General features: G+C 43.1%; 2 protein-coding genes across 6 annotated transcripts; one reads left to right on the top strand and one right to left on the bottom strand.

Annotated features, from left to right (window-relative positions):
* Positions 1-7,301: 7,301 nt before the first annotated feature.
* On the bottom strand, positions 7,302-38,678 carry C1HXorf58 (chromosome 1 CXorf58 homolog). The gene is made up of 8 exons (XM_077807198.1): positions 38,635-38,678; positions 37,928-38,027; positions 31,317-31,411; positions 27,003-27,114; positions 22,473-22,604; positions 21,154-21,383; positions 9,618-9,768; positions 7,302-7,499 (listed from the first exon to the last, which is right to left on the bottom strand). Exons 1-8 carry the CDS (start codon positions 38,676-38,678, stop codon positions 7,302-7,304), a joined length of 1,062 nt encoding a protein of 353 aa, XP_077663324.1.
* A 160-nt stretch (positions 38,679-38,838) lies between these two features.
* Positions 38,839-110,648, top strand: APOO (apolipoprotein O). Of its 5 annotated transcripts, none has more exons than XM_077816854.1 (10): positions 38,843-38,883; positions 44,043-44,192; positions 54,040-54,150; positions 58,063-58,182; positions 67,358-67,412; positions 70,661-70,756; positions 74,263-74,354; positions 88,915-89,025; positions 106,084-106,179; positions 110,284-110,648. In XM_077816854.1, the coding sequence occupies exons 3-9, from the start codon at positions 54,043-54,045 to the stop codon at positions 106,150-106,152; spliced, it is 651 nt and encodes a 216-aa protein (XP_077672980.1). In that variant the 5' UTR covers positions 38,843-38,883; positions 44,043-44,192; positions 54,040-54,042; the 3' UTR covers positions 106,153-106,179; positions 110,284-110,648. The 5 variants fall into 5 exon arrangements, with proteins under 5 accessions (XP_077672971.1, XP_077672980.1, XP_077672961.1 ...); XM_077816835.1 differs by having other exon boundaries at positions 38,856-38,883; positions 44,043-44,129; XM_077816845.1 differs by lacking the exon at positions 44,043-44,192 and having other exon boundaries at positions 38,839-38,883.
* The last annotated feature ends 15,748 nt before the right edge of the window (positions 110,649-126,396 follow it).

Genomic DNA, 126,396 nt, shown 5'->3' with positions numbered 1-126,396 from the left:
AACATTAATTGTTTATTCATGGAATCACAATCTCAATAAAAGAACTGAAAGGTTAATCTTTAAAATTTAAAAACTCAGAGGAGGAATAATCATTGGTTATAATGCAGAAGGGAATCTTTGAACAATAACATTACTGCCATAAATGGAATACAGGAGATAACAGTTGAGTGTCTTGTGACAAATCCTAATCCAGTGCCTCTGTTTGCATATCTAGTTACTTACAATTTGTAGACTGCAGGTGAAAAAAGAAAGCTGAGTGGTCAGAGCCACTTCTAGCCCTACTTATTTTATTGATGCAACTTCAGACACAATGCTGCATTATCTATTATTAGTAACAACATAAATATAATTGACTAACTTCTTTCAGCTATGGCTGCACAACTCCAGTATATTTCAGTGGAGTTTGTCTACATGTGGCTGAGACTAGAGTTCTGAAACTAGAAACTGGCATAATGAGACCTAACCTTCTGCTATTCCCTCTCTGAAAGAGAAGAGAAATTTGCATACCTAAGCTATCAAATAATACTACCTCATTCAAAATAAGAACCAGTGAAATTATTTGGAGGGAAGGGAGGATACAGGAAAGCCAACTGTAGTAACACTAAAGTGTTGATCATACAAAATTTAGGACTCCCACTTTATAGCACCCCCTTAGATTGTTTTCATAGCTAATGCAAAAGACCTTAGGTACTTTCTGTTGTATATGGGACAGGCACCTACTTGAAGATGTAGTTTTTCAGAAACTGCATATTCTTTTTCTACAGCTGTGTGTGTATTTTGGCACTTTCAAAAAATCAGTATTCTTTGCTAATTTTTGCTACTTTTTCCCCTCCATGGGTAAGCACAACTCTTTTACAGTTAACTGAGGCAAGCAGTGAGGGCTAGAAGTGAGTGCTGCTCTCTACATATGCTAGATAGAATAAGCAGAGAACTCAGCAGCTGCCAGTGCTGGTAACATTTCCCACAACATATGGATCCTGCAGCTTGCTTTGCAACTGGTTAACGTTGGTTTTAGGTGTGTGTTACGGTATTACGGCTGCATGGATGGGGTTCATTGGCAAAGACCAGATATTATATGTTGATTTGTCTACATCTGGCAATAATGAAGGCATGAGGTACCTGCCAATCAGGTGCTGGAGATGTGATCGTAGTCTCTAAAGGGCTGGATGGGCTACAGCACGTCTTTTTCAAGGAAGGGTATCATCGCTGGTTTCGAGCCCCATGGTGAGAGAGGGGTGGCACTACATGGAGCTATGGTGAGTACTAACACCCACTGTCACATTTACCACAGCTGCAACGGAGAGGAGGGGGATGTGGGGAACCACCTCACTGCCCACATTAGCTTGACTCAAAAGAATTAAAATGTCTCCACTCTCAGATGAGAAACTGGAATTCTGATGGCTATTCCCAGTACTTAGCTAACATTCTGGAAAAAATGGTCACAAGCATACCAGCATTTCCAGCTTCACGCTCTCAACTTCTAGCAGTCAGGCTCCACGTCTAGTCTGCTTTTGAATGAAAGTCGCCTCAGAACTTGGGTTGTGACAAATAAGCGTTTGCCTACTTAAGGATTTTGCACAATGCTTCAGATGAATGTGCAGCGCTATTATACAGCAGAACTAAAATACAGGTGATCAAAACTGGTGCAAATTTGTTGTCTAACTGAAGGAATGAACAGTACTGGATGCCTGGCAAGAGACAAAGCTTCAGATATAAAGGATAGCACATTGCTGTGGTCTAATGCATGGGTTTACGGCTTGCTGCCTACCAGACTTTACCCTTAGCGGTACATACCTGCTTTTAAGCTCTGGCGCTCATAGATGTGGCTGCAGCCCATTCTGTGCCTTTTTTTATTTTAACGGATTAAAGATGTACAGTAGTAGGGACGGGGATGTTCTTTTAGGAGTGAGTAACAATAGCCCAAGGGTTCAATTTTAAGATCAGGCTCTTCATAACTAAAGTGTGGTTCTACTTTGAATATCAACTGTGTAGAAAGGACATTGTTTATTTGTTTTCAAAATTGTACCAGTTGTACTCAATTCACTAGAAAAACATTTTTACTTGCTGTTAGCCCTGCAAACTCAACCTGGGATCTGATAGTTAACCAGGTTACTTTATTACTGGTAATGATACATGGAAAACAAGGTTCTCCAGGCCTTGTGGTCAAAGACTATTTTCAGTGGGTTTGCAGGGGTCTGCTTCCCTACAGCTCTTGATAAGGCCCACCCAGGAAAAGAATTGCAGCTCGCTGTGTTGGCTCAGCAGGACAAAAACAAGGAGAAAAAGATTAATTTAATAATTGCACTTAGAGGGTATGAGTTTGAATACACACACGTGAATCAATCTACTAGTAAGAAAGTACCATTTTTACATATTCAGTTTGGATTTAGCCACTATAAAAAAATGTCCGTGGTACAGTACTGGAGGATCAGCTCTCACTTTCTTTTATTACTATGACACATATTGCTACCCCATGCAGTGTCCTTGGGATCCATTGTTTTAAATGAATGGTTTATGTATGATTGTGTTCTACTCCAGGGGGAGGACTACCACAGCTCCTCCAGGAAGTAAAAACAGGGGGTTTGTGATTAAGGCAAATCCAACCAGGTTGTAATGCCCTCAGAAAAGTACTACTACGAGCTGGGGAGGCTCGTATATATTGGGTCAAATTGGATTCTCCAGAGACCAATAGCCAAAGAAAGGAGCTTTGGATAAATAGCCTGAGTTGAAACTGACTAGGGGCTTATTTTCTGATCCAGCAAATGGACAGGACCTACTGTCTGGGACTGCAGGGCAGTCCTTTCAGAAGGGGTGGAAGGACTTGACCTGTGAGGACCTCATAAGACTGATGGGTGACCTCTGGTAAACTTTTAGCAGGCATATAAGAACTTATTTTTTTTTTTAATTTTATTTTTTCCTTTGTAATGCTTTCACCTTAATAAAGGTGCTTACTCACCAAGAGCTGGGTGGTAACTTGTAATACACCCTTCGTAGCCTTTGGAGGGAGAGGAAAATGCAGGCCACCAGGCTTTTTAGGCAGTCTGGCTTGCTGGGGTTATCGTAGTGTAAGCAAAGACCTGTGCAGCCATAAAACCCCCCAGTCATAAAGGGAGTGAGATTGTGGATATCTACTCAGGAAAAGTGACAGCTGGAAGCCAGAAACCTTTAAGTGGTTGCCCTCAAGGGACCACATGGGAAAACAGGATCACCTACCTTGAAACTGAGACTTTAACACCTAGCTTCTATTAATATAATCTGTCCAACTCTCTCAGCTCCTAATATTTCTCCTAGGTAAGCCATTTTCAGCTATTATGAAAGAAAAACTTCCTGATTTTAGTGTTCACTGACAGACCTATTATCCACAGATTCTTTGTTCTTGATTTAATTTAAGCAAGTTCATTCAGTTTAGGCCCTATCTACATTATAATTAGAATTAGGTTGGGGAGACCTCATTGTAACATGATTAACTGATGTAGTTAACATGACCCTGCCCCATGCTAAAACACTGTACTATTCACCTTTAAAAACAATACTTGTGGTACCTTCATCTTCCCTGATTCTTACTACTATTAGTGGGGAAAATTAAAGTTTAGGGGAGGAAGCAACCAGGTGAGAAAGAGATCGTATCTGTGTTGTCTCAGAAAAGGAGACAGAGAAAGCAAAAATGAAAAATCAGAATGGCAGATGCATGACACTCCCATGGATTATAAATTAACAACTTTTTTAGGAACTAGCTTGAGGCCCCCACCTTGACTACCACCAACCTGACACCTCATATTAAAGAGCATCTTGTAGTCAGGACCAATGGGGGGGGCGGAGGGAAGAACGCACAAAAGGGGAAGTTTTCCCTGGGGCCCCTGTCTGAGAGGGCCCTCGGAGTGGTCCTGTGAGCTGGCAGGAGGGATAGAGTGCCACTCAGGTTTGGCCTGATCACCCTCTCCACCCCTGTCACAAGGCGGGGGCACCAGGCCAAACCTGAGTGGTGATGTGACTCCGCATACCGGGTCAGAATGCCACTCTCTGACATGTGGTGATGGAGGGGCAGCTGGGCCAAACGCGGGTGGAGCTGTATTGTACATGCCGGGTCACAACACCTGGAGCAGGGCCCAGCACCGTGGGACAGGAGTCAAGCTGCTGCTGTGGGATAAGTGCAGGGCAGACTTACTCTTCAAGGTCTGTCCCCCATTCTCCCTCAAAATAATTTTTTTTTAGGTGGAGGAGGGCCTGAGTTTTTGCTCTGGGACCCCCAAAATATCTGTGCAGCCTGCCCACAATTCCCCTAGCAGTGTGCGGATGCAGTGGCTCATTAGTGATGGAAGGGAAAGCTTCAGACAGTTGCAACATCATCACTGTATTTCCTCTGCAGTATTTTGATTTTCTTGGGGACCTATCTACATCTTGATTATACCTAACACTGCCTCGCTTGTGAAATATGCTGCTATCACAGTCTAAGGTGATATCATTACAGCATTTCACTTAATACTTCTAGAAACAGTTTTTCATTTCCAAAATCAAAGTTGAGAGTTTCAAAGCTGATTAGGAGATTGATACTTTTATTAAGGTTTGTGTAAGGGAGATTTTTTTAGTTATAGCTGTACCATAACTAGGGGCTTGGCTACACTTGCGAGTTACAGCGCAATAAAGGAGCCCCAGGCGCACTAGCTCACTACCTGTCCACACTGGCAAGGCACGTAGAGCGCTCTGACTCCGTGGCTACAGCGCTGCTGGTACTCCACCTTGGCGTGTGGAATAACATTTGCTGCGCCCCCCGCTGGAGTGCCGTGGCGCCAGTGTGAATGAGGTGTTGCTTTACTGTGCTCTGATCAGCCTCCGGAAATGTCCCATAATCCCCTTACGTCAAGTGGCCACTCTTCTCATTGTTTGGAATCAGGTGTAGGAATGTGGCAATGCCCTTTGAAAGCTCCGTTTCTGACAGCCGGCTGCTTATCTGCTCTGAGACAAAGCAACCATTAGAGTGGAATGCTGTGTGTGTGAGAGAGAGGCGGGGGGAGTGGTGAGGGGGGGTCTGCTGCTGTCTGAATTTACAAGACAGCATGTTGACATGCTCTCAGCTCCCCAAAAACCCACTCTCTCTCCCTGCACATTCACAACACACTCCCTGTCACGCCCCACCCCCCCACATTTGAAAAACACGTTGCAGCCAGTTGCATGCTGGGATAGCTGCCCATAATGCACCACTCCCAATGCCGCTGCAAATGCCCAAATGTGGCCACACCAGTGCGCTTGAAGCTGTCAGTGTGGACAGACTGCAGCGCTTTCCCTACTGCACTCTAAAAAGGCTGGTTTAACTCAAAGCGCTCTGCATCTGCAAGTGTAGCTATGCCCTGAAGCACTATCGTTATACCGGTATAACTCCACCACTGGACATTCTTATTCTGGACTAAGAGTGGGGTTTTTTTCAGTAGCTTAAACTGCTTCCAAAGTGGCAAGCTAAACTGCAAAAAGCCACTCTTTTATGCCAGAATAAAACACGTTAACACATTTTTAAAAACCACTGATTTTCTGAGTCTGAGCAAGCCATGGAAAATTATCCAACATAAATGTGCAAAGTGAAAAGACTATATTGCCATCTTCTCCTCTACTATGTATCTCAGAGCAAGAGACAATTAGTCTCTTTTGGAATTTAAAATTGGGACAAATTTACATTGGAGTCTATGGTCCCTGTGGCACATTCCAGTGGAAGCCATACAAATTAGTCTGCAGTATTACTGGTTAGGATTAAGTCTAGTTACAAACAGCAAAGCAACGTCTTAATCTGAATAATTTTCCAATCAACCTAAATACTGAACAATTTAGGCAAAACTGAAGAGCTACTTTAGGAGTTGTGAAGGATTTGTAGCTGAACAATAGTAGTATCATCATATGTTTCAGCTAGTCCCCAGATTAGAGACTTCATTTTAGGTAGTCAAATTATGTTTAGTGTTAATTGAAAATAACCTTAGGCCTTGCATCCATGAAATATCAAAATACAACAGTATATTCTAGAATATAAAAACAATTGCTTCGACACTTAGTGTTCATTTGGTGCCAGTTATGAAGTATGAGAGGCATTCTTCTCACTATCCAAGTATCCATAACTTTTTCCTTGCTGTTTTTTGTGAAAGGTTACCCAAACACTGTAAAACAGTACTCAAGAGGAGAAAACAGGTGCTGGTGAAACTGAACTTCAGTTTTTAATTGAACAAATCCTTATGTTCTTAAATCGTATGGAACTAGATCCAACTCCCAGTGAACTGAGTGAGAATTTCTCCGTTGATTCCCAGTGGAGTTGGATTGGGCTTAATTGGCTCAATACTATACCCACTGAAGTCAACAGGAACAAGACTGAGCTCTAAATACAGTTAAGTAAACTAAATTCGCCAACAAAAAACCTTCAGGAAGTACGTTTCAGTGCAGTTCAGGTAACACTCAAAAAATCAAAATAAACAACCCCTTCTTTCTTTACAGAAATTCTACACCTTACCAAAAAAAGTCACTAAATTTACATCACTCACCTAACCTTAGTTGTGCCCATAATCTTGTTCCGCAATGGAAATAGTGTATTGATTTTATATAGTTTTTGTTTAATTAAAAAGTGTCCAGGTTTCAAATGGAATAAAGTTTTTGGGTCAAGTAGTATTAGTTCTTTACATTTTCTCACTTTCTTCATCAAGAAAAAGGGCATGGACATGTCCATTACGAGAGTACCAGCAAGCTGTGACAAAGCTGGCTTGCTGGCTCCACATCATTTGGGGATTGTCCTTTGCTGGTAGAATCTCTATATAATTGATTAAGATGGCTTTAAAGTTGCTTTGCTCCCAGAGCTGTACAAAAGAACCTTAATATGGCCCTGTATCTGGCCCTATAACTTTAACATTGCTTTTAGGATTTCATTTCAACCTTCCCATAAAAATTCTACCCTAGAATGAAATGCTGCAAGTGAATTTTCAGGCAGACTGGTTTCATTTGGGGAAGTAGGGAGCAGAGGCTGGAAATTGAGCTTATTGTGGAATGCAATCTTCACCACTTAGTACCATTCCATAATGAAAATGAAATAAACAATGGCACAGCAAAACAATTACTGTAATCATACATTGTACACAAAATATACAGTGTTCACAGATAACCTGTACGTAGCTCAAATTCTAAATCTGTTACAGCCAAGCTGAAAGCAATTATATGTATGTAATCCCATGTTCTCTATGATCAAAATTTGCAACATATTTACAGCAGAGTAGGAAAGATTTGAAAATGTTTTCTGTTTACCGCTACTGCTAATGTGAAATAACCATTATTAAAATTCAGAAATTAGGTGTGAGCGAAGATTCTCCAATGTCTTCAAGAGATAATGCCTGAGACCAGGCATACAATTTAGCTGCCTCTTGCTCCCACTCTTCATCAGAAAAAACAGAGTGATCCTCAAGGTCTTCAGCTGATACAGTCATAGTTTCTTGATGTTCAGTTAAGTGGCTTCTATTTGTAACATCCAATTTCTGTTCCTGAACAACATTATACACACTATTATATCAAAACAGGAAGAACTGTCTACTGCAGATCACATTATATAGCTTTGTAGTAAATTCAGATACACCAAACAGAACTCAACATTAGAGATTTGCTATTTCTCACTGTTACATGAATGCCAAAGCAAAGCCAAGACATGCATTTTTCAAATCTAGAGGAGCGAATTCTGTGACACTATTGTGTTGCAGTTACTAATTCACAGTATGAATGTTAGGACAGATAAGTTTAAAAGGTTTTGTTGAAATAAATATTTAAGTGTATTCAACAGTTTTAAGAAATAAATATACTATTAGTATGTCTCAGTCGAAACTCAGTCGAGAGAGAGGGAGAGTGTTTGGGGAGTTAGCTGACAACTCTCCCAAGCTCTTAGGCAGAAGATGCCTACTGGGTGAGAAGCCCAAGCTAGGACTGGAAGGGACTGTGAGTCAGGAGGGAAGGCTATAAGCAAGGATGATGAAGAGCTAGAAAGACTTGTGACTAGAGCTGGATGAGTAACTGATTTTTTTTTTTTTTTTTTTTGGTTGGTTGCAGTTTGAAAAAAATTATTCATTTGGGTTGAACTGAAATTTAAAAAAAAATTGGTGAATCAAACAAGTTGGGAAAAAATGTGGGTTGAATGAAATGTTGGGGTTTTTTTGTTTGCTTCAAAGTGAAACATTTCGGGTATTTTTAACTTTTTTATTAAGAGCAAAAGGAAATGAAGGGCTAGATTTACAAAATGTTCTAAGCTGTAGCCTTGTGATTGGAGCATTCACACAGGATTAGGAGACCCAGGCTCCAATCTCTCTTCTGCTTTATGTGGAGCAGAGATATGAACCCACATCATCCACACTGCAGGTGAGCACTCTAACCACTGAGTTGAAGGATACGTCTGTCCATCATATGTACGGAATGAGGCTAGGGTCCTGTGGAATAAATGTGTGATCATGTAACTAAACACTATATCACACTGCATACACATAAAGGGGTGTATTAAGGTTTCATAGGCAACCTTAATTCTGACATTTCCTAACTTTTGTGTGCTGGACTTTGCAACCCTAATATTATTTCAGGATCGCTCTTTTGAGTATAATTTCCTAGATGTCTAAAAAAGCAAACAGAAAAAACAGCAATTCCATTAGGTGGCATTATATTGACAGGTGTAGTGTTGAAACCTTAGATCCATAGCAAAGACCTCTGCCATTTGAGCTGAGTAACCGATAGCAATAGTAGGTTTTTTATCCTCTATTAGGACCAGCACTAGAGGGTGCTGAGACTAGAAGGGAATTGGACATTTTGTCACTGAATTTAACAGATATTTGCTGACAGCAGAGGAATGCTGAGACTCAGGAATCTTGGGGTCCATTCCAGATTCAGGAGGGAAGTGTGTTCTACGGGTACAGACTCTTCTGCCCATTCCCCCCACAATCTTGACCCATTCTGCCCCATCCCCTCCAACCAGTCACTCTCAGTTCTTTCTCTATACCACCATAGCTCCTCATTCCAGTCCTAGTCTCTTAACCTAATCTTCCCAGCCTCAGACTTCTGATCCTAGTCCTAGTCTCGCCCCTCCAGACTTCTTGCCAGCAGCTCCCTGCACAGCCAGTCCCAGTTCCTACCCCCTCCTTGACTTGTCTCTCTCCCTCTCCCCAGCCTCCAGTTGCCTGCCCACATTGTCTCTCTACTGGTTCCCAGTTCGAGTCTCCCTTCCTGCCCTTCTCGTCTAACCTCCCTCAGCTCTTTGGTTCAGTATCTGTATCCAGCCAGGCCCAGATCTCCCCCTGCATCCTGGCTGCTTGTCACATCTCTCTACTTTCTCCCACCCCATTATTTCCCAGTCTCTTTGCCCTATCAGTCCCACCTCCTGCTTCTTATCAGATTTTCTTCCGCCTGCCCCACCTCTCTGCAGCTCCCAGCCTTTAGTCCCTGCAACGCCTTAGGTCTGGTTTTTGTCCAGGCTGTATTTGAATTAGAGGGCTTCCTCCCCCATGCTGCCTGGGTACCTGCCTATAATTGCAGGCCAGTGAGTATTTCCTGTACAGACTTGGTAGAGTAGTCTCCTGAAAAAAACATTCTGTGCATTTTCTATTTTGTATCACTAATGATTGATTTACCTCTCTTTCTTTTTCAAGTGCATGAACTCTTTTCATTTTTGCTACTTTCTGTCGAGCTTGGCGAGAACGACGTACTGAAGGTCTAGGCAGTGAAGAGAGCTGATAAGACCTAGATGAAGAGGTGGCTGTTGGAGGACAAGGTGTAGGAGACCTAGAAAATGTGAGAATTATGTAAAGAACCTAAATATGAAACATCTTGAAAGTTATGTCATATCTTGTGCTCCACTGAATGCTTAAACCAATGAAAGATTAAAAAAACAAAACCTCCTAGATGAATGCAAGTTATGAAACCATATCCATTATTTCAGGAAAAAATGGTTAGAATATGTTTAAAAAATAGAAAATTCTATTTTAGTTCTAAATCCTCAGAATCTTTTCTTTATATCAGGAGCCCCACTTCTCTTAGTACATCCCATAATCCTTCTGCATAGCAGAGCCCAGAGGTATTAGCGTCCCCAGACACAGCTTCCATGAGATTGGAGTGCACACGTCAGACCTCAAAGATGGTATAATGGGTACATCAGGCAATCTGGCAATTATGTTGTTTCTGAAACACAGACCTTCCTCCTCACTATCCCCTCTCCCGGCCTCTAAGGTTCCTGTCTTGTGGCTATGTTCTAGAACTCACAGAGGTTACAATTTTGTAGACTGTGCCTAACTAAATAGTCTTTCCTAAAAAACAGTCAGAAGCCTCAGAGCTCACTGAAGCCAAAGGGTATGTCTACACTGCAAAGAAAAGCCCACAGTGCTGAGTGTCAGAGGCCAGGTCAATTGACTTGGGCTTGCAGGGCTCAGGCTGCAGAGCTAAAAATAGCTGTGTAGGCAATCCCACTTGGGCTAGAGCCCAGGCTCTGAAACCCGGAGAGGGTCTCAGAGCTCAGGTTCTAGCTTGAGCAGAAATGTCTACACAACTATTTTTAGCCCCACAGCAAAAGCCCTGCATGCCTGAGTCAACTGACCCAGGCTCTGAGATTCAGTGCCGTGGGTTTTTCTCTGCAGTGTAGACATACCCAAATACTTCAAACTTGAGTTTCTAGAACTAGCTTACCTTTCTTGGAGTTAAGATACAAAAACAAAACCATTTTTCAAAAACCTCTAGTTTTTCAAGCTCTCCTATCTCTCCAAGACTTGGTCTACCACCAAACTTTCCTTAAAAAACCCAATAAGCACACAAATGTATTCAGTCCATATTAATTCAGTTTTGTTAAAATTAGAGGAGAAACTTTTTTAAAAAATCAGTTTTGTGATACAAATGGAAGTATAGCAGTACTTTTTCTCCATAATGTAGCTTTTGCCTATGAGGGCTGCTGGGAGTCTGGTTTTCGACCAGAACGCCCAGTTGAAAAGGGACCCTGTTGGCTCTGGTCAGCACTGCTGACCGGGCCGCTAAAAGTCTGGTCAGCGGTGCAGCGGAAATAAGGCAGGCTCCCTGCCTGCCCTGGCTCCACATGGCTCCTGGAAGCGGCCCGCATGTCCCTAGGCACAGTGGCGGCCAGGGAGGCTCCGCACGCTGCCCCTGCCTGCAGCGCCAGCTCCACAGCTCCCATTAGCTGGGAACCATGGCCAATGGACGCTGTGGGGGCGGTGCCTGCAGATGGAGGCAGTGCGCAGAGCCACTTCCAGGAGACGCCTGAGGTAAGCGCCACCCGGAGCCCATATCCTGAACCCGCTCCTGCACCCCAACCCCTTGCCTGAGCCCCCTCCCGCACCCAAACTCATTCCTGGAGCCCACACCCCCTCCCACACTCTGAACCCCTCAGCCCCAGCCTGGAGCTTCCTCCTGCACCCCAAGCCCTCAGCCCCAGCCCCACCCCAGAGCCCTCACACCCCACACTCCAACCCCCTGTCCCCAGCCCAGAGCCCCCTCCTGCACCCCAAACCCCTCATCCCTGGCCCCACCCCAGAGCCCGCACCCCCAGCCAGAGTGCTCACCCCCTCCCGTAACCCAATCCACTGCGAGTGAGGGGGGGAGGGAGGGGAGATGGAGGGAGTGGGGGGGCGGCGCCTTGGAAAAGGGGTGGGGTAGGGGTGGGGCTTTGGGAAAGGGGGCAGAGGAAGGATGTTCAGTTTTCTGCAATCAGAAAGTTGGCAACCCTATTGCCTACCTGTCTGCTCATTTCCTTTATCTCACTCATGTATTTCTGCCCAAGTCACATGATTAACAACTCTTTGTTTCCTTTTCCTGCTTATCTCTGTACCTTCTTCCATGTGCCCCTGATGACTAAAACTCCTTTCCTAGCCTATTCAGTCATGTCTCAACCCTCTCCTCCTTCAAGGTGACCCCCTTAAAACAAACTTAGTTAACAAGGCCTATAAACCCTAGCCCAGGGCTCAAGGAAATGTAACTGATGATAACAACAAAGTATCATGGAACCAGTAAGACACATGGAAACAATCATTGCTGTGACATTCCCCATCCATTCTCTAGATGTATTTATTTAGGTCCCAAACTTGCAAACACTTAAAACACATGCTTAACTTTAAGCATGGGAGTAGTTCCATTGACTTCCATGTAACTCTTCCCATGCTTAAAGTTAAGCATGAGAATAAGTACAGAATTTTTATAATCTGGGTTTTAGAATGTAAGTGCTTTACAGTGGAGACCAGTTGTCTGTAGGGCACTCAACACACTTTTAGCATGTAATAGCCAACATATTCAAATCCTTGAGAGATCAGAGTACATATATGCACTAGCAAAAATTTCTGAAAAAAAGATATGAAAGTCAAACTCAAAAGTAACGTGAACATGGTAATTCAGCCTAAAGTTACATGGTCATAAAAAAGGTAGCACTTAATAGTGAAGAAAGGATTGCATTCCTGAACGACAGAGCAGAAATGGATAGACCTGCAGGCACCATCATATATTTAAGTGTGTGTATGCATTTCCAGTGTAGATTGTTATATCAGTGAGTGCCTAACACAATCAACATATTTATGTTTATGATCTGTTTAAAAGTAATATTCAATTTTCCTGTTCCTAGGAAACAAACTATTGAGGAATAGGTTTGAGTTTGAAAATGATTTTTTAAATGATATTTTTATGAAATTGAAAAGATAACCCTAATACACTGGATGACTTGAGAGGCTGCTAATGGGATGCAGAGCCTCTCAGCTATGCTGTAAATTCAAATCCAAAGAAGCAGCTTGATCCAGCTCCACTAAACTCTAAGGGCTTGTCTACACAGCTCTGCAGTTCAGACTAAGGGGGTGTGGATCGCAATACGCAATAGCATTCTGTGCTGTAACTCCCCTGATATACATACAAGTGTTAATGCCTAACTAGTTCACATTAACTTAGTCCTGGTTCACATTAACTTAGTCCTTAGAGGAATATGTTAACATGAACTAGATAGCTTTTAGTTTGTGCCACCAGCAGCCACATGGGGGAGTTACAGCACAACCCGCTAGTGCAGAGAGGTTCTCAAACTGTGGTCCATGGCCTACCAGTGGTCTGCGAGCTCCATTCAGGTGGTCCGCGGATAGTTCCCTCTAAGGTATGTGCCTGGGTAGCTGCACACAAAAGAACGAAGGGCCACCCACCTAATTAGCGGAGCCGCGCAGGCATAGCTTCACTAATTAGGTGCTTGGATCCTGGAGAAGATGCACAAGTAAGGTGAGGTGGTGGCCTTGGGGGGAATAGGGGTAGGTGGGAGGGGGCAGTGGGGTGAGAAGAAGGGGTGGGGCGAATTTGGGACATGCAGGGCTGCGGCGGCCAGAGAAAGAAGCGACTTTCCCCATCTCCAGGGTTGCGGATGTCGGGAAGAGATGGCCCTCCTTCCCAGCCTCAGCTCCATGGCTGCTGTGGCCGGGGAGAGAGGGAGAGACCCCTTTCCTTCCCAGCCCCAGCTCGGGGGTTGCCGTGGTGGAGGAGAGAGGGAGAGGCCCCCCTCCTTCCCAGCCCCAGTTTGGGAGCTGCCGCAGCAGGGGAGAGAAGGCACAGCCATCACATTAGAAAGGTAAGACTACTGATATTAAAATGAGTTGTGTGCTTTTATTTGTAGAACAAAAACCATTAATTAAATTATTAAAGTTTTTTATATATAGCACTTTTATCCAAAGCACTTTACAATAGTTAGCTAATGGTACAAACAACATTTGGAAAGACCATTAAGTGGTCTGCTGAGACCCTCACAATTTGCAAGTGGTCTGTGGAAAAAAAAAGTTTTAGAACCACTGCGCGAGTGGATGTTGCAATTCACAGCCCCATGCTCCAAACTGTGGGACCACATAGACATAGTCTAAGGCCTGGTCTACAGTATGCAGTTATTTTGGAATTAGCCGAGTTACTTCGAAATAAATCTGATTCCGTCCACACGACCAAACCAGTTTTTTCAATTTAAAGGGCTCTTTAATCCGATTTCTGTACTCCACCTTGGCAAGTGGAGTAGCGCTAAAATGGAGATCGCAGTTCCCGGTTACAGGTACTGTGGATGCAATTCGACATTATTGGCCTCCGGGAGCCACCCCAGAATGCTCCCTTGTGACTGCTCTGGACAGCAATCTGAACTCTGATGCACTAGCCAGGTAGGCAGTAAAAGCCCCGGGAACTTTTGAATTTCCTGTTTGGTCACCATCAGCACAGTCCACCATCACAAGAGACCACACAGTCCCAGATTCGCAGACAAGCTCCCAGCATGGTCCAAACGGGAGGTACTGGATCTCATCGCATGTTGGGGAGATGAATTTGTTATGGCAGAACTACGTTCCTGTCAAGGTTCCTCCCCCACTCTGAACGCTAGGGTACAGATGTGGGGACCTGCATGAAAAACCTCCTAAGCTTATCTTTACCAGCTTAGGTCAAAACTTCCCCAAGGTACAAAATATTCCACCCTTTGTCCTTGGATTGGCCACTACCACCACCAAACTAATACTGGTTACTGGGGAAGAGCTGTTTGGACGCATCTTTCCCCCCAAAATACTTCCCAAAACCTTGCACCCTCCCTTTCCTGGGAAATGTTGGATAAAAAAGCCTCACCAATTTGCACAGGTGACCACAGACCCAAACCCTTGGATCTGAGAACAATGAAAAAGCATTCAGTTTTCTTACAAGAAGACTTTTAATAAAAATAGAAGTAAATAGAAATAAAGAAATCCGCCCTGTAAAATCAGGATGGTAGATACCTTACAGGGTAATTAGATTCAAAACATAGAGAACCCCTCTAGGCAAAACCTTAAGTTACAAAAAAGATACACAGACAGAAATAGTTATTCTATTCAGCACAGTTCTTTTCTCAGCCATTTAAAGAAATCATAATCTAACACGTACCTAGCTAGATTACTTACTAAAAGTTCTAAGACTCCATTCCTGGTCTATCCCCGACAAAGACAGACTATAGACAGACACACAGACCCTTTGTTTCTCTCCCTCCTCCCAGCTTTTGAAAGTATCTTGTCTCCTCATTGGTCATTTTGGTCAGGTGCCAGCGAGGTTACCTTTAGCTTCTTAACCCTTTACAGATGAGAGGAGCTTTCCCGTGGCCAGGAGGGATTTCAAAGGGGTTTACTCTTCCCTTTATGACAGGTTTCAGAGTAACAGCCGTGTTAGTCTGTCTTTGCAAAAAGAAAAGGAGTACTTGTGGCACCTTAGAGACTAACCAATTTATTTGAGCATGAGCTTTCGTGAGCTACAGCTCACTTCATCGGATGCACAGTTCCAAAAAAAGAAAGACAAATACATATGATAAAGTCTCCAGGGCCATGACGGAAAGAGGCTACTCCAGGGACACAGAGCAGTGTCATACAAAAATCAAGGAGCTCAGGCAAGCATACCAAAAAGCCAGGGAGGCGAACGGGTGCTCTGGGTCACAGCCCCATACATGCTGCATGCAATTATGGGGGGTGATGCCACCACTACCCCACAACTGTCTGTGGACACCTGCAAGGGGGGAGTAGCACGGAGCGAGAAGGATGAGTTTTTGGAGGACGAAGAGGAGGACAGTGCACAGGCGGCAAGTGGGGAATCCGTTTTCCCCCCTAGCCAGGAACTATTCTTAATGCTGGAGCCAATAGCCTCCCCCCACTCCCAAGGCATGCTCCCAGACCATGACCCTGGAGAAGGCACTTCTGGTGAGTGAGAGCTTGATTAGAGCCACAAGGTGGGGTGTAGGGGGAAACCCAGCCGCTCTGGGCTGTTCACGTTTAGTTTAAAGGACTCGTCCCTGTTCAGAGCCTCACCGGAGCCACACAGTGGGTGGTGGTGGGAGGGGAGGGTGTTGTGTGAAGTGATCATCCCAGAGAGCCCACAGGCCCTCTTTTTATATGGCAAACCCACCAGGCATTGCTTGCTACGGGAAAGGGGGCCTGGCCTTTGAAAGCATTGAAATGAATGTGGAAGAAGCAGAACCCCGCGTGCCCCTAGGGCTTACCATGGCTGCCTGCAAGCTGAATTCTGTTGCCCGGCCGCATGTGATGGCTTACTCACACCAAAGCGGCAGGCACTTCAGTATAAGAGGCAAAATGCGACCTTGTATAGAAAGACAATGTGCTGTGTACTATGAATTGCCTGTTTCACTGAGAAAGAGTGTCCCCTTTGTTCTCCAAAATGTATCTTTTAAAATACTACCCTCCCTTTTTCTCCTCCCACAGCAGGTGCAAATGTTTCAACGTGGCCCCTATCTACTCCGTCCCAGAGGCTGGTCCAGATTAGAAGGTGGAAAAAATGAGCTCGGGACGACATGTTCGCTGAGCTCATGCAGTCCTCCCGCACTGATAGGGCCCAGCTGAATGCATGGAGGCAAACAATTGTGGAGTCACATAAAGTGTTACATGAATACGAAGAGAGGAGGGACGTGTGCGATGAGAGCAGGCAGGATGCTATGGTCAAGCTCATGGGGGAGCAAACTGACATGCTCCGCTATATGGTGGATCTAATGCGGGAAAGGCAGCAAGACCACAGACTGCCGCTGCAGCCCCTGTATAACCATCCTCCCTCCTCCCCAAGTTCCATAGCGTCCTCACCCAGATGCCCAAGAACACTGGGGGGAGGGGGCAGGCTATGGGGACCCACACAGTGAACCACAGAGGATTGCAGAACCAGCAAAAAGCTGGCATATCTGAAATTTTGATTTGGTTTCTGGACTTGTCCTTCCCTCCTCCTCCACCCCCCTAACCCAATACACCCCTCCCCCTTCTAGCTTCTGATTTCTCTCAATGTTTTGTGCAACAAATAATAAAGAATGATTTTTAAACAATTGTGACTTTATTTCCTTTCTCATATATAGGGGGCGGGTAACTTTAAGAGAAACAAACACAACTGTCACACCGTACCTTGGCCAGTCATGAAACTGGCTTTGAAAGCTTCTCTGATGTGCAGCGTGCCCTGCTGCGCTCTTCTAATCGCCCTGTTGTCTGGCTGTGCAAAACTGGCCGCCAGGTGAGTTGCCTCAACCTCCCACCCCACAAAAAAGTCTCCCCCTTACTCTCACAGATATTGTGGAGCACACAACAAGCAGCAATTACAATTGGAATATTGACAGGTTTCAGAGTAGCAGCCGTGTTAGTCTGTATCCGCAAAAAGAAAAGGAGTACTTGTGGCATCTTAGAGACTAACAAATATATTGAGCATAAGCTTTGAAGTGAGCTGTAGCTCACGAAAGCTTATGCTCAACTAAATTGGAATACTGGTTGTGCTCAGATCTAACCGAGTCAGTAAACTGCACCAGCGCGCTTTCAAACATCCAAACGCACATTCCATGACCATTCTGCACTTGCTCAGCCTATAGTTGAACTGCTCCTTACTACTGTCCAGGGTGCCTGTGTATGGCTTCATGAGCCATGGCATTAAGGGGTAGGCTGGGTCCCCGAGGATAACTATAGGCATTTCAACATCCCCAACAGTAATTTTCTGGTCTGGGAAGTAAGTCCCTTCCTGCAGCTGTTCAAACAGACCAGAGTTCCTAAAGATGCGAGCGTCATGCACCTTTCACGTTGATGTTGGTGAAACATCTCCTGTGATCCACCAGTGCTTGCAGCACCATGGAAAAGTACCCCTTGCGGTTTACGTACTGGCCGCCCCGGTGTTCTGGGGCCAAGATAGGGATATGCGTTCCATCTATCACCTTGCCGCAGTTAGGAAACCCCAGCGCATTAAAGCCATCCACAATGGTCTGCACATTGCCCAAAGTCACTACCCTTGATACCAGCTGGTCAATGACTGCGTTGGCTACTTGCATCACAGCAGCCCCCACAGTAGATTTGCCCACTCCAAACTGATTTCCGACTGACTGGTAGCTGTCGGGTGTTGCAAGCTTCCACAGGGCTATGGCCACTTGCTTCTCAACTGTGAGGGCTGCTCTCATTTGGTGTTTTTGCACTTCAGGGCAGAGGACAGGAAGTCACAAAGTTACATGAAAGTTCCTATGCATATGAAAGTTTCTCAGCCACTGGGAATCATCCCATACCTGAAACACTATGCAGTCCCACCAGTCTGTGCTTGTTTCCCGGGCCCAGAATCGGCGTTCCACAGCATGAACCTGGCCCAACAGCACCATGATCTCCCAATCACCACATGTCGTGCTTCTAGGAACATCTGTGTCCATGTCCTCATCAGTATAGTAATCACGCAGTTGTCGCTTCCTCGCCCAGTTTTGCAAGTACTGCACGTACTGCTGGATAATGCACGAGGTATTTACAATGGTCAAAACTGCAGTGGAGATCTGAGTGGGCTCCATGGCTTTGGCGCCTCTATGGGTAATCCTGGCAAAAGGGCATGAAACGTAGGAGAGCAGAGTGGCAGCGGAAGCATTTGATGAGAAAGAGAAAGAGTAGATACTAGAGATTACATAGGAAGACGAGAGGAAATGCGAGGTGAATTCATAGTAGGAGAAGAGCAGCAGTGCACCGTCTGCTGAAAGCAGTATGGCGTATGCACGCCAAAAAGACGCAAAACAATTGTCTGCAGTAGCTTTCACAAAGGGAGGAATGGCTGATGACACACACCCAGAAACACCCACGAGAATGTTTTTGCCCCATCATGCACTGGGAGCTTAACCCAGAATTCCAGTGGGCAGTGGGGACTGCGGGAACTGTGGGATAGCTACCCACAGTGCACTGCTCTGACATTCGATGCTAGCTTCAGTACTGTGGACGCACTCCGCCGAATTCATGCGCTTTAGTGGGGACACAGAAGACCGAATGTATAAAATCGCTTCCGAAAATTTGAATATTTCGAAATAATTTCGTACCATAGACGTACCCTAAGACTCCCTTGACCTTCACAAGGAGTTGGACTGCATGGTTGCCAGTTGCCATGATCAGAAAGCTGTTCAATGAGCAATGTGATCTCATTCTAATTATTAATGCACAGATGACCACATTAGAAAATTACCAGTTGTGACACTAATTGACACTCTTGCTAGTAGTGTCAACAATCTATGTACCTTGTAAATGAGCTATTCAATTATGCAAAGGAAAGGGTTTGAATGCAGGGAGGGAGTGGCATAAGAACTCTGGAATTAAAGCTGGGAATTGCTGTGAAGGAAAGATAAGGAGGTGGGATGCCAAGAATGTAATGCATTTAACTAGACAAAAAGTGTCAAAATAAAAGCGTGACTAGTTAGATGTGTGTCTGTCATCAGGTGGATTACTTTGTTTGCATGACGTATACATTTCTTTCACCCTTCATCTGCCTTTATAATTTTAGATTATAAACTCTGCAGTGCAGAGACTGTCATCATCTGTGTTGAGGGAAGCAGCTAAGCATACTGGGTGCTGCCCCAACATAAATAATAGAAATGATAACTGAATGGGAATAGAAATACAACTACCATTTCACCGAGTAGACACGGTCCCTTTGAAATACTTGAGGTATATTGGTGGGGAATCACAGGGAAGTTTGCATGATCACTGCCTACACCTATGCTGTGAACTACTGGTTGAACAGATGACTTCATACTTTATGGCTGTCAATACAGTAATATAGCTGACAACATAACTTTTCTAGGGGACAGGCAGAGGCCTGCCAATTTTGACAGTATTCCTTTAATTAAAATGAAAAAAGCTCAAAACATCAGTTAACTTTAAAAAGACCAGAAAAGGAAGTTTAAAAAAAGTTGTGCTGACAATCAACGCAAGAATGACATGACTCAGTGTTGTGTTTTCCATTTCAGTGAACATACTTAGAGAAAAGATTTGGGATAAGGCCTCTTTTAAAATCACGTAGATTTGTGATTTAAAAGAGTATATTAAGACATGGCAGCCCCTGCGTATTGACACTGATTATTTCCCAGTATGTGTTAGTGAGAAACCCATTGATGTTTAATGGTAGAAGTTACAAAATGGTAACAGCAGTTTAAATAGGAATATAAAAGAAAATCCAATTTTCTCCACTATATGTTGAGATTTGTGGCACATATTTGTTGTTATATTGCCAGTAAATAATCATGCAGATCTTTTTCTACTAAAGATTAAAATGTTGACTTATTGGACAATCTCTAAAACAATATTATTTAGTAGATAATAAAAAGCACTAGGAGTATCTCCTGGGTTCTATCCTTGACTCCGTACTGACTTAACGTATGAACTTTGGCAAGTCACTAAACTCCTCTGTGCCAGTTTACCCATCTGTAAAATGGGAATAATTTTACCACTGGTCATTGGTGTTTTGTAAACATTAAGCAAATACTCTCCAGCAACCACACACCACACAACAAAAACACTAACCCAGGAACCTATCCTTGCAACAAAGCCCGATGCCAACTCTGTCCACATATTTATTCAAGTGACACCATCATAGGACCTAATCACATTAGCCACACCATCAGGGGCTCATTCACCTGCACATCTACCAATGTGATATATGCCATCATGTGCCAGCAATGCCCCTCTGCCATGTACATTGGCCAAACCGGACAGTCTCTACGCAAAAGAATAAATGGACACAAATCAGACGTCAAGAATTATTACATTCAAAAACCAGTCAGAGAACACTTCTATCTCTTTGGTCACTCGATTACAGACCTAAAAGTGGCAATTCTTCAACAAAAAAACTTCAAAAACAGACTACAACGAGAGACTGCTGAATTGGAATTAATTTGAAAACTGGATACCATTAACTTGGGTTTGAATAGAGACTGGGAATGGTTGGGTCATTACACATATTGAATCTATTTCCCTAAAGTTAAGTATCCTCACACCTTCTTGTCAACTGTCTAAATGGGCCATCTGGATTATCACTACAAAAGTTTTTTTCTCCTGCTGATAATAGCTCATCTTAACTAATTAGCCTCTCACAGTTTGTATGGCAACTTCCAACTTATCTGTATGTATATATATTTCTTCTTAGTATATGTTCCATTCTATGCATATGATGAAGTGGGCTGTAGCCCACGGAAGCTTATGCGCTAATAAATTTGTCAGCCTCTAAGGTGCCACAAGTACTCCTGTTCTTTTTGCGGATACAGACTAACACGGCTGCTACTCTGAAACCTGTCATTAATTAATATGTATTTTGAGATCCTTAAAATAAAGTACAAAGTATAGAAATTCAAAATAAAAATTAAGCTTGTTATTGTGGATAAGTTGTTGGGTATTTTTTTACCTGACTCGAGAAACAGTCATGAGTTGATCATGCCGTATCTCTTCATTCTGTGGCCTCAGGAGCAGAAATGTCAGTTTCTCCTTAAGTCGGTTTGACAGTGTCCCGGACTGTGCATAATCCATTATGTCATACATTATCATTGTCCTGGGAAAGTTTTCCAGAGACAATTTTCTCCAGCAGTTATCCCTGCCACCAAAGTATGCTGGGGTCTCATCCAGGTTACTGATGTACTATAAGGCCACAAAATAATAATAGTAATTTATAAAATAAATGCTTGCATGAAAACCTAATTCATTTTATTGGGGTCCCAAGTCTCCGCTATTCTTATTTTCTCATCCTCATTAATCATTTTAATGATGAACTTGCACATTAAAGAAAACCTTATTCAGAGTAAATCAAATGGCTGGAACCCCTGTAATGACCTATTCTGCCTTAAAATTCCTATAATACAATGACATCTGTTCTCTGGATATCTATATCTACCTCCATTACATAAATATACATAAAATTATAATATAATCAGTAAATTTAAATTGATCACAAAAATATGCATATGTACATTAATAGTCTGAGTTCCTTCGCTGCTCAATTGTAACAAATAATTATTTGAAATTAGAGTATTGTTCATAGCAATGTTTACATGCCACCATCCTTCCTAGATCTGGGTGGCATAGCCAGTCATCCAGGATTTGGCCCTAAATTTTTTAAAAATAGGAACTAACCAGAAAAGGTTTCATTGCACTACTCAAGCATCAGCACTTCTTGGTGATGATTCTTCTCTCACTTATAGTACTATAAATCAGCCGTAATTTCATCAAAATCAATATACTAACACTGGTCTAAAAAAACCAGAATGGTACTGATTCTCTTCTCACTTATTCCATTTAAAGAGTATCACAGTTATCAGAGTGATCTTTTAAAGATTTCTACCATCCTTGTGTAACCCTGACAGTATACATTATAGGTCCTAATCCATACAACTTCAAGAACTTCTCTGGAGCTTCACAATCATAGGGCTTCATTTTCCAGTGCCTTGTCATTTGTAGAGTCATTTACATCTGTTCAAGATGGATGTAAAACGCTACCAAATCAGATTTCTGCACTCACACAGAAGTGCTTGATGTACCCTTTACACTCATTTTGAGCTGATATAAATAGCTGCACAAGGTGTAAGCTGTTGAGAATTAGGTCTTTAAATTTTAGTCTTGCAGTCATAATCACTATCTACATTTTAGATCACGTCATAATCTTTTTTCCCAAAAAGAAGTATTTTTTTCATTACCAAAACCTGTAAGAAAATATTTGAAAACATTTCTTACTTGCATGTAATCTTTCACTGTAGCAACATCTATTTCATCTATTATTTTGTGGTTTTGGTATTGAAGTTCATCCTGTATCATTTGATCATAATATTTCCGATGTCCCATCAACTTGCAAGCATCAACTGCTGCCTATAAAAAACAGGAAATACACTGTAGCTAAAAAAACAAAAACACACATACAAAATTCCTAGAGTGCTCATATTTCAACTCAGGGAAAAGTCTTAATGTTCCCGAAATCCCAGTGCTCAACAAAAAATTAAAATAAACAAGGCATGCTAATTAGTAAACAGAAAACTCACAGAGATTGGAGATGGATTGTCCACTAACTCTGCATTATTAATACTATGATTTGTACAATTGTAGCACCTAGAAGCTCTAGTCATGGAGCAAGAATGCCATTGTGCTAGGTGCTGTACAAATAGAAAAGATAGTCCCTGCCCCAGCCAGCTTACAATTTAAGTATAAGACAAGAGACAACAAATGGATACAGACAGACAGAGGAATACAAATAAACAATGAGAAAATAGTGGTCAGCATAATGGTGAAACAATTCAGTTACAACTTTGAAAATAATGCTTAGTGACATAGCAGCTTCCCCCAGATGCACAAAGTAACTTTATAGCTTTTTAAAACCTTCATCTATGTGGCTGAAATTTGTCAAGTCTTATTTTTGCCTAAGGGTGGTGTTTTTTTAAGTTTGAGACTCTGTTTGTTTAGCACTGATTCAGAAGGTTTCCACATCCTCAACTTGTATAACTTGTCACAGCGCTATTGAAGTCAATGGAGCTATGACAGATCAGGTAAGGATCTGCCCCTTGGAATATAAAAAAAACCCCACTTTGCCAATATAAAAAAATGGATTCTTCTAAATGTTGCAAACTTTTTCAAACAGCTTTAACATAGTAGTAGTTTGGCGTAAACACTAGAACTTTAATATCCCTCTCTCACAAAAATGTCTGTATTTCAATGGTGTATATCTATAATTACTAGGATCTCTTGGTATTAAAGATGTTATAAGAAAGGTAAAGTTATTATATATAAAAATAATTGTATTGGCTATACCCAGTTTTTCTGTTTTAAGAGTGCTGAGGAACTGCCTCCACAGCAGGCACCAAAGGTGATGGAATTAAGAATAATTTTTTAAAAATTACAAATGAAAGCTACATGCAAACACCAGAAAAAAATCTTTCTTGCAAAGCTGCCACCCTCCTTCATTTCACAAAAAGGAAATTATGTTCATTCATGAGTTACTGAATTAGTCAATCACACTATAATGACAAAGCAACTGTTTCTTTACTTGGGTGGAATAAACCTAAAACATGGGCCTCTTTGCTTAAAATATAAAGATGTTCTCACTCCTGTTAAATATAAGCTAAACTGAATAGGCTGGAAGATCAGTAGATACTGACCACTTGCATTTCTGACTTATGCTGTGCTATAAATATTATGTTAAGACATAACACATCAAATGAGGTGTAATGTCATGATGCAGTAAACTATATCAAGTAGCACTGATGGAATGACAGAACTTCTGTAAAATATAGTACTGTATCTGAATGTTAATTTCTGCAGTATTTCACTATTTGGATTTTTAGGGTGGTGCCTAGAGACCAATTTAGGCAGTTTATGGGACTCTTCTTTACTCCATCATTTTTGAAACACCAGTGTGGTCATTTTGTGTCCTTAAACCCTTTCCTCTAGTTTGGTATTGACCATGGCAGTGTGTTTCTTCTAATTGGACAGCTAGGTGAGCAGCCTGCTCTGAGGCCAATGGTGATCCAAGATTCTGGCAGTTGATGTTCACAAAGTAGACAATCCCAGATCTACAAAGGGACTTAAGTACCCAAGTCCCAGATCCACAAAACCTCTGCTCTACTGCCGCCTAACCACATAGGCGCCTAAACTCACTCGGCACCTAAATTTTCACTGCAAGAGTTCCCATATACCTACGTTTCTGCCTCTGGGCATGTGCACTGCTGTCTCAGGCAGATGTCCAGTACCTATCTCTAAGCCCCAGCATGAGCCTCAAACCAGATGAAAACAGACATTCTCCCACCTTTTGCTTGTAGGGTCTGATCTAGTAGGTGTGTTCAGAGCATGCCTAATTCCACACAAAACTCTTGGGAGGGGAGAGAGAGGAGGCAGCAGCCTCCCTTATAATCATGAGTTATAGCCAGTGGTTAGGGTACTCACCTGGGATGTGGGAGACCCCAATTCAGCTCCCTCTCTGCTGGATGAGAAGAGGTTCCCACCTCTCAGATGACTGCCCTAACCACTGGACTATAGAGTTATCCTCACTCTATCGTTCTGACCCAATGCATACTTAATATCAAGTGGAACGGCTTTAATAAGAGAGATTGAGACAGACCCACATAAGAATTTCCCATAATACAGTGATAAGGGTATTTATGTGAAAGGTCAGAAATCCCTGTTTAAATTGTTTCCTCCAGTGTGCACTAGTTCACATTTATTAACATGGAATTCTATTTACCATTCTGTTATACAGTTCAACCAGCTGCAGCAGACTTGTCAAATCTTCCTCAAGGATTTGTCATGCACTACATACTTTCCAAAGAGTTGGCAGATACATGGCAAATCTGTACCATTCTCATTGTCTGCATTCTTCTACTAGCTGCCTTGTTGACTTTCCAAGGAAACAGAAGAAAGTGGTGAGAGAACAGGTGAAGATTATTGAAGCATTCTTCAAATTATGATTCTCCTACAATCAAAGGCTCTAATACACTAATGCTAGTATGTGTCTTCAGAAATCCAACCTGAAACCCAAACTGCACCTTGGGTGACCAGACATCACGATATTATCGGGACAGTCCCGATTTTAGAAGATTTGTCCCGCGTCCCGACCTTACATCCGTTCCTTATGCCCTTTGTCCCAATATCAGGACCGTCCGGACCACAGCCACAGCACCGCCGCTCACCGCTTCCTGGGGCAGCTCCCGGCACCCGTGTGCTGCAGGGGCGGGGCTTGCAGGCGCCAGAAGCGGGCACAGAGCCCTCCACAGCTCCGGCAGCTCCCACTGGCACCTTTCCCAGCCAGTGGGAGCCACGGAACTTGTGCTTGTGGCGGGCGCAGCATGTGGAGAGTCTGGAGACTCCCCTTGCCGCTCTCACCCTAGGAGCCAGAGACCCCCCAGCAGGGCTGGTGAGTGTGGCCAGGGAAGGGGGCAGGGCATGATGGTGAGTGTCTGGGAATGTGTGTGGAGGGTGCTGGGCAGTGGGGGAGGTTTGAGTGTTTTGGGATGCTAGGCAGTGGGGGCTTGTTGGGGAGATCTGTGTGTGTCAGGGCATTGGGCAGTGGGGGCCTGTGTGGGGCATTGTGTAGTTGTGGTGGTGGGGCTGTGGGGAAGGGCACTGGGAGGGAGGAAGGAAGGGAGGGGAAATCTGTGTGTATTGGGAAACAAGCGAGTGGGGGGTTCTGTGTGGGGTGCTGGGCAGCTGTGGTGGGGCTCTGGGCAGGGGGGCGCTGGGCAGGGGTGTGTGTGCACAGCACTGTGCATTTGTGGTGGAAGGGTTGTGGGGGGGGCTCTGGGCATAGTGGATCCAGGGGGTGCTGGGCAGGGGAGCTGTATGGCGCAGCATGGGCCCACCCCCACGTGTCCCCTCTCATGGCTCCGGTCGGGGCTGTGCACCTGTGTCTTTCTCCTCCCCACAGCTCGCCGAATGTGTCCTGATATTTCACTCTTGTGATCTGGTCACCCTAACCGCACCACACAATTGCTACAGGATTCTTCTTGTTTTGGTCCAAAATAATTTTTGCTTCTTGTATTACAGGAATAACATACACTAGAGTGTGGACTTGCTTGACGAAGAAAAACACTGTATTATTATTATTATTTGTATTACTGTAGCACTGTCATGGACCAGGAGCCCACTGTGCTAAGCAATTTTCAAATGCAGAACAAAAATGCAGAACATACCCTATAGAGCTTATAATCTAAGTGCGCACATCTTATCTTTATAGGCAATTATGTACTACAGAGATGAGCATAGTATAGAAATCTATATAGAATACAACTTATTGTTCAATGCATCAGAAGTTATGATTTTTTTTTAAGTACATCATCACTGCAAGGATAACCTGTCAAAAGAACAAGGTTAACAGAATCCTGTTCAGCAAATTTATAAAAACAAATCTTTTGACTTAACTAATTTCAGGGGCCTAAAAATATAGTTTTAATGTCTATTAAATAAAGGCAGAACTGAATGACAAAAGAACTGTAAAAGACAGCTATACAGAACAGTGCCTGTAGTGACTACATTTCCTAGAAATAAACTAATCCAGATAGAGAATATGGGCATAGATATACAAAGAGTTTTTATATACTATACTGAAAGAATCATTGTTTCTTTGCTAACAAAAGTAATGTTGTTTAAGGAATGAAGTGTCTGCTTGTTAGAATTGGAGATATGTGTAACTGAGGATAAAGATGTTATAGGATTTTACAAAATAAAATTCAGAGCCAAGGTATAGATGAAGTGAAGAGAAAACGATCACATAAAGTAAGTCACCTCACTTGCTGGACTTATTGTTCTTTTTCCACTTATGTACTTGCTGCCTTGGCCGCCAGTATGGCGAAAAATCTTGAACACAATGAAAGGTGGAAACTCATGACCAGCAAACCTAAAGAAACAAAAAACAAAGTTAACTATCTGGCACTATAAAGAGCAGATTCCTTATTGTTTAAACTGGAAGGGATAAACTCTTAGTTAAAAAACACTGGTACTCAAGATCTCCAACCATCCTCTAAAAACTCTAAGGATAACAAACCCAAATAATATAAACATGGTTGCCGGCACACAGGTGCTGCGGTGACCTGCACCACTGTCCCTCCCTCCAGGTTGACTTGGGCTCCAGCATCCTAGGTTATGCTGGGGAAACCCAGACCTGAATTCATTTATATTAATATACACAAACACAAAAAATATTGTTAGGCTGTAAGTTGGAAATAAATATATAATGTAAGAGGAGGGGGAAAACTTGACAGTTAAGGCTTTAAGGGAAAAAATTGAAAAGCTAGGAAATGTGAAGTTGTGGTAAACATTTAAAAAAAACAAACAAACAAAAAAACCAACCCTACACTTTAGACCAGGGGAGGGCAAACTTTTTGGCCCGAGGGCCACATCGGGGTTGCGAAACGTATGGAGGGCCTATCCCACTTCCCGCCCCCTGACTGCCCCCCTCAGAACCCCCGACCCATCCAACACCCCCCCCCCGTCCCCTGACCGCCCCTTCCCGGGACCCCCCACCCCTAACTGCCCCCCCGGGACCCCATTCCCTATCCAACCCACCCGCTCCCTGTCCCCTGACTGCCCTGACCCCTATCCACATGCCCTGCCCCTGACAGGCCCACCTGACCCATCCAGACCCCCACACTCCTTGTCCCCTGACTGCCCCCTCCCAGGATCCCTGTCCCTAACTACCGCCCCAGGACCCCACCCCCATCCAACTCCCTCCTGCTCCCTGCCCCCCCCCGGGACCCCCAGACCCTCCAACCCCTATCCAACTCCCCCCTGCTCCCTGTCTCCTGACCGCTCCCCCCCAACCTCCGCCCCATCCAACCGCCCCTGTCCGCCCCCCCGGGAGCTCCTGCCCCTTATCCAACCTTCCCTCCCCCCACCCCCTTACCATGCTGCTCAGAGCAGCAGGACAGGCTTATTGGAAAGCCTGGGAGGTGGGCGGGTGCAAGCCATGCTGCCTGCATGGCGGCGTACCTACAGGGGAGGGGGAACAGCGGCGGAGGGGGCAAGGACTAGCGACCCCAGCCAGGAGCTCAAGGGCCGGGCAGGACGTAGTTTGCCCACCTCTGCTTTAGACAGTATGGAAATACCAAATCATGGTATCTTAACTCTCTTTTTGTATCCGCATTCTGCAGCTGCCCAAATTCATGAAACAATCTAATGCATGAACATGCATGGTCACATATCTATTTTGTGAAGACAGCATGACCCCAGTGTGTTTTTGTAAAGTGTGCTTTAGCTGCATTCAGTTCTTTATATACATTTAAAACAGACTCATATGTTAAAAAAAAAATCATCCCTGAAATCCCTTCCAAACTAGTAACAGGGACAACTTATCAAAATAACCAGAATTTGTCCAATTGCGCTAAATGGTTGCTATGTCAAAGGCCAAAATCCAGGGTTTTTTGTTCTTATTTTTGCTCTTAAAAAAGGACTAAAGTTAGCTTCCTAAATCCACATTTAGGTATCTCAGTGACCCCAGTGGAAGCTGCAGGGTGTTCAGAACCTTGATAAACTCTCCTTGACTTGAATGGAACAAGATTTGGGCCCAAAGCTTGGAGACCCTTGGGAGGGAAGCTTGGAAGGAATTTTATTATAGAATTACAAAGCAAAGCCTCAAACCAGCATTTTACAACACATGGTCAGGTCTCAGTTGCCAACTTTCTAATTGCAGAAAACAGAACACCCTTGCTCTGCCCCTTCCCTGAGGCCTCGCCCCTCACTCACTCCATCCCCCTCCCTCGGTCACTCACTCTCCCCCACTCTTACTCACTTGCTCATTTTCACCCTGCTGGAGCGGGGCTGGGGTGCAGGGAGGGGTGAGGGCTCCAGCTGGGTGTTTGGGCTCTGGGGTGGGGTAAGAAATGAGGGGTTTGGGGTGCAGGAGGGGGTTCTGGGCTGGAGCCGAGGGGTTCAGAGTGTGGGAGGGGGCTCCAGGCTAGGGCAGAAGGTTGGGGTGCAGGAGGGGGTGAGGGCTCCGGCTGGGGGTGCGGGCTCTGGAGTGGGGCTGGGAGTTTGGGGGCAGGAGAGGCTCTGGGCTGGGGCTGAGGAGTTCAGAGTGCAGGAGGGGGCTCAGGGCTAGGACGGGGATTAGGGCACGGGAGGGAGTTCGGGGTGCGGTCTCCGGGTGGTGCTGACTTCAGGTGCTCCCAGGAAGCGGCAGCTCCAATGGGAGCTGTGGAGCCAGTGCTTGGGCCAGTGCCTGTGGGTGGGGGCAGCACACAGAGCCCCGGACCACCCCTCTGCCTAGGAGCTTGAGGGACATGCCAGCCGCTTCCCAGGAGCCGCGTGGAGCTGGGCACAGAGTCTGCCTGCCCCGCTGCTGGCCTGCAGCCAACTAGACTTTTAGCAACCCTGTCAGCTGTGCTGACCAGAGCCGCCAGGATCCCTTTTCAACTGGGCATTCTGGTCGAAAACTGGATGCCTGGCAACCTTAGTCAGACCACCTACTTGTTGTAAATTGCAGGATTGGAATCTTAATTCCTACCAAAATGGAATAATATAATTGAAATGCTGACACAGTTTAAAAATTGCTAAACACTAGAATTCATTTAAACCATTTTATTTAAATGTAGAAAGAAGTCTGGATATTAATGGCTATTTGCATTTAGCATTTAATTAATTTTTTTAAAGGACAAACTCAAATCAAATGCATTCGTTAGATTGATCACACAATGAATAAACATTAGGAGATTGAGATTTTGTATGCAGAGCAACTGAAGGCAGTAAATCTGTCCAGAGGGCATGGGAGTTGCAGAAATGAAAGGTATCCATCATACCCCTTTGTTGAGGCACCTGTACTTGGTTAGTGCAGACTAGCCGGAGAAGGGACATGAACAATGCAGCTAGCGAATATGCTGATTCAGCTCATCCCCGGTCAGGCTTCAATTGGGAAAGGCTCTCTGTGAAAGCCTGACTGCGATTTAAAGCTGCTCTCCTCTGCCTGAAGCTATGGAGGCAGTAGTGGAAACTGCAAATACCATCAGCTTCCTCTTTAATGTCAATTTCCACACAGGTCACAACTTATGCCCAGAGTGTTTATTTGTATGTCTAAAAATATCATATATTTCTATCTGGAGTGCTGCATGTTGGTGTGTTGTAAAAAAGAAAAATAGCAAAAATAATTATATGTGCATGCAGAATAGATCATTTTATTTCTAAATTACATTTCCTCAGGCATGTATTAAGCACGAATTCTAGATGAGATCCAAGTCCATAGTAAGTTTGCATTTTTAAAAAGAAAACATAGCTTATGGTGTGCAATAAAGGTATCTGACATATTTCTATTATACATAGGACTACTTACCTGTCTGGCTTTCAATATGAAAAGTTAATCACCACATATCAAAAAAATCCTGTTTTTCAAAAACAAGAAAAACAATCACTTCCAGTAGAATCTCAGAGTTATGAATATCAAAGTTACGAACTGACCAGTCAACCACATACCTAATTTGGAACTGGAAGTACACAATCAGACAGCAAAAAAAAAAAAGAAGAAAAAAAAAAAGAAAATACAATACAGTACTGTGTTAAACATAAACTACTAAAAAATAAAGGGAAAGTTTAAAAAAAGACTTGATCAGGTAAGGAAACTGTTTCTGTGCTTGTTTCATTTAAATTAAGATGATTAAAAACAGCAATTTTCAAAGCTGTATTAAGTCAATGTTCACTTGTAAACTTTTGAAAGAACAACCATAATGTTTTAGAGTTACGAACTACCTCCATTCCCAAGGTGTTTGTAACTCTAAGTTTCTACTGTATTGCAAAAATAACAACCCCATCCCAAAAAAGCAAAGCAAACAAAAAACATTCATTTCCCCCACTCCGCACTTCTGTGACTTTAAGATGAACAATTAAAACTTTATCAAACTTTCCAAAAATACTCACTTGTGAGGTAAAAATACATGAGAAATATTAGCCCAAAAGGCATTTGTTTGAGTATTACTGTACTTAGACAACTTGCCCTGCCAACTCTAACATTGCTAGTGTGACACTATAATAAAAACAATTGATGGCACTTTTGGTTAACTTTAGAAAAAAATCATCATATATGCTGGGTTGAATAAATAAATCTGACTACTTTACCTGAATCTGACTTTACACTGCATACTAGGATCTTTTATAAGTTCAGCTTCTAAAGGACTCACTCTCCTCACAATCTCATATGTAATGCAATGCTCCTGAAATAGATGCAGGCATTATTCAATAAAATTGAGCAGTTTTGGTTCCTATAATAACACATCCCACACCAGTTTTACATGGGAGTAGAGTGTTAATTAGTATTTTTAAAGTGCTTTGAAATTCTTAGATGGCAGTTACTATAGAATTGCAATATTTATTATTGTTTCTTTTTTATGACTCATTTTATTCTTTTACCCAATGTTACTCTTTTCTCTGCTGAAGTTTTTATCTTTTTGCCCTCCCTTTCCAATGTTATAAGTTTTATTTTCTCAGCTTTGCACTACAAAAAACCCAAAGTAGTTTTCAATAAGGACAACAAATATTAGGAAATACATCTCACATACAACACATCGTCCCTTTTACTAAAAAAATCCCAAAACTGTCGAGGTGCTCATCTTTTTTCCCTCTCCATCTGTCTTTCCTCTTCTCTTAAACTATCATCGATTTCTCCCTCCACCCAATTCTCTGAACACCTCTGTTAAGATATAGATATTCAGGCCTGTCTGCAAAGGCCTATACTTTAAGAATTTAGGTGTATTCTTATAATTTAGTTAGTTAGAGAGGTATAAAAGAAAGAATCACAATCACTGTCTGCCTGTATAGGGCCTTCTCTTACTGTGACAGTCTGAGGCCCTGTTCTTAGGCTAAGGCCTTTGGCTAAGCAGCAGAGGCAGCCATCAGCTGGGAAGCGAACAGTCACATCCTCACCAGTCACACTGAAATAAGGTAGTTCTGGCAGTTAAAAAGGTGATCCAATCTGTCACCTCCAGAGAAAGGGAAGAGCCTAGAAGATTTAAAGAAAACTTTATTTGATAGCATCCTGTCTGGCAAGAACTCACTTATCAATAGCTGGGGTGTGAAATCCTCATTTCTTTGTTGTTCTATCACTGTAGTCCCCACTTCCCTATAAAAAGAAAAGGAGTACTTGTGGCACCTTAGAGACTAACACATTTATTTGAGCATAAGCTTTCGTGAGCTACAGCTCACGTCATCGGATACATGCAGTGGAAAATACAGTGGGGAGATTTATATACACAGAGAACATGAAACAATGGGTGTTACCATACACACTGCAAGGAGAGTGATCAGGTAAGGTTTCAGAGTAACAGCCGTGTTAGTCTGTATTCGCAAAAAAAAGGAGTACTTGTGGCACCTTACAGACTAATACATTTATTTGAGCATAAGCTTTCGAAGTGGGCTGTAGCTCACGAAAGCTTATGCTCAAATAAATTGGTTAGTCTCTAAGGTGCCACAAGTACTCCTTTTCTTGATCAGGTACGGTGAGCTATTACCAGCAGGAGAGAAAAAAACCCTTTTGTAGTGATAATCAAGGTGGGCCATTTCCAGCAGTTGACAAGAACATGTGAGTTTTCAGAGTAACAGCCGTGTTAGTCTGTATTCGCAAAAAGAAAAGGAGTACTTGTGGCACCTTAGAGACTAACCAATTTATTTGAGCATGAGCTTTTGTGAGCTACAGCTCACTTCATCGGATGCATACCGTGGAAATTGCAGCAGACATTATATACACACAGAGATCATGAAACAATACCTCCTCCCACCCCACTGTCCTGCTGGTAATAGCTTATCTCAAGTGATCATCAAGTTGGGCCATTTCCAGCACAAATCCAGGTTTTCTCACCCTCCACCCCCCCACAGACAAACTCACTCTCCTGCTGGTAATAGCCCATCCAAAGTGACAACTCTCTTCACAATGTGTATGATAATCAAGGTGGGCCATTTCCTGCACAAATCCAGGTTCTCTCACTCCCTCACCCCCCTCCAAAAAACACACACACAAACTCACTCTCCTGCTGATAATAGCTTATCCAAAGTGACCACTCTCCCTACAATGTGCATGATAATCAAGGTGGGCTATTTCCAGCACAAATCCAGGTTTTCTCACCCCCCCCCCCCCATACACACACAGACTCACTCTCCGGCTGGTAATAGCTTATCAAAAGTGATCATCAAGTTGGGCCATTTCCAGCACAAATCCAGGTTTTCTCACCCTCCACCCCCCCACACACAAACTCACTCTCCTGCTGGTAACAGCCCATCCAAAGTGACCACTTTCTTCACAATGTGTATGATAATCAAGGTGGGCCATTTCCTGCACAAATCCAGGTTCTCTCACCCCCTTACTCCCCTCCAAAAACCACACACACAAACTCACTCTCCTGCTGGTAATAGCTTATCCAAAGTGACCACTCTCCCTACAATGTGCATGATAATCAAGGTGGGCCATTTCCAGCACAAATCCAGGTTTTCTCACCCCCCCACCCCCATACACACACAAACTCACTCTCCTGCTGGTAATAGCTCATCCAAAGTGACCACGCCCCCTACAATGTGCATGGTAATCAAGGTGGGCCATTTCCAGCACAAATCCAGGCTTTCTCACACCCCCCTCCCCTTCCCGGGACACACACACAAACTCACTCTCCTGCTGGTAATAGCCCATCCAAAGTGACCACTTTCTTCACAATGTGCATGGTAATCAAAGTGGGCCATTTCCTGCACAAATCCAGGCTTTCTCACACACACCCCCCCCTTCCCGGGGACACGGACACACACACACACTCCAGCAGGAGAGTGAGTTTGTGTGTGTCCCCGGGAAGGGGGTGTGTGTGAGAAAGCCTGGATTTGTGCAGGAAATGGCCCACCTTGATTATCATGCACATTGTGAAGAAAGTGGTCGCTTTGGATGGGCTATTACCAGCAGGAGAGTGAGTCTGTGTGTGGGGGGGGGGTGGAGGGTGAGAAAACCTGGATTTGTGCTGGAAATGGCCCAACTTGATGATCACTTTTGATAAGCTATTACCAGCCGGAGAGTGAGTCTGTGTGTGTATGGGGGGGGGGGGGTGAGAAAACCTGGATTTGTGCTGGAAATAGCCCACCTTGATTATCATGCACATTGTAGGGAGAGTGGTCACTTTGGATAAGCTATTACCAGCAGGAGAGTGAGTTTGTGTGTGTGTTTTTTGGAGGGGGGTGAGGGAGTGAGAGAACCTGGATTTGTGCAGGAAATGGCCCACCTTGATTATCATACACATTGTGAAGAGAGTTGTCACTTTGGATGGGCTATTACCAGCAGGAGAGTGAGTTTGTGTGTGGGGGGGCTGAGGGTGAGAAAACCTGGATTTGTGCTGGAAATGGCCCAACTTGATGATCACTTTAGATAAGCTATTACCAGCAGGACAGTGGGGTGGGAGGAGGTATTGTTTCATGATCTCTGTGTGTATATAATGTCTACTACAGTTTCCACGGTATGCATCCGATGAAGTGAGCTGTAGCTCACGAAAGCTCATGCTCAAATAAATTGGTTAGTCTCTAAGGTGCCACAAGTACTCCTTTTCTTTTTAAGAACATGTGAGGAACAGTGGGGGGTGGGGAGGAATAAACATGGAGAAATAGTTTTACTTTGTGGAAATGGTCCATTTTGATTATCACTACAAAAGGGTTTTTTTCTCTCCTGATGGTAATAGCTCACCTTACCTGATCACTCTCCTTACAGTGTGTATGGTAACACCCATTGTTTCATGTTCTCTGTGTATATAAAATCTCCCCACTCTATTTTCCACTGCATGCATCCAATGAAATGAGCTATAGCTCATTAAAGCTTATGCTCAAATAAATTTGTTTGTCTCTAAGGTGCCACAAATACTCCTTTTCTTTTTTCAGAGTAACAGCCGTGTTAGTCTGTAGCTGTAGCTCACGAAAGCTCATGCTCAAATAAATTGGTTAGTCTCTAAGGTGCCACAAATACTCCTTTTCTTTTTGCAGATACAGACTAACACGGCTGCTACTCACTTCCCTATTGTTTGTTTGTATAATCTCTGTCTGGTTCTGTGATTGTTTCTGTCTGCTGTATAATTAATTTTGTTGGGAGTAAACCAATTAAGGTAGTGGGATATAATTGGTTATATAATCGTGTTACAATATGTTAGAATTGGTTAGTTAAATTTCAGTAAAATGATTGGTTAAGGTATGGCTAAGCAGAACTCAAGTTTTACTGTATAGTCTGCAGTCAATCAGGAAGTAAGGGGGGAACGGGAACAGTGAATGGGGTTGGGGGAATTGGAATCATGTTTTGCTAAGGGTGGGGAGTGGGAACAGGGAATAGGAACAGGGACACAGGTAAGGCTCTGTGGTATCAGAGCTGGGAAGGGGGACACTGAGGAAGGATATTGGGATCATTGCTTGCTAGAAGTTCACCCCAATAAACATCGAATTGTTTGCACCTTCGGACTTCGGGTATTGTTGCTCTCTGTTCATGTGAGAAGGACCAGGGAAGTGAGCGGATGAAGGAATAAGCCCTCTAACAACCTCCCCACGTCTCTTGCCTTTTATTCCATTCAATGGAGTGACATTATTGCAGGAGGAAAAAAACAGCTTTTCTGAATGCACTCAAATATTTGCTCTGCTCAGTGTAAGACACACAGACAGTGAGAGCAAAGAATGTGGAGAACTGTCCAAGAAGATAGGAGCGAGCCTGTCTGTTTGCCTGCATAGCGGATTCAGAAGAGTGATATTACCCTAACTCCAAAAGCTACAGCTGAGGGGTTTCATCACTCTAGCGTAGGGCTCCACTGGAATTCACGGTCCTAAGGCCAAACGTTTTGGGCCTACTGGTTAATTTGGACCTGGGTACTGTTTCTCCAGGAAACACTACTTTCTTCTTCAGAAGGGATGGATCAGTCAGAAGCCCATTCCACCTTTGGCAGAGTAGGGGGAATCTTCCTGAGCATATGTAAGTATTCATCTGATGTGTTCATGTGATAAATGGAGCCATGAATTATGAGCAAGGAGAAGAGACTGTGGCAATCACCATTTTGTATTTCAGAGTAGCAGCCATGTTAGTCTGTATTCGCAAAAAGAAAAGGAGTACTTGTGGCACCTTAGAGACTAACAAATTTATTTGAGCAAAAGCTTTCGTGAGCTACAGCTCACTTCATCCAGGTATTTTCCACTGAATGCATCCGATGAAGTGAGCTGTAGCTCATGAAAGCTTATGCTCAAATAAATTTGTTAGTCTGTAAGGTGCCACAATTACTTCTTTTCATTTTGTATTTGGTGCTTCAAATTGGACAGTGGCACAGTGATACTTCAGGCTGGTTTCTCTTTGAGAAAAACCTGGATGTAAGATCAGTTAGATCCTTATTTGGGAAACTGGAAGCCTTAAAAAACAGCAATTTCTTACATCCTGTAGGCCCTTTTATGCACAGCACATGTATACTCTAAAAACTTTATAAAAATTATTGACATCCTATGCGGGGATAGATCAATAGAGACTATGTGAAGTTTACAGCAAACAGTTGTGCATCCTTAGGAAGAGGGCTAGAACACTTCTGAGGGATGTGAAAGTAGAATGAATTATACTGAAATTATAATTCATTAAAAGAAATGCTACTTGAAGGGTTTGTTGAAATATAGTTGTCAGGAAGAGAAACAATAAGGAGTGTGAGACAATTGGTCCTCAAACTAATTAACTTAGAGCTCCTAATGAGCTAGGAGATTGGTAAACGTTAGTATGCAAATAAGATATGTATGTATATTTGTCAGTTTCTGCTTCATTTTGTCTTATGTTAAATTGGCTTTGGCTTAGCTGTATAAATAAGTTAGCTTGAGCCTCAGAGAGGGGCTCACATATCTGGGTGCACTGGCAAAGCCCTTTGCTAATAAACAGAGTGGTCTGGCAAATTATGTGAGTCCTGAATCTGACTCTGACAGGGATTAAATGGGTTTTAAAGGGTACATAGACTTTGTGCTGGCTATTTGCACAGGAGTGACTTTTACCCAAACTGCATTACCCTGGAGAAGATAATCTATGGTTATATAATGCACTGTTCGAGAATTTACTAACATAAGTATTAAGATATTACTATACCACCAGTTATACCAGTTTCAGAATGGTAGCCGTGTTAGTCGGTATCAGCAGAAACAACGAGGTGTATATGTAAAAAGAAAAGGAGGACCTGTGGCACCTTAGAGACTAACAAATTTATTTGAGCGTAAGCTTTCGTGAGCTACAGCTCACTTCATCCAAAAGCTTACGCTCAAATAAATTTGTTAGTCTCTAAGGTGCCACAAGTACTCCTTTTCTTTTTGCGGATACAGACTAACACGGCTGCTACTCTGAAACCTGTAATTATGCGAGGAGTATATGTGGCACCTTAGAGACTAACAAATTTATTTGGGCATAAGCTTTAGTGGGCTGGTTTTAGCCCATGAAAGCTTATGCCCAAATACATTTGTTAGTCTCTCAGGTGCCACAAGTACTCCTCGTTGTTTTAGTTATACCAGTGTAACTCCTTGATGGGTTTTTTTCCAATTTGGTTTATACTGCTTTCTGAGCTCCTGCCACAAGAAGTTTGTCTCCCTAGGGAGCTGGAGTGGTGTAACTGCCACAGCAGTATCCCAGGCACTGGTAGAGTTGTGCTGGTAAGTTTCCCCCAGTAGCAAAGCCCCGGGTAGTTTACAGCGAGGACGGGCAGTGTTTTTCCAGAGGAGCATACCGCGGCCCGGATGGTGTGTGCTAGCAGCCTGAACAGCCTCCTGTCGATGTGACTCCACCAGGCTCTCTGGAGGATTTTAGCTGCGAGCTCTTCTTCCGCCCTGACAGGAGACACGAGATCAGTACCAGCCCCTGCGCTCACAGTAGGGCGACCAAATGTCTTGTTTTGGCCGGGACAGTCCCTTTTTTTAAGCCCTGTCCCAGTCGACTTGATCAGTTGGCAACAGCAAACAGGGCAACTGCCCATTTTTGTCAAAAAAGTGCGGTGCGGGGGTGGGGCAAGTGGCGATGCCAGCTACGCGCGGGGGGAGGGGGCAGACCTGGGGGGGGGCGCTCAGGCGAGCAGTAGGGGGTGCCCCCTTTTCGCTTTGGGAAATATGGTCACCCGAGCTCACAGCAGCGGGGTCCCTAAAGGCGGATCCAGGGGTGACACCGCCAGGGCCGTTTTGGGGGCAGCGAGCTGTGGGGACAGACAGCACACAGGGGTGCGCGTCCCCCCTCCTCCCCCCCAGCACGTAAGCCGAGCGCGGAGGGGACTCGCTGTCTCCAAGCCCCTGCCTGGGCGCCCGCACGGCGTGGCGGTGACCCCGAGCTCGCAATGGCGGGGCCGGATCTCACAGCCCCGCTAACGCCTCCCTCCTGCGGGCAGCGGGCGCGAGGCCGGGCGGCTCCCGGACAGGCGGGGCGAGGGGCGCCGCGGTTACTCACGGCCGCGAGGGACACTCTGCCCGGCGCGCGGCTCCGCTCAGCATCGCGACCCGCCTCCTCGGAGGTCCCGCCCCCGCGTCACTGTTGCCTGGAGACCGGGACACGTGGGGAGGGGAGAGAGGGAACCGCGCCATCCCCGCCCCTTTCCCAGCCGTTTTTGTCGTTAGGCCTTCGTAGCGGCGCGTGCGCTGTGCGGCTCTGACATCATCGCGCGGCGACGCGGTTGGGAGCGGCGCCGCGATGTTCAAGGTGAGAAAGTCCCGTCCCGGGGCCGCAGCGCCAGGGATACCCCCGCCGCTGCCGCCCGTGGCCGGGCTCAGGCCCTCGCCTGCCCGGCGCGCTGAGCAGGGTGAGCGGCGCCTTGGCACGGCCGCCGCTGCCGCCAGCTCCTGCCGGGTGACCTGGCGCGAACGAGCGGGAGCAGCCCAGCCGGGGCGCGGGCACCCGCGGGCGGTCTCCCCGTGTGCACGGGATGGCCCGTGGCCTAGTTACAGATCCGCCCCAGGTCCCCATGCAAAGCGTTTGCTCCCCTCCTCAACTGGCTGCTACGTCAGGGAGTTCAGCCCGTGCTCGCTGGGGGTTGCTGAGGGCACCCGTCGCTTTAGTACAGGGGCGTGAATCGCGTTTGAAAATATTGGGTAGGGGCTGTTTGGCACTTTATTAGTACGTGCAGCCTGTCAACAGAGGGCTCTACAGGCTAAAGCTGTGACAAGCAAAATCCTTTGACGTTGGGCATCTGATAACTTGTAGCATTTGTTGTTTTATTTGATGTCTCAGTTCTGCAATTCACCGCAGCCGAGTGAATTGAGCCAGCCAATAGACTCTGAGGCAGGTGCTGCAGGTGTAGCGCTACAAGCAGGAGGGAGGCATTAACATGGCTGTGAGACCTGGTCTCTCCTCTGTTGTGAGCCTGGCTTCACAATGGCTATGTATGCTCAAGCACAGGCTTGGAAACAGGGAGTTTGCAAGGCAAATTGGTTGAAAATGTAGTAAAGAACAGAATTATCAGACACAGAGGCAAACAGGATTGTTGGGGAAGAGTCAGCATGATTTTTGAAAAGAGAAGTCATGCCTTTTCAATCTACTAGAATTATTTGAGGGGGGTCAGCAAACATATGGACGAGGGTGATTCAGTGGTTATAGTGTAGTTAGATTTTTCAGAAAGCCTTTGAAAGGTCCCTCACCAAAGGCTCTTAAGCAAAGTAAACAGTCATAAGAAAAAAGATTCTCTCATGGATCAGTAATTGGTTAAAAGATAGGAAACAAAGGATAAGAGTAAATGGTCAGTTTTCAGAATAGGGAGAGGTAAATAGTGCTGTCCCCCAGAAGTCTGTTGAGACCAGGCCTGTTCAGCATACTCATAAATGATCAGGAGAAAGAGGTAAACAGTGAGGTGGCAAAATTTGCAGATGATACAAAATTACTCTAGATAGCTAAGTCCAAAGCAAACTATGAAGAGTTACAAAGGGATCCCACAAAACTGGGTGGCTGGGCAACAAAATGGCAGATGAAATTCAGTGTTGATAAATGCAAAGTAATGCACATCGGAAAACATAATCCCAACTGTACATACCTTATTTGGATCCCATCATTTTGTATCACCACTCAAGAAAGAGGTCTTGGAGTCACTGTGGATAGTTCTCTGAAAACATCCACTCAAGATGCTGGATCAGTCAAAAAGGCTAACAATGTTAGGAACTATTAGGGAAGAGATAAGATAAAAAATCATAATGCCTCTATAATATAAATCCATGGTATGCCCATGTGAATACTGCATGCAGATCTGGTTGCCCTATCTCAAAAAAGATATATGGGAATTGGAAAAGGTCCCGAGATGGGCAACAAAAATTATTAGGGCTATGGAATAGCTTCTATATGAAGAGAGATTAATAAGACTGGGACTTTTCAGCTTGGAAAAGAGATAACTAAAGGGGATATGACAGAGGTCTATAAAATCTTGACTGGTGTGGAGAAAGTTATAAGGAAGTGTTTATTTGCCCCTTCACAACACAAGAACTAGGGATCACCTAATGAAATTAATAGGCAGCAGGTTTAAAACAAACAAAAGGAAGTACTTCTTCACACAACGCACGGTCAGCCTGTGGAATTCTTTGCCGGAGGTTGTTTTAAAGATCAAAACTCTTAACAGGGTTCAAGAAAGAACTAGATATATTTATGGAGGATAGATCCATCAATGACTATTAGCCAGGGATGGCAGGGATGCAACACCACCTAGCCTCTGTTTGCCAGAAGCTGGGGATAGATCACTTGATGATTGTCTGTTCTATTCATTCCCTCTGAAGCACCTGGCATTGGCCACTGTCAGAAGACCGGATACTGGGCTAGATGGACCATTGATCTGACCCAGTGTGTCCATTCTTATGTAAATTTCAACATGTGTTTAACTCTATGCATATGTAGCCTTTCCAGAATTGGCTGGTTACAGAACACATCCCTCCAGAGTAGCTATTTGTTTACCTGTTGCTCCAAATGTAATAAACAGCACAAATTAATTAGAGATGAATTAGAATAGTTTGGTTTCAGAGTAGCAGCCGTGTTAGTCTCTAAGGTGCCACAAGTACTCCTTTTTCTTTTTAGAATAGTTTGGTTTCATTCAAAAGAAAATACAGCAGCACAGGGAAATATCCTGACTTAGCATATTGTGTGAAACTGCCAAGTTTGAAGTCTAAGGGCACATATATACTAAAAATGTCAGCCTATGTTAGGTCTACAATCACAACAGTGATTAGTGCTGTGTTTCATATCCATGCTACCTTCCTTTCGTCAGTAGTGTGCAGTCTCACCAGGAGTGCTTCCACAGACTTAAAGGACCGTGTGGGCACTGGTTGCCCAGCTCCCAGCTCTCCACCAGGCTGCACCCTGGGATCCCGCAAGGCTCTCTGCTGGGAGCTGCCCAGACTCAGGACATGGAACTCACCGCTGGGAGCCCAGCTGAGAGTCTGGGGGGAGGGGGAGCTGGGCTCCTAGCAGTGGGGAGCCAAGAGCCTCCAAGCAGTACCAGCACTTCTCGCAGGGAGGGGGTAGCTGGGAGCCTCTGTAAAGCACCAAGGCTCCCTGCAGCTGTGACTGCCCAGCTTTGTTGTCAATATCAGGGCTCCAGGATCATGGAATGACAGCCAGTGTAAGTATAGTGTCTACAGGGATACGCATTGCTCTAACACCACCAATATAAGCCCTGTGCCTCTCGTGGAGGTGGAGTTATGTCGGTCTAGTAGGGCACTTATAATGGCTGTGGTGTGTACACTGACATAATTAGGTCGATGTAAGCTGCCTTACATCAATCTGACTCTGTAGCGTAGACCAAGACATTTCTACAGTATATTTCTTACTACTAATGAACTACAAAGATCACCCCTTAAATACTGAAATAGTTTTCAAGATTTTAGAAATTTATGAATGCACTATACAAATCTTTCAGTGCCTATCTTTGTAAACAAGCAAGTAGAAAGTAAATGTTCTAGAGTTCCAAAACACTGTTGTTCCCATTTTTGTCATTTTCTGTTTAGCAACTTTTTTTCTTACTCAGTTGTATGGCTGTGAAATTAACATGTCCATGTCTTTGTTTACTATCCTCTGTAGTGCCTGAAGCATTTTTATTCATGTATCCAGTTACAGCTTTGGGAATGTTTTTTATAACTAGTGCTGCAGAATTAGCTGAAGATAACTGACTTTTAAAGTGATTAATTTCACGTTAGTTACACTGAATGTTTTACAAGACTCCTGTTGCTCATAATGATATTTTAACATAATTTTGTCAGGTCAGATATATCAGGATAGCATTTTAGACATTGTTCTTTCTAACTTTCATAACTCTCCTTATGTGATCTTTTTAGTTAGGTAGTGTGAGCTATTGGGAGTTAGTTAACAGGAGCTTGTAAATAGCTTGAGTACCGTGAGTGTTCGTGTCCAAAGAGAGAATGTGTTACAGTTATGCCTGCAATTAATGTCCAGAAAGGATATATGTTCACAGGTTTCAGAGAGTTCATAAGGTTCTTGACCAAAAAAAAAAAAAGTTAAATAGAACACAATAGATGTGATTTACTGTCACATTCCCCCAGATACCTTAAAACTCATGATGTCACAAAGCCCACAGAGTTTTGCACAACTTTCTTATGTTCCACAGAGTAGTACCCTAAAACATCCAGTATGGTGTTGAATTATAGCTAATCAATGACCTCAAAATGAATTATTTAATGGGTTTATTGTGCATTGCTGAGCATATTATCAGTGTTCAGGATAAATAATAATTTAATTACAGGTTCAAGATGTCATATGACTTGCATTTTCACTTTCATTTAGCAGTCTACAATCTTAAGTGGATTTGCTACAGAAACCACACTTATAAATGTTGCCATTAAAATGTGTATATTTTTTCAATGTGGCAGCAATGGTCTCTAGTGCCATCTGTTGACAAGTAGTAGGAATTGACAAGTGGAACTGGCTGAAAGCCAACATTTCTTTCTGTGGGAAATTCCAAAATTTTGAAAACAAATTTAGTTCTGTTTTGCAGCGAAATGTAGAATTTGAAATTTCTCACAAAAGGGGAGAATCTTAAACTCTTTTGGAAATAATTTAAATGTTTTTGGCTTCAAAAATTGTGAAAGGAATTTGAATCTGGGAGACTAGGCACCCAAGTTCTGAAGCTTCCAGGTCAGCTGTGGTTCTGAGGGCTTCTAGGCTCCTACCAGGAAACTCTGAGCAGGGTTTCTCAGGGCTTCAAGACTCCTTACCTTGGAGTCAGGCAGGGTAGATTTGATTTTTAAATCAATCATGATTTAAATCACTAGTCAGGAAGACTCAATCTAATCATCTGTTTCTACATAAAAGTGCATTCTTGTTTGTTGTTACAACCTTCATATATATTCTTCACAACTCAGAGAGAGAGGTAGGTTTCATTTTTAGAAGGTACACACTATACGTTTTTAAAGTGATTTATTTTGAAAACTTTTCAGATTAGTTTTACAGCTATAACAGAAAATGAATAATTGTTTGGTTATTTCATTTACCAAAGGTAATTGAAGCAGATATTTATGAGGTCAATGGGGGGTGAACTATCTCCAATGTAACAGGTTAATAATTAATATGTGGAGGATTTTCTTGCCATGCTGTATGAGGAGAACATCACCAGACAGACATTTAAATTATTTTATTTAACTAAAACAACGTTATGTATTCTGTATTTTTTTCTTCAACAGCAAACACATAATATTTTAACAAAACAAGTATGTGAATTTTTGTCTTTTAGTTAAACATTCAAGTTTTTTAAAATCAGGTTTGTTTTTAACTAAAATAGTTACATGAAACATTTAAAAAAAATAAATTAAATCGACTATGTCAGCCAGGTCAAAATGAGAAACTTAAAACCCTGCTTTTTCCTGCTTTTTCAGGTCCCAAACAATTTCTCAATTTGGAATGAATTAGTCCAAAGGAAGAAAATATTATTTCTACAGCAGAAGAAGCTACTGCTGTTAAAAGTGAGATTATCACTTCAACAGTCTCTGAATCCAAGCACTGAAGTGACTTCCACTAGTTAACTGGTGTGACTTTCTTTAAAACATCATCAGCAAACATATATTTCTTAAATGGTTCTTATTCCCAAACTGGGTCTCTTTTACGGCCTGCTGCCATTATAGGTTTTCCCTTCTAGTGAGAGAATGGTATGGTAGATCTCAAATTAATGAAGGCTGCACTCAGAAAGACCTCAAGACTTCTGGAATATTCTGCTCAAACAGTTTCACTTTTGTTTCTACTGCCTGTCCCTCCCTTCTCACATTTATCTCCAGACTTCTCCTTGTCCAGATGTACTCTGCCCCCAACAATCTTCTATTCATTGAACTTTTTGAAACTTTGCACTTTTAGAGAGAGGTAAGGGATTGACTCTATGTACACAAATTTGCAAAGGTACAATAGGGTTGAGGTGTGTTACTTCCTCACCTCTATATATTATTTATTTAAAAACATTTTTGCTGTTATCTCTGGAGAGACAAATCCACAGTTTGAGAACTGCAAAACTAAGCATCTCTGATGGTATCTTCTAGACAGAAAGATTAACGTACATAATCTGTACAGAAGCCCCTAGAACCCCATAAAATTGGGTCCCTAATCCATGAACTATTGGAACTCATTTACAAAACTTTTCTTAAACATTACATGAATATATTGTCTCATTCTATAGAATTAGAATTTATAATCCCTATTCCATGATGAGATATCTTTGAGCTATAATGTATCTTAATTAAAACTATCTTTAGATAATTTTTTCTTCAAAAATCCAATTTTTTTTATTTTTTATTTTTTAAATAATTTATTTTTATTCACTCTGGAGCCGGCATTGCAGCTGTGCTGCAGGGATCCTGAAAGTTCTCGGGTCCCCAGCCCTGGGGCACAGCACATAGCAGGGCTGCCCCAGAGCTGCTGACCCTGGAAGACCTGGGGCTCCTGAGAAGCTGGCAGGAAACTAGGCAGGTTTCTGCCAAAAGATTTAGAAAATATGACCTCTGAGGAAAGGGGCTGGTCTATGCTACATGGACTCTGCCAATACAGCTGTCCTGGTGTCGCTATATCAGCAGATACCCTGGCTGTAGATACAGCATAGTTTGACAGAAGAAGGGTTTGCTCCTGGTATAATATTGCCTCCAGGAACAGCACTAGCTGGGCCAACAGAAACACACTTATCTTGGCATAGCTATGGTGACTAGGGGGTGGATGTTTCTTTGTTTTTTAACACCCTGCGTGGCACAGCTATGCCAACAAAACTTGTAGCATAGACCTGGCTCTTGAAAAAGTTGGGTTTGTTTGGCTTAAAGAAAAGAAGATAGTCGAAGGTGAGGACTTGAGTCTTCAAATACGTAAAAGATTGTTATAAAAAGAATGGTGATCAGTTGTTCTCCATGTCCGCTGAGGGTAGGACAAGACATAATCAGCTTAATTTGCATCAAGAGAAATGTAGGCTAGCTATTAGGAAGAATCTTTCAAACTATAAGACTAGTTAAGCAATAGAGCAGGTTACCAAGGGAGGTTGTGGAATCCTGCTCATTGGAGGTTTTTAAGAACAGGTTTGACAAATACCTGTCAGTGAGGTCTATGTTTAATTAATCTTGCCTCCGTGTGTGGGGGTCGGACTAGATGACCTCTCAAGATCCCTTCCAGCCCTACAATTTCTATGATTCCATGAAACAGATACTTTTCCAAAACATTTTGGTTTTGACAAAGTGGTATTTTCTGATGACAACCTGTCTTGTCAGAAGATTCCTGACTAGCTCTGTTCATACCAAGTCAAGCGGGGACTTGTGAATTTTACAGTCATTTGAATGGATGATTTGCACTAATTTCCCTTGTAAGCTATATTTTTCACTACATTAGAACCTCAGAGTTATGAACACCAGAGTTTTGAACTGACTGGTCAACTATACACCTCATTTGGAACTGGAAGTACTCAATCAGGCAGCAGCAGAGACCAAAAGAAAGCAAATACAGGACAGTACTGTGTTAAACATAAACTACTAAAAAAATAAAGGGAAAGCAGCATTTTTCTTCTGCATAGTAAAGTTTCAAAGCTGTATTAAGTCAATAGTCTGTTGTAAACTTTTGAAAGAACAACCGTAATGTTTTGTTCAGAGTTAAGAATATTTCAGTTACGAACAACCTACATTCCTGAGGTGTTTGGAACTCTGAGGTTATATTGTATATGCCCCATAGTTGCAAGTGATGATAATCAGCAAAGTTGGCATTAGAAGTGAAAGCCTTAAAATTTTAAAATCACTCGTAAAATTCACTCCAGAAAATGGAGGAGTTGTGTGTGGTAACTCATTAATTTTTGTTTGAATTCCAGTGACTTACAGTCAAAAGCTCTGCTAGATTGGAATTATCTGTCCACTTTTAACAGCATGTTATTTTGCTGTTGCTTTTCACTGTGAAAACAGCTTCTTGTTAGGTAGTCATGATTCAGGCTCAGACTGATTTTTAATTTCGCTACTCCAAGTTAATTACTGTTATGCTTGAGCTCTCTTTACCGACTATATCAAAATATAAATAGTATGAATATACTAAATACACATTAAGATTTTAATCACATTTTCCTTCCTTCTAGTTATCTACATTCAGTACTGGTTCAAAGTACACATTAGTCGGGGTTTTTAACCTCAACAGCACACCATATTTTTTCTGAGGTTTTTCTGCTTCTTAAATTCATGCATTTCCATTGCTGTCTGTTCTTCTTTTCTCAGAAGACACGTGCTATTTCCAAACTTTGGAATATTTAAGTCTTTCGATACTTATAGAGTATGGGGTTTTGTTTTAAAACCTGTTAACGTTTATTCGGTGCTTTTACTTTCTAAGGAGACCATTTGCTCTTGGCTAATATGCCTGCATGATATTTTGTTTGTTGTAGCTTTACAGTTAGGACAAGAAAGAATTGCCAGTTATTGTTTGTCAGAAAAACTAACGTAATGTAAAATGTATATAGTTTGTTTCCAATTAAATTACTACGCTAGATCAAACCACTTGATTTAAGAATTTGTTACTTGGTATATAAATGAAGAAACTAGTGGTAAGTAAAGGAAAAATAAACTTTCTTAGGTATTTTAGGACAAAATTCTCAAGTCCAAAGCTGAGCAAACTGTACTATGTTGATAAATTTAGAGCAGCTAAACTAGAAATTATTTTTCATTGGTTAGATTCATATCACATGTTGAACTGCTGTTTTTTCCCCTTGATCTTTACATAATCACTTTCTGCCCACAGTCTCAGTAGAACGAATTGCTTGCAACAGCAGATTTGATCTCTAATTTACACATGTAATTGTAGAACACAAACTTTGTGTTATAAGAATATAGTAAAAACAACGAGGCACCTTACAGACTAACTCATTTATTTGGGCATAAGCTTTCATGGGCTATAACCCACTTCATCAGATGCATGGAGTGAAAAATACAGTAAGCAGGTATAAATATACAGCACGTGAAAAGATGGGAGTTGCCTTACTAAGCAGGAGGCTCAGTGCTAATGAGGCCAATTCAATCAGGGTGGATGTGGTCCATTCCCAACAGTTGACAAGAAGGGGTGAATATCAACAGAGAGAAATTTTTCTTTTTGTAGTGACCCAGCCACTCGCAGTCTTTTTTCAGGCCTAATTTGATGGTGTCCAGTTTGCAAATTAATTCCAGTCCTGCAGTTTCTCATTGAAATCTGTTTTCGAAGTTTTTTTGTTGAAGAATGGCCACTTTTAAGTCTGTTATTGAGTGTCCAGGGAGATTGAAGTGTTCTCCTACTGGTTTTTGAAAGTTACAATTCTTGATGTCTTTGTGTCCATTTATTTGTTTGCGTAGAGACTGTCCGGTTTGGCCAATGTACATGGCAGAGGGGCATTGCTGGCACATGATGGCATATATCACATTGGTAGATGTGCAGGTGAACGAACCCCCGATGGTGTTACTGATGTGGTTAGGTCCTATGTTTGTGTCCCTTGAATAGCTATGCAGACAGATTTGGCAACGGGGTTTGTTGCAGGGATTGGTTCCTGAGTTAGTGTTTCTGTTGTGTGGTGTGTGGTTGCTGGTGAGTATTTGCTTCAGGTTTGGGGGGTTGTCTGTAAGCGAGGACTGGCCTGTCTCCCAAGGTCTTTGAGAGTGAAGGATTGTCTTCCAGGATAGGTTGTAGATCCTTGATGATGTGCTAGAGAGGTTTTAGTAGGTGATGGGAGTGGTTGGGTCACTACAAAAAGTACATTTTTTTTCCCTCTGATATTCACCCCTTCTTGTCAATTGTTGGGAATGGGCCACATCCACCCTGATTGAATTGGGTTCATTAGCATTGACCCCCCCCCCCCCCGCTTGGTAAGGCAACTCCTATCTTCTTATGTACCTTTGCTTTCTTATATTTATACCTGCCTACTGTATTTTTCACTCCATGCATTTGATGAAGTGGGTACTAGCCCACGAAAGCTTTTGCCCAAATAAATTTATTAGTTTCTAAGGTGCCACATGGACTCCTCGTTTATTTTTGCTGATACAGGCTAACACGGCTACCCCCTCTGAAGTTATAGTACTTGGTAATTGATCTCTTTACAAGAAGGAGGGTGAGCAAACTGTTGCCTGACCTAAATCTAGTAGTTTGAACATTCCCCTTTGTTTTTGAATATTTTGTTTCTTCTTTCAGGGCAAGAGGATATGTATTAGTTGCCTCTGGAGCTCTTGAAACTGATACTCTTGCCAAATTAATGTTTAAAATAAAATGTTAACTAAAACATTTTATATCAAATGACTTTTTAAAAAGATAAAATTTGTTTTAAAATTACAGTTGTTTGGTGGCTGGTATGTATGTCTCTCTTTTCCTACACAGGGCAGGTATAAAGTGTTTTGGTTCTGTGAAATTCCAGCTTCTACTTTCCCTTTAGTAAGAGAGGGTGAGAAGGCAAAACTTGCCATCCCAAAAGTCATTTGTTTCAAATATGGCATCATGTCTAGTTTGCTTAATAAGTAAGCAACCAAATCATAAATGATTGAATTCACTTCTGCTTTCTAAGCCATCCAACTTTTTCCTAAAGATGTAATAGGTACTTATAAAGACCAAACTTTTCAGACCTGGCTGTCTAAAGTTAAGCACCTAAATAGAAGTACCCTGATTTACAGAGGGTCTGAATACTGACATCCTACCCTTGAATTCAGTGGGGAGTGTTGTGGGTACTAAGTGTTTCTGAAAATAAAGTCCATTTCAGGATTCCAACTTTGACAATTTGGCTTATGTAAATAGCACTTAATTTGTGTTACACTCTTGGCCATACAATTATTTGTCTGTTTTATTTTGTTTGTAGGAGTTATCAGTTTTCTTTTAAAACATATCTTTCAGAATTTGTTTACACCCGGGGGGGGGGAGAGAGGGAGGGGGGAGAGGGAGCCAGTGCCAGTAGAGGATACTATAATGACACACCAATCTCAGTGGTTAGTGCAGAAAATGAATGTTTGAAGGGATATTTTAGGAACATAGGATCTTCATGCTAGGTCACATGATGGTGCATCCCGTTCAATATCCTCTCTTATAGATGTTTGTACAGATCTGCTAGTACAGATGAGGAAGTGTGATACATCCATGGTAGATACTTATGGAGTATCTGTCTCATTTTGGATATTACCATCACAGGTGGGCAAATCCCAGTGTCTAAAACCAGCCCTCTGACTTCAGGCAATGGGGAAATAGCCATTAGTTCCTTCTTGATATTTGCACTCCAGGACACAAAAGGGAAAGAACACCTTTTCTGTGTACTAGGGCAGTGATTGCCCACCCTTCATTAGGAGTGCATTTAAGATTCTCCAGTCTTGAGAAGCTGACAGTTTAAAAAAAACAAAGGCAATCCAGCAGCCTAGGGGCTTGTCTACATAAACATATGGTTTGCTGGCGTGCAAATGTACACTGCACTACCTTCCAGTGTACTGTGTTCGGGTGGATCCTGCTGCCCTGCACTAATAGTTCTCTAGTGTACTTTAGTCTACCCCGGTTTGAAATGGGTTAGGTCAAAGAGTACTAGGGAACTTTTAGTGTGCAGCAGCAGGGTCCACACAGACCCTTAGTATGTGGCAGGCTGGTGTGGGGTAGATTTACACTCCAGCTTGCCCCAAGCTAAGTGTTTGTGTAGAAAAGCCCTAGGAAATTTATGTAGAAGAAATCATCACAGAAAAAAGCTCCACTTTGTCCCTTAGCTCCTTTTTCCTGTTTATCTTGTGAGGCAGAATAGGATTTTATTTTTCCTGTGGGAATTTTTTAAATTGTTAAATATTTTTGAGACTGTAGAAAGTAAAACAAAACAATGGAAGATGAAATATGATAGCCTTCCCCCACAAGTTTGCTGATATAGTTTGCTCTACAAATAAAGCTGAACTCTGCTCACAATTTGCAAAAGCAACACATGTCACTTATTTATTTATTTTTTTAGCTATGAAAATACGGAGCACTGGCTGGAGACTATTTGAAAGAAGACTACTTGAAAATTTAAATACTCATTTTTCTCTTCTATAAATACATAACTACTTGTTTAAACTTTGGTCTGCTGCCTAACAGTACAGTAGATTATTAATTTGTTTTCTTACGTTGGAGTTGTCATTAAGAAATTGAAAGATAATTCCGTGAAAGCAGTTTGTTTTTGTATAAATATGGGATGTTTCTACAATGAAGACTCATTGCAGAGGAGATTGGATTGAAGGCACAAACATTGTATCTGCGCATGCTAAATAGAGGAAAATTAGATTTTGTGCATAGTTTATCAGAGAAGTGGAGAACCATTTTGGAGTTGCATTTTTGAAGCTTTATATCACAAAGGAGTTTATCCCTAGTTACTGACTTCTTTGAAGTGTAGTTCATGGTTTAGTAGCTCACCATAAAACTGTTTAGTTTATTACTACTTTGTGTGAAACATATGCTAACTTTAAATATTTGAACTGTTTGTTATGGTTTTGGAAAAACTGTTATTGAAAAATCCCAATGTGTATACCTTTGTTGAAGCAGTACTTACAAATGAAATTGCACTTTGGATTTTTGTCTGATTAGTGGCAAAATAGGCTTGCAGTAAAATAAAAATAACATACAACTTCCAAGTAGCCCAGAAGGAGTACACCCTAGAATTAATCATGGGTTAAATATTATTTATATTCTTGTCAAGGCCTATTAATGTGTGTGTAAAGGCTTCTTGTTAGCTTAAGCAAATGGTTTTTATTAACAAAGTAGGTCACATCTTTGCTCTGCTGTGTAACAGAGTTCATGGTTCTGGCAAGAGTATTGTTTTGATATAGAGCTGTGCTAGCAAGGCACTAGTTATGGCTGATAAAGCACTTTCATTGTAAGCAGCAGTTTTTTCTATCCTCCTCCTCCTCCCCCCACCTTCTCCTTCAAACACTTAAAAATACCTGAAAAATATATGATCCTATGAGCTAGTTCTCACATGATGTCTTGGCACATGAGTAAAAAGCTTTAAGAAGTTTGCTAAGGCTCTATTTGGTTGTTTTTTGAGATGTTAGAGCACAGAAAATATAGTGTGCCAGGTTCACCCCCGTTGTTACACAAGGGGCCAGTTTGCATTCCCCTCCACCTTGCAGAGCAGCTATGCTGAAGGGTGTATTGACTTTATTTCTCAAGGGGTGGACGGAAGCTTCTCAGGCAGACCTTGCTTGGTATTCAGCACCTTTCCTACCGTGTCTAGCTTTGGCCTCTTCTGGGCTGATACTACACTCACTTAGGGCAGTGCCAGCCATCTCTAGACCACATGGCAGAGCAAGAGTCACATATGGCTTGTTCCACTGCACTCAGTCCTGGTGAGCTGCTTTCTCCTGGGGGCCATGGTTTCTATCAGTTTGACATGTTATCTGATATATGGATAATTACAGAGTAGTTGCTGCTGTCATTTTTTTTTATTTATATAAAAAAAAAATCTTCAAACTTAAATTGAATTTGGGGGGAGGGATAGCTCAGTGGTTTGAGCATTGGCCTGCTAAACCCAGGGTTTTGAGTTCAATCCCTGAGGGGGCCATTTAGGGATCTGGGGCAAAAATTGGGCATTGGTCCTGCTTTGAGCAGGGGGTTGGACTAAATGACTCCCTGAGGTCCCTTCCAACCCTGATATTCTATGATGGTCCTCAGTCAGCACTCAGTCTCTGACGCGATGGAAGAAATTTGGTTTAAAAACATTTGGGGGGTGTGTGTAATAACTACATATTCTCTACATACTTTGGTACACTTTCTTATCTAAAAATTCAGCCACCAGCTGTGACAGAGCTGAGTGAGGAGCATGCATCTAAGGTATCACACTATTATTAAGGGCTGCTATTCTCACCATTATTAAAACATAAACATTTCACTAGTTTAACTAAATTGGTGCAACATCACATCTTTAATTATACTGTACCAGTGCAACTTCATGGGTAGACCAGCCCCAAGTTTATTTGTGAAAAGCAATATATGAATGTGAGACTATGGAAGGAGCTTGTATTGCAGGGGTGGCCAACCTGAGTCTGAGAAGGAGCAGAATTTACCAATGTACATTGCCAAAGAGCCACAGTAATACGTCAGCAGCCCCCCCCATTAGCTCCTTCCCCGCACCTCCCACCTACCGGTAGCCCTCCCCACACCTCCCGATCAGCTGTTTCATAGCATGCAGGAGGCTCTGGGGGAGGGCAGAAGGAGCAAGGGCACAGCAGGCTCAGGGGAGGGAGCTGGAAGGAAGGGGTGGAGTGGGGGCAGGGCCAGTGGCAGAGCCAGGGGTTGAGCAGTGAGCACCCCCAGCACATTGGAAAGTTGGCACCTGGAGCTCCAGCCCTGGAGCCTATGCAAGGAGTCGCATATTAACCTCTGAAGAGCCGCATGTGGCTCCGGAGCCACAGGTTGGCCACCCCTGTTGTATTGGTTAACCTCTTGTTTTGGGCTAGTTGTGGGGACAAATATATCTCTTGGAAAAATATCTTCCTTGCTCCCAGTTTCAATTCACAGTCATCTTGACTGGCTGCATATTCCATTTGTTTCTGTTTTAAACTCCATCACTCTTTGCTGTCTGTTTAAAAGATGCATTGCAGCACATATCCTGGAAATGGGAAAGATCTGCTTTCAAGATGGTAGTCCTGTTATGTATTCAGATACAAAGGCTTTTCAAAAGTAGCATAGTCTTTCCTCCTTACTTGAAGCTGGCAACGTCACCTCTGTTGCCAGTGCTTAATTTGTGCCAGGGCTGAACCCCGGCACCTCTAGGGTGGACAGTTCATAGCCACAGCAGCTCTGAGCTTGCTGCATCAGTTATAAAAGTAAAAAAAATTGCTTGAGCCCTGGCACCCCCTCCCCCTCCAAATTAAGCACTGTCTGTAGCACTCTTAATTCAAGGATCCTAATGTGAGTGTAGGTAGGAGGTACTTCGGCGTCACAGAGATGGCTGGGATTATGTGTCAGAACTTTCGTATTTTGGCACCTTAGTAGAAGTGGGCTGTCTTTCACAGGTGCTGAGCAGGTTCTACTGAAGGAAATGTGATGACCCCTCCAAATCACCACTTCAATAAAATTGGGTGAATTATAAATTTAGGAGCACGGCTTCAGGTACTTACAATTCAAAATTTGGCCATAATTTTGTAATTCAAGTGTGTGTGTGTGGGGAAATCTTATGAGGTGAAAATGCAGGAAATGTACACTCCTAGGTATTGTGCCATGCAACTCATGCAACCCCTGGTTTTCTGAGTATTTTGGCTCTTAGTGTGAGCATGTTGCATTCTTTAGTGCCAGTACTCCCTGCCACAGACCACAACTCAGGTTTATATGTGCTGTGCATATAGCTCTGTGTATGGAAAGTATTCAAACATACTTGTCTAACGTGTTTCCAGCTGAGTGCATAAACTGTGTATAATCGTATATTGTGTTTAGGTAATGCGTCTGGGGGCTGCACCTGCTAGCCTGAGCTTGCTGGCCATCCAAGTATATGCTTCATCCTCGGAGAAGGAAAATCCAAAAAAAGAGTTGCTAAAAACTGATGAGGTAAGACCCTGGCGTTCTAGTTGTATTCATAGTGTTTTGGTGGTGATGGAGTAATGTTAGCAGATTAAGAAGCACACGTCTAACAGAGTAAGATCATTTACTTTGGGAGGGCAAAAATGTTTGCATGTCTGTCTTCATATTACAAGGAAAAAAGCATTATTAATTTAAACTTGCAATGGAAAAGTCCACAAGCTCTGTTTTTACTTTTTTCTAACTATATGTTTTGAGGCCTGTTTGACGTTTTGAGACTTGCTCATGTACAAAATAGTCTTTTTCCATATCTGAAAACCTCTAATAAAATATTTTTCGTTGAGTAGCTTTCTGTCTTAAGAAAACTGCCAATACTAGTATATCTAATCCACAGGAATGTCTTTATCTTCTGCTTTTTCTCCAGCAGACACTGTGTGCTGTTCATATGATTTCTGTTGGCTTTCATTTGCAGGCTTATGTAAAGCATCAAAGCCAAAAGCCTGTCTACCTTAAAATACAACTGTATTTAAAATTCACTGTAGAGATGAGACATGGTCCCTGCCCTCTCTGGTTTACAATCCTGCAATGCAACCTACCAGCTTGCAATTCTACATGTGTACAGGGATCCCCAGACTTTGCACTGAAGGATCAGGGCTTAAATATGGACAAAATACAATGAGCAACAATGGAAAAAAAAATCAGGGTGAAAAGCAGGGTTACAGAAATAACAGCCTATGGGCACTTTAGTTATGCATTCATCTGGATAGCTGTTATTAAAAACATATTTGTTTATACACTAAAGCTGTGTATTGATTGGCCATTACCTCTTTTTTGATCTGAATGGCTGGTCAAAATTTGAGGCCCGGTAAGTTGTTCCAGTTGGAAATAGAAACTGATCATGGAATCTGATATATTCTTTGATGCCATCTTGTTTATTCACAAGGAATGTACAAAAGTGCTGCTTCTCCAAATGCAGGGGGAACAAAACAAACCAGGGGATAGCTTCTTTGCTTACAGCCCCAAGTCTGTTTAGCCAGCACCAGATCCAAAAGATCTCTTTAGGCTTCTCCAAGAGTCACTCTGTGCTTAAACTGGTGCTTGGCTTTCTTGCCCTCTTCAGAGTCTCTTTTTGTTTCTTGTCTCCCCTTCTCTCTCTCAGTCATCCAGCTTGCACTGTTTTCCACGGACACATGTAACTGGTCAGAACAATACCCCGTGGAACCCTCTGTGCACCTGGTGCTAGCTTCTGGGCAGACTTCATTATGCCTTATTTCTAAGTGACCCCTTGTCTCTAACATTTGTCCTAACTGAAGGGTGCATTCACACATCAGTTTCAACAAGGTTTAACCCAGCTCATAACACTATACAGCAAACCTCAGTGTTCCTGAGAAACCATCAGTAGCTCTAATACTTTCAGATGTAACCAAAAGACATACTGGACAGTGTTTATTTTAAAATTAGTTATAGTTGCACAGGCTGTTCTGCTCCAGCCTGGAGTGCGGATCTTTCAAGTAAAGATTTGGCTACTGCCGCATGTTGCATTTACTTAAAAAGAATTATTAGAGTGCAAAATGTTCCTAATTTTTTTTAATGTCAAAAGTATTTGTCTTTCCTACAACTAAAAATGGCTTTTGAATTGTTGAAATTAAAAGGGCTTAAATAAAAGTAGTTTTGGGGTAAGACTAGGTATGAGAAATATCAACCTAAAAAGGAGCTTACTGGAAAGTATTCTGAGGAACTGAATTTAAGATTTAGAATGAAATGACTGTCAAGCTGCTCATGTATTATGTCAGCAAATCTGCAATTCATGTTTCTTATTACTTTAGGAAAATAAGTAAGTGTTTTCATACGTTGTTTAAAAAGACTAATTACCATATATACTCGTTCATAAGCCAAATTTTTTTAGTAAAAAATGGAAGCATCAGAGAAGGGGGTCGGCTTATGAACGGGTATAGAGTGGGAGAGGTGGGACACAGCTCCCCCCCCCAACATTCGGGGCAAGGAGAGGCAGCACAGCCAGAAGGGAAGAGGCAGGGCCAGAGTCTCTCCGCTTCTGGCCACGCTGCTCTCCCCCCAGCCTCCAAAGTAGCTGCAGCTCTGGAGCTGGCAGGCTGCAGCCGTGCCTCCTGGCCCTACCCGCCAGAGCATGTTGTGGCCTTGCCGCCCGGCCCGCCTGCCGGAGCATGCTGCAGCCACACCATGCAGCCCAACCCACCAGAGCAGGCTGTGGCCGCGCCTCCTGGCCCACCGGAGCATGCTGCAGCCGTGCCACCCGCCATAGCCCACCGGACCATGGTGCGGACTCGCCGCCTGGTCTGACCTGCCAGAGACATCCTCCCCTGGTCCGCCCCAGCTAAGGTGGGAAGGGATGGGATGGGGAGAGGGTGGGGGTCCAGGGCTAGGGGTAGGGTCACGTGGAGGGTGGTCACAGCGATTACTCCCCTGACCCCCAGCTTCTTCCCCTCCCCCCAGATTTCCCCACCAGTTGCTGTCCTGGCCTGTCAGGGTAAGCAGCTGGCACTCCGGGACAGTTTGTTTACTTAGGTTTACCTCCGTGCGTGTGGACTCTTGAGGTAAACAAACCGTCTCTGCCCACCAGTGGCTTATCCTGATGGCTTGGGAGCCAAAGTTTGCCGACCCCTGAATTATAGGGTCGGCTTACGAATGGGTCATAAAAAATTTCCATTTTTACTTATCCATCTTGGGGGAGTCGTCTTATAAACGAACCGGCTTATGATCGAATATATACGGTATATTTAAAACAGCTACATGTATTTTCTCCCGTGCAGTCCAATAAACTGGTTGTAAATCTCTGCCAAAACTGCTGTAGCTCATATTTAAGAAAATAAACAAGACACGACAATAGCATGTAAAATAGAATGATATTAAGATATCAGTCTTCAGGTAGTGTGACAAGTTAACATTTTTTTAAAAAGGCTACTATCTAATGACTCAGGCTGTGGGTCTTTCACGGAGGTCAGGAATTCTGTGACTTCCACAGTGGCTGGTGTGGCTGATCCCATGGCCTTCCAAGCAGTTGGGGTGGCCCTGGGGCCAGCCGCACCAGCCACTGCTCCGGCGGCCCCCCAGCAACTAGTCCCAAGCAATTGGTCCCAGGTGCTGCCCCGGAGCAATGGTCTGGGAGCAGCGGCACACCGGGCCGCCCCCCGGCCCAGAGGAGGAGCAACATCCACTGGAGCATCCCTTCCTCCCCAGCACCTAAGATTTAGTCATGGGTATTTTTAGTAAAAGTCAAGGACAGATCAGTGGCTGTGACTTTTTGGTTATTGCCGTGACCTGTCCGTGACTTTTACTAAAAATACCCATGACTAAATCGTAGCCTTATTAATGACATTAGGTGTGTCTTCATTATGTAAATACTACTTCTTTAGATGTCCCACCTATGTCATTCACAACAGTGTTGCTAATGCTGTCCATTACTACTGTAGGTGACAATTGCAACATCCAAGACCATAGTACAATTTTCTGTAAATCTCAAATTCTCTGCTAAGTAAAAAGTCCACCAAACTTAGTTTAAAAACTACTTTAAGTCTTTAATAATGGCTTGGATAAATATAGAAAATGACTGCTTTAAGATCTAGTACGCTTAATACAAATGCTGAGAACCAATATTGCTGGTTAAGTGTAGGAAACACTTCTCACAATTATGTATGTGTTTTTTGGGACCAAATGAATCTGTTCTGTTTTTAGACCTGTAATTGGATTAGCCATCAACTTGTTTGGCTGAACAAAGGAGCAATTAGTAATGCTCTCCTCATGATGTGTAATTATTCATTAATTCACATAGAGTTCTCACAGCTTGACTGTATTTTTTATTATGTCTTGTCTTGTGCTAGCCACTGTTGAATTATACAGCTCCTGCTCTGATGACCTTCTTGTACAAGTCTACCTTTTTAACCTCTTGTTTGCAAATATTCACAGCTTTCACTCTACTCTTGTCCAACTCATGAGTCTAAATATGTGGAGGAACCACAAACACAATTGGAAGAGGGGATCTCATATCTGCGGCATTCTGTGGAGCCATATACAGCCTGGTGTCAGGTATAGCCGTTTTATCTTACGGAAGTATTGATATGTTTCCGTAGTTAAGGATGATTGAGGATTTTGCTTGTGACAGGACATTAAAACCTGTCTTGATCTGAATTTGTGAATTGCTTTTTTAAAAAAAAGTAGAAGGACATCTCTGAGGGGTCTGAATATTTAAGAATATTTTAGTCATTGGGAAATGTTTCTGGAAAAAGAAATGGTTCTTTTTTTCTGCCATTGTGCATGGTATATTTCACCAAATCTTGTACCCCTTTTTGGGGGGAAAAAACCACACAAAAAAAACTTTAGAATCCTTTCCCCCAAACTTCTAAACTCAACCTTGATCTTCCTTGTCTGAGCTGCAAAAACCTCCCCCCCTCACCCCAAATCTTAAGGGTTTTTTTTTTTTTTAAACAATTTCTCCTTACCTGAAAAATAGCAGAGTTACTATCAACCCCCAATTCCCCTTTCTTTGTGTAGGTTGTTGCCTTTTGTGGCAGTTAGCAGGAAAAGGGAGGGAGGAAATTAGATTACTGCAATGTACATAATAAATCGTATAATATAGAAATTGTATAACATGCAAAGCATTGTTGTTCTCTGTACGGATCATTTTCACCTAGATTTTCTGTTGTTCTCTCAAGTACAATTACATTATATACAATAAAAGTTAAAGGACTGAACAACAATATTAAAAAAGGAGGCCCTTCAGGCTTTTAAAGCTGTGGCACTGGTTGTGTTTTCCTACCAAAAACACAGCTCAAGGAAGGACAAAGGAAATATATTAAGTATAACTAGTTCCCCACCCCACGTCTCCCCTGCTACTTCAAACAAAAGAGGAGCAGCAGTCATTATTGCTAAGCATATACCATTCCATTTAGGAGACAAATACATAAAGGCCACTCATTCAGACTCTCTTAAAACAGTACCCAGACGTACCTTGACAAACAAAGAATCCTATGTTAGAAAGGAAGAGACGTATGACAACATAAGTAGAAAGACTCAAACATCTACATCAGACCAATCCCAGAAAGTAAACAAGTAATCAATTGAAGCCAGAGGTAAACGAGGCCTATTACAGGCTGAAAAGGCAGCCAGATTTACAATACAACTCTATCACAAAAAAGCAACAAAAGCAATTGGCTACTTGCTAAGAGGTTTAAAAAATACATAAGATAATAAATGCATGCCTCCAATCCGGAAGAATCCAAATGAACTAGAAACAGGTTTCAAGGACATAAAGACGCTTGCAGATTTATATAGGAGACTCTGCATGGGGGCCATCTGTTCCTAAACAAACAAACGCGTCTCATGAAGCTTAATGCAAAGCTACCTGAAATAGATCGGACGAGGAGATTAAACCTGATGAAATTATATAAATTATTGAAGTTACTTGAAAGTGAGAACTCTCAAGGCCCTGAATGGTTTTCCCCCTAGATTTCTGCATATTTTTTAGAGCACAGCTGGCACAACCACTATTAGGGTCTTTTTCCTCTTTCAGTATTTTATTTAAGACCGCCAATGCCGGGTGAGATGCACAAATTGTAGTAATACCAAATTCTGGTAAAGACCTATTCCGTTGCATGTTATCAAGACCCATCTCTTTGATAAATCAAGACACTGAGATCTATTTGAAGCAAATAAACTTGGGGCGGGGGGGAATCTCCATTCCTCTATATAGGCAGTCCAGACCAGTTTTGTGTTAAATAGGCAGTTGACAGACAACATTCAGAGTTCTTGGCATTTTTTTTTATCTGAATCAACCAAAGAACTCCACTTTTTATCATTAGATGCTGAAAAAGCTTTTGATAGTGAATTGGCAGTTTCTGAAGGGCACCTTAACCCTGGAGGCATTTGGCTTAGGCCCCAGATTTTGGATGATATTTGTTCTGTACTCATCCAAATGCCACAACAGGAGTTAATGTACACGTATTGGAAAAATTTCCCCTTTTTAGGTGTGTATGCCAGAGATGTACCTTCCTGGCTCTTCTCTTCACTATGGTTTTGAAGCTGTTTGCACAGGTAGAAATAATCCAAATGGATGGAATATATAGAGAACCCAGGGAGCATAATCTAACCTTCTATGTAGATCAGGCCAATGGGGGCTGTGGGAAGTGGCGCGGGTCAAGGGATGTGCTGGCTGCCCTTCCTGCAGCCCCCATTGGCATGGAGCGGCGAACTGCAGCCAGTGGGAGCCGCGATTGGCTGAACCTGCGGACGCGGCAGGTAAACAAACCGACCCGGCCCGCCAGGGGCTTTCCCTGAACAAGCAGCGGGCCAGCTTTGAGAACCACGGATGTAGATGATACATTGGCATTTGTGACAAACTCTTCTGAGACATTACCTGATGTGCGAGAGGAGATACTGAAATTGGGTAAAGTTTCAGGTTTTAAGGTAAACTACGATAACTCTGAACTTCTGGATGTTGACATGCACCCTGACCTGAAGGCGGGGATGGGGAAAAAAGGGGGATGCACATATATGAATGGATGACCACGTCCTTAAAATACACAGGAGTACATGTATTTAAAAAAAAAAGGCAGGATCTTTATAACAATTTCAACCCTCTGATTAAGAAATTCAAACAGATTTAGAAATTTGGTCAAACTCTGGAATCTCATAGCTAGGTAAAATTATGTTAATCATAATGAATATCTTTCCTCAAATCAATTTTTTTTCTTACAAATGTTGCCAATAATCATTCCGGGGAAACCTCATCAAGATTAGCAATCCATGTAAAACAAGTGTGTTTGGGGATACAAGAAGATAAGTCAAATAGGCTACCAAGATCTTGGCAAAAGGGGGGAGTGGTGCTTTCAAACATTAAACTGTATTTCTGTGCAAGAAATTTGGATCACTTTCAACCATAATAAATATGTGAGAGAGCAGGTATATTGTTCTACATTCAGACTTTTATGATCCTTGGGATAAAGGAAATCTCTAGGCTAAAACCAACATCCACCCTTTTTTGAGAGCAGCAATAGACTACGGGATAACAAAAAAAAACTAAGCCCTTACCCATTGTCCATAGCTGAAAACAATGAATTCAACTCTAATAAAATTCTGGGAAGCTACATGTCCTGGGAGCTTATTGATAATATGAGATTCGGTCAGGTATTCAGAGAAGCTACATTCAGATGGTTTGAAGAGCTTCAACAGCTTGCAGAAGAAGTTCTGCGGTATGAATATTTGCAACTGAGAGAGTTTTCAATCCATAATCTTCCAAAAACAATCATAAGCAAAAAAAATTGACAGATTTTGAAAAATTACTCATCGAACCTATGAAACACAAGCGTCTACTTTCCATCTTTAGATGAAGTTATTTTAAGTTGTCACTGTGATACTGGCAGACTGGGTGCTGGCTCTTGCCAAGGTTTTAGACCTCAGCCAAGCACTGACCAGTTCATTGCTGGAAACCAGTCTGTTTCACCTGTGTTTAGTATGGTTAAGATGGGTATTGGATTTATAACAACGTGTTTAGACATTAACACATGCAACAATTTACAAGCATTTCATAATCTCACTTATAATTTCTTTATCACATAAGATAATATTTAAGTTTTTGGTTTGTAACTAAAAACTGTTTGCTCTAAAACTGTCCCCCCCCCTCAGTCAGGAGGGATATCTCCTAACCATCAAGAAGGCCTATCAAAACTAAATGAGCCATTGTGAGACATGACAATATGAAGACTTTAATTGCCCTTTACTTCCAAAGAAGAGGCTGCTTGCAAAAGGTCTTGTCCCATCAGCTTGAATTCTGGAAGAAGGAAATAAAAATAGCTGCCTGCTAAGAAAATTTTTCATCTCTCTTTTGCTGTTTGGACTGTCACTGAGTTAGAGCTACAAAACCAAAGCAGAGATCCCCAGGGTCAACTTGGGTTAGCCCTAAAAGACATTCAGAGCTGACAGATTGCTACATCTCTCACCTTTTAAAACCATGGACTGTAACTCATTTGTGTATATATGCTTGCCTGCTTTAACGTTATAATAACTCTCTCATTTCTTTTCTTAGTTAATAAATCCTTAGATAGCTTACTATAGAAGCTACAGGTGTTGTCTTTGGTGTGAGATCTAAAGTGCAAATTGACCAGGAGTTAGTAACTGGTCCTTTGGTAGAGGGAGTATCCTGAACATTATTGTTTGTTTGTTTTGGTGTAAAGTGATTGCCTGTCACTAAATCCAGTTTGTCTGGGTGGCAACATAGACTGGAATGCCCGAGAGGAGTATCTTTTGACTCCATGGTAATATTGTTATAGTGCTTTAGGAGTTCATACTTGTTACTGGGTTGGTGAAATCTAATTATAGAACATACAACCAGTTTGGATTGTCTGCCCTGCTTCTTGGCAGTCTTCCCTGAGTCATGAGCCACTACAGACAACATGATAATTTGAGTAGTCTTGGCAGGATTCATGTGCCACAGGTCAGTTTGTCTTATAGATCATAACCCAGCACTTTTGAAAGTGTAAACTTGATATTGAGAGTTTTTAAAGGTTAACAAATAGTCACAGAACATAAGCACGAGAGAATGATGGCAGAGCTGTGCATCAGGGAGTCTGAGGCAACCCAAGCAGCAGTCAAAGCCAATGAAGAGGCTGAGGAGAGAGCCCACCAAAGATGCATGGCTAATGAACAGTTCGAGAAGTTCCACATCTTTGGTGTGCTAACTAGAAGCTGAGGAGAGGGCACACCAGAAACAGATGGAAGCTTATGTATTACAGCTCAAAGTACTGGAGCACCACAAGGAGCATCCTCAGTCAGTGAGTACACCCCCCTCCCTGCCCATCAGCTCAAGGGAGTGGAGGTGGTCTGCCCTGAAGTTGGCTCTCACGGTTATGAGCCACTCCAAACTGGGTGACATCAGAGGAAGACCGCACATTCATAAAAACGTGGAACATGGACTTGGGTATGGAAATGAAGAGCAAAGATTGGGAACATACATGGATCAGTGTGTCAGGAACCTGAGGGACCAATGGTACCTAACCTGTCTTAAAATCAAATGCGTCTGTGGTACAGGGATGGGCAAATGCTTGAGAGCATGTAATGAAACGGGTGTCTTCACAGATGATGGACCTGTCGAAAAATTAGGACATTTTTGGATAGAGATTGGGAACTCTACTAAGGAATGCTGGTTGCCAGCTGTCAGATAACTGGCATAATTGTGAAAATTCTGCACTGTCTGAAAGCCATAAAGAACTTTATGACCCATCTCTTAACTGCAGCAAGTATCACAGTTGCAAGGTGGTAAAAGAGAAATCAATTAACTGGTTGCAAAAAGTATGGGAAATACTAGTATTGGAAAAGTTGACCCATCAAGTCAGAGTTCTGCAAGAAAGAGAAGAAATATACTCCCCTAAAAACGTGATGGAATGTCTGGGAAAGAGTCATCCCCCCCACCAGATACTCTGAGAGACTGAGGACTTTCTTTGAATACTGAGGATGGGAGAAAGTGTTAGACTGCTGTCTTACTCGTTGAGCATTACCCTGTGTGTCAAACTTGCATATGTTTGTTCTTTGTGGAATTGTACAGTTATGAGTGTTTTTTTATAATTTATTGCATCTAATTTTTTAAAAAAATTTCATACAAAAAGCTTATTAAATTAATTGAAATGCCTTCAAGAACAAATTTAGAAAATTGTTTGAGATCCCAGGTTTGACGGGGGAAAAACCTGTTTGAGAGAGAGATATCAAACAACCCCCACTTCCCAATTTAGAAATACACAGATAAAAGTGAGTGTTCTCTGTCAGAACATGGCCCCAGTCCTCCTCTCTGAGTAGGCACCAGTTCATTACAATAGTATTGAAAAGCTGAATCCCATGTGCTTCTAAACTTCTTTGGTCTGGATAGTGACTGATCATTCTTCCTAGCCCATGTCACTCAAGCATGTGTCAGACACCCTTCTTGGCAATGGGACCCTGCAATCTGGCTGTGTAGACCCCAGAACCAGTGCCACAGCCCTCTGGAGCTCCCTGTTGTTTTAACATGTTCACCAGCGGTCACTGTGCCTCAGTGGGTCACAACTGAAAATACCAGATTCAGGACAAAATGCGAAGAAATAGGGCAAACGCACCCCAAAACTGGTGGTTATTCTTCCATAAGATATACCTAGCCAGCAACAAAAGTAAACTTTGGCTAACAAGAAGTCAGAAATGCAGTCTCCTTAGGTATCCCAGTCCTTGTATCGCTATCCAGACACTAGGCTTAATGATGAGTGGTTATTGAAAACCAATTTAATCAAACAAAGGGGTCTTCTGATCCCAAAGGACCAGGTCAATATATAACTCAGATCTTACTCAATAATCACGCTGTTGCCAATCCTTTAGTATCTAATGTCTAAAGGTTTATTTATAAGAGAAAAGAAAGAGGTGAGAGTTAAAATGGTCAAAGGAATCAAATACATACAATAATTGCAAAGTTCTTGGATCAGGTTTATAGCAGTGATGGAATAAACTGCTGTCTTAAGTCTCTGGTTGCTTCCAAAAGATTGGAATGTCCTGAGTCCCTTGGTTAGAATGATCCCATTACTATAAGTTCCAGCACACCCCTCAGCCCACACCACTTCCCGCAGCCCCCATTGGCCTGGAGTGGCAAACCGCAGCCGGTGGGAGTTGCGATCAGTCGAACATGTGGATGTGACAGGTAAACAAACTGGCCCGGCCCGCCAGGGGACTTACCCTGCTGGGCCACATGCCGAAGGTTGCCGGTCTCTGCTCTAAGCTATGCCTGTCCCCCTCATGGGTTCTGGGTAGAGTCTCATTCAAAGTCATTGGTCTTCTGGTAGCAAATCTTTGTTTCACTAGGGTACAGCCATTCAATGTCAATGTCCCTTGATTCCTCTGTCACAGCTTGCTAGACAGCCTGTCCACTGAGTTGTCAAATCCCTGTTACAAAATGGATGCACAACAATGCCACACTAAAGGTGGCAATCAAAATGGAGATTGAAATGCATAGCCTTTTCAAAATAAAATGGGTTTTCCAATTTGACACTGAGATAATCCCTGATGTGTCATACCCGTTACTGTGGTATTTGGGCTTCCATGTTAACTGGGATCTGAAAGGCTTTCTGCTTATGGCTGTTTAGATGCAGGGTCTGACCTCTTTAAATTCCTGTGTTCTGTTGGTTGCCTGGAACAACCAGTGTAAACATCATGCTGGGAGTGGAACTTCAGAGAGGTTCCAGAACCTGTCTGGAAGTTCAGTTGGACTGACTGAGAGTATTTACTGTTCTGTACTGTAAAGCTCTGTGGTCTGTTAATCTCCTATCCTGCCTTATTTTTGTTTACATAGTAATAATTTGTATAGTATGACACACCTTGAAGTCTTTTAAACTGCGATTTGAGGACTTCACTAGCTCAGACATAAGTTAGGGGTTTGTTACAGGAGTGGGTGGGTGAGATTCCGTGGCCTGCGTTGTGCAGGAGATCAGACTAGATGATCATAATTGTCCCTTCTGACCTTAAAGTCTATGATTCTATGGTGCGGTATGTATTGCCCACTTCTTCATGACTGATAGCTTTCCTGTCTGCAATATCACCATACTGTGGTGTTTTTAACAGACATAGTTGACACAGTAGGCGACGAAAGTGCAAGATTTATGGACTTGATTTAGACTTTGATCTCAAGGAGAGTTTTTCTCCCATTGTGTTACAGAAAGTAGCATTTTGGGGGGGGCTCTTTCAGATGATATTTAAAAATTGTTTTAATCCCAGAAAAATATGAAAACCACTTTTGAGTAGATTCATATACCATTTTATGCCTTTGATAATTGTTAACTGTTAGAAAAATTGTTTAAAAGGCTACTTTAACTATTCAAAGCTGTGAAACAGAGAGCATCATACTCTGCATGACAGAAGTTCAGGCTTTTATTAACATGCTATAAAATCTTTAGACCTTGCTCTTTTGTACCAGCTGATAGCATAACCAACTCCCATAAACTGATTTATTTATGCTTAAATCCACCCCATGTGAACTCTTTCTCCGTGGTAGATTTTGTTTGTTGTTACTGCTGCAAATAAAGAAATAAGAGTCCTAAAGATATTGTTCCCTTACCCAGCATACTAATTTAGTGCTTTCATTTCCTTGTACCTGAAATTTAGGGTGTAAAATTATTTAAGTGGTATTGCAAGATTGTTCCCTACATCTTAACTCTATGCATGTGTGTATTACTTATTGATTTGTTTACCTCTCTGGTGGTAGTTTTGTGCAGTATCTCCCTGTAAATATTAAGATGTTCTACTTCTGTCAAGGCAGGCTTCAGTGCATTTGTAAGATTAAGTTTCTCAGTAGCTGAAGAATAAGAGCAGTGTGAATTCTTGCTTCATGAGCTGAGTGCTTCCAGTACAGGAGAAGTCTTGAAGTTATTCCTGCAGTTGGGACAACTATCAGTAGCTTCAGCACTGAGCCTCTGGACTAATTCATTTTTTTCATGAATTAAATTGGTGTGCGTGTGTGTTTAACCCTCATACCCTCCAAGAATACTGGTATACCGATTTGTCATAATCTAGTCTGGCAAAAGGGAAAATAATTGCATACAAAATCAGTAATGTGTCTCCATGGATCACTAGCAATGAGTTACTGTATAGCTATATGGCCGCCTTCTTCTGTGATAACTCATTTATTTTGTAATGCATGGATATGCCAAGATACCTGAGCATGGTGTGGTAGGAGAGCAGCTGCATAATTCCTTAATTTCTGCTCTATGATCAGGAGCTTGGTGTAGTGCTAACTTTTGTCGTCTCTTAATTTTTGAGGCAGTGGACACCATCTTCATTCAGAATTTACAGTTGAAAATATTCCTTGCTGTGTTTAATGTCAAGTGTAAAACTAGGCAAACAGAACTGGGAGTGGAGAAGGGAACGGGAGAAGAGGACAGAAGGGAAGAGGTCTTGGTAGCATGGATAAAATCAGAACTGCACAAATGTACCAGAGAAGTCCCTTTAGTTTTCTGAATACTCTATGCTGACTGTGAGATCGTTCAGTTTTGGCAGAAAACAATGCTTAATTTTGTTTGCTGATTTGATCCTGAATAAAAAGACCTGCAAGCATATTTAACAGTCTCGAACATACAAGGCTGTTGTGCCTGAATTGACATGGAATGTATAAAACTAATGTTGTTGCTCTTCATCAGGTTATTAATCAAGTTACTTCTGTTTTGCTACTGTATGTTTAATCATCTTCTTTTTTTTTTTTTTTAAGGCTCTTTACACTAAAGCTATGCCCAAAGTAGAAAGAACTGTTGAACGTGGTAAAGGTAAATCAGCTTACATTTTTCTTTACTAATAGGTGAGGTGCTTGATGGGGAAAAATTATGATGCATGGCTATGGTTACATGTGCCTTCTCTTAGCTCAAAGCTCCCTTAAGCATTGTTCAGCACATTGTGTGAGTAAAGGAACTTCAAATCTTTCTGCTATTTATGCTATGGATTTATTGGATTTCTTTTGTTGAGCATCATGGTATTATGCTTTTGATAATTAAAAGCATAGTCCTGTGTCTGTCGTAAACAGTGCAAGAGTAAGAGCTGGTCTACACCAAAAACTTAAGCAACATAGCTGGGTTGAGCTAGGGGTGTAAAAAAAATTAACAACCCTGAGAGATGTAGTTAAACTGACCAAAGCCACAGTATACACACAGCTAGGTCATTCTCACCCCTTTCTCTCTAGGGGGTGGATTAACTACAGCAGTGGAAAAACCACTTCTGTCTCTGTAGCAAGTGACTACATTATGGCACTATACAGGCACACCTGCAGCATCCATGGTGTGGACAGGCTCTAAGTAATGGGACCACGTAAAGAACATCCACGGTATCAGTTAAAGGAGCATCTAGGATAATTGGACCAGGCAGGGAACAAGATGCTATCTGTTCATGGGCAGCCAATGCAAATCACTCTGTGAAAATAGTAGAATCTACAGATAGCTTTATTTGGCCTTACCTGTGTCATTCAAGATTAGCTGGCCAAAATCTGACCTCTCCAATCTCACTATGGGGTTGCCTGGGTTGGTGGGACATGGGAGAAGACAGAAACCGCTCACACTTTGGCAGTGTTCTCAAATTAATCTGAGCTGACTGTTTTAAATTCAATAACTGAATCTGCACATTTCTCATCTCTCTCTAAACTAAACTATCCCAATCTTATGAACATCTACATAGGGAATTCTTTTTATATTTCTGATCTTTCTCATCACCTCTTTGTAGATTACTTTCTATTTCTGCTATATCTTTGAGATAGGGTGACCAAAACGGACCTCAGTGAGGCACCACATGGGCATAGGGATCTGCTCGCGCAGTGTTGGGGCACAAGAAAGGATGTAATAGCTTTTAGATCATTCGTTATTTTGCACCTGAATCAGCCTTTCTTATTTACCAGTTCTTGTACTACAAACACAATTTAACTGAACATCTTCTTGAACAGCCACAAACACATAAAAGGAAATACCTTTTACACACTGTCCCAAATAACCCTTGGGAGCTTATGGCATCAAGATTATTTTGAGGCCAAGAATTAATAAAAGGATAACATATTTATATGGATATTGATTACATCCACCCTTGAATCAGGTAAATTGACAAAGTTAGAGATATAACATTTCTGTTTTCAGAGCACAGATGTATTACTAACTAGTGATACTAGATAGAAACTTCCTCTAAAGGCAGTTTATTCCATAATTATAAATTTCTTGCATCTCCTGAAGCACCTGGGACTGGCCACTGTTAGAAACAGGATGCTGGACTGTTGCTCTAGTCTTGGCAATTCCTATGTTACAATGCAAGAAAAAGAATCACCTTTTAAATTACCTTAATTCTGAGGCCTGGTGCAGCAAGGGATTATCTAAGTTTATATACATGCATAAGTCGGGGGGCAGGGGAGGATGGGACATCTTTTTATGTTAAAAGAACAGGAGTACTTGTGGCACCTTAGAGACTAACAAATTTATTTGAGCATAAGCTTTCATGGGCTACAGCCCACTTCATCGGCTGTATGAAGTGGAAAATACTGTAGGACGATTTTATATACACAGAGACCATGAAACAATGGGTGTTACCATGCACACTATAACGAGAGTGATCAGTTAAGGTGAGCTATTACCAGCAGGAGAGAGAGAGAAAAAATCTTTCGTAGTGATGATCAAGATGGGCCATTTCCAGCAGTTGTTGTATACTTTTAATGGCAAATTAAAATAATTGTTTGCATTTCATTTTTAACTGAAACTGTGTGAATGAGGAAGTAAAATAAATGCACAGTTGTCTTCCTGGTTTTGTCAGCTGACTAAAACAAAGCATAACATGACAAAACCACAAGAGGTTTTGTATCAGACAGCAAACAGCAGGAAACTCAGCTAATGGGGAAATGAAATTGCATGCATAACCAGGTGGCAACAGGATATAAATGTAACTGTTTTGTAAATACCAACACTATTGATGCAACTGATGAGAGCCTAATAAACTAAAGTTGAGCTATGGACTCATTTCCCTCCCTCCAAATTACACTAGTTTCTGAAAACATTTTTTGTGTAGTAGACTCATTTTAAAAATCGTTCTACAATGCTGATGTTCTGTTAAGTGTGTGGCAGGAGGTCAAGGGGAGGGGAGCCCCTTCTGGCTTAATAAATGAGTGTTCATAGATCATTGCCTTCCAATACTTACTAGTGTTAGTTATTAGTATGAAGCACTTGAATAATGATAGTCTTTGGAAATTTTAGTAAAACTGCTTTCTGTTTTCTGAAACTTAAATATCTGTTCAGACTGGAAATAGTGAAATTCTGTTTTCTCTCTCACATTCTCTCACACATGCGTGTGCACACACACACACCTTGTTAAAAAGTGTGTGTGTATGTAATATATATTCTTTAAATTAAATTTTGAAAATTTATTTAGAAGTATTACTCTAGCAAACTCTAAAAATACAAGAGTTTTACATGCGCTTTCCTGAAATGGACTGACTCTAAAGGTTTTTTTTTTTCCTTCTCCACACCTATCTTTCTGTCGTATTGGGAAATAAGGACTTTAACAGAATCAAGAGGTAGCTAGAACCATTAGATTGTGACATTCTGCAAAATGACTCTGCTTCTACTGCAGGAAGCCCACAGCTTTGATGGTATATAGAACTCATAACTGTGCCAGTCAGTCTGTCACCTAAAACACCCTTACAGAAGCAGTCTGAAAAAGCGAAATGCTGCGATGAACAGATCCTCTTTTCCAAAGGCAAATGATAACGTGTAACAGTCGGCATGAAAATATGTGCCTCCTAGAACTTTCAAGAAACAATAATGTTTCAATTAATGTCTCCCAAATAAATGAAGCAACAGTCTGCCAGTGAATCAACAAGTAGTTCATATATGTGTCAATAGAGAAGATTGCAGAAGTTTTAATTTTTTTGCCACTAGAGCCAAATGTCAGTTAAAATAGTGTTTTGTAACACTTGCTCGTATGTGTTAGCGGTTCATTTTCATCATAAGGTCTTTCGATTACATTGATGCATTGTGGTCTGATTTCATTTTAGAAAGTTGTGAATTTCTCAAAAATCCCCCGCCAGGATTTTACCCAAGGCTTGGTGTGATTGGTTTTGCTGGAATTGTTGGACTCTCTCTTTCTAGAGGTAGGTGCTCTTTTCAAATGGCTTATTTTATGATGTTGGGGTAAATCATTTAACATCCAATAAAAATGAATACCTCTTTAACTACAATATGTGCAATTAAATCAGGACTCAGAAATGTATCTTGCTGCACATTATTTCTGCTACAAAAATTTTTTTTTATATTGTTTAATTTCAGTGTTTATGGATTCTGTTGGTTACAGAAACTTGGTCTATAAAAGACACCAATACTGAATGGCGCTTATAGTAATTAATATGATGAAATCTAATAGGAACACTGGAATTGCAATTTATCAACCAAATTGAATGCTAAAGCATTCAGTTTATAAAAATAATCTTTTTCTTGATTTAATTGCACTACCCCTGACAGTCCCAGTCTCAGTGTGGTGGCGTGTTGTTTGAAGGGGGGGGGGGGAAAGTAATTTTTAGTTAATGATGTAAGGGAAATCGGATGCATTTCTTAATAACTTGTTTGCAGACTTTTTTTGTCATAACTATTCAGTTAATTTAAACATGACATTTGAATATTGTAACTGTGAAGATTCTGCTTTATAGTAATTTAGCAGATAATGCTCTCTGAAGTGTGCATCATTCAGTTTACGAAGACAGTTACCGATAAGCAGCTATTTCTTTACAGTTTACTTAATGAAATTAAGTAGACTAATCAATTATGAACTAATTGGATTAAAGGGATGCTGCCAATTCCTGTGCTAGTTTTCTTCAAAATTATTTTTAATTAGTTTTTGTGCTCCTCTCTTTGTTTAGAAAGGGCCTTTGGGTGGACCTGCAAGCTACATAATCAAATATGTTCACGCACCCACTCCCTCTCCCACCCGCTTTTGCTGTCTGGGCTCACACCTGCCTCGGCTTGCTGCTTGTTCTTTCAGTTTCAGCTCTGATAATGCTATTACACATAGTGAACGCCCTTCTCCAGGCCCTGTAGCTATCAACAAACAATGAAGCTGACTGTCGGTCTGTAAAGTAAGCCAACTGAAAAAAAGAGAGGTTTTTTTCCTTTCATCTTTATCACACACAAGGAGTTAATTTTAACAACAGTAGGCAAAAAAACCCCAAACCTTTTGTTTTGAAATTTGTTGACTGTGTCCCTTTAATTGGCAAGTTAACTGACAAAGCAAGGTTCTTGAATTTTATTGTGGTCTCATCTCTACGTAGAGCTGACCTAGAAGTAAGTTACAGTGTAATGTAACATATTTATTCATATTTTATAGTGTAGAAATATAACATTTAATTACATTGCTTAAAAAAAACAGTATATTTGTGCTTTGTTAGGAAAGGGAATTTGAAATACAGTAGAACCTCAGACTCATGAACACCTCAAAAATGGAGGTTTTTCATAACTCTGAAATGTTTATAGCTCAGAACAAAACGTTACGGTTGTTCTTTCAAAAGTTTACAACTAAACATTGACTTACTATAGCTTTGAAACTTTACTGTGCAGAAGAAGAATGCTGCTTTTAACCATCTTAGTACAAATGAAACAAGCACAGAGAGTTTCCTTGCCTTGTCAAATCTTTTTTTTTAAACTTAATTTTTTTCATAGTTTACATTTAACACAGTACTGTACTGTATTTGCTTCTTTTTTCTTCTTTGTTTTGGTCTTTGCTGCAGCCTGCTTACGTACTTCCAGTCCAAATTAGGTGTGTGGTTGACCAATCAGTTTGTAACTCTGGTGTTCAGAACTCTGAGGTTCTATGTTTGCTCATTTTTGTAGAAGTTCTTAATATGTGACACTGTTTAACTGTCTCTGTGGTGAATCATTATGTTGATATGGATGAATGCTGTAACTTGATAGGAAATATTGTTGATAATGGTTTGTACAGCCAAATAGTGGTTTTTATTAACAAAATCAGAGACGAGCAGTCATTTTGAACAAACTCACATGTTCTTTGAACAAACTGGAAGTGAGTAACTGGCCATTTAGAAACTGGAAGTGATGTGTGACTATAGCAGACAAATGTATTAACACTTATCCAATTAAATTCGTTTTGATTATTCTCTGGCAGTGAACAAACATATTGCTTAGCACTCGTGATGTTATTTAAATGAGAACATTGCCAAATCATGATTGTAGATGTTTTTCTTAAAGTTCCAACTTCAGAAGTCGTGATTATTTGAGAATCTATTTTCGTTTAAAAAAAAAAAAAAAGAAATGCATGGCCTTTGGGTACCCTAAAGGCTTAAGAACCGGAAGATAAATAAAAAGAACCCACAATTTTATCTTTTTAACCCCATCTTATGATTTCGGGGTGGGCCTGATTTGAAATGCAAGTCGCTTATTCACAATACAAAAATCAAAGCACTTTATTTTCACATCTGAGCTTGAAATGTCAAAAAGCTAGTTTACAATGAGTTTTAACTCTGAAGTATATAATGAGTAAGGCTATGTTTTAGTCACGGGTATTTTTAGTAAAAGTCATGGACAGGTCACTGGCAGTAAACAAAAATTCGTGGCCCATGACCTGTCCATGACTTTTACTATATACTCCTAACTAAAACTTGGCCGGGGTGCTGGAGAGGGTGGGCAGGGGGGACTGGGACCCCTGCTGGGAGTGGGGGGCAGGCAGTGGCACACAGCCGAGACTCCTGCTGGTGGGGGGTGTGTGTGTGAGGGGGGCTGGCAGGCTCCCTACTGGGCTCCAACCGACGTGTCCCTCCAGCTCCTAAGGGATGGGCGGGCTGGGGGGCTCTGATTGCTGCTCCTGTCACAGGCACCAGCTACGTAGCTCCTATTGGCCGGGAACCACAGGGTGTGGGGAGTGCACGGAGCCCCCTGGCCCATCCGCCTAGGAGTTGCAGGGACATGCCGGTGTGAGCAGGGGAGTCCCCCATGTAAGCGCCTCCCCAAACCCCAACCGCCTGCCCAGCCCCTCCCACACACCCAAACTGCTGCTGGCCCAGGGGTTGCCCGGTTCAGGCAGTCCCTGAGCTAGCACCAGGCACTGCAGAAGTCACGGAATCAGGGACCTCCGTGACAGACATGCAGCCTTAATAATGAGTCCAACAGGAAGAAAACCTATATCACAAATGTACATGTGGTAGAACTATTTTATGGTAGTTGGTAAAGGCTGATCTCTGTTATGGAACATGCCTCCTGCTTGATATGCCAAATGGATTCTATCTTAGCATATTAGAAGCATTTACATTCATTTCATGAACAGAAGTTTATATAATTCTCATAGCAATATTTCTTAACCAAAACCTTCACTTTAAATTTTTTATTCCACTGGATTTTTTTGAATCCCCACGTCAGATTTAGTTATGAGGTAGTTTTCACTGAAAGATTCTGTTTAAAAATTACTTCTCAAAAGAGTGAAAAATTAGTATATCAGTACTAGTACATCTTAGGCAAGTAGTTTAAACTAAACAGTTACTGATGTGGTAAATTCTAATGTACCTAATGAATGATTATATATAAAAAGTACAGTAACACTATCCAAGTTTCTGGAGAACGTGTACTCTAACAGAAAATATTTTCTTCCATGGAACAGGTTCAAAAATAAAGAGGTTGGTGTATCCAGTGGGCTTCATGGGGATTGGTGCTTCGCTATATTATCCTCAACAAGCTGTTGCTATTGCAAAGGTCAGTGATTACACTTTTAGGTGTGGGAAAACCCTCTTACTTCCTGTCACTTATTTCTTCATAACTTCAAATTAGTCAGTAAACCATTTTTTATTTAAGGGTTGTCAGCAGGCTTGGCCTTCTTACAATGAAGGCAGATACATTTGTTCTCCCAATGAGCTTGCAGTTTAAATTGGACATAAACTGGGTGACTTGATTTAAATTACCGATTTAAGCAAGAAACTTGATTTAAATAATCAATTTTAATTATGTTTTGCGTTTGTATTGTTTACTTTCCAAAAGAAAAGTTGATTCTCATTGGTTGGTAACTATTAAAACATGTTTGCAAATAAATATAGTATTTATACTAAATTTGGTGCTTCTTTTTGTTCACTGATGGGATACACTGCATCTCTACGCATTTTATTCTTCTTCGAGCACTTGCTCATGTCAATTCCATTTTAGGTGTGTGCGTACCCACATGCACAGTTGTCAGAGATTTCTGCCTTAGCAGTATCCGTAGGGCCAGCTATGGCGCCCACTGGAGTGGCGCTCCCATGTGGCGATATATCAGGCGCTGCCGGCCCTGCGTCCTCTTCAGTTCCTTCTTACTGCCTGTGACGGTTGACTGCACCACCTTGTCTTGCTTCGCAAGAGCAGCAGAGGATATCTATTGACTGGTTTAGTGGTTGTTGTACATAGTTTTATAGATAGTTACTTGATAGTGTTAGTTAGTCAAGAAAGTCCCAGTGGGGACTTTCCCCTCAGCGGGGCATGGCCTATTCCCCCAGCTTCAAGATGTGTGTCATGCAGCAGGCCGACGCCTTAAGTGTCTGGGTGAAGGCCATAGGAAAAACATCTGTAAGAACTTTCGCCCACAGACCCAAACAGAGCAGGATATCTGCTTGAGAGTGTTATTGATGGAGGCGGTTCTCCGTCCAGCGTTGGAACCCTCCACCACAGCACCCACGGCCAGCACTTTGGCCTCGGCAGACACCTCCGGCGACGGCTTCGACCCAGCACTGTTCCATTTTGCCTGCACCGAAGAAGAGGCTGAAGAAAAGAAGCACCAAAGGAGAGAGGGGCCTCAGGCAAAGGACCTCCTGTCAAGTCATGCGCCCGCTATGCGGAGTCATGGGGGTACTGCAGAAGTCAGACCCACCAGCCCTTCCAGGGACCTGCCATCCACCCCAGGCAGCGGCAGGGGTTCCGAGCCAGTTATGAGGCCTTCAGTGCCCTAAGCAGTCCCAGCAGCTAAGGAGCAAGGCTGACCGGCTCCACAGGTGCCACGTCAGGTGACCAACATGGCTCTGCTTGTGGCACCGAAGGGGAGAGCCACTGGGGTGGCTGCAGCATAGACTGGCGTAGCACCACAGGTCGCTGGATCACAGGCACAAGTCCCGTCGCTGTAGCCTCAAGACCTGGCACTGCAACTTGCCGGCCAGAAGGCCTAGATGTCCATCGAGATCCCCTCCTACTAGGAAAGGGACTCTGGACTCATGGGGTCACTCCCCATACCACTGGTACCGATCACCATCTGGCCATAGGTTGCCTAGACGCTGAAAATCCTCTCCCAGAAGGTATCCTCGTCGTCAGTCTCCATCCTGGAGGGCTTGTTCAGGATCTCGGCGTCGTTCGCCTTGGCCCCGGTACCGTTCCTCCAGCAGGCGGCGCTACTCTTCCCCCCTCCCCCCATATCAATTGCATACCAGGGTCAGTAGGCAGACTCAGGCCTCAACGGTCCATTGGAGGGACAGTGGTCAGGGTCAGATCACGATTTTAGCACGTCACCGAGACAGGGTGACTTGGCTCCGACGCAGGAGACCGAGGAGGCTCCGGCCACAGTGCCGATGCAAGAGGGGCCGTGCTGCCCCGCAGTGATCATACTGGAACCTGTGGGGGGTGCCAGTAATGCTGGTCCAGTACTCTCAGCCCTCAGACCCATCCTCGACCTGCGTTGCCTCAACAAGTCACTCCAGAAGTTGAAGTTGTGCATGGTCTCCCTGGCCTCCATCATCCCCCTCCCTGGATCCAGGAGTCTGGTACACCGCCCTTGATTTACTTCCATATTTCCATCTTCCCAGGGCACTGGTGCTTCCTCCACTTCATATTAGGCAGGTGCCATTTCCAGCTCACAGAGTTGGCCTTTGGTCTCGCGTCGGCCCCAAGAGCATTCACAAGGTTCATAGCGCCAGTAGCTGCTTACCTGAGATGTTGGGGTTGCGTGTCCACATATACCCGTACTTCAACGACTGGTTGATAAGGAGCCGGTCTCTGGATCAGGTGCGGAGACATCTTGACCTGGTATGTTCCATCTGTCATGACCTGGGGTTGATGATACACGAGAAAAAGTCAACCTTAACACCAGTACAATGCACAGAATTCATTAGAGTAGTTCTTGACTCCACTCGGACCAGGGCCTTCCTCCCTGAGACTCGGTCCCAGGACGTGACAGACCTCATGGCAGGCCTCCGGGCCCACCCTCTCACCACCACCTACACATGCCTGAGGCTGTTGGGCCACGTGGCAGTATATGCTTATGTAGCTGAAGTTGGTCCATATCCCGAACCGGCACAGCATGGACTGGGTGATCAGGATCCTGGACAGCGAACTGTGGTCCCTCATCTGGTGGCAGGACCCCACGTCAGTGTTGGAAGGAGTTCCCTTTATGGCCCCAACCTCGTCAGTGACCCTTGTCTCCAACGCCTCGGACCTGGGCTGCGGAGCCCACCTGGGTGCTCTTAGCAATCAAGGTCATTGGTCCAGTCATGATCGTTCCCTGCATATCAATGTCAGGGAACTCAGGGTGGTTTCACTGGCCTGCCAAGCCTTTCCATCTCATATACAAAACAGGGTGGTTCAGGTCTTGACAGACAACATGGCTATGGTCTTGTATATCAACAGGCAGGGCAGAGCCAGGTAATCTGCCCTTTGCCAGGAAGCCCTCTGGCTCTGGGACTTCCGTCTACAGCACAACATCCATCTCATGACCTCTCCCCTTCCAGGGTCCAAGAACACTTTGGCAGATCGCCTCAGCAGGACATTCTCGTCTTGTCACAAGTGGTCCCTTCATCCGGTGGTGGTCTGTTCCATCTTCCGCAGGCTGGGGACTCCCCAGGTGGACTTGTTCACGTCCAGGCAGAAGTGCCACATCTTCTGCTCAATTGGGGGCATGGACAGAGGATCCCTGTGGGATGTCTTCCGGCTCCTGTGGTCAGGGGCTCTGATGTACACCTTCCCTCGGGTGCCGTTGCAACCCAGGGTTCTCATGAAAATCAAACAGGAGAGGGCGAGGGTCATCCTCATAGCGCCAGCATGGCCATGCCAACACTGGTTCAGCACTCTGCTGGACCTCTCAGTGGCGAACTCGTTCCAGCTACTGCTCTGTTCGGACCTGTTGTCCCAGAACCACAGCAGTCTTCTGCACCCCAACGTGGCGGCATTACATCTGATGGCCTGGCTGCTGCCTGGCTAAACACACAGGAGCAGCAGTGCTCAGCTGAGGTTCAGCACATTCTGTTGGGAAGTAGAAAGCCCTCCACCAGAGCGATCTACCTGGTAATTGGAAACAGTTCACCTGCTGGATTGCAGACAGAGGTGTTCGTTTCAAGTGGGCTTCTCTGTAGCTTATTCTAGACTGTATCTTATATCTCAAGCTCCAGGGCTTGTCCCTCTCATCAATCAAGGTCCATCTGGCGGCCATCTCGGCCTTCCACCCGCCGTTTGAGGGCAGGTCAGTTTTTGCTCAGGATATCACAGCCAGATTCCTTAAGGGCCTAGAGTGCCTCTACCTGCACATCAGGGACCCTGTCCCTCCATGGGACTTGAATCGGGTGCTGTTGTAGCTTGCGGGTCCTCCCTTCAATCCACCAATAAGACCTCAGTTCTCCATGGGAACACAGTTTAATCTTAATACAACTCATGAAGCCTCCTCTTAAGTCCATGGCAGATAGTTTTGTTTCATTGATCTGTTAAGGCCACTTTTACGGTAGCCATTTTTTAGCCAGACAAGAGAGCAAGTCACCTGCCCTCATGGCAGACCCCTTCATCCTCTGTCCTTTATAGAGGTCAAGTTGTTCTTAGGCCTCACCGTAGATTTCTTCCCAGAGTAGTTTCTGAATGTTCTATTAATCAAGTCATTAACTTGCTGGTTTTCTCTCCTAGACCTCATGCCCATAAAGGGAATCTAAATTACATACCTTAAGCACTGAGAGCTTTAGTTTACTTTCTTAATAGGAGCTAGAGTATTTCAGAAGTCCCTAATATATCCTATGTTGACAGCCCTAAAATCTTCCTATTTCCTCAGTCTTTATCTAGGTGGGTTAGAAGAGGGATATTAACTAGGTGGATACACATGGAATCATAGAATATCAGAGTTGGAAGGGACCTCTGGAGGTCATCTAGTCCAACCCCCTGCCCAGAGCAGGACCAATCCCAACTTAAATTATCCCAGCCAGGGCTTTGTCAAGCCTGACCTTAAAAACTTGTAAGGAAGGGGATTCCACTACCTCCCTAGGTAACGCATTCCAGTGTTTCACCACCCTCCTAGTGAAAAAGTTTTTCCCTAATATCCAACCTAAATCTCTCCCACTACAACTTGAGACCATTACTCCTTGTCCTGTCATCTGCTATCACTGAGAATAGTCTAGATCCGTCCTCTTTGGATCCACCTTTCAGGTAGTTGAAAGCAGCTATCAAATCCCCCCTCATTCTTCTCTTCTGCAGACTAAACAATCCCAGTTCCCTCAGCCTCTCCTCATAAGTCATGTGTTCCAGTCCCCTAATAATTTTTGTTGCCCTCCTCTGGACTCTCCAATTTCTCCACATCCTTCTTGTAGTGTGGAGCCCAAAACTGGACACAGTACTCCAGATGAGGCCTCACCAATGTCGAATAGAGGGGAACGATCACGTCCCTCGATCTGCTGGCAATGCCCCTACTTATACACCCCAAAATGCCATTGGCCTTCTTGGCAACAAGGGCACACTGTTGACTCATATCCAGCTTCTCGTCCACTGTCACCCCTAGGTCCTTCTCTGCAGAACTGCTGCCTAGCCATTCGGTCCCTAGTCTGTAGCAGTGCATTGGATTCTTCTGTCCTAAGTGCAGGACTCTGCACTTGTCCTTGTTGAATCTCATCAGATTTCTTTTGGCCCAATCCTCCAATTTGTCTAGGTCCCTCTGTATCCTATCCATACCCTCCAGCATATCTACCACTCCTCCCAGTTTAGTGTCATCCGCAAACTTGCTGAGGGTGCAATCCACACCATCCTCCAGATCATTAATGAAGATATTGAACAAAACCGGCTCCAGGACCGACCCTTGGGGCACTCCGCTAGATACCGGCTGCCAACTAGACATGGATCCATTGATCACTACCCGTTGAGCCCAACAATCTAGCCAACTTTCTACCCACCTTGTTGTGCATCCATCCAGCCCATACTTCTTTAACTTGCTGACAAGAATGCTGTGGGAGACCATGTCAAAAGCTTTGCTAAAGTCGAGGAATAACACGTCCACTGCTTTCCCTTCATCCACAGAACTAGTTATCTCATCATAGAAGGCAATTAGGTTAGTCAGGCATGACTTGCCCTTGGTGAATCCATGCTGACTGTTCCTGATCACTTTCCTCTCCTCTAAGTGCTTCAGAATTAATTCCTTGAGGACATCCTCCATGATTTTTCCAGGGACTGAGGTGAGGCTGACCGGGATCCTCCTTCTTCCCTTTTTTAAAGATTGGCACTACATTAGCCTTTTTCCAGTCTTCCGGGACTTCCCCAGATCGCCATGAGTTTTCAAAGATAATGGCCAATGGCTCTGCAATCACATCCGCCAATTCCTTTAGCGCTCTCGGATGCAACGCATCCGGCCTCATGGACTTGTGCACGTCCAGTTTTTCTAAATAGTCCCAAACCACTTCTTCCTTCACAGAGGGCTGGCCACCTCCTCCCCATGCTGTGCTGCCCAGTGCAGTAGTCTGGGAGCTGACTTTGTTCGTGAAGATAGAGGCAAAAAACCCATTGAGTACATTAGCTTTTTCCACATCCTCTGTCACGAGGTTGCCTCCCTCATTCAGTAAGGGGCCCACACTTTCCTGGGCTTTCTTCTTGTTGCCAACATACAGAAGAGGGTTATTGGATTACATCTGTTCTACTGCACTAAGGCCACAGTCATCTCATTGTAGATGTAGCTACTTCTTTAGTATGCCTCAGACATGTTACTATGTAAGGCTGCCACATGATGCTGTAGTCCACTGTTTCTCAAGTGTGGCCACCAGGGGGTTTCCCTGCGGCCACAGCAGTTTCCTGGGCAGTGTGTGTGTTGTGGGGGGAAGCACCAGCCCCTCCCTTTCATCCCTGTTGCTCCTGCTGCCTCTCTGGAGACACAGGTGCAGGGGTGTGCAGGTTTGTATACTTTTTATGGTGCCCAGAACAGATCTGCACACCTGCCTTGTAAGCTGATATATATTTTAAAAAATAATGTAAAAATGTGAGGGCTCTGGGGTGGGGCTGGTGATGGGGGGTTCATGATGCAGGAGGGCACTCAGGGCTGGGGCAGAGGGTTAGGGTGTGAAAGGGGCTCAGGGCTGGGGCAGAGGGTTGGGGGGGTGGGGGGATGCAGGCTCTGGGGTGGGGCAGGGCTGGGGCCACAGAGGAGGACTCCCCCCAGCTGGCAGCAGCGAGCTCCGGGGTTGGGTCCCCCCATCCCTACTGGCAGCACACTCACCTCGCACCACTGTCACTGCAGGTGCTCCTAGGGCCCCTCTCAGGTCCAGGAAGCCCCCTTGCCTCCCCTGTGGTGGGGGGCTGCCATCATGTGTGCGTCTCCTCCCCTGCTGCCGCCCCTCACTGCAGGTGGGGCTGCCTCTTGCCCAGCGTGGGGCTGCCTCTTGCCCAGCATGGGGCAGGAGAGGTAACTGCGGGCAGGGGGGTGGCCCTGTGTTGTCCGGGAAAGGGAAGGGTCCAAGGTGGAAGGGCAGGGTCAGGGTCAGCCTGCCCTGGCACTAGTGGACTCTGTGGCAGCAGTTGATGCCAGGAGCCAACAGAGCAGGAGTGCAGCGCTGAGCTGCTGGGGGCAGCCACCAGCTTGAGGCAGGGACGCTCCGGGGGACATTCAGGGGAGGTGTGCGGGGCCGAGGGAGAGACCTGGTCCCAAACATTGATGGAGCCGGGCCCTGAATATTGCTGGAGCCCGGGCACCACGGGCCCATATAACTCGCTGCCCCTGCACAGATGGGACACACAACACTTAAGGAAGGGGTGAGGAAGCGAGCAGCGAGGCGAGCAGTGGGTGAGGGGCGGGGTTAGGAGGCAAGAGGTGAGTGGCAGGGGGGCCATGGCGGAGGAGTAAGGAGGTGAGCAGCGAGCCAGCAGCAGGGTGACGAGTGGGGGAGTGAGGAGGTGAACCAGCAAGTGGGAGTTCTCGCAGCGGGCAGGGAGATATCTGTGGCAAGGGAGTGAGGAGGTGAGCAGCAGGTGGGGGAGTGAGGAGGGACACGAGAGGCGGGCAGGGGGTGAGCAGTGTGGGCACCCGGTGGAGCCTCCTTTGGGGAGGCTAGCCCCTGACTTCACCCCCCAGCAGCCGGAGCCCCTTGCACCTGGAGCCACAAGCAAGAAACCTGAGCACACCCCTCCCATTCCCCTGTGACCAGAGGAGCCCCAGTCTGGCCGAAGCCCTGAGACATGCCCCACTATGTGCCTGGAGGAGCCCCGGGCCAGCCGAAACCCAGAGCTCCCTGTCACCTACCGGGAGGAGCCCCAGGCCAGCTGCAAGTGCAGCTGTACATCCTCTTCCCTCCCTTCCCCTCCCCAGACCCAAGCCACCCAGGTATGTTTTTCATTATTGTTTGGACTTCTGTTATGTCAAAGCTTTTTTTAAATTTACTTCAGAATTGTTGTATAAACAACCCTTTTCCCAAAAAAGCAAAAGAAACAATAATAAAAAAGACAAGAACGTGCAAAGCACCTTATTTGTGTTTCTATTCTGTTAGGTCTAGTAAAGAATAGAGATAACTGTGCATGATTTTCATTATTGAGTCTGCAAAAGAACAACTCCTCAAACCTTAAATAAATAAATTACAATGATTTGAGTGTATATATGTGCATATTACTTTATTGACTTTAGGAAAAATAAATAATTTTAGGAAAAAGTGTCAGTGTGGCCACCAGCAAGAGTTGGTGGCCACCAGCAAGAGTTGGTGGCCGCACTCTGAGGCCACCAAAAAATTTGCAAGAACCCTTGCCTAGTCATATCTTTACAAAACACTATTGCCTAGATCTGGCATCTAGATCATGTGCTGAGTTCAGTAGGCTAGCACTCCAATCCTTAGTCTGTCATGTGAGTGCCCCATATCAAGTCATGAGGCACTGACTGCCAAACCATCCCCTGGGTGTGACTATGTAGAAGACACCCAAAGAAGTGGAAGTTACTCACTTGTAACCAGACATCTTCGAGATGGACTCTGCATATCCACACTCCCTCCATCCTCTTTCCCATCATCTTTGGAGTTGTGTAAAATCCTTACGCTGAGAAAGCAGTAGGAAGGAATGGAGGTGGCAAGGAGCAGCCCTCCCCCTCTGAACGCTGAGGAGAGAGGTCGGAGAGGCAGATGAGTACTCTAACAGGCACTGCTACAAGAAGATATCACTATCCAGACTGCACCAAACAGCACATCCCATGAGTGTGAATATGCAGAGTCCATTTCAAAGCACTCGAGTTGCAAGTAACCACTTCTGCAGTGTATTGTTTTGGGAGGGGAGCAGTGATTGGGAGAGGGAGTTGGGATTTTACTTCCTCCTTTCCATCTGTTCCTGCTCCAACCCTCATGTCTGAAACAGCCCTCTTGCTCACCTCCCATTTCTGTGTTTCCCTTCCTCATTTTAGGTGTTGGATTGAGTTTGAGAGGCTTTACATCATGAAGAGATTTTAAAAAAGTAAATATCTAGCTTCATATAAATGATTTTATTTAAAACAAACCTTTTTTAAAAGTCCAAGACTTGCTTGATTTGACCTAAGATGTAGCAGTAAAAGTTTAAGATTGATTAACAAGACATAAATAAAGTTAACGTGGTCTTCTGTTTAAAGGATTCTCACACATTTATGAACCTTAAATTTGGGAACAATTAAAACTTCCCAATTCAAACATGAACACTTTTTTTCTTTTTTTTTTTGGAAAAAATGTAATTTTTTTAGCTTTTAAAATGTGAATTATTCCTTATTGAGTAGTTTACCACTCTGCACTTCCTTGGGTGTCACACTGTCCTGATGTTTGTGCGCTATGTTGAATATTGCCAAATACCTAAAAGGACAAAGGAGCACATTCATCTCTTAATTAAGGCTTTCCACTGGAGAAAGGTTAGCTCATCAAAGAACTAGGAAATATGCTAAGCAGAGTACAGTGTGGGGTTGTGATATAGGTCCTGCACCTCTAGCTATAAGAAAAGTCATATCCCTTTCAATTTCAATGTTTGTATTGCTGAATGAGGTGTACTGGCAACAGAAGCTCTGGAACATCATGTACACAGGGAGTACAGTAGCAGCCTGATCTGTTCCACAGTTGCTCAACAAGTTGAATGGTTAAACTTAATGATCAGGGATAGTTTCCAGGCATTACTTTCTGTAATTGGAAATCTAAAAGACTTTTTCTCCAGGCACCATTCTTATGGAGAACAAACTTGTAGCTGTTTATCACAAGATTGCTGAAAGATGTTCCTTTTACTTTCTGTGGCATATTGTTGGTATTACTTAGAACAAAATCTAAAGCTCTGTGTTGTGCAGACGTGTTGAGCTGTCTTTGACCTGCACCTAGCAGACAAGCTTGGGCAGATTGTTCTAATATTTGTGGCTTTGGCAGAACTTCCACTGATGTGTTAAAGCTGTTCTGCTTTCTATCCAAGATAAAATATAGATCTGTTGTTACACTTACCTGCATTTTGCACTTACCTCTGGTTCAGCTTCAGTCTGGAAAAAGCATCTGCTACTAAACTACCAAAATCAACCTCTTTGCACAATAGAAGAGTTTTCAGTCATTTTTAATAATCCTTCTCAGTATTGAGTCTTCTCAACTTGCATAATACAGCACACATACTAGTCATTTTGATTCATGCTCACTGCTTCTTGCAGGGAAAAATCTTTGCGAGTGCACAGCTGTTGTCAAGATTTATTCCCTTGACAATAAACTAAACTCACTACAGTGTTTAAAGGTTACAAAATACATGCTAAAAAATCAGCAGATTCTCAGTTAAGGTTCCCACAAGGCTGTACTGATAGAGAGCCATTACCGTTAATCCTGCTTGATAACCTGTATGTATTGAAATAGAATACTGTAGTTAATTTCTTATGTACACAATAAGAAGGGGAAAGTTGTTTATGTGCTTGGGGCTACAGTAGAACCTCAGAGTTACGAACTGACCAGTCAGCCACACACCTTATTTGGAACTGGATGTACACGATCTGACAGCAGCAGACACACACACACACACACACACACACGTACAGTACAGTACAGTACTGTGTTAAATGTAAACTACTAAAAAAAAGCGGGGAGGAAAGCAGCATTTTTCTTCTACATAGTAAAGTTTCAAAGCTGTATTAAGTCAACATTCAGTTGAAAACTTTTGAAAGAACAACCACAATGTTTTGTTCAGAGTTACCAACATTTCAGAGTTACAAACAACCTCCATTCTTGAGGTGTTTGCAACGCCGAGGTTCTACTGTATTGCGCTAGGCCCAGAGATATTTGGGACACACTAAGCAGAATGTAAGCCCACTTCCAAGTTTCTTCAGAACCTCTCCTGACAACTTGCCAATCTGACTTTTCAGTGTTTATTTAAATATTACCGGGGAGTTAAACATATTTGCACTTTTATGTTGAATTCAGTGGAAGTTAGGAAATATTTTGGCATGCTGGAATTTAAAACTAATGAAAGAAAGAGGAACTATATTTTGTCATCTTTCGGTTTAAGCCAAATCTGGAGTTACTAAAATACTTTTCTGAAGGCCTGGAGAAACTGCTGTCTTCTGCAAGCTCTCAGTTGAAAGTCTGAGATTTTGTATTACTCCCTTTTACTTGCCGTGACAACTCCAGCAAATAAAAGGAGAGAAACTGGAATGTGGCAAAGGTCTTGAACATAGCTCCATCAGAGCTAATATTTTTTGAAAAAACAGTAATGTTAAATCTACAGGACTGTACCTAACACTAAGGAAATTACATACCCCTGGAGCAAAAAGCATATAGACAAGGTTTGGATGTTATTATTTAAATGGGTAGTCTGTGCTTTGGAAACATTTTGTTTCTGTCTGTCTGAAGCCCTAAGTTTGTTGCTTGCAGTTTTTGTTTATGCTGTAAGTGCTTTTCTCTGACAGAAATTTTCCCAGCTTTGTAACTCACAAAAAAGAATTTCAAAATGTGAAAGTAAGGCCCAGTTCTGCAGTCACTGTACATTCATAACTCCACTGAATTCCGTGAACTCAAATATAGTGAACTCTGGGATATTTAGGTTTGCAACAAATGCAGGACTGAGCCCATATGCAGCTTGAAAATCTTCAGTCATTCATGAGTTTGTAAGAGTACTTCAGTAACTTATGGCCTTAAAAACAATGCAAAGACCCAAAATAAGAGATTAAATCAGTACTTCATCACAATTGACACTTTTTTGCATCATGTTGCCCTTTTGCTGTGTATAGATTAAAGAGCATGTACTGGAGGAATTTTTATAACCAGGAAAAAGCAGCTGCTGCCTACAGACAGTTGTTGGTTTTCCTTCATCTTGTTTTGATAGCTGTATTCGTAACTGGCACCACAGATGAAAGGAGTGTCTTTTATTTTTACTCTGGTAAGTTTGCACTTCTTGCAGCTTTCTAATGATGATCCCCACATATCTGCAGCATTCTATGTTAAGAGGAAGCAGAATATTTTGCTAATGAAGTATAAGCTGTTCTGAAGCAAATTACTAGTTTGTCTAAATATTTGGGAGATAATATTTTAAAAGCTAGACAAGAGTACAAAGGTTTATACCTTCAGTGCCTGTGAAGATTTTGGAGGAGTATAGCACATTCATTGCCAGGTCTCTGGGTGTTTGCTTTTTATCTTTTATTACTGCCCGTATCGCTATCAAATGCAGATAAAAATCTTATTTCTCTCAATGCAGCATGCAAACTAGCAACTTGTTTATATCTAAAATTTGACCTCCTTAAACTAGTTTAACATGGTGGCCAAACAGGCTAAGTATGTGTTTTTTCTTTTTAAGACAACTTGTCCAAAGACAGCCTGCATCTCAGATCCAGTTGTCTGACTAGAAAACTTATTTGCGACAATTCTTTTCTGTATTCAAAATGAATCGAGTTTTAAAATAATTGTATTGTCCGTAAATACAGTGTATGGATATGACTTCCTGCTGGGCTCAGTTATTGGTTCTTTTTAGTCCATTTTCCTATTCTAAATGGTAACAAGGTGTTTATCTTTAACCACACACTGACGTGGGGTATGTTGTACGGTGAAGCCTTCTCTTAGCATAAACAGTAAAGCTTAATGGTGCATTGTAATGAAGGTCTGAGAAGGATCCATGCTAAGGGTGACGGAGAGTATGGAATGCTACAGCTGCTTCTTACCATTTGAAAATTCAACTTGATTTTAAGGCAGGAGGAAGATTCCTGTGTGTTGTGCATTATTTTCTCTTTCAAGAATACGCGGTGAGTTCATTAGAAACTTGTAGATAGGCAGACAAGCTGTTGATCTGACCCTGCATCTAAAAATCCTCATTATTTTGATTTGAGTGGCAGATCTGACAGCAGTCAGAAAAAGAGAACTGGTCTGTCTTATGTACTCCACAGAAAAGAAGTTGCTCCTCATTGCAGTTTGGATGGAACACGCACACAATTTTGTTATCCACAATCCTCCAAAAGTAGGGTGTGGTTTGTGTGCATAAAATGTACAATATAGTCTAAGAGCAGTGGCTCTCAACCTTTCCAGACTGCTGTACCCCTTTCAGGAGTCTGATTTGTCTTGCATACCCCAAGTTTCACCTTATTTAAAAACTATTTGCTTACAAAATCAGACATAAAAATGTCATAGCACACTGTTACTGAAAAATTGCTTACTTTCTCTTTTTACCATATAATAAAATCAACTGGAATATAAATATTGTACTTACATTTCAGTGTATAGTATATGGAGCAGTATAAACAAGCTGTCTGTATGAAAATTTAGTTTGTACTGACTTCACTAGTGCTTTTTATGTATCCTGTTATAAAACTTGGCAAATATCTAGATGAGTTGATGTTCCCCCGGAAGATCTCAGCGTACCTTCAAGGTTACGCATGCCCCTGGTTGAGAAACACTGCTCTAGAGCCTGAGTCTGATTCAGAGCTTGATTGTGCTAACTGCTGGGACTCCATTGTGCTAGCTGCTGTACGAACACCATAAGATACAGTCTATACCCTGAAGAGCTTCCAGTCTAAAAATTGTATTTAGTAAGTGTCTAAGCAAGCAGAATGTCCATTTTTTTTTGTTCTTTGCCATCTGAAAGAAGGCCAATATGAGGTCGTTTTTCATTTTCAACCTTAGGCTGAAGACAGGGGCAGCAGGTGTAATAGGCCGGGGAGGCTAAACCCTCCCCAAACAGGATGTACCGCACCTCCTTCTGAAGAAGTGCTGCTGGCCTTTTGGAGCACCACCGCCAAAAGGGTGCCCAGGCCATCGCCCCTCCCATGCTCTCCCTCAAGGCCCCGCTCCCACATCCCACTCTTCCCAGGTGGCCCCCTGCCACTCTTGTTTCTCTGTCGCTTTCCATACGGCCCCCGCTGCTCGCGCCCTGAGAGGCAGAGAGGTGCGGGCAAAGAGGCCTTTGGGGGTGGGGGCGGAGAGAGGCGTGGGAGGGGGCATTCTCTGGGGGGACAGGACATAGGCAGGGCCTCAGGTGGAGGAGGCTGAGTGGGGAAGGGCCTCAGGGCAACTCCATTTTGGTGGGACATAGCCAAAACTGTGAGCGTGACTGGTTCCTTTGTACTTTAGGAGCTTACTAACAGACACTTTTCAGAGAACTGTACATAATCTTGCTGCCATTTGTGATAATGATGGACAGACAAAAGTAATCAGAAGGGAGCTACTTATGTTGATTCCTGTTGTTGGAGCAAAGCTGTGAAATATAAAATGATCAAATGATGGCAAAATCAATAGGGAAAATATTACTAATCTTTCTAAAATGGTATTACAAAGACTAAAATCTATTTTAAAAATAGCAAAATCTGAAATGCATATAATGCAGTGTACTAGAGTTTCAAAACCCGCAAATTGCTTACATTTCAGAATTGCTTAAGGTTATTTTAAAATTCACCTCTCTTTATACTTTGTTCCAACCACTGTATAACAGTAAACCATTTTTATGGGGATTTTTTGTTGTCATCCTTTTTATGGTGTGTTTTTAGTGAAGCTGTACATTCCATACTTGAGCAGCATGAATGTTTTGTAAAACAGTCCCAGTTAAGGGGCTTGGTGGATTATGGAACCATTTATATTGTAATAAGAATAAACCCGTCTCAGATGGTTCTTAAACTGATTTGCTCTTCTAACCTCTTGTTTTAAAGGTCATTGGTTCAAGGTTGTATGACTGGAGTCTGCAAGGATATGTAGCTGTAGAATCTCTCTGGAAGGATAGTCCTAAAAAGAAGAAATCTGGGAAAAAAGCAAGTGACAAGGTAAGAAGTCAAAGGGATTTAATTTCCAAAATAGACGATAATTTAAACGCACAACATTGATGGTTGGGGTAGAGGATGATAGATTGAGGCTTGAATTGCTCTGTTTATAAACCAAAAAAAAAAAGTTGATCTGATGGCTGTGAAGACAAAAAAAGATACTTTCTCTCTAAGTACTGGGAATATTTTAAACTAGCTTCAATCTAGGCTTCCCAGAAATTTTGTTGGGAATTTTTTTTCTCCACCACTAAGATATAATCAGCTAAGGGTACTAAGAAAGAAGAGGGGAGTGTTGTGAATGAATGATTCTGATCCTGCCATGTCTGCAGATGCAAACTTTTATTTTTTAATAAACAGGTTTTAAGATCTGAACCTTAAGAAAAAATTTACCAATTGCTTCAAAGGATTTTGTCTACTTCAAAGTAACATTAAAATTGTTAAATTTCATTAGTAGTAACTCATTGGAAAAGTAAAATAGAACCCCTTATCAAACTGCTTTTCTCAATTTCGCTTTTTTGGGGGGGAGGGGGTAAATATTTATGAAAATTGAGGTAGCTTTGTTGTCACCCTGGTAGGCAATGCAGCAGCATAATGACCTCCTCTTGCACTGTTTTACTAGACTCTGGACACTCCTATCATCCAGGCCTTAAAACAAATAGTACTTTGTAGAGGTAAATAGCTTATATGTGTTTAGAGAGAGAAATATACTATTTTATTTAATATCTTTGGACAAGTTACCTAAATTCTGATGATAAATTCTCACAAGTTTTGATTCTTTCAGAGGTAGTCATCTTCTGAATCTGTGCCCTGTCACAGTGCTGCCAACACGGTATTACTGAAGGTATAATCTTTCAAATACCAATTTATTAAAATATTTTGGCACTTTTTGCAAGGGCCAACATGTTGACCCAGGGTCCTGGCTAAAATCCAATTGAGTGATTATTCATTGTAACCTACCTAACATTCATTTGTACTTTCAGTTCAATAAAGCATACGTCCCTTCTGCCCTGTTTTATGTTGTTCTAAGATCATGGCTTCCTGCCACAGATGTGGCTGCATTTTGATGATGAAGCAGACTGTTTGGATAAATGTATTTTGTGTAGAGTATGGCAAGCATTTTGGGATCTTAATGTCATTCACAATACATTACCAGCATTAATAAAGATTATTAAATGTCTACATGTTTACTATTTTGTGTTCCTTTGAATTAAATCACATTTTTCTTTCTTTCTTTTCCCCCTTCTGTCCTGAATCAAACACCAATAGCAGTGTCAGATTTCCTTCCACCAGAGAGGAGTGGAGCCTATGTTCCAGCCCTGCTATGGTTCATTTCACATTCCCATCCACTCATAACTCATGCATGTCCCTTCTTTCTCCAATTCTCACTCCCGTCTCAGCAGGCTAACTTCTCTGCTCCATCAGTCCAAGTATAGGGTGGTTGGACTTCAAGGTATTAAGGTTCCAAAACCCCTAAATTACTTCAATCTCCGCACTGCTTAGTTGGCCTTTGTTCCTTGCATGTTTCCAGCCACCCAGTTGGTAGTTTGGTACTAGCATCTCTCAAAAGATTTGTTCTGGCCTCTGGCCAGATGATGTGCAGTTGCAGTATGTATGGTCGTCTATAAGAAGAGGTGCGAGAGGCTTTATGATTTAAGGGAAAATAGTAACATTTTGAACAAAGAGGTGGCTTGGCAAACTTAGAACTCTGTTCTGATTGGCTTTGTGTTAGGATCAGTTGTAATGATGGAGAACACTTCCTCCAATGTCTGGGGGTTAGCTACTGCACACCAATAATTATCTTAGTAATACATTGCATGACTTATGAAATTGATGTACTTGAAGAGAGGAAGGATGGTCTGGTGCAGGGGTTCCCAAACTGTGGGACATGACGCAGAGATCACCAGGGGGCTGTGAGATAAGGGGGGAGAAAATGCAAGAAAGCTTAAGCAGACAGCTGGGCAGCACCGTCTGCTCCCGAAGCAATAGAGTGCTCTTGCGGCAGCATCATGCCTTTTATGGCCAGCAGAAGGTCCCAAGCTCCATGTGGTGGATGCAGGACCATCACAGTGAGATTGGGAAAGTTTGGGGATTCCCTGCCCTTCCAGCATGCGGGGTGGAGGTCCAAATAAAATGATCTGGCAGGTTGAATATGGCCCGCGGGCCTTCAATTGTCTCTCCTTTTTGTTTAGTCTGGTAGTTGGTGTCCCTGTGCAAGTGCACCAAGCTCACAGTGGTTAATCTGGGCCTGGCTACCCACCCATAGTTTTCAAAGTAGACTGTTTAAGATGGAGTGTTTGTTTGCGCAAAGCCAGCATGAATACTAAGTACCAGGGGAGTTGCATTAACAGATATGAGCGCAAAGGGGGTCTCGGCATGAAGAAGTTTGGGACTCACTGGTGTAGTGGTTAGCCTGGGACTTGGAGACATAGGTTCAGTTTCCTGCTCCCCTACAGACTTTCTGGTTGACTTTTGACAAATCAGTCTGTCTTGTGCCTCAGCGCTCAATGCAGATAAATACTACTTTACTACGTCATGGGGTGTTGAAGAGAACTACGCTGAAAGAAAAATGTGAGGTGCTTAGATGCATCAGTAGTGTGTGTGTGTGTGGGGGGGGCGTGTAAGTACCATAGACAGATATTTAGAAAACGGGGTGGGGGGACACCAAGGGATGGATGAGGATGGGGTAGGGGCAGATTCACGTTTTTAGAATGACCGTATAACTTACAGTGAGCAATTGCAAAGTCGCACTGAAGTAAGGTCTCTGATTCAGACTTAGGCCTCATCTACACCTAAATCTTAAGGTGGCCTACCTACATCATTCAGGAATTTTTCACGCCGCTGAGAGATGTTGTTAAGCTGATCTAAGCCCCAGTATAGACACCACTAAGTCAACGGAAGAATTTGTCTGTCAACCTAGCTACCACCTATCAAGAGGTTGGATTTACAATACAGTGACAGAAACGTTCCTTTTGTCACTGTAGCAACTGTCTGTACTGCAGTGCTGCAGCAGTGTAACTGCAGCTGTGCCACTGTAGGGCTTGTAAAGTAGATCTAGCCTTACACATGGCATAATTTTCCTTGGTTTTGAAGCACTGTTAAGACTCCTAACAGCACAATAGTGTTGAAGCTGTATCTTTGAGGCTCATAATCACAGCAGAAAGTTAAGCTGGTAAGGATTTGTGGGAAAACCCCTTCTGAAGGACATAAGTACATAAAGAGTTTCTTAAAAAAAGGCTCCTCCTGTTTGCAGCATTCAGATGTGACCACAGAGTTTAATTTTGTAATATAAACTGAAGGATTTCAAGAAACTCCTGACCCTAAATCAGAGAAAAATGTGGAGAAATGTGAAGAAGGAAGTGAAACCAACAAGTCAGCATGCAGCATTAGCACAAGGGAACAGAGAGCCACAGCTCAGCAGAGCCACAGAAGAATGACTGACTTATCTTTTTGCACCAAAATTGTGGCCGTGCCTTTTCTGTGATTGAGTCAAACATAAATTGCAACAGAAACTGGATTGTGCTAAAAATGAAAGCTATGTGTATCTGATCATTTGCATTGATTTGTTAAGAAATGTGGACCTTTTAATGAGTGGTTACTTTATGAGAGAATGTTTAATTTGTATTTTACATCCTGCCTCAAGTTTATGTAGAGGGCTTCCTGTTAAGCATCTTAATGCTTTGCTTGGGTTCTTCTAGTTAATAGAAATTTCAATTACCCTTCATACAGACTAGTGAACTGTAACAGCTTTGTGTCTATCTTGTATGGCCCATAGAACAGATTAAACAAATTGTGACAGCTGAGAAGTGTATGCAGACAATTTAGTGAAGCACGCTGTCTGTAAAAAGCCAAATCAGTTATTTCCAGGGAGAAGTTTACTTAGAATTATGTGCAGGGGAGAGAGTCTGTGGTGTCAGATCACCGTTTTGATTTTACTGGCCATTTAAAGAAATACAGGTTCAGATGCATAACGTAAAGCTACTGTGCCTTTGAAAAGATTCATGGACAATTCCATCTGTAGACTTGAGTCTTACATTCCTAGCTCCTGAGCTGCTCTGCCTCTTCTAAATATCTGTCTATGGAACTTAAATCTCACACACTCACACCTGAATTAACACCAACAGCTGTATTATAGGATTGCCGTCCATCTCATATTTTGCAGATTAACCCCAGTTAAAAAGCTAGTCTTGCAAGACTAACAAAGTATTGTGAAAATTATTGTGAGACAGAAGATATAGCAACATGACAAACTAAACTAGGGTGGGTATGATGTGATGCACTGACCCTTTAAGACTGAGGAAGGAGTTCTCTGGGGCCATGATCTATTCCAGGAGGTTTATTGCAAAGAGACCCAGGAAATGAAGCAGCCATTAATAGAGAGGAGGTAGTCCCAGTGGCAGTTTGTGGCTTAAGGAGGTCCAAGGCTGTCTGTCTGTCTGGGACCAGAGTCTTGAAGTGTAGGTGCAGCAAAGCTCCCTTCTCTCTCAGCCATCTGGAGGGAGTCCATGGAGGAGTCCTAGGAAGGGCTGCTGCAATGTGTATGGGGTATACTGGGAATGGGGATTGGTTAATAAACAGGCTCCTTCTCTGAGGGCAAGAGAGCTGGACCTGTTGTCAATCTCTCCCGTGTTAATTTGGGTGGCACCTTCAGATGACTGGGGACAGCCTGGAACCCCAGCATAAATGCCTGGGAGGAGTAGTTTTAACTTTATTACAAGTCTGGTTATCTTATTTCTTTGGACTTTGTCACCAGACCCCTAAAGGGTTGGGCTCTCTGGAGGCAGAAACTCACCCCAGATACGGGTCTGTATTACTTTTTAAACAGTCAGCAGGCATGGCCTTTAGTGAGTGTTTGCCTGGGGGGGCTGGAAGCAGAAAGAGCAGCAGCCCAAGTATGTACTACACATATAAAGAAATACTTTCGAACTGGAAAATGCCTCCCTGCAGACATATACACTTTGCGAAGAAACTAGGGAAGCTGGTCTGGGGAAAATAGCAAGAGCCTGTTAATAACTATGCAAAAGGAAGCTAAAGTTTTTTCTTTGTACCCACCAAAATATACCTTCCCTTCAAAATCTGGCAGGAGTACACATGGATTTTAGAGCACTTTGAAATATTTGTTCTTAACCCAGATGCTTTTTTCTCAGGGTAAAATTTGCAGAATGCAGGTGGAGAGTGACTAATGTGCACAACATATATTCTCAGAAAGTTACTGACAGCAGTACTCAGACTTGCAGTATCTGGGTGCTACTTGGGTTCAATGCTCACAGCATGTCTACTTGAGTCACTCAGGCCTGGTTTACTGTACAGCATTAGGTTACCTTAAAGCAGCTTACGAACACCTAATTATGTCAGTGTGCGCACAACAGCCTTGCTCCCATAAATGTAAGTGCCGTAATACACCAACATAACTCCACCTCCACAAGAGGCATAGATTTTATGTAGGTGTAGTTTGGGCCATGCAGGGTCCCTGTAGACACTGTTACTTGCATCTATTGGCTGTCATTCTTGTCAATTTCACGGCTCTGCTGGAGCTGTGAAATTGACAAGAAAGCTGGCTCCTGACTCCCCAGCCGATCTGCTGCCCAGTCTCTGCTCCAAGCCAGGCTGCCGCCCAGGCTCCTCACTCCCCGCAGAGAGCTAGTCTGCGCCCCTGGGCTCTCTGCTCCCTGCCAGGAGCCTGGCAGCTGACCAGACTCTGGACACGGCTCTCTCTTCTGGGAACCCAGCTGTCCCCCTGGTGTGTCAGCTTCCAGCTCCCCACTGGGAACATGGCTGTGCCCATTGTGGAGCTCTGCGCTTGGTGTCCAGCCTCATTCCAGGAGGGGAGCTGAGAGGCTGAGCAGGGAGAGGCTGCTGGTGGGGCACTGGGCTACCAGCAGGGAGCTACATGAGGAGCTGAGTGTTCTGGCTCTCAGCCCCCCACACTGCCCCTCTTTAGTCGGTGGGAAGTGCTCCTGGTGAGGACGTGCACCACTGACAGAAGGAGAGCAGTGTTGTTATGAACCACTGCAGCAATTACTGTGGTGGCTGTAAGTCAACGTAACATAGGTCCACTTAAGTTTATAGTGCAGACATAGTCTGACTGGCAACAGAGCCCCTGTCCTGCTACATGTATGTAAATTCCTTCCTCCTGTTCATCAACTTGGCTCAAGTCACATTGTAAATCCAACTTGTGCTTCAAAAGTCTTTTTTAAATATTGTTTCCCCAAAGCAGCAAGGAAAGCCTGTCACTAGCTGAGATCAAACCCCAGTTGGGGATATTAGTTTGGGGATGATCAGATCCATAGTCTGAACCACAGGTGTATGCAAAAAAAAAAAAAAAAAGTTATAAAAAAACCCACAAAATTTGATATTACTTCTTTTTAAGGTAGCTGTATTTCAGGAACTCCTTTTGGAGCAGAGGCTGAACAATTTGCAAGACAATCTGAATAAGCATATGGATTTTAGAATGCTTAAAAACAGATTGAGCCTTGTATTAACATCAAGTAAAGTAATGTAAGAAGATGGATTTGGACTTTATTTTATTTTTCTTTTGATTTAGGAAAATACATTACAATATATGCACCTTAGCACTCTGTCATCACTGAAAATGACATAATTTGTCAATATTATTCAATCAGCTCCATCCCTTTACAACAACTGAGAGTCTCAATAAGATACCGCCCCATATCCCACAATACCTCAAACTCCACCCTGTGCACCTGTATTCTAGCAACACCTTGCATGCAGCATGCCCTAAATGTTAGTAAAATTGGACTATTTTGAGCCTTAAATGAGTAAAGTCATAGACATCAGTCTGCCAGCTTTACCCTCTTGTTAGTGAAGGTATTATAACTCGAGGGCTGCTACAGTCTATAGCTGCAGCAGTGTTGCACAGGGGGAGAGGCAGTCTCTCAGGTAGGCACATCCAAGTATCATATAGAATTTAATAGGTTAGAATAAACACCATCAGTTCTATTTGGAAGCCAGTTGGTAACCAGTACAGATCCCAAAGCACAGATGCCATGCTCTTGATTAGATGCTCTATATATTAAGTAGGCCGGTAGTTGCAGCTGTTTCAACTTGAGTATTCGTAACGCTTCGCTCCAAATACTTCATATTACAATAGTTGAAGTGTTAAAGGCATGGATTATGGTATCTACTCTGCTAATCAGAGTTGTGAGTCCAGCCAGACCTCCAAGTTATAAATGTAGGAAGGAAACAAATGGTGAACCTATAGGTGCAAGAATCAAGTCTGATATAACCCCCATGAGCAGATGAGGTTTTCTCAGTATAGATGCTGGATTGCAACGGGGATTGGCCATCGGTAACAGGCTTCTAGGGAGGATAGCAGGAAAGTCATGGGTTCCTGTGACTTTTGCTTCTGTCTGAACTGTAATGCTGTGAACAAATTTTTAGAAAAGGCAGCCCACTCTTGGATGTGTAGTATTATTCTGATAGCTGGCTGTGGTGCTTCTCTCGCTTTCTGTATAGAAGGAAAATATGCACACAAGTGATTCTAATAATTTATATCTATTTCTTCTGTGTAATTGATTTTTAAAAATTGTTTTTAATTGATTGAGTGATGGTTAATGTCTGTCTTCCTTAGGCATTAGCATCTGGGGTATAAAATGTCCTGAGACCTACTTTTAATTGCTAACTCAAATATTGAAGGTTTAAAGCAAATATATTCTGTGCAGTCATTTTCTGTTCAGTGTTCTCTTGACATTCAAATGGTGCTTTTCATCCCAAAAAGGATCCCAAAGCACTTTAATTCTTTTACTTTTGTACACACTGTAGGGAACACAGCGTCAGCCCCTTTAAGGTCAAAACATGGCAGATGTTTAACAATGCATAACAACACTACCCACAGTTTAGGGTAGAAAGTGAGAAGTATAGTATCTGACTGAAACTGTAGGGGGAATTTAGGTAGCCAGAATGGAATGATCTGTACTGGCACTGGGAGTAACGCTCCTACTCTTGCAAAAAGTGGCTAAGTGGCTGAGGTTCCTAAATCCCATTTTCTAAAGCAGCTTGGAAATTTGAGCCTAAATTTCATATAAGTCAAAGAGTCAAAAGATGACACTTCCATCAGCACAATGCCCCTAAATAGTAGACTGGGGCCATTGATGCAAGGCAGAATTCTACATATTGGGTCAACACCACCATTTTCTGCAGTATCTGGTTGGTTGCAGGAACTCTGCCATCCAAGTTCTAACCTGTCCTGACCTTTGCTAGCTTTTTGAGGCTCACAGCGTATGGTAATATTTGTTACTTTGATTTAATCCTGAAGATAACGTAAATCTAAGTAGATAATACTGTCATATACAGCCTTAAAAAAAAAAAAAAAAAAAAAAAGAAAACTCATGAATATGTCTGATGTAAAGAGGGGAGTGAATGAGCATATGTTAAGGACTCCATTGATTAATCAGCCTGTGCTTTCACTGAACACTTTTTTTGTCTCCTCTGGTACTCGAAAAGTGTATCTTGTGCACAGTTGTTGCTCATATACAGATCCACTTTGGGAGAGCTAATGTAGTGTTATGGCATTTCCGTCTAGTAAGAGATCAGCTATCTGCTAAAACCTTTTGGTTGGTGTGATGTCAACAGATTTTTCCAAGAGTTTCGTTTTTTCTTTCGTGGAAAAAGAAATTGGCCTAAATTCTGTTTGTTTTGGCATTTAAAAAAACAAAACAAATGAGGGGGGGAACCCAGTGTCAGAGCCATCAATAAGTAATTTACTGAGGAGTGAGCAGTGGTTGAGATCTGTCCTGACATCAGTCACATTTGGAAACTGAAATTATTCACCCACCCCTGAGGAAACATTTCACATTTTAGAGTGTAGTAATTTACAAGGTTTATTTTTATGTTCTTTATGGATGTGTTTTCAGGTGAGTGGGGTCATCAGATTTCATTTAAATATGTAAAGAATGTGACTGCTGTCAGAACAGGAGGCTTTTTTTTTTTTTTAGGGGAAGGAGAGGTCTTTAAAATATAAAATAAAAAAATCCCCAAATGCACGTCTTTAAATAAAGAAAATAAAAACCTGAGACCATTGGACTAAGCTTCAGTACTTAAATTTTATAAGTGTATTTGTATGAAACTCCAAACACTTTGAGAGACATGGTAGGAAGAAATTCTGCAAAGCAGTTTAGGGGACGGGGGAGAAGAAAAAAGAAAAGCCCTAGTTGTTTGAAATAAGTTAGTGTCTGATCCAAATCAAGAGGACCATGCGTGAGGGAAACCTTGCAGGATTGGGATCCACTCCTGCAATCACATCCGTATTGATCATATTGACATATCTATTCTGGCTTAAATGAGGTCCTGCATAAGGATCCAGCCACGTGGATGAATGAGGACTTATCGGATTGTAATCTTTTTAAGGCAGGGATTTTTGTGTCTCTGTAAAAGTTAATGCATCCCAAAAGGGCTATTGAAGTGATATACAAACATAATTGTTTATTAAATGTTGACAGCATGCTTGGTGATATAAAAAGTAAAAGAAAATGTGGTTCCTCATTCCTAGAATTTATTTGTGAACTCCCGTTACAGTTTAACTGTATTGTGAAATTTTAATTTGTGTGTCAAACCTTCGCTCCAAATAATTTGTTGCTCACAATTGTATTTAGGTGAGGTTAGTGAAATATTCTTTATTGCTATAGAGAGAAAATTAAATTAAATTTCAACCCCATGCTACAGTAGCACACTTATATTTGGAAGTGTTTTGGAATTGCATAAGATGGGGTTGTTAAAACCAGATGTAAACAGGCTAAATCCACTTGGAAGCAGATATAGCAGAGCTTCATACCACAGAGAAGTCCAAAAGGGTTTAACTAGGAGTAATGGAATAAATAAAGCAAAAGCTTAATGTCAGAACACTTGTTCAGGTAGTAAGGTCTGACTGTGGAATAGTCTCTCAGTGGAAGTTATGGAAATATTCTTAGTGAAACCCATTTAAAACTAGATTTGAATATACGCTGTAGGGAACATTCTTGCATTGGCAGGGAGACTGAAAAGATGCTCTAATAAGCCTTTCTTCAGTCTTTAATTTCTGTTCACTGCAGAGGTAGCATGAGAACACACTTCCAAAGGGTATATTTTAAAAGGGTCTATTGTATAAGTCAACACGGAATTCTAAGAATGCAAAATGGTATCTACATCTGTGGGAAACTTTCTACTTCTGTAATTAGTGCAGACAAAAATGAATCGGTTAAAGCATCTTTTACTGAACTACTGTTCTTCCATTACTTAGTGTTAAACCAAACACAGGATGACTTAAATCTAGAAATATTTTGGGAACAATTTTGCGTGTGAGGCAGGAGAGAGAAAGTGAACGTTAGATTCATTGACCATTTCATTTTGCAAGAAGTGATTGTTCTTTGGGTTTGCGTCAATGTGGATCCCAATGTAGGTGCACATGAGACTGGGTTTTTTTTTTGAATAGCAGTGTTTCTGCCCTGTGCTCCCATGTGAGGGTATAAAGAGTGGGGTGGCTGTGACACTCCCTAAGTTCCCTCTTATCACCCATACCGGTGAGATGGAATCTAGTTGGTGTGCAACCGCTAGACTTTAGGTTTGGCCAAACTTCTTAAAAATTTTCTGAAACTCTTCAGAACTACTTTTTCCTGTATTTTGATCACTCTAATCTGTTCTAGTGCTTGTTGAACTAAAAGCCGCTAAGCAGACCCCTTTGTACAGCCCTCATCCCATACAGACCGTCCCCCGTACAGGGACTTAGAATCGGTGGACTCAAAACCTGCAGGCATCTAGCAAGTCTAGATTGTCCTATGATGAACTAATTCTTCTGAAAGATGGTCACAGCATATACCTATTCTGCTTGGGAGAGTCCCACATCACAGGCAAGGGCTCAGTTTTCCTTTGCTTCTCTGCAAGAACCTGCAATTTGAAAGATATGAGGCTGAAGCTCCCATCTTCGGGAGCAATCTGTGGTTCTTCTGTGTCAGGATCCTGACCAGGGCTGTTGAGAATAGGGATCAGAGCAGGGTCAAACTTGAGGCTGAGAGGAGCATAGGAGTTCATAGTCAAGTTCCAAGCCAGGGTCGATACCAAGGATCAGAGTCCAAGTCAACTTTCAGGGTCTGAGTCAGGAGGTGAGGTCCAAATCGAGGTGAGGTTCAAGCCAGGAGTTCGAGAACATGGAGCAAGAGTGGTCAGGAAAGCTACAGGAGATCTGTGCTGTTGGCTGGACACTTTCTGGAACGTCCCTTGAGTTTATAGAAAGTCAGGAGCCAGGGGGCTGCTGTCCGTCAGACCCCTTGAAGTGGGGCTTCCTTTTGTCTGTGTCCTCAGTGGGTCATGGGTAGTGGAGCGCAAGCTGATTGTGGCTCACACTGAGTGGCAGCATGGAGATGTCTTCTGCCTAGCAGCTCTTCACGCCTGGGTTCAAGACCTAGAATATAAGGACAATTGGATCTGATTCCACTTTAAATCTCAAAGACCTCTTTTATGCTCAAGCTTGCATCTTCTAGTGTTCCATCTGTTAGGCAGGTGATTCCAAAAACCTCTGCAGAGAAACCAGATGCAGCATCAGCATTGGCATCAGTACCGCTCCTGGCACCAAAGCTGTCAACATCTCAGAAATTGAAGCAGGGTGCTGAAAGAGCCTTTCTCAGACACGGAGACATGAGCTTGATGTCTTCTCACAGAGAGACAGGAGGCTGTTGGGTGGCAATTCAACCAAGTCCTGCAGGGCATTGAAGATGGATGGAAAGGAGCAGACTTCACTGGGCCTGGCATCAGAAACACTCTCCATGGATGTTGACTGTGGCACTGACAGGTTGGACTCGGGATGCACCAGAGCCACTCTCGGCACCACCTGCACTCATAGTGCCTTACCAATCAATGCCAACTGTACTCCTCACAATACCCAGGACATGCCTTTTTGCTGGTGTCCAGCAGGGACCCATCTCTGCTGGTGTCTGAATGGTGCCACCAAGAGACCCTGAGGGTCTCTACAGATCTCAACCACTAGAATGCCAGGATTGGCGCTGGTCTGGCCTTCAACCTGCCACCCTATCTGTACACATGGAATGCTACTGTGGCATTGTTGGGGCTGTAGGGGGCCCACCAATCCCCCAGCTGTTGCGGAAGAGGAGGAGCCCCGCCCCCCAATCCCAAGGCTTTGTTAGCGAGATCTCAGTCACTGGAATACAGAGAGGAGCAAGATCTAAAGCTTTCACTTTCTGAGGACCTGTACTCGTCATCCGTGGACAAGGTGGTAGCCTCTTCAGTGTACAATTTCAAGGCCTTTCAGGAGCTTGGTGCAGATTGCAGTCACCTTGCTTTCTCTACAGCTCTCTGGCAAAGCTCCCTCATGAAGGGAGAGAGGAGCTGAAAGATATCATAAAAGGACATTTTTTTCACACAACGCACAGTCAACCTGTGGAATTACTTGCCAGAGAATGTTGTGAAAGCCAAGACTATAACAGGGTTCAAAAAAGAACTAGATAAATTTATGGAGGATATGTCCATCAATGGCCATTAGCCAGAATGGACAGGGATGGTGTCCCTAGTCTCTGTTTGCCAGAAGCTGGGAATGAGTGACGGGATGGATCACTTGATGATTACCTGTTCTGTTCATTCCCCTCTGGGGCACTGGGCAACGGCCACTGTTGGAAGACAGGATACTGGGCTAGATGGACCTTTTGGTCTGACCCAGTATGGCCGTTCTTACGTAAGGAAGATCAACTGGTGGCCAAGATGGCCTTTCAGGCAGCAATAGATGCCTTGGACACTGCAGCCAGGTCTGTGGCCACCACAATGATTATGCAGAGCGTGTCATGGCTCCTAGTTTCGAGCATCCCTTGCAAGGCACAAGCCATAATTAAGGACTTGGCCTTCCAGGGTTTGGAAATGTTCACTGAAAGGAGTGACAGCACCCTATGTTTGCTGAGAGATTCTAAAATGACTTTACACTCCTTCGGGATCTATGTTTCCCCACATTACTGAAAGTTGTACCGCCCTCAACCATTTCACCAGCAGAGACAACGTACTCCATCTTACCACCGACAAATAGAGTTCAATACCAAGAAACATCTGATGTAGAACAAGGGGCAACCACCTTCCTCAATCTTTGCCCCACACTCTGCCAAGATTTGTCAGCAGAGTAGATGAGACATTTGAGAGCTGCATCAGAACTAGTCCATGGAGCACGACATTTGGAAGTCATCTTGCTCCATTTCCACCGTGCCTGGACGTCAGACAGATACGTGCTGGACATCAATGCCCATGACTACTCCATCCAGTTCCGCTGACTGCCCCCTTCCATGTTCTCTTTGGGGACCCTTCTCACGAGAGCCTATTTTGAACAGAAGTGGCCTTGTTGCTTTGTTTAGGAGCCATCAAGGAATTTCCTCAGGGGAAGAGGCTTCTATTCCTGGTATTTCTTTATTCTAAAGAAGAATGGGTTTTTATCTTATCCTAGACTGAGAAGGCTCAACAAATATATATGCTATCTCCAGTTCAAGTAGTCATGCTTGCCGCCATCTTTCCATTGCTCCAAGCTCAAGGCTGGTTTGTGGCTGTGAACTTGCAGGATAAACACTGCCATCCATCTGGCCCACAGGAAGTATCCAAGGTTCACAGTAGAGTCCAACCTTTATTAGTACAGGATTCTGCCCTTTGGACTCTCTACAGCACCGAGAGATTTTACCAAGTGCCTGGCCATAATGGTGACACATCTAAGGAAACGGGGAATCCATGTCAACCTATACCTAGACACTTGGCTGATTGGGGCATGTTCCAGGAGGAAATTGTAACAGCCCTAGACCATACCCTTCCCTGTTCTACTTGGGGACTCCTGGTGGACTACGAGAAGTGTCTCTCGCACTTGTGCAGATGATATAGGTCATAGGCTCTCTACTTGACTCCAGTTTGGGAAAAGTTTTCCTGCTAGAGTACAGGTTCTGGTTCCTTCAGTCAGTAGTGCAGGACACATGGACGTGATCAATGATATTGTGTACTGGGGCTCCTTGGCTATGTTCCACATGCAAGTATGTGCTGCTGCTTATCAGACTTCACCTGCAGCCTCTACAATGATGGCTGAGGGTTGTCTACTCCCTATCCAGCCATCATGCGGACAAACAAGTCATGATCTCGCCCCAAGTCCTGTGGGAGCTCATGTTCAGTGGCTCTAGTCACCATGCAAGAAAGGGAGTGCCCTTCTCAGTCCTCTCTCCGACAATGACCTTGGACACAGATGCATCAGAGACAGGCTGGGGTGCACACCTGAACCACTTCAAAATGTGGTCTCAGGATGATATTGAACTCCATGTGAACATTTTGGAACTGAGGGCTGTAGCTTTTCTTCCTGTCTTCCAGAACTCGGCAGTGCAGATCCTGAAGGGCTACATGTTGTTGATGTGTTATATAAGCAAACAAGGAGGGGCTTGATCATCTTCCTCCCCCCCCCCCCCCCAAGACAATTGGGTTTTGGGAATAGTGCTATCAGTATAGAGTGACCCGTTAGCGCTGCACCTACCAGGGGGCAGCAACAACACAACAGACTTTTCTGAACAAGAATGTGGTAGCCAGCCATGAGTGTCCACTGCAAAAATCCATCCTGGACCTGATATTTCACCAGTGGGAGACTCCCATTTTAGATGTATTCCCACACTTATTATCGATCAGCGTGGACTTATGCTCCAAAAGGAGGTGTGAGCTTCAGCTCCCTTCTGGATGCCTTTCTACTCTGGTGTTCTTGAGGACTCCTAAATGCCTTGTCACCAATCCCCCTAATCCTCAAGATAATATCCAAGATCATATATAATCCTACAGTCGTCATGATAGTTCCCTACTGGCTGAGGCAGCTCATTCTGTCAGATATCCAGTCAGCCTCTCATATGTCTTCCCACCTGTCTGGGCATGCTATCACAGAACCAGGGTCAAATATTGCAACCAGACCCATAATCGCTGGACACATTGGCTGGATTAGCAGGACCGGGAAATTATTTTACGAAGGTAGGAACCTTCCACCAGGAAAACTGTTCCTCGAATTGGAAAAGATTTCCCATAGACAGCCCAGAACTATGTGAATTCAGTAGAGGCTCTGACAATAAAGATTCTGGACTATGTACTTCTCCTGATACAGGCAGGTCTACTGTCTAGCTCCCTTAAAATCCATCTTGCAGTAGTATCGGCGTCTTATGCCCCAGTACGGGCTTATTCAGTCTTGTGTGCCTCAAGGGTCTTCTTCATACCTACCCTCCATTTAGAGACCCGACTCCCATATGAGAGCTTAATGTTGTTCTCCTACAGTGTATGGAGCCTCCATTCAAACGATTAGCAGAGTGTTCATTAAACCAACTCACCATCAAAACCCTCTTTCTTGTAATCATCATATCACCGTGGAGAGTCAGTGAACTGTAACTTTTTATGGCTGGATCACCAGATACATCCTTCCACAAGGACAAAGTGGTAATGAAACCACACTTTAAGTTCATCCCTAAAGTGGTCTTGGAATTGCATCTGAGCTGGTCTATTACCTTACCAGTCTTCTTCTTGAAGCCACACTCTTCGCCCAGAGAAAAGAAGCTTTATACTCTTGATATTTTCAGGGTCTTACTTTATGACATCAACAGGACCAAGCATGGGCAGTGGGTATAATAGGCCAGGGGAGGCTGAGCCTCCCCTGGCACTGCTGCAGCTACCAGACCCCCAGTTGCGGGGTTTGGGGGGAAGTTTTTGCTTTATTATGCTCATGCAGGTTCTGGGATGGCTGAGGAGGTGGTATGTGCTATTCAGCTTCCTGGTTTCATCAGTAATCTCTCTGGACTCCAGGAAGCGGAGTAGCAAATACCACCTCCTCAGCCGCCCCGGAACCTGCATGGGCCATATCTAAAGCTTCTTTGCGAGAGTGAGACACTTTTCCCCAAGGCAGCTTGGGGTCTGGAGAGGGGAGGCGCGGCTGTGGCTCTGGCTGGCCCGGGGCGCCTCCAGCCATCGGGGGGGCACTTGTGGCTCTGGCTGTGGGGTGGGGGGGTCAAGGGAGGAAGTGGTGGAGCTGGGGGCTAGGCTCCCCAAAGGGGGGCTCCACCCATCATCCATGGGACCAAGCCTTTCAGATTTTCTCTGTGCTTCTTGGTGGCTATATACAGCACATTGAAAGGCCAAGCTGTCTCATCCCAGAGAATCTCAAAGGGGATCGCAGAGTGTATTTCCACCTGCTGTTAGTTGGCTGGTGAGCTGCTCCCACTGAATCTCAAGGCACACTTCACTAGGACATAAGCAACATCCGTGGTCTGCTTCAGAAAAGTGCTGATCTCCAAGATCTGTCCGGCAGCCATGTGGAGCAGCCCATTGGCTTTTATTATACTCTTGACATGGCAACCAGAGCATATGCTAAGTTCGAAAGAGCTGTTGTTCTTCAGTCAGCCATTTGATTGATACTCCTTACTCACATGTCCGGAGAGAATACTGCTTGCCAGCCACCTACAGGGAGAACAAGACTGACACATACCCAGAGAGGGAGATGAGCATTAACAAAGGTTATGCAGATATGATTGAATTACACGTAGTCACTTTTAAGAATAGAGCTGCACTTTAATGTTTCCATTAATGTATTCGTAATTACTGTAGCTAACTCCTGACAATTCCAAAAGTAGGCTGAGTGACTGATTCATAGACATTATTTCAAACTTTAACTACAACAATAAAAATGAATTTATGTGCCCTGCAGTACCTCTGGTTCTTTGAGGTGTAGTAGTCAGTGTGGATCCCATGGCCTGCCCTCTGTCCCTGCTTTTTGGAGACCTCAGCAACCCAGGCTTTGACTTGTGAGGGAACTGAAGGAAAGTTGTGGACACCTGGCCCTTTATGCCTTTGGTTGAAGGGATACAGACGCATGCGCTGACTGACACTAGCATTCAAAAAACCCAGCCTTGTTCACGTGGGGCGCGTGCACACCTATAGTGGGATCCACACTGATTACATCATCTTGAAGAGCCACAGTTACTGTGTTGGGTAAGTAACTGTTCTTTTTAGCTCTTGAAGAGGGTTTCTGTTCTGGCAGAATTGCTTACCGTGGGTTGGGCTTCATTTTAAATAGTGTGTTTTCTTTTTAAGCCTGAAGCCGACAATGACATGCCAGTGGAGGTACACGTCAATTCAGGTGAAGAAAGAACCATGAAGTAGAATGCGCCATCACTTCCCATCAAACAGGTAAGGGATAAGGATTGGTCACAATTGTTTCTCAAAACAGTCTAGGCAAATGAAGGCAGTATTGTCCAGTGCTCAGACCAGGAGACGTGGAAGTGATGCGAGTTCTAATTCAGGTTTTGCTACTGACTCACTAGTGGGCAATGACCACTCTAGCCTTCAGAGCCTTCACATGACCACTCTAGCCTTCAGTTTCCACATTCCTGGAATGAGGGTGATAATCAACCTTTTTAAAACAGGTTAAGATCACAGGACAAAAAATGCTATGTAACTGAAGAGTATTACTACTGTTTATTGTTAATAATGTAGATTAATCTGTGGCATGCATGAGGTTTGCATTAAACTCTGCTGCCCCTATATTTTATTTGATAAGATAGTGGACCTGTTTAAAATATACATATCATAGTTATATAGCCAGCTAATTTTTTTAAGTGCTGCTTTGAAGTTTGCAAATACAGTATAGAAATGTTTGGTTTGGTTTTGTCTGCAAGATTGACAATGTGGTTGACAGATGCATTGTCAGTTCTCTGGGCTTCCCTCCCAGTACACTCATCTCTACCATTTTAATCTGTGTTATACAGAAGAATGATTCTACTCTAGAAAGTGACTATAAAAGTGATATTGTGGGTTTGTGTTTGTTTCTCAAAGACTTCTGTATCAAATAAGCTCAGTTTACAAGCAAAATGTTCCTCCCCCACCTCAACTGCCAGCCCTGTAAACTCCATCTAGGTTTGAAAAACAGGTTGAGGTCATTGAATTTCATGAGTCATCGGCACTAACAAAGGTTCTGCAGTTATGACTGAATGCACACATCTCTTGAATAACAATGCCTCATTTTTACATAGTCACTTTTAAGAGCAGAGTTGCACTTTAATGTTTCCATTAATGTATTTGTAATTACTGTAGCTAACTCCTGACAATTCCAAAAGTAGACTGAGTGACTGATTCATAGACATTATTTCAAACTTTAACTACAACAATAAAAATGTATTTACCTTTTTCAAACTAGCTACCTAAAATAGAAATAAACACAAGAAAGAGGAGAAAAGGTTTGTCTTGAGTTAGAGGCATGAGGGAAAACAGAAAGGAAGAGGATGTGTAATTAAAGTATTTTTCACTGTGAATTAGGAAGGATCTAAATGCTACAAAAATGTTAATATTGTCTTCTGTATATAAAGATGAGTCTGCAAGTGTCAGGTTAATCAGAAACATTAAATTGTCCTTCCAATACCACTAGATATTTTATGTACAAATAGACCTATTTTAAGATGTTTTTATTTCACCTTTTGAGAACTTACCTAAATTATTTGTCTCTAAGCAAAGGGAGGGGGGAATCATACTCTTAACGTTCACTTTACACATTTATATTTTTCAAAGCTCTGTTCCCAAAATTTATCAGTCCCAGTACTGGACTCACATTATGCAAATAAGTTTGAACAACATCTCCAGTGCAAGCTGGTGTCTAAAGTCCTGATTTGTGAAGTGTCTCTGGTGTCCATTTTACCATATCTATTTACTTAACTCTTTTAAACATTTAATTCTTTAAATATGTTTGAATGGTTAAAAGAGGGAAGTGTAGCCCTTGAAATACCACTTACTTTTCCACAAGTTGTCTGTAGAGAAGCTACAATGAACTTTTTATACATTGAGCCACTTAAAAACCTCAGTCCTTGGCCTGAGGGAACCAGATGGTGAAAGCTCAATTCTGTGTCTGTTGTCAGCTGTGCTGAGGAATGGCTGGTGATTCGTGATCGCTGCTTAGATTAGAGTCCATAGACTTTTCTTGAGTCAGGGCATTTTGTTAGATTTGGGTAATCCCAGTGCTGGAGATCAGTACTGTAATATTTTAACAAGACACATTTTTTCTACTTACACTGCTTAGGATATATGCTTAAATATGTCAGATTGTGCTTTTTTTCTTTTTATTTCATTCTCCTTTTAAGTCACTTGCAATACTAATATTTGATTCTGGCTACTAAAATAGGGCAAAATCAGGCCCGCTGACAGGGAGGGGCAAAGGGGTAATTGCCCAGGGACCTGGACGATTTAAAAGGGCACCCCCCACCCCGGCTGCCGCTGCTGGGGTAGCAATGGTGGTGGCCAGGAGCCCCGGCCCTTTTAATCGCCTGGGCGGGCGGCAGGGCCTGCGCTGCAGAAGCAGCGGGCTGGGGAAGTCGGTGGCTGCCCCATGCCGCCCCTGCAAGGAAATGCCTCCCCTCTGCTGCAGGCACCAGCAAGGGGCAAGTAGGACTGGGTGGGATCCTGAGGGGGTGGGACCGCTCTGTGTTCCCAAGCTTCAGCTGTTCTGCCCCCTAGGACTGTGCTGGGAGAGGGAATTCCTGCTCTGTGCTGACTCAGCAGGGCTGGTGAGTGCGGCCGGGGATCAAGGCATGGAGGAGTGGGTCTGGGGGAGAGAGGGGGTGGGGGGCGCTGGGCAGTGAGGAAGGTTTGTGTGTTTTGGAGTGCTAGACGGGGTTTGTTGGGGGTTGCTGGGCAGGTGGGCAGCCTGTGTGTATTGGGGCACTAGGCAGTGGGGGGGTCTGTGTGGAGTGCTGTGTAGTTGTAGTGGAGGGGCTGTGGGGAAGGGCATTGGGTCATGCAGGGTTGGGGCAATCTGTGTGTGTTGGGGTGCTGGGCAGTTGCGGTGGGCAGGGGGGAGTTCTGGACAGGGATGGTGGTGTGCAGGGCGCTGGGCAGTTGTGGTGGGGCTGTGGGTGGGGGAGGCTGGGCATAGCGAGTTGGGGGGTGTTGGGTGGGGGGGCTGTGTGGCACGGCATGGGCCCGCCCCCCCCAAGGGAAGGGGCACCTTGCAGCACAGGGCTGGGCGGGCCAGTGGGAGTCTGGTGGCTGCCAGTCAGTAAACAGTGCTCTTGCACTCGGCTGGACAGAGCGGGGCCGCCCCATCCATGCCATGCCCCATTGCCCCTGGCCAGCCCCTCGCTCTGGGTACTGACCTCCCCGTGCCATACTTCATTGCCCTCATGGGGCCCACAAATATGTTTGGCACCGGGCCCATAAAAAGTTAATCCAGTCCTGGCTCCTAGGCGCACACGGGGTGGTACCGGTGATGGCAAAGGCAGTCAGGCGGGCACATCCCTTTCTAGAGGCTCATTGACTGTTCTGCCCTGGGGCCCGGAATTGCTGTTCGCAGGCCTGGGCAAAATCCTGCCCTCACTCATCTGAACTTGCTATAGGACAGGTCTTTGGGTTATGCTGTTAGGACAGAATGACTTTGCAGTGATGCTGTGGAGACCCCCTTTAGCAATGTTTCCCAAATGGTGGGTTTTGAGAAGAGTCTTGGTGCCCCAAAGGCACCCCCAAATCCCACAATTTCACTTCCCCTAGGCACCAGGAAATGTCAGTGTGGAGGAAGCAGACGGGCAAAAAGTGTATAGTCAGCAGCCTGGTAGCAATCGTGGCTAGATGGGGAGAGGAAAGGTGGCGGGGGCTGTAGGAGGGGGCAGGGCTGGGAGAGGACAGCATGGGGGCTGGTAGGAGCTGAGCAGTGGGGTTGGGCTGAGACAGGGAGGGAGGGAGGAGTAGGGGGCTGGAGAAGGGGAATTGGGGAGGGGGTATAGTGGTGGATCCCCAAAATTAATGTTTACTGTTGGTTCTTCGTCTATCTAATTTTGTTAACTTTAATGCAGTTACTCTGGGTTTACACGAGTGTAAATCAGACTAGAATCAGGTCATATATATTTAACAGGCATGAAAAGTTGCTCAGTGGTAAAACGTATTGGTTACGCAAATTCAAGTTGGGATGTATTGTTGGAGAGTGCTCTCCCCACTCCTTATGTTCCCCAGTCACAACATTCCCCAGCCAGAGGAATGAAGTTCTCTGTGGCTTATGTGATAGTTACAGTATGAGCTCCTTGCAGCAGGGTCTTGTTGCGTGGGTTTGTACAGCACCTAGCACAATGAGTTCTACTGTAATACAAATAAGTAAATCACTGCACTACAAAGATATCTATATTTATTAGAATGTGCCTTGAGCAATTGTTGATTAAATTGCAAACCAAAATAAGTATGGTTTTTAATTGCAAATCAGCAGTGGCAAAAAATAAGCCTACGGTATTAATTTTATTTCCTTCCCTCCTTTGGACACAGGTGCATAGAAGATTTAGACAAGATCAACATTTTTCTATATATATACAGAGAGAGAGAGAGAGAGAGAGAGGAAGATGACTGAAGAATCTGTTTTGATTCCAAGTATAGTTAACCTGTGTTCTGCCTCAGGAAAGACTGACTTTGCACTATCTGGTACTCTGGGATGTATTCTCTGTGAATGGACGCTGCCTAGAATTTGTCAGCTGGAAACTTTTAGGCCTCAGTCCTGCAACAGCATCCGGAGAGCTTTAAGGGTCTGCCCATGCAGATCCTACTGAAGGATCTGCACCGCAAGTAGCAAGTCTCAAAACTCCTCAATCTCTTGTTACTATTTATATACATAATTAAAATTCAAATTAAATAAATGTGTCATGCTTTTTTTCCTTTCTCTTCTCACATTCTTTAAATGAACTTAATCTTATCTGATATTTGCACCGTTTCTCAAGAGGAGTAAATTAGAGTGATTCTCAGGGCCAACTAACGTTTATTTTTTTAAACGGAGGGGGGAAAAGCATAAGTAGCATGTCAGTGGTGTTAACATTGGTTAACAGATTATCAATGAAAACAATTACAATGACCCTCTGTTTTGTCTGAGTCTTCCCCTTTTTTTATACAAATCTTCTGCCTCATCTGTTCCAGTGGGAGTTATATAATGGAGCATCTGTGAGTTCCTTTCTAGTAGATGGATGGGAATGGAGTTGTTTATGTTTGTTCCTTTTTTTGCTTGAATGCACAGCTCAGTGAGGATCGGAATGGTGGGAACCAGCTATAGCATAACTGGTGACTGTGTCCTTATTCTCAGCCAGGCGAAGGAGAGACTGTGGAACAAAGGGAATGCAAAAGGATTTTCAAGATTTCTAAATGGTTCTGTGCACAATAGATATCCTTTTCACTATTTGCTGCCACGTACATTAATCATATCCATACTGAGAGATTCTTTGAAGATTGACGAAATGTCAATAGCTCACAGCATTTAGACTTTGTTAGTGAGACTTTAATACTTGCAAATTAAGCCAAAGGAGTATATGTAAAATACCCTATGCAGTTCTTGGCATGTCTTAATGTCCCAAAAAGATCAGGCAAGAGAGTAAAAGCAAATTGGATTCAGTTACTACTTGGCAAATGTTCTTGCTGCATTTATTCTATGGATTATGAAAAAACACAAATTTTGCAATACAAATATTAGCTTGTGGGGGGATATTAATCAGGGCCACCTCTACAGCTCAGCCAGAGCGCATATGGTTACCTAGGTCAGTAGGATCGTGTCACAGCAAAATGTTCCACACGTGTTTGAGCAATTTATGCTGGATTGGGTGGCTTTGCCAATTCACCGAGGGACGCGGAACCCCTTTTGTAGCATGAAACTGCACAACAATCTTTGGTTTTATCTGGGTACTGAAGTCGTGTTTCTAATGTTAGCATATTTTAAAAAAAAAACCTCAGGCCAACCCAACAGAATTCTTCTGTCAACCTAGCTGCTGCCTCTCAGGGAGGTGGATTACCTACGCTGATGGGAGACCGCCTCCTGTTGGCATAGGTACTGTCTACACTGAAGCATAACAGCGGTGCAGCTGCGGTGCTGTAGCTGTGTCCCTGTAGAGTTTCAAGTGTAGACAAGCCCTCACTGTACTCTCTCTTCCACCTCATTAGTCTATCAAAACACTCACTGTTGTTTGTTGTGGGACACACCACTCCAGTACAAACACAAATTGTTGCTTCTCTGGTTCAGGAGAATAACATCTTGTATGTGCAGTTTTCTCCCAGAGAAAACAATTAGTTCCAGTTCAGTTAATTAGAAAAACAAATGTAGGTGCATAAATCTTGTTGAGTAGTGTTAGGCATACAGTATATAATGCCTTTGTTCTTGGTGCAGACTGTAAACCTAATACTGTGGGTATTGTTACATTATTTTAAAACAATATCCAGATGATTCAGAGACTTTGAATCCATATTTGAAGAATACGGTGGTTTGAAGAATCCATAACTGTAGGATTTTGTTTAGTACCCAAATCCCCAAAGAAGCTTGAAACTAACATTGCTGGAATGCATTTTCCTACATCTCCCAGATTATGATTTGTTTCTGTAACGTAACAAATGTCTTGTGTTCTGCTCTGTTCAGATTTGTAGGTTGTGGAGGATTTAAAGCTACTGCCCCTAACATTTTCTGCTTGTTGGCTATTGGCCTGATTTTTCAAAGGTGCATAATTTGCTTTTAAGTTAATTTGTGAGTACTTGACCCCTTATGGAACTTGGTCATTCCAGATCTTTCTTTAAAGTCATCACTGTAATTTTGTATTTAGACTATTTTATATTCAAAGAGAGACAACCTATTTTACCAGCCAGACAGTCTGGCTGTCTCAGGGGTAAAATAGAAGTGTGGTGCCTTGGCTTAGTCTCTTTATTGATAGGAACAGAAAATGAAGAAGATTAGCAGCAGGACTGGGATAGTCAGATACCACAGAGATGAGTTCAGTACAGATGCGTGGATAGACTGATAAACAATAAAGTGTAAACAGCATGGAAATTACTATGGTTTAAATGTCTTTCTGGGTGTAATTAATGAAAGATTGCAAAAAGAACAACAGAAGGAATGGTGGTGAAAATTAACAATCGCAAATCTCTCCACAATCAAGATGTAGGTACCGAAGTTAAAAATGTAGCTTTCCTTGCAGCAGTGAAGGAACTGCAGTGACAAGGAGGGGAACGAGAGCTGCTGCAGATGAACAGGACCACCATGTGGATGGCCCTCTGCAATCTACAGATTTTAGGGCATCTGTGTTGTGATTCTGACACCTTTTTTCCATTGGAGGGAGGGACAGATAGACAAACACACACACTTGTGCATGGCAGAAGCTGACACGGGTAATTTTTGTGGGTATTCCTGTATAATAGGGATGATCTAGACTTAAGTTACTAAGATTTGAAAATTTAGCCATTGTGTTTGTACAGTAACTTTAATTTTTAATATCTCTGTGGGCTTTACTGTGGTGGCTTATTGTTATGACCTATTACACTGATAACAATTAAGGTGAATTGCCTGAAATGTGCATCCGGACTCGTTAACTTGAAATATCTTCATTCAACTCCAGAGCTCAACATCTGCTTCTGCGAAGCATTTATCATCCTACCTTTCAGAAAAAATTACCCACATCTGCCACTGTTTCTTGGGTCAGACATCAGGACCCATATACTGGATACTGGCTTCTTAATATAATGCCTTCCTTCTCTATATTCAGTCCATTCACAGGGAAGAGGTCTCAACAAAGATGGATAGGGTTTGAAGGATTGTAGAGACACCCCCTTCACATCAGCCAGCAGCATAAAGTGGGGTGGAGAAGAGACAGAAAGCTCTTTCTCTTTCAGCAGCTAGGTGATGGAGGAGCCAACTTACCAGACCGCTATTAGTCAAAGGATAATGTGAAAGATGCAAGTTGCAAATGGAGAAGTTGTAGGAACAGCATCCTCCCGCTTTCCAACGGATTTTTTTGTTTTGTTTTAAAATGAAATGCTATAATAAAGCTAGCCAGCGTATTGACTCAGAAGACAAGAAAATAAAGTTTCCTATTTTCCTTCTGGGTTGAGTTTACAAATTGATTTTATGTACATTTAGCAACTTGCAGCCTCACTTCCTTTCATAACAAAGCCACTAAAGGAGCATTTCCTTCTTCACACAGCGTAGCTCTGTGCAACCTGTACTTTCCAGTTTATACCATGAATCAGAAAAATAAACTTGGTTCAGAACATCGTACTTTTGCTTCATCCATGTGTAGAAAGAGTTGTAACTTAACACAATGCACAAGATTCTTCCTCGAGCTTATTGGGAATGGTGCCTACTTCGTGTCCAGGCTGAATTAGGCACACTGTTTTTGGTCTGGATTGTTTTATATCTTAAAATCATTGTTTGCAAATGGCTTGAACTAAAACTGTCTAGTAAAAGCAACGAAGCTGACCCAAAGCAGCATGTTTATCATCACGTACCAGACTTGACGCACTTTCCATATCCTGCTGAAGATGTGAACTAGCTCCAGGCCTCCTCAGTGAGTCATTAAGAGACTCTGGAGGGAATGCCCTGCTCACACAGTACTCGCTGCTATCAAGTTCAGACAGGCATATTGCTCAACAGTATTGTGTGCACGCTAAAGAAAATGAAGACAAACAACTTGAGTAGTTATTGAAGAATCCTGTTCTAGTAATAGCTGTGGCAAATGGCTTATTTCAAGTGTCTGTAGTTAGTTGCCAGGTTACTGATAAAATGGTATGTTGCACATTGTCCCTCCTCGGGTCCTCTCCCTTTGCACCTAACAATAACAAGATGCTGCTCAGCTGTCATCCATCTTTGCCAACCGAGTTCAAAAGGAGCTGGAGCCAAATCATACACAGTCTTTTGCTGCCTACTAATTTAAGAGCTAGTACAGCACCCAGCCTCCATAAGGATATGTCCATGGGGCCTTACAGATGTTGGCTGTACGTTAGCCTTCATGGAATGAGATCAGTACAATCTGTCCTTAGAGCAAAATGCATAGATGCTAAAGTCAGCAATTGTGTTTTGGCCATGAAGCATTTCCCAGGAATGAACAGTAAAGGGAAAAAAATCTTAGCTAGTGAAAAAGAGGTGAATTGTAATGGCATATATATGTTTTCTTTTTCCGCTAGCATTACTCTTCTAAAGGCTGTTTCTCAAAGGCTGGATAAGTAAAAGGTGCTTCTTAGCATGTGTTTTATGTATTCTTTGCCTCCGTTTCCTACGTGTAAAATGGGGCTCCCTACTAGCCTACCAGAGGGTTTTTTTGATAGACTAATGGAAGTATTTTGAGAATCTCAGGAGAAAGGTGCTATAGAAATGTAAAGTATTACAATATTAATGTAGATCACAGAGTCGGCTCCTGGCTAGCCAATCGATAGCTCAAAACACTATTGAGGTAGGAAGGCAAAGAGCAAATTATTTTAGTTCTCTGTTGGGCAAGATAAGGAAGTAATAAAAATATGCAGAGATCTTACATAAAACCCCAGTCTCTTGTATTAATCATGCTTTGCACTTTCATCTGAGAAATGGAGTGCTTTATTAGCATTAATATATTCACAGTTCTCTTAGTAGGTAGGAAAGTGTAAAGTAGCAGTATTAATGATAATTCTGCAGGATTTACCATTTGTGGATGGGCCCCTGCCTGTTTTTCCCTGTGATGTTTGAAGGAGAGGGATGACATGTAACTACAATTTGTTTCTTTTTAAACAGTGAGTGCAAAACCAAACTTATTCCCAAAGCTTTCTGACTAGAGCCCTCGTTTTGGTTCCAGTTTCCATAGTAATGAAGGTACCTTTTCAGAAAATTACCTAGTTTAAGGAGGCTGGGAATAGCCACCAGATACACCTGAATGAATCAAAAAGCTATGCTAATAAATGGCTGAGGAGAGAGAGCCTAGAAGTGTGGGGAAAGTCGGATGGGAACTTCCGAAAGGACAGAGGTACTTAGCCCATGCTTACTAAAGGCAGTTAAGACCAGAAATTTGGAGATTTTATGCAAAACAGGGCATTTTATCATTTCCATATTTATTTATTCATTTTCTCCTTTGCATAAACTTGCTTTCCCTGTTTCCATTTCCCCCTCCTTTAGTTTCTGGCTGGGTTCCCGTTCCCCAGTTTTGAGTTTGTTCATGTCCCGTTTGTCCTTAAGCTCCCTCCTGTATCCCCCGTGGCTTCCCTTTCCCCTCCATTCCTAGCTTCTCTCATCTTCCCCCTTTTTCATGGTCCCCACACACACATTTCCTCATGTCCTCTCTTCCGACCCTTGGCATTGATAACTCTTGCAATTTTATCATGAGTGCTGTGATATGTGGTGTTTTTTCTTAAAATCCCTGTGCCTGCGTACAACTGATTGCATGAAGCTCACTTTGTTATTTTTTTAAATGAGAGCTAATATTCTAGCCCTCATGATTGCGGAGAAAAGCCTGATATGCGACCCAAATGAATGCTGATGGTTCAGAAGGCAAGCAGAAATAACCCAGATTTCATTATTTTGAAGCTATTCTCCCAAGGGAGTCTGACTCATAATTTTAGAACACATGGGAGTGGTAATGTCACCTGCCACCCACCCAACGAGTGGCCTGCAAACCGCCCGATAGCCACAGTCCTCTGACTGCAGTGACTGCCTCTCTGGCACCACTCTGTCCACGCTGCCCAGTGCTCTAGCTAGATTTCTGTGGAGGTATATGGGTTGGGGCTGTGCTCCAGGCAAAGTCTCTATGGTTAGGGTCTCGGAGAGCTCCTAGGCCTCGAAGGTTTTGAGTCTTAGAGCGGGTCATCCTCCAACCAGCTCCCCTGCTCTTGCCGAAACAGGCATGCCTGGCCCAGCCAGGAGACTCCATGGCTCTGGCTTGTCCCCCGCAATTGACTCCAAGGGCCTGCAAGCTGCCACGCTCCAGGCCAGACAGAAGGAGGAGAGGTCCTTCTCTGGACAGAGGGCCTGCCTGCCCTGCCCCCTCAGCACCTGTGCAGCCAGGTGTCTGAGGCCCAGGGAGTGAGCTGGGGAATGCCTGCAAGCAGTCTGATTAGAGTAGGTGCCAGAGCCTCAGCCTTACACAATGGCTTAGTGCTTCACCAGCCATCTGGCTCCTGTCCTTGCTTTGTTTCCCCCCCTGCCACTCTCATAGAATCATAGAATATCAGGGTTGGAAGGGACCTCAGGAGGTCATCTAGTCCAACCCCCTGCTCAAAGCAGGGCCAGTCCCCAATGTTTGCCCCAGATCCCTAAATGGCCCCCTCAAGGATTGAACTCACAACCCTGGGTTTAGCAGGCCAATGCTCAAACCACTGAGCTATCCCATCACTGAAGTCCTTTATCTGCAGCCCTAGGGTCTATTGCCTGCAAGCTGCCCTACATGTGTATGTGTATGTTTAAAACAGGTTTTTGAAACTGAGCACTCATTGTTAGCTACGTCCGGGTGGGTGATGGAAATTAAAGGGGATCTATTTACGGGAGATGTTTGAGGGTGTGAAGTTGTCGTTGCGGGTATCCCTAGTATCAGTCTATTGCTGTTGGATTGATTTATTTACCCTTTTTTTCTAGTTTCTAATTTTCAGTTGACCTACTTTTGCCAGTATAAAGAAAGTCAGGTAGGGTGAAGTACACACTTCCTGGATGTCATTATGATTTGTGTATTGGCTGCATAGACTGTAACCATTGCTCCTATGTGGATGGGTTACTCAGAGTTTCCTGGTAAGATTTCCTGAAAGGACTGAAGCCTGCACTTATGAAGTAAAAATTGTTTCCCCCGGGTCCAGGCAATGCACATTCTTTAATCTGGTCCCTGACTGAACAGCCCCTGTGAGTTTCCAGTGGACCCATGTTTCCTACTTAAGATGTGAAGACTCTTGCCCAGATGCTGATGTCTTTGCAAGTGGGTGGAGTCCCCATCAGGGTGGCATTAGGAACAAATGGAGAACCAGAGTGAGGTTAGGCAACTTGCCCAAGGTCATGCAGCCAGTCTGTGGTAATGCCATGAATAGAACCCTTTTGTTCCGGTTCCCAGTCAGTTTCTGTAACCATGTAATCCTTCAGGGAAGGAGGTCATACAGTTGTTTCTTCCAGACATTTCTTCTGAATTTTGGCCAGGGTGTGGCACGTAGTAAGGGGCCACACCCTACTAGCCTCTAAGACACCAGTCCCAGAATAAGGGGAGAGGTTGGGGTGCTTTACAAAGAAAATAAATGGAAAAAAATTTGGTGCAGGGGGAGAAATAATAGAGAAAAAAAAAAGCAAACTTGTAGAGCGAGTGGAAGGTGGAAGAAGGAAGGAGTGTAAAGCGAGAGCAAAAATGGACAACTTTAAGTTTAGTGCCTTTTATTCGTGTTTTGTGATATTTACTGTGTTTTCCTGTCGGCCACTGAGGTTGACTACCTCCCTCTGCCTTCTCTTCCCCACCCCCCACCCCCGGCTCAACAGCACAGTCGCAGGCAACCACAGACTTCCTTTGAGGCTGAAGGTTGGGCTATGCATTGTGTGGGAACTTCAGCCTCTAAGAAAGCAGGTTACTCATCCCGTTCTAGCAGCCTCTACTGAAACTTGGCACTTTTGATTATTCTAGTGCAGGGGAGGGGATCATTTCCCCAGCAGCTGCGCGGGGAGAGGAAAGGAGACTCTGCACTGCCTTTCAGGCAGCCTGCCGTAAATCTGCTAAAAAGTTAATACCTGCTGAAGCTGTGCTAACTTTACGTAGCCCTCCTTCAGGCCATGCTATCACGGAACTGAAGAAAATGGCAGCTTTGACAGGAGACCCTACAAAAGCATAGGGCTGCTACAGTAAAACCCTGTGCTTCCAGTGGATGTGGGGTTGTGTTTTTTTTTTTTTTTGTTTAATAGTGAGTGGGGGAGGTTGAATGCTTGTTTGTGGTGGGAAGGCAAACCCTGCCCCTGAGACAGCAGTCGGGGGGAAACTGGGAGGGAAACCTAGCAGAGTTTTTCTCTTCTTCCCAGATAGATATTTTTTCTGCAAGAAACTGGCAGTTCTCCTCCAGGCCTATAATGTATATTTATAATGAATGTGAGAACTTGATCTAGCTTTAACATTGTAAGATGAAGCTCAAAGGGGAACACTCTATCTTGAACATTCTATTGCATGGAATAGGGGAAATTCTCCCCCTGTCCCTTTCTTGGCAAAACCTCTTAAAATGAGATGCAGTTTTTAGATTCATTAGGAAACTGTGCCTATTTTCGAACGCCCCCACAAAAGATCTGCTTTATTCTCCTGGAATGTGAACTGATTTGATCTGCCTTGATAAAATATGTTCTTATCATAGGACAAAGAAGAAGGAGTAATGCTGACTAGGCTGTAGGACCAGTTCTCTCACATTTATGCCCATGCAACCCCATTGCCTTTATTCTCTTTATAATCTAACAAGCATAAAAAATGGGATCTATGTTACTGAATACTAAAGTAGACCTACCAAGCCATATTTTGCTAATAGGATAATTCCAGCCTGGATTGACAAAGCATCTCTTTAAAAAGAGTACACCAGATGATTTGCAGAATGTATGTTTGAAGATTACAGCTGAGTTGCATAATAACTTTTGTGCCAGCCACAGCAAAGGAAAGTATTTCCTGTTGAACTCAGTTGCCGGGACATAATGTTCACATTAAGGCTGAATCAATGAATAAAGGTTGTGAACAAACCCTTTTGGTAACAGAGCAGTCAGGAACAGATAAAAGCAGGTGTTTTAGGAGCTCTGGCCAAGACTTTCCAAAGTAACTAGTGACTTTAGATGCCCAACATGAGAAATTAAGATCCTTGGAGGTTTTTCAGAATGAGCTGAGCTCCCACCACCTGAAAAGGTGACTCAGGTTGGATACGCAAAGACACAGGATCCAGAATCATTAGTAGCTTCTGAAAATCTCGGGCTTTGTTATTACAGATTCCTGTGTTTCCCCTGAAATTGATTTATTGGGTGGTTAAAATCTGTTGGAAACGCTTTAACGGTACAGATTTGTGGGAAAATACTGTTACACTGAGATTTGGGCAATCACACCACCTCATGAAGTTGCTGGGCATGATAGGCACCATCCATTCAGGCTAAATGAGGGAACATTTAAATGCCTCTTTGTTTAGTGATGGCTGAGAAAATGGAAACCCACTGCCTAAGGACTGGCCCGCATGCAAGCTTAGGCAGAGGCTGGGTTATGTGGTCCAAAGAGTTTCCTGGGGGTCTGACAACTAATGCAGGGATGGGGGATTGATTTGGTTGCTGCTGCGTGTGAGAAGCAGGAGAAACACCACAGAAGCATACAAAGAAGGAAGCAAGAAATTCTGACGGACAGAGAAGCACTTTCAGCATGACACTGAAAAAAAATCGAAGGAAGCAAGATTTTGGGTAGAGTGTTGGATGGAAAAAGGCTTGGAATTGTGAGCAAAGAAGCTTATCTCCTGCTCTCTGATACTTACTGTTTTCAGGGATACAGGACTTTATGTACAGTCCTTGTAAATAAACAGGATTGCATCAAAGAAATACCTGACTGACTCCATCATCTGTTACTCCTAACAGAAACAACTGGCCAGACCCTGAATATTGGCAGCTAGGGTTAAAAGGGGTAGCAATATTTAGACTGCCAAGGTTTGATGCTTTGCTTCTCTCTGTAGCTTAACTTCTACCCAACTACCTATTAATTTCACAAGATTTTTAATCACGGTCAGTGGTGAGTCAGGAGCAGTAATAGCTAGAGCCTCTTATTTTGCAGTTGTCCTTACTTGGTGCCAATTCTTTGCCCCGATGATGTGGTTTTAGACCTTCCTAGTTGGTTGCATATTGGACCTGCACACCTAAAATCCATCTACTGAAGCTGTGCAAAGATCTGTAAGTACTCTTGGACATAATGCTCTGCTCTTTGTCCACTTTGAAATGGGACATACTAACTATATTACCTAGTGGAATTGGATAGTACTTGCACTTTGCGGTGTATATGTGCACATCATTCTTTACAGGGAGTTGCAATGAGCTTTTATTTAAAGCTACAATAATAGGGTTACTTATTTCAACAGAAAAATATTGAGAATAAAAGACTTAAGTCCATGGCATCAACTGAAATGAACAGGCATTTCTGATTCCAGAGTAGCAGCCATGTTAATCTGTATCCGCAAAAAGAACAGGAGGACTTGTGGCACCTTAGTTAGTCTCTAAGGTGCCACAAGCACAGGCATTTCTGAGGAGATGGCGGGACATCAACGTACCCGAGTTGCCTTGTATGTGTCTGACTGTGAAACTGCAACTCTGTTTTAAATCAGTAGAACTTTTGTTTGCACAGTAAGAGCAGAATCATACCTCGTGCACACTTACCGGTAATGCATAGGTAACAACTTCAACATGTCATGGGGGTATAAAAGTTTTATTGGCATAAGTTTGTGATCATCACATTACTGATGGAAATGGGGAAGACCATGGGTGCTGGGAATAGAGGTGCTGAGGATGCTGCTGCACCTCCTGGCTTGAAGTGGTTTCCATCATATACAGGGTTTACAGTTTGAGTCGGTGGCTCTCAGCACCCCCACGGTACAAATTGTTCCAGCATCTCTGGGGAAGACACACATAAGCTAGGTATGTCAGCCCAAACACATGCCTTGACACCACATCATCCTATGATTGGTTGTTTTATGTCATGTGTGTTACAGAAAATTTTTTTAGGAATCCTTTACAGAGTGCTATTGAAACTGTTTTGTTAGTTTTTATTCTTTTGTATTGTATCCCTCCACTTGTAAAGTCATGTGTCTGAGTTACCAGGAGTTCAGCTGAACCAGGAACCAATAGTCAAAAAACAGAAACAAAAAACCTTCCAAACGTGCTCCAGAATAACACTTGTATACATGATTTTGAGTATGATGCCTTGGGCCTTCCCCAGGCAAGAATCTGGGTCCCATTAGGAAGCTGTGAATCTGCCATCTCCAGTGGCATGAAGTTTCTGTTTCTAGCCCTTCAGCAATGGTTCTCAATCTTTCCCAGGACATCTTTTTCCATACAAGGGCTCCCACCCCTTTGTCATGACTCCCAAAGCTTGTTCATGAGCTCTTTCGGAGTTGAAACCCCCGAGACTGAGAATCAGTGTCAAATTCCACCCCAGAAAGAAGCATTCAGAGAAAGCCAATATTTCTCAGTGTGGTCAGTGCGTGTTACACCTGGGCCTGATCCAGTCTGACTCTATTACAGTCACAGCTACAGACTCTGGCTGTAGAATCCTGGTATACACGGGGTCCTGAAAACAATTACTAACAGTTAAGATCGCAAATCATCAGAATGATCCAACTTGAAAAAATGGGTTCTACGATTAAAATTAAATTATAATACTTACAAAAACTCAGTTGAAATGAATAGGAGTGGGTGAGAGGGGAAATTTTACAAAGGTTACACTCTGTCCGCAGGGTAGGCTTGTGCTGATAATATCTGGATTTGAGAGGCCTCTTCTTCGGCACCTGGGCCTCACTTTGCTGTCACTTGGATCTACCCACTGTGTGACACCATGGACTTCATTTCTATCCGCCTTGTTGATAGCCTGCCATCTTTCAAAGATATGCAGTTATGTATAAAGGGGTTTGTGTCTTGTAATGACAGAGGAGCAGCATATGCTACAATCTTTCCTTACAGTTCCCAGCTATTTTTGTTTAGAACTGGCTTACTGTCGATGTAATTTCTTTGAGTATGGACCATAGTGCTGCCTTTCTCTGCCAGTTCCGCCCATTAATTTTCAGCAACAAGTAACTCTTGTTCTTAAACAACTAAATCATTATCTGGTTTCGTGCTGATCTTCTGAGCTATGATTGAAAGCAATCTCACAGAAGTAAAAATAATAAAACGAGGGCTAGCAAAGTATCTGGGATAGCTCTATTTTAGCTAAATTATTCCTGATTTAATTTGCACTTTAAATGTACTGTTCTTCGTATCATTGCTTCCACATAGCCCATAGCTAGTCACCTGTGCCAAGCCAACCACTTCTTGTTAGTAGCAGGAATTAAGGACTGTGCACGTGAAACTGAGGGCATGTCTACACTACAAACTTAAGTCAACATACAGTCACTGCAGTTTTTTGTGTCCACACTGTCCTTCTCTCTGTGGAGTGCGTCCTCACCAGGAGTGCTTGCACTGACTTGAGAGGGGCAGTGTTGGGGACAGCAGGGCTTGGAGTGGGGAGCCAGGAGCCCAGGCAGCAGCCAGGCTCCCTGTGGGGAGCTGGGCAGTAGGCGGGCCTCAGCTCGAGCCCTCCCAGCCCCAGGGTGACAGCAGAGCTGTGAAATTGACAAGAATGACAGCCAACAGCCAGTCTACACGGACACTGTGTCACCCTCACTACACCGACATAAGCCTTACAACTCTTGTGAAGGTTGAGTGATTATGGCAGTGTAGCAGAGCACTTACGTCGGCGGGAGCAAGGCTGTAGCACAGACACTGATGTAATTAGGTCGACGTAAACTGCCTCACGTTGACCTAACTCTGCAGTGTAGATCAGGCCTGAGTCTTCCATTCCAGACTGAGGTCATACATACTTCACCCACTCCAGTCCTATAGTCAGTCAGTTCCTCTGTATCTGCTTCCCAGAGCTGTAATAGAACTTGACTCTCCTCCACTCGCTGTCACAAGAGGAGCAGTAAACATTTTGTAAGTAGTTCAGACTGTTAATTAAAATAGATTCCATTCCTGCAGGGAGCTCTGCATGGCCAGTCCCTGAGCTCTCATTTAGACCTGCACGGAGCTCTGCGTGGGTGCAGGGCTCCCCTGTGCAGAATTCACTGCAGCCTTAACTTTTGATAGGAATTGTTGTTAGTTTCCACTGCAGTACACTATGCTACACACACAGGTGCTTTTGGAATCAGCTTTAGAAATAATGATATCAAGTGAGTGTGGAATTAAACTCTATAAGAAAATAAAGGAAATTGTACAGCAAAAGCAATCTCTGGCTTTTTTAATTATAATAAAAATCATTGGGGTGAGATTTTTCAGAGGCGCTTAGCAAAGCCTTTGTTAGGCACGTCCTAAATTATTGCCTATGTATTTCTATAACACCGATCACTATAGTCTCTGAGCTGTATAAAGGCTGAGTTATTTATGATGTGTAAAGGTAGCATCAAGTTTTAAACAAAATGTTTTTTTTCTGCTTTCCTCTTCACTGGTGGATCTTGGTGACTTTTTTTTTTTTTTTTGGAGAACCTAGATAACATCACATACTGCCTAAGTTCCTTCTAAGGTGCGTGGCCGTGCCTCAGCCTACTAAGTGTCTTGCAGGCGCCCAGGGCTGTGGTGGGGAGAGATGCCTCTTCCCCAGCCCTGCTGCAGCTGGGGGAGAGGCACCTATCCTGCAGCCCCTGCCCTGGAGCTGCTGCAGCAGGGAGAGGAGCCTCTTCTCCCCAACGAAGGTGCTGTTGCAGGGACAGAGAGCTGGTGGGGGTTCTCTCTCCCTGCTGTAGCCCCGAGGCAGCCTGCACCCCAACCCCTCATCCCCAGCCCCGCCCTAGAGCCCTCACCCCCCACACACCCCAAACCTCTGCCCCAGCCTTGAGCCCCCTCCCACACTCTGAACCCTTCAGCCCCAGCCCCGCCTCATGAATTTTGTTATGTGCACCAATATGGAGGTGGTGATTTTGGTTTTGTGTGCGTGTGCCTGTCTCTGTAAAGGAGGAAAACACAATTAGTAAAAAGAGTGATCTCTTTTCATTAACCACAATTTCCTCTTTACAATGACAGAAATCTGCAAAATGCTTATAAGGGTTTGGCAACCCTTTTTTGTTTTGTTTTGAGTTTTCAGACTGATCCTCGCCCTCCAAGTCTTTTATTTCGTGTTTTGCTGTCAAACGAACACTCAAAAGTGAAAGTGAACCTGGGCTGAAAATGGCTTGTTTTGCGGGGGGGGGGGAAAGGGTTTTTTTATATGAAATCCTAAATTCTTTCTCAGAAGTTCTGAAGAGGTTCAACAATACTTGGCTCAGATTTTGAACTTGAGCTAAGTTTCAAATTTGTAATAAAATTCAATAGCAGGTTTCACAGAACTCTACTGGTTGAAATATTACATTTTGTTTTCTTCCACAACAGGTGAATACCTTATCTGAACTGCAACCATCTCTTCCAAAACCTGATTCAGCAAAGCATTTACGTAGATCTTAAGCCAGGAAGCAAAACAATCTTCAAAATTTAAATTGTGCAAAGTAGAGTTTGGTACAATGAGGTGGATTCTTTAAACTTCCAGTCAACACCTGCATGTTGTAAGTTTCATGAGAGCAGCAATCATTCTACTGCCTGTATGTTCATACAGTTTAGTATTTGTTCCTTCGGTGGCAGCGTAGTGGCAATAGCTCACACCCTGCGAATAGGTGATTAAAACATGGAAAAATTAAGGTAACTTTAGAGCTTTGCTGTGGACTGAGCATGAAAGCCCTGGCACTGATTAAAGTTTCAGAGTAACAGCCGTGTTAGTCTGTATTCACAAAAAGAAAAGGAGTACTTGTGGCACCTTAGAGACTAACCAATTTATGCTCAAATAAATTGGTTAGTCTCTAAGGTGCCACAAGTACTCCTTTTCTTTTTACTGATTAAAGTGTTTATGATGTGACATATTGGGACACTGACAGACCAGCCAACCTGTGTATGACCCATAACAACTTAACAGGAGGCCTAACAATTGTAATCAAGACAATCTACTTATACATGAAATTTAAAGAGATGTAACTAGTTTACCTGCATATGCATAGGAAATAGAAGATTAGCTTCAAAGCAAAAGGTCACATCACCTATTATTCCTCTGGGGAAGGCCCTGCTGTGATGACTTCAGTAAGGAGACTTGTCAGTCTGCTAGAAGAGCTATAAAGGAAAGCTTTGGCTGGATCCTTTCATCTCTAGTCTGCTTAAACTTTGAACAGGGAAAGTATAAATCGTAAGATGGAGAGCTTCCAAAGAGTAATTTGGAATACCCTGGAAAATGCATATAAGGACTTGAACAGACTCCATACCTGGCCTGCCTATTGGACTATAACTGTTTGAACTGATTCCAGAAAGACTTTTACAAATCAGCAGCCTCACCATGTCTGCTACGAAACTGACCTAAGGACTATATTTGTATGCATACTGATCTTTTAACCATTTGCAACTTTTTCCTTTTATTATTAAACCTTTAGTTTTATTTACGAAAGGACTGGCATCAGCATGATTATTGGGTAAGATCTGCAACTCATACTGACCTGGGAATTGGTGAACCTCACATATGGTGAATCAGGTTTTCAGTAATCCCTCATTATATTAGACTTGGCTGTCCTAGATGGGAACCAAGGGCTGAATTGCGGAAAGGGGACTGTGTTTGGCTTATTAACCAGTGTGGTACAACAGAAGCTATTTGGTTACTGACTTGAATCTAATTATGGAATAAACTATCGGTTTGAGGGACTGTCTGCCTTATTTCTTGCAATCTAACCTGTGTGGCATTCTCAGTGTGGCCTATCCAGGTGTCACACACGTATATTTACTGGATATAGTTTATGAAGAGAATGTCTGTGCAGAGATCAATCTGTTCCTGTTATGATGATGTAATAAGATTACTTTGAAAGAGCTGCACAGGACTTCATCCTCAGTTCAAATCATGCAAATATAAGATTTTA

Source organism: Eretmochelys imbricata, chromosome 1, assembly GCF_965152235.1.
Source record: "Eretmochelys imbricata isolate rEreImb1 chromosome 1, rEreImb1.hap1, whole genome shotgun sequence".
Taxonomy (NCBI): domain Eukaryota; kingdom Metazoa; phylum Chordata; order Testudines; family Cheloniidae; genus Eretmochelys; species Eretmochelys imbricata.
The sequence above is the reverse complement of the archived record's forward strand: the minus strand, read 5'-3'. Positions and strand labels throughout refer to the sequence as shown.

What these genes read in the sequence shown, in the direction of transcription:
- C1HXorf58 (XM_077807198.1), bottom strand. Translation starts at nt 38,678, where the DNA reads ATGCTGAGCGGAGCCGCGCGCCGGGCAGAGTGTCCCTCGCGGCC. An exon ending in ATGACTGTTTCTCGAGTCAG is followed by an intron (nt 9,769 to 21,153) that starts GTAAAAAAATAC and finishes CACATTTTCTAG; the next exon opens with GTCTCCTACACCTTGTCCTC. An exon ending in CACTTGAAAAAGAAAGAGAG is followed by an intron (nt 7,500 to 9,617) that starts GTAAATCAATCA and finishes AATGTTGTTCAG; the next exon opens with GAACAGAAATTGGATGTTAC.
- APOO (XM_077816835.1), top strand. An exon ending in AACTGTTGAACGTGGTAAAG is followed by an intron (nt 67,413 to 70,660) that starts GTAAATCAGCTT and finishes ATTTCATTTTAG; the next exon opens with AAAGTTGTGAATTTCTCAAA. An exon ending in AAGCTGTTGCTATTGCAAAG is followed by an intron (nt 74,355 to 88,914) that starts GTCAGTGATTAC and finishes CTTGTTTTAAAG; the next exon opens with GTCATTGGTTCAAGGTTGTA.